The sequence below is a fragment of the Pavona decussata genome, unplaced genomic scaffold (assembly GCF_977016875.1).
Source record: "Pavona decussata unplaced genomic scaffold, jaPavDecu1.1 SCAFFOLD_366, whole genome shotgun sequence".
In the NCBI taxonomy this organism is placed as follows: Eukaryota; Metazoa; Cnidaria; class Anthozoa; order Scleractinia; family Agariciidae; genus Pavona; species Pavona decussata.
In genome coordinates this window covers 3,212,373-3,352,967 of record NW_028145742.1, presented here as the reverse complement: position 1 = coordinate 3,352,967, position 140,595 = coordinate 3,212,373, and the positions used below count along the sequence as shown (strand labels likewise).

Sequence of the window (140,595 nt, the reverse complement as noted above, 5' to 3'; positions counted from 1 at the left end):
ACGGGACGCGAGGACCCATGCGAGGCACCTCCCATGATACAAATAATAATTAAAACACAAACAACCAAAAGACGCTAAAAAACTAGGGATGGCAGGAGCAGGATCGTACAATTGACCAGGTACAGGGATAGAATATGTCAAAGTGATTTTGCAAAAGGGGAAACATGTGCTCAGTAACAAAGTTGCGGAAGGAAGCAGTAGTTGAAAAACTGGTAGGGGGTGAGAGTTTACAGATATAGTTCCAGAGCTTAACAATACGATTAAAGTAAGAGGCCTGAAAAGTGCTAGTTTTACATACAGGAGTTTTAAGGTTATAAGGATTACTTAGTCTGGTTCGGCCGTGAGAAACAGGAGAAACAAAATCATAAACATTAAGATCAGTAAAACCTTTCCGACATTTGTAAAAAAAAGCAAGATCTTTGAGTTCGCGGTCAAACGTCAGAGGAAGAAGTTTCAAAGTTAAAAGTCTGTCTCTGTATGACATCACGCCTACACGTTGTTTGAGGATCCACCTTGTGGCCCTCCTTTGAACCCTTTCAATTTGAGTTTTTAATGCAATCTTGTCCGGGGACCAGACTTTGGTCGCGTAGGATAACTGAGATTTCACGAGTGCAAGATAAAGTGAGCGTCTAGCAGAGACATTGTTTAATAGTGGGCACGTGCGTTTTAAAAGTCCAAGTAATAACTTGTTGGCCTTAGCAGTAATGGAATGGATATGTGTGTTCCAGGTGAGGGAGTTGGTGATGTTAACTCCAACGTCTTTCTCCGTAGACACACGCTCGAGCTCTACATTATCAAGCTTGTAAATGAAGTCTAGCGGGCTCTTTTTTACTTACCCCTTAATTTAAGCCCTAAGGTGATCAGCATTTTTTCCCAAATCATTTGATCTTAAGACACACAAGCTTTGCACAAAAAAGAGATACTTCAACAATGTTCTAAAGTTATCTTCTAGTGTATTAACGCTCGTAAGAGACCAGAAAAAAGTTGCTGAAGTGTTTGTCAGTCATTTTGCAACAATAGCTGATAATATAGGCGGTACTGGTGCCCAGCTGTCATCAACGGACGACTTTGATAACCACCCAAGCATCCAAAGAATTCGACAGGAAAGAAAGGACTTTACTACGATCAGTGACGTAACACCTGTCACGCAAGGTCAAGTCAAAACTGTCCTAGAGTCACTGGACACGAATAAGGCTACCGGCTGCGATGGCATTCCAGCAAAAATTATGAGAATAGGAGCTGAGGAATTATCTCAACCACTTGCTGACCATTTTAACTCATGTATTCGGAATAGAGTATGGCCGAGCGACTGGAAGCGTGGTGTTTGGACTCCTATTTACAAAAAAGAGGATAAGTGTTCTAAAGAAAACTACAGACCCATTACGGTATTACCCTGCGTAGACAAAGTGTTTGAGCAACTTATTGGCATGCAAGTGTCAACTGCCTTTCAAGCTAATATTTATGAACAATCCTCTGCCTATCGAAAAGCACATAGCTGTGAAACGACCTTAATAAACTTGGTAGAAGAATGGAAACGAGCGAGGGACAGTAGACTCGATGTTGCTATCTTATCTACTGATATGTCTAAGGCGTTTGATTCGCTCCATCCACCACTGCTACTCAGCAAGCTCAAAGCATATGGCTTCCAGGAAGGCATGATACAGCTATTGAACAGCTACTTATGCGACCGGAAATATCGAGTCAAAATTGGCAATCACACGAGCTCATCCAGGACGATCAGTCGAGGCTGCCCCCAGGGCTCTGCCCTGGGTCCACTGATGTGGAATATATTTCAAAATGATTTATGCCTTTTCATTAAATCGGGCTTGTCAATGTAAGCAGACGACCATCAGATGTTCCACGTCGGAAACGATCGATCTAATGTTACCTTGGAGCTTAGAGAAACTGCGCGCAATGCTACTAACTGGTACGACTCCAATCTTCTGGCTGGGAATCTTAAAAAGTATCACACTATGAACATTGGTGACAGTTTAGACAAAAACGATGTCACACACACAATTTGTGTGAACAATGAAGTGATAAAAAGAGTAGATAAGCTCGAACTCTTAGGTGTAATCCTTGACTCGAACCTTAACTTCACTGATCATATCAGTTCAATCTGCAAGAAGGCCAGCCAAAGGACAGGAGTGCTTATGCAACTAAGAAATCTAATTCCTACAAGTGCCAAACTATTGCTGTTTAAAACAGCGATTCTACCCTACTTGACATATTGTCAATTAGTTTGGCATTTTTGTAAAGCCAGGGATTCGCGCAAAATAGAAAGACTCCAAGAGAGAGGCTTAAGGGCTGTGTATAAAGACCATCGCGCGACCTACGCAGAATGGTACTCAAGAGGGCCCAGCTGCCAACACTAAAGAACAGACGCCTGCAAGATGTATGCACCCTTGTGTATAAAGTCAAACTCAAAATATGTCCAGCCTATATTAGCAACATTGTTGATACTCATAGCACTTCTTATTCCTTAAGACAAACTGATTTTAGTATTCCCAGATTTAATACAGTAACATATGGTCAACATTCCCTGCGCTACCTTGGACCAAAATTATGGGGAAAACTGCCTGAAAACATTAGATCCGCAAAAACTTTGAACAACTTTTAAAAAGCTATAAGAAAGTTTGACGTCATCTCTCTGTTGGACGACGGATGTATGCGTTGTTCTTGCTGTTCATCTATCTAGTTAATTGTCAAATAAATAATTTTTTAGGTGTTAATTAATGATAATTAATTATTAGGTTTTCTTAACTTTACTTAATCTTAGTTGAATAGATTTTACTTTACATTTTTTGTTAGTCTCCCCAATTAGTAGGGCACTCGTGCTCGGCTATTCAGATTGAGACTTAAATGAAGTTGTTGATTTGATTTGATTGATTGATTGATTGATTGATTGATTGATTGATTGTATTTGGAGGGGTATATATGTTGTAGGTTAAAATGAATCCAGGTTAAAATGATTTCAACCTAGGTTGATTTGTATTTTCCTTTGTTAAGGTTGGGTAATTTACATCTGAAACAAAGGAAAATACAAATCAACCTAGGTTGAAATCATTTTAACCTGAGATTCATTTTAACCTACAACATATACCCCTAAATTGTAGCTTGTTTTATGCCCTGTTTGTATAGATTAATGCACAGACTCCCAAGGGAACCAATAAATAGTTTGAGTTAGTGGGGTTGGTGTTTAATTTCAAGTATCCTTTTGATTAAATTTAAGGAAATATTGTGGTTTTATCATTCTTTCACATTCATGGGTCACTTTGGTGCAATAAGTTTAAGAACATAGGAGAAAACAATAAAGGCTGAGATCTGGTCAATCAGCTGTGTTCTGACATGTTGACTGATGTTTTTAAAATAGAGTTCTTGTTATTGGGTTAAATTTGAGCCAAGGGAAAGTATAATTAGTTCAAGTAAGCAGGGAGTTCAAGTTGACTGAGTTCTAGTTAGCTGACAGCAAATGACCTGAAAATATCTGGGGTCAAATTCAGGGAAATTCAAAATCAGATTTTGCTTGAGTCAGCGAAAGGTTCAATTTTACTAAGTTTGAGTTAACGGTAGGGTTATACTACAACCGGGGCAAAATCATACATTTAGGCACAAAATGATATTGATATTACTTTACTTTTTTGTCCACTTAAACTATCAATGGCTTTGCAAATGTTATTCTGTGATTCTCAGGAGACAACATCTCTAGCTAGCATGTATGATCAGTGTCTCCTCCATTTACGATTTAGGTCAGAAGTAAACAGCATGGATGACTGGACTATAGAGAACACTCCTGCATCTGTGGTGAAAATTGGAGCTGTTAATCTGTCTGCTGCTATAAGTAGTCAAAGGGATGAAAAAGACAAACCAGTGTACTGGGTAGCACCTAAGGCATACCTGGGCAAGAAGGTATGCATCATGTCCAGCAATCCTATTTATTTATCTATATATTTTTTCACTGCCTTTTTGGTTGGGTAGTTGTATTTGACGCACATCACCCCTACCCGTAAGCGATGTGGTTGGGCCTTGGTTTAGATCTGCTGACCCAACAGGAATGGCCGTTGAATCATTGAGGTAGTGCATGGAGAGGAATGGGCCAAAATCCTGCCACGCTGGCCCAGTGCGGGTTGGCAGGGGCTGGTGTGATCTTAGTCTGGGACCTCGGACCCAACCTTTCCAACATTGTTGAACGTACTTGGCATAGCTTGGATCTTCATTAGCCCACGTAAGCTCTGTCACCATGGCAAGGTTCCACACCAAGACGCCATTTAGGGTAGTTGATTATATTGACTCAGAAGGAACAACCTTTATCTTTTTTTAAAAGTTGTTCTCAAACTTATTATAATATGGACATATGAATACGAATTATTCATGAAGAGAAAACAAAGGAAATCACTACCTTGAAGGAAGTGTGGGAACATGGTCTTTTCAATCTCAAAAAAATTGGCAAACTTTTGCTTTTATTTTCTACAAGAATTATTAATGGTTTGAGAAGCTATATCAAATACTTGAAAGAGTGTTTCATCTTATTTCCAAACATCTTGAAGCTGGTTACAAAAATCTGGCTGTTCCCTGTTTTATCAACCCACTTCTCGGTGTTTGACAATTGGATGAAAGGTTCTTCCTCATGTTTGATTACTGGAAATTTATGATGTGATGTCCATCATTTGCAGGTGTCATCTTATGGTGGGAAACTAACATACACAGTGCGATATGAGGTCCCACAAGGAGGCGGCTCTCCCTTGCTTACTATAAAACCTGATGTCATAGTAGAGGTACTGTGACAGTTATAAAAAAAATTAATCTGTCCATGTTGATAGTTGGAGACATAAGCCATATCATCTGCTGGTGGTGGTAACATGGGGCTGTCATGTCTGTGTTAATTCTGAGTTGTAGAAGCAACAATTCTCTCACAAATTTAAGTGCCCATATTTTTTGTTATCATTTGTTTTATACTCATCATCACACATTACGATACACAAAAACAAAGGAAAATAAACACATAAGCACATATACATTAATTTTAATGTAGGTTGAATCCTATTTCAACCTGTGACCAATTTTCTTCACTCCCTTGGGAATGATTTCATCACTTAAGTGTATTTTCACCAAGAATTGTAAAAGACCTCAAACCTTATAAATTATGTGCATTACCTAAAAATCCTTTGAAGTATGTACAAATTGACTTTCTTGGTGTTTTTTTTTAGGGTGGAGATGGTAAAGTTCTTCAGTACAAGAAAAAGATGGAAATATCACCTGGGAAGACCACAGCTGTTGAGGCACTGTTTGTAGAGGTAAGATATTTGTTGCACTGTGACAGCTATGGTAAGTTTTGGCTTCAAGTCAATTAGTGTTTATCAGAATCTCATATCAAGAAGGGCGCTCAATTCTGATTGAAACTGACAGTATATGAACAGCATTGCTGTTTGTTCACAACAGTTCCAAGGATTGTGTCACATGTACAGTGGGGTTTTGTTTTTCAATGCATGTAGCATTCTATGTGCTTGTTGATCTAGATGTTAAACTTCTGCTTTACACATGTCACCCATGAACACAATTTTTTTGCTAGCTGCACAGAATTTCCGTTCCTGTAGTAATTAATTGTTGTTGTTGTTGTTGCTGCAGCACCTGTGGGAAGATGGAAGTGGATCAAATGTCAGCAGACATGATTTCATGTCAGTGCTTTTGAACATAAATTCTTTAAAACTGAGGGCTACCTATAGCACAGAGGTGGCAGAAGCATTTATCAATGATGTTGTCATGAATGTGGCTGTTGATGGACCTGTTGTGGGAGCAGCAAGAGCAAAGAGTGTTGAACTGTGTGAATGTCCAGCAAGGGCCACGGGGGCATCCTGCGAGGTAAGGATAGATTAGTAAAATAAAAACTTAAGCATTATCCTTGAAGGATATTAAAATAGTGTAAAATTTAGGCTTATAGCTGAAGAAAGCAAAGTGGACTAAAAGAAAAAGGAAAAAAATACAAATAAAGTGTTGCAAAAGAGACGTAAAGTCTCTTGATAGCCTGTGTCTTTTAATAATGTGTGAACTTAATTGAGCTGCAAAAACCAACTATGTCGTAAGTACTAGGAAATGTTGTTTTTGAAAACATATCCACTTTCTTTTCACCTCCTGAATAATTACCTGTTTCTTTGCATTTGTTATACCTACATTTTATAGAACAAAGTATGTCCTCATTCCAAGGAAGAATTCAAAGCTGATGACAAATTACTGACCAAAATTTAGGAAAAACATGTTTAATTTAGTAGTATTTGGGAGACCAGTAACTTTGGTTGCCATGCCAGCTCTGAACTTTTGTCTGGCCCAGAAGTGTCAAGTGCTTATTAATATTTTGTTTTATTATTAATGAAAACCATTCTAAGCAAATGTTGTTGTCCATTGATTGTGTCACTTTAAAGCACAATGTAAAAGAATGATTAAAACTCTCAAGCTTACATTGTTACACTGGTTTTCAGTTGTGTGCCAAAGGATTCACCAGAGGTGCAGATAATAGCTCATGTGTTCCTTGCAACTGTTTTGGTCACTCCAACGACTGTCATGATGAAACAGGAGAATGTTTCTCATGCCTACATAACACCACTGGTAATGCCAACCATGTTGTTTCTTTCTCTATTTTTTTCTGCATTAATATAAAGTAGGAACATTAACTAATTTAATAAACAGCCTGCTTGCTTATTCATTTTCTTTGTTTCCAAGGGTCAACAATTATTTAAATTATAGCTTTGTAGTGTTGTATTGTTGTTATTTGAATTATTATATTTTAGTCTCTTAGAAGACCCTCTGCTAGTCACTCCTATGACCTTGATGTTCTAGAAGCAAAATGATTTATGGATATTAAGCTTACATCTACTATTACAATTTCTACAATCATTCCAGGTCGGAACTGTGAAGTGTGTGAACCTGGTTTCTATGGGAATGCCTCAACAGGCTCTGCCGACGACTGCAGTATTTGTGAATGTCCCTTAGGAACCACTTCAAACAGCTTTGCTACTTCATGTGCACTCAATCCCTTCAGTGAACTTCTGTGCAATTGCCAAGAAGGCTATTCTGGACCGACATGTGCAAGTTGTGCTGATGGTTTCTATGGAAACCCATCTCAACCTGGTGACTTCTGTCAGAGATGTTTTTGCAGTGGTAATCTTGATTCCAGCGTCAATGGAAGCTGCGACACGCTTACAGGACATTGCCTCAAATGTACCAATGCTGCAACAGGAGACCAGTGTGAGCACTGCCTGAATGGCTATTACGGGGATGCAGTTGTTGCGAAGAACTGTGCTAGATGTGCTTGTAGTGAATGTGGTACTATCACAGCAGTATGTAATCACACCACTGGGCTCTGCAACTGTAAACCCAATGTTATTGGAGATAGCTGTGACAGCTGCAAGGTAGTCATCACATATTTGTCATAAATTTTTACTTTTATGGCCCCTAATGGTTGCTGTAGGCTAACACAGTTGACCATAGTACAGACATTTAACTATAGAAAGTGAAAATCAGGCATTCAAGACGCATGGGTTCCATAGGATCTAGGTTCACGAATCTTTCATCAGTGCTTTCAAAAGTGGATAGGGCACCTTTTAATAGTATTTTCATACCCCAAACAGTTCAAAGTTAATTCTCTGTGTTTGTATCTGTTTGGTTGGTTTTAACTGTAAATCTCTCCTAACTGACTTTGTCTCCTTTAGTATTTACAGCCTGCTTCTGGTAGCAAATTTTATGACTCATTTAGGCCTCAGTCCTGCTGTTGTAAAATATTTCCATTTGCAAAATAACTGACCATGAAATGAAAACTGTTTGCAGCCAAATACCTGGAACTTTGATAGCTGTCTTGGCTGTGAAGACTGTGACTGTACACCTGTGTCACTGTCGCCATCTTGTGATGTGAAGACTGGTCAGTGTCAGTGCCCAGAGGGTGTAACTGGAAGGACGTGTGATAGGTGTAAAGCGGGTTACTTCAACTACTCTGCTGCTGGATGTCAACGTAAGCAGTTTACCATATTTTTTGTTGTTAGATTATAGCTGGGCTAGCTTCCCTCTGTATCCTATTTTGTTAATACTTTTTGTAACATCTTGCCAGTTTGTAGGGCTTCCTTCCCTCTTTTGTCGCATTGTGGGAGACTTCGATACCTTTCAACCTTGGGAGGTTATACTCTGATTGCAACTTCGTAAAACTGTAATAATGATAATGATAACACCTTTAATAATATCTATTTGTATTGCAAAAGTGAGTCAGCTGACATGGTGAAGTGATGGCTGGTTTAAAAGTCATGCGCAGTAAGTTAAATACCTACCCATCCACTATATTATGGCATAAAAAGAAGAACATCCAATTGGCACATAGAGCAAACATCTTGCCTTTTTGTAGGGTATCTCTCTCCCCTCTGTTTTGTTAAGGACTACTTCAAATACTTCACATCTTGCAAGGCTATATGGTTTCTCTTCTCCTTCAAAGTTGTAGAGCATCTTCCCTCCCTTGTACCTCTATACTAGTATTAAATTATGCAAGGTGTGCCAAGGTCCTCTTGGAGTGATGTTTGTGAATTGCAATGTAAGTCCACAATATTTCTTTGTCAGCTTGCAACTGTGGAAATGGCGAACAGGGAGCAGAAACTCTGTATGGTTTTTGTGACATTAATACAGGGCAGTGTTGTAAGTGGGGAGGAAACTGTACAATCTGTCCTGAAAACTACATCCTGACACCAGAAGGCTGTGAATACTGTGGTGAGTGTGTGGGGCGGCTGTTGACTACAGCAATCAACTTGGATCGTAATGTTACACTGGCTTTAAAATCTGTCCAAGAAGGCACAGCAGGAATTATTGCAGAAGGACGTTTTTCTGATGTAAATGAAACTCTTCAGAGGTACAGTATCTTTTATGGCTTAATTAAAATGGTGCTTGGAAAGCAGATGAGAATGGCACCAAAACCAATTTTTTTTCCTTTTTTCAGGCTGATTCCACCAACAAACAAATACAATGCAACAATGGAGGCAGTATCTCAGCTTGTTGGAATCTCTTCCACAAATGGTAAATTAAAGCCAACTTTATTTTTGTCTAAAATATACATATATATCATTTTTATAACTAATTGTTATTATTAGAAATCAGATGCATTTTTCAACCGATGTGACGTCATCTTATTTTATGGACCTGAAGGGAAGTTATAAATACCCTCTAATTTTGATAGTTATGGCATTAATGGTGTTTGAGTTATGGAGTGGCGTAATCTGTTTCCCCAAAAGCCCTAGCTGAAGCTACTGTAAATAGAGTAATTATAGTTCTCTTATAATCCTTTGTATTTTCCCATTAGACTTGTTGATTTTCAGTAGTTATGGTGGCTGAAGGTTGAATTCTTATAACTCATGCTTAAAGATTGTCATGTTCATACTACGCTGCATTGTGAGGAAGCTTGATTATTATAACAGACAATTTACAAGATAATTTTCTTTTAAAATGTGTAATCTTGATGACCAAAGAGATAGTGTTACAAAGCATAACATCAAGCTAATGGTGAAAAGAGATTGACAGCTTATCTTGTAGAAATTCTGATTTTAATTGTTGTCATTCTTCATCATCCTGGAATCTGAAGATGGAAGTTCTGATAATGTTACCCAAGACAGCAGCCTTATGCAGAGGACAGACAGTTTTGAGAAATTAACAGAGGAAGTAGACAACAAGGCCATGAAAGCAGCTGATGATGCAACAAATGCCCTAAATTCTGCCTCATCCACTGAAGATGATGCTCTTGCATTGGAGCAAGAAATCAGAGATGCCCTGAACAGAACTCAAGGTAAACAAATGTAGCTCTGATACAAGATATTTGTATGTTAGTTGTACAATAGAAGTAACGTTAAAGTAATTAAATATATATATTAAGAAGTTATCTTTTTTCATTCTCTGTACATTTTCGTTCTTGTTTTGGGAGAAATAGAATGCAGCTTGGCCATCATATTGAGAATTTGACAAAAACATAGGCAGGCATGACTGATTTTTGGAACTGTAAGCAACAGGAGCATGCATGTCCTTTTCACATAGGTTAATTTTCACACACAAAATGTAATTTTTGCTATTAATTGTATACGGGAGTACAAAGTATGTTCATAGAAACAGTTGTTTAGTATTTCTGGTAATAGGTTGAACTCTCAAGTAACAGGAATAAGCAACAGTTCAGTTGTGATAGATTACAAAAGACTAGGTCTGAGGGTTCATCTCCACTGCTGTGCTGTTTCCTACAAAAAGAAACTCTACTTCACATTTGTATCCCAGGCCCCAGTTGTTCAAAGACCTGATAACCTTATCCAGCGGATAAGTCGCTCTCCAGCATATAAAATGTATCAATATAATTATTGCAGTACATTTTATTTGGTGGATAGCAATTTATCCACTAAATAGAGTTATTGGCTCCTAACCACCGGGGCCAGCTGTGTAAATGGTTACTGCAATGTACTTTTGGAGTAATGCTACAAAGTACTTACATCCCTTCTAGAGAGGAATAGTTAGAATACTTACACAACTCGTGATTTTGCAACAGAAACTGGGTAGTTCTTGCCCAAGTTGTTCAAAGAGCAGATAACTCTATCCAGTGAATAAATTGCTATCCAGTGGATAAAATGTACTCCAACCAATACATTTTATTCACTGAATAAAGTAATCTGCTCTTTGAACAACCAGGGCTTGGACTTAAGGCAAGCATAAGTGTAGACCTGAGTAGAGTTGATAGCATATTACTCAGTTAACCTTAGGGATTACAACTGTATGCTAACTTGAGACGTACTGAGACAATCAATCAAAAACTTAGTTTACTTCAATTTTAAGACAGCAGGCCTGTTGCTATCCCTAAAGACAAAATAATAAAATAATTTGAAAATAAGCAAAAAATAATTAGGGTTCATATATATTTACAAGAATGCTTATACTTACTTCTCATTTAATTATGGATAAAAATTAACAAACAAAGTGACCCATTGTACCCTTCTTAGGGTAATTATAAACAGGGGGTTGTGTACTTGGTAATTATTGAGATTAGTTAATATATGCCATTTGTTTTGTTTTATTTGATTTTAGACATCGTAGACTTGGCTAAGAAAATAGCGAACACCCTTAAGACGGACAAAGCAAACCAAACACTGTTGTTAGAAAGAGCTGAGGAAATTTTGAAGGAACTCACAAACAGAGACTTCAGCAGTACAAATATGACAATCATTGAAGAGCAGGAGCTAGCCATGGCATCTCTTAGCCAAGCTAAGTCTCTGTTAAATAGCACATTGAGTCTGTGGAATGACCTTAGTAACGTCAACAAAACTCTTGATGAGTTAATGGGTACCTTTGGTATGATTCACGACAAGACCAGTGATATTTTGGAAAATGCCAGTCTTGCCATGGACACAAACAACATAAGCAGGAGTTACGACTCAGAGGTTAGTCTATTAAGAACACCTTACCCACCCTTCCCTCCCCCCATCCAATCATCGAGAATGAAATGCATTCTTTCTACTAGTCCTTACTATGTAAGCTCAACTCAGTTTGAAACGGCTGTTTAATATTTACAAAAGGTTCCATCTTATCATATTAAGTAAGAGTATGGTAAGAAGTCTTTTTGTTTGACTGACGAATAAATTTCTACATTGAGGTACCCTCAGAATTTTTAACACTTCCATTTTCAGAACTGATGCTTATTTTGATAATTATACACTTGCACATGTTGATTCAGTTGCAGGCACTTTAGTTAGCTTGTGGTTAATGAAACATGCAAAATTGAGTAACATTTGCAGTCTGATTGTCCCTTCAGAAGAGTAACCGAGGATTCAATATTCCCTTTCCATTAGATGGACTTCATGCCCTGTTTGTTCAAAGAGCAGATAACTTTATCCAGTAGATAAATCACTTATTTAGCAGCTAAAAATAATGTACTCCAATCAATACATAAAATAATTTTATCCGCTGAATAGTGACTTATCCACAAGATAAAATTATCCGCTCTTTGAACATTTCAGGCCAGTGTGCTGCTTACCTTTTGGTGGACTTGTCGTAATCTTTCATGATCCCCTGGTGGAGAGTTGGGCTGGGTGCTTTCTCCTTCCGGGCTCTTCTATCGTCAACTTTCCAACAACAAACCTTTACTCTGTTGCTTGCTTGACTCACTAACTCCATTATAATAATGTGGTTAGATGGATGGATAGATGTTGTGATTGTGTTGATTATACGAGAATTAAATATTCTTATGTAATATTTCTGTTCAACTTGCATCTTTTTGTTACAGACACCATTAATAGAGGCAACAAAAAAGAAAGAAGAGGTTGACATTGCTTTGATGAGTCTGCAGGATGTGGTTAACTCTGCCAGCGGTGAACTTATGTCTGCAAGCGGTAGTTTCCAGGTATTCATTTCACCTGAACTTCTTTTTTTCTATAACAACCTTGATAGTTTAGCTACTCACTTTTGGGGTGTAACATCAGCAAATTTCTGTGGCTATTTCTGTGAGCTTTCCTGTGTTTTTATTGATCTCCAACAGATCTTTGACATTCCCAAGGGTGAAAAGTCAGTGTAACCCTAAATATTAACAAGTGTTACACCCAAGAAACAGGGTACTCAGGTACATTGTTGATGGGAGATACAAATTAGGTCAAGTTGTCAAATTAAAAGTCCTGTTGGGTTTAATACTAGACTAGAAAAAGTCCAACCACCCAGAATGTAACCCCCAAGAAGTCAGGAGCAAATTATTTCCTACCATCACTAATTTACTTGAGATTCCCTCCCCGTCCCATCCTGTCCCCCCCCCCCCCCCCCCACACACACACACACACACACACACACACACACCTGGGTCTCTACAACAACAAGGTGTCTTCTGTGGCAAAGTTGTTAATTAACACACATAAATTCACATAAATCAACTTAACAGTTTTTTGGAGAAATTTTTGATGGTGAAAGATTGTTTCTCGGTGGTTAAATCAAGAAAGCAAAATTGAGAGGTTTCAGCTAACTTGCATTTTTCGCTGAAGAATGCTTCAGGTTTAAGCAGTGTGCATGTTTTATGGAGGTAAGATTAATTCAGCTTGCTTTGTGTTTGTAGGCCTTTAATGGGAGTTTTCCACGGCTTGATGACCTTATTGATCAAGTTAACAAAAGAGTGGCTAATCTTTCCCAAACTTTGGATGACCTGACTCCATCAGTGGTCATGGCACAAAATCATTCAGAGGAACTGCGTAAACAAGCTGATGAACTGGAGAAGCTCTTAACAGATATAGAGTTTGCCCACAAAGCAGTAAATGCATCTCAAAGATACTCTGATATTGTCAGTGCACTAAATGAGTCATTACTGATTGCCCGTGAAGCTGAAAGAATAGCCATGGATACAAAAGATAAGGTACTTTTTACATAGACAATTAAAGTACAGTCAGCTATTGCAGCACTTATAAACTGCAGTTGTAATAGTGTAGAGCTGGGCTGGGCTTCCCCATCATGTTGGTTGATGCCAATCAGGGTTAAAAGATACGCAATGAGAATTTGTTTATACATCAGTCAATTCTGCAATTGCTGCTCTTCTTGGGCACTTATCAGGCAACTGATTTGTAGTCAACTTGCAGAAACCTACCCACGTGGCCCTCAAAAAATAATGTTTTTCACTCATAAGACAATAATTTTATGCTTCACTTAGCTTATTACCAGACGGATGATGAGGGCACTACAAATAGACCTCTACAAAGTGTTTTCAGACTTGTTGTTGTTGTTTGTGCTTCAGTGATTTTGTAACATTTATCTTAGTTTGTTTTACATCACGGCACGTATTAAATATATAAAAAAAATTAATAAAGTGTTCTCAGCGTGATCCCTAGCCCTCTAGAATGGAGCTGCCAACATGTACAGGAAAAGTTCATTAAAATAAAAATGACAACTCTTCATATCCTGTATGTATAAAATTTGGGCTTTCTTAATTGTTTAATGGGGTGGGGTATTAGAATGCTCCTTATAACAGTGTACTGTATAAATGGTTATTGATAGTACACATTACCTTTTTTCAGTCACTCAATATTAGTGACCAGGCTAAGAACTCTCAGAATAGAAGTTCCGTTCTTAACGAGACAGCATCAATCACAGAGGCTAAAGTTGACGGTGAAGTAAAAAGTCTTCTTGATGATCTCAAAAAAAGGCTGGAACGTATAAGGGATAAAATCAGAAGAGTATCTGGTGACTTGGCAGATGTGGAAAGTAATTTCCCTGGATTTGATGATATAGCAAGTCGTATAGGTAAGTGCTGTCATATTTGCCAGGTATGAACAAGTACAGTTGAGATGAAATCAGCTTTTACAGATATCCTGGTGTTTTATTGTGAATGCTTCCCAGACTGCCTTCTATATAACAAACGATTTGCTGGCAACAAAGAAAAATTAAAGAAACTAGCGACAACAACATTTCAGTTACTAAACTGTACAAGTCTTGACAAACAAATCTTAACAAATGTTTGCAACTGCAGGTAAGGACTTCAGTTGACAACTCAGAGAAAACTTGCCATACAGTTGACAAATTTATGATGCTACACATATAAAATTCAACTTCAACTTCCACTTTGTATAAATTTACATGTACAATTTCTTGGCGCCGCAGGTAGCAAAGCTAATCTAGGCAGGCCAGGATGACAAAAAGAAAGAATGACTTTTACTGCTTTTACTGTCTGAAGTAATAGCCCTTAAGGGATTACCAATAACATACTAGTTAGTGGGTTAACTAATAAATTTCAATCTGTAACACACTCAGCCTCGCTCATCCTCATTATCCTTTGGTGATGAAGAAGGCCACAAGCATCTCCTGCCATCTTTCTCAATCTCTTCTCTGTAAAAGCAAGAACAAATCAGAAGCAATGTATGTTCAGATGTATTCTAATAAAATTTTACATTCCTTAGGTGGGAAAGCTAGTGAGTTTGAGAACAATGCTACTGCATCAGAGAACAGAGCTGCTGATGCACAGAAAAAAGCTGAGGAAATTGAGGTATTTTTGCTTTCCATTGATATTCTTTGCCTTATTGGTGTACAAAGTGCATATCTGAGAAATTTTATTAAATCTCTAATTATAAACAGCATTGCAGGAATACATAGTACTTTCATTTCGTCACCTATTTTCAAAGACTGTGGTGTTTACTCTCTTTGAATTAGCCCTTTTCTTATTTCTTGTCGCACATGTTAAGAATTATAAACAGTGCAAACAGCACGTGCACTCGCTGGGTTATTTTTTGAGTTTCTAAGAATGTTCTTTGGAAGTAATATATATGAAATTCATGTATTTGAACCGTGGATGAAAGAATTATTAAATGAGGAACCCCCGAATTGTCTATGCAACTGTTAAACAGCTGCGAAAAGAAAGCCAAAAAAAAAGATTCAGGCTTCAACTGTGACACCAGTGCAGTGCTCTACTTAACTAAGCTGTCAAGCCAACCTGGAGCTGGCATAATTCATTATATGTGAATTTGTAATATACCCAAAGAAGATATGAAATGTGTGAATTTCATATATTTTACTTCTCTGTCTTCACTTCTACCCATATTACTACACTGTGAGAAATGACCTCCAGTCCAACATGGCAGCCATACAAATCCTTTTCGAAAAATGAAATTAGCATAAAATCTCTCCCTCTGATGATTTTGCTTTGAAATGTGGGATCTACAACTATTTTGATGTGCTCGTTCTGTTTCTTGTATCAGTAGTATTCAAATTCATTATTTTAAGGGGGTACTGGTCATGTTACTTCTTAGTATTAGTGCAAGGGGCAAAATTTTGTCTCCAGTTGATAAGAAATTCTTAAATGGGATAGTGTATTATGCTCCATAGTAGATTTACTCTCAGTACTATACTGTTTCAGGCTCAGCTGACAGGTCTGTCTGGGCTCAACGAGTCAGTCATTGCCACAAACAACAACATCACTGAATTAGAAAATCAAGTGAGAGATGCTATAAATATGTCTAAAAGCATTAAAGATAAAGTTGTCATCCAAGAACGACGACATGAGCAGATTGTTAAAGAGCTAGACACGGAAGTGAAGCGACATTTGGATGATATTGACAAAATGCTTGCCAGGGCAAACACTCTTTTGAGGTACACCTCCCTTATCATGAAATTTGATGGCGAGACAACCAGCAAACCAGTACTCCCTGCTGCTCTACAGAAAGACACCAGATCTTTTGCCACCCTTATGTACATAAAGCCAGCTGAGCCTAATGGATTGGTTATGTTTATGGGTGATGTTGGCAACTCAGGGAATAATCGTCCGAAGCGGCAATCACAACAGGCAGACTTTGCAGCTTTGGAGCTCAAAGCGACCACACCAATTCTAAAGATGTGTACGGAAGGGATTTGTAATACCTTTGAATCCAGCAAAAATATCTCCACTAATGGCAAAGTCTGGTATAAAGTTGACTTTGACGTGTAAGTTTCGTTGTTTTCTAGTAAACGCTCCCTTAATATTCCTAGAAATAATACTTCCTTAGCAGAAAATGTTTCATTCCAGGCCTGTATAGTGTTATAGCTCACCGCTAAATTTTCTGAGTGATTGGTTTAAACTGATCATGTGATGTCCTAGACTGATCACATGATGAGACAGTGTTCATTCTTAGGGAAAGTCTGTAAACACAGTGGCAATTAAGCGACAAGGCCCACAAGGATAGTACTTGTCTGTGAAGAAAACCTTTCGTTGATCCTGATCTTTTGCTGCCATTGGAAGACCTTCAGTCTCCTTTTTCAGCTTCCCTCTCTTTTTTCAGCCATTCCTGAAATTGTCCAAAAAGTAATAAAACCAACAGAAGAACACTAAAATCTTAAACCAGTTAAAAACGTAAAAGTTACTGTACGAAAAACAATGTTTTCTTTTCTTTTTTGAAATGAGAATTTCCATTTTCTGTAAAACCTAGTTGTGAAACAATGATTGCCACAGTAACACCAAATCCAATCAACAGTGACCTGCCAACATCAAATTGTTCCCAGATGAAGTTCTGAAAAAGTTACAACATTTCACGCTGTTTGCTCAAATTTTGTGAAAGTTATTAACGTTGAAAGTCGGTGCGGGCATGGCCCCCATTCTAGATAGGGTTAATGGAGCTTGACGTTATGCACACATGATCAACCTGTTTGTACACCTTTGCTTTACAGGACTGGAAATGAAGTTAGCCTTTCAATGAAGAATTATGTTGCTAACAAAGAAGAGACAGCTGTCAGTATTCAGGAAAATCTTGGAATGGTGAACCCCAAACTGTCCTTTAATGAGAACAGTGAGCTCCTTCTTGGTGGCGCTCCCATGACAGCAAGATTACCACCTGAAGTTTCTACTGTTAATTATACAGGATGTATTGATGGTGTCCAAGTTAATCATCACTTTATTGGAACTTGGAATTCAGAATTAAGCTGGCCTCTCACTGTAAGTAGAGCCCATATACATCAGTCAGTAACCCATTACTGTAATGTGAGAGGACTGCTCGGGAGATAAGTATGACATGGCAACTAGGAATTTGTAGCTAGAAAAATCTTCGCAAATACGATCATAGCTGTGCACTTAAAAACTTCCTGAGAACGATTTAACGAGAATTGATAGTCCGTAGAAAGGCCATATTTTTATTCATTTTTTTTTTCTAAGTTTGTATGTAACCATAGCGTGATTCACCAAGTTGTTCTCGTCTAGGCATAGCTTGGAGTATCTCATCCCACTCAATCAGCCGATTATCAATAGCTACTTCGGTCATTAAAACTATTGATTTCGCACCCTGGTCCTTCATGGGTAGTTTGGGGTCGCACAAGGGTGAATTTAATGTTACCGTATATCTTTAGAGGTGTCTCGCGTCCAAGCGATGTAGCGGGTACGCTTTAAACTGGAGATATCTAAACCCCTCTATCAAACTTTAGCATACCTCAGTGACCGAATATCGCGTAACGCGCAATCTGATTGGCTACACAGATGCCGTCTATCGATCGAAAGACGGCAGTTTGTGAAAGCGCGTGCGATTTAGTATGCATCATTGCACAAATATATCAAAATTTATGAAATAAAAAGATTTTTTTGCTTCATACATCCAACACTGAGGTATGCTAAAACAATTAGACGGCTCGCTCTCGGTTTCTATCGTCTTTGATAGTTGGCTCGGGGCTTCGCCCCTCGCCAACTATCAGCCGATAGAAACCTCGAGCTCGCCGTCTAATTGTTAAATACCAAGAATTTCGAAATAAAATGAATTGTCGAATTTTTAGCGCTGTTTTCTCGAATCAATTTTTTCACTTGAAGGGGACACTTTCAAGAACTGAAACTCAAAGGGAATTTGTTCGCTTGCGCTTCAAATTTGAACAATACCTAGTTCAACATATAAATAACAAAAACGTGTCTGCGAAGTTTTTCTTTCAAAATATTTTTTATCTGAGAACGAGTTTTGTACGATCACTCCACATTTTGTTTAATCCTTTTTCGAAAATGTTCTGTAACTTTTCACTGCGATTGAATATGGCAAACTGCAGACACGTTTTTTTTAGCGCTTTGGGTCCGAAAACTGAGGAGCAAATTAAATCAGCGAAAAGCAAAATTCACGTTGACTTGTAGCTTTCAAAAGGTGATTCGGACGCTCGCATTTAGAGGTCGTGAAAAATTCGACAATTTATTTTATTTCAAAATTGTTGGTACAGTTTAATATCCAGCTCTATAAGCTTTAATTAATTTTGATATAGGGGTTTAGGTATCTACAGTTTAAACCGGACGCACTACATCGCTTGGACTCTAGACACCTCTAAAGGTATACGGTAACTTTAATCTTCACATTTAAGCCAGGACTAATTTACTCATGACCTTATTCTAGCACTATCATGTCCCTCGTCACTAAGCTTAACAAGGCGTGAACTTCTAAACAAACGACAAAATGTCAACAGAACTGTTTGTAATCCAGTAACAACCAACATCATATCTGTGCTCTTTGCATCAACATAGGCTACTTCAGGACCGCAATCAGTGGCTGGAGTTCAGTTGAGAACACGGCCAAAGAGGCGATAAAGTGCTGCCCTATGAGCTAGCCAGCCAGTGCTACAGGGTTGATTTCTCTTGCATGATTATTTTTCTTTCAGCTTGCCAAACCTGTAGACGATAGTTACTGTTTGTCACGAACTGGGGAAGCACAGTTTGCACCACCGCAAGATAAAGAATCAAGAACGTTTTTTGGAACAGGATACCTCAAGTCTGGTCAATATGAAAATGATCCCATGACTGAGATGGATTTTAAATTCAAAACGAGCTCATCAAATGGCATATTGGCCATTGAAATTGATGACGACCATCCTTCTCTGTTTCAAGCCGTGGAACTGTCTGATGGATATCTGAGGTTTTCATACGATATGGGTTGTGGCTTCAAGAGTATTCGCTCTAAAAAGCTCTATGATACAGGTGAAGAAATTTTAGTACAGAAGAGGGCTCCAACCGATTTCAGTTATACATTGACAATCACCGACACTTCTGATCGTTCCGTTGAAGAAATTGCTAAAAACACGATGTACTGTGATGCAGGGAGACCCAAATATCTGACTGCTGAATATGTTTACTGGGGAGGCATCGAAAACAGAAGCAGAATTCCTGAGAATGTGTAAGTAATTTCTATTTGTGATTTTACATTATAAATATGTCGATGAATTGTGTAAAAATAGAAAACTGCCTGATCCTTGAGTGAGGTTTTCACTCCTGAACCTGACATATTATTATGCTAAACCAGAATTAGTGTCAACTGATCAGATTTTAACGTTCAAAGATTCTTTTCTAACATTTATCCCTTTGAGTTCGAATTCTAAATTAATGTGGTACTTGAATTTAGCAGTAAAAAGCTCTCATTAACAAGAGATTGACACAATCGGTTTAAAGTTAACTTGTAGTTTGACCTGTGTTCCTCAGCCACTAAAATGCGTCATTTATAAGTTGTTTTGAATTTGCCATGCACCATGTTTTCAGTGTGTTTTCCATTATTATTAGTAGTGTTTTTCAGTGTTGGTTTTTGGATAAGCCTGGGAGTGAGGCAATAGGCCATTTCCAGGTTACTTTGAGCCTCGTTATGAACGCATGGCTATGTGCGAACTTTCCCATATGAAAATTAGTTTTGTTAGTAAATGAATAAAAGCTATGCGCGATGCCTGGATTTTGTGATGAGGTTCAAAGCAACTCGGAAATGTCTTGTCGCCTTCTTCTTTGGTTACACCACGGGGCATTTGACTGACTTATTTTCCCCGATCCCAGGGAATTTTCCTTTTTTTGTATATGGTAATCCCTAGCGATTGGCTCAAGTGAGAGGCGGGGGGGGGGGGGGGGGAGAAGGGTGGACACCTCTGGACACTAGGCATTCGATTGACGTATTGAACTTCATGTCATAGTGCTTGAAATGCACAGACTATTCCTCACCATCAGTTACTGTGTTAGTGTCTGTGTCCAATCTCTTGTTATTTTCTTTGCCATACAGTGCACAAAAATTTTTTAAAGGATGCTTGTCAGAGATGAAGCTGTATAGCGGCAATATTGTAGTCCAGCCATCACCAGGCTACATTTTTGGATGCCAGCTTAAGGTACCTATAGCTATCAGTGAAGTAGTGTGTGTGTGTGTTGGGAGGGGGGGGGGGGGGGGGAGTTATGAGTAAAGAAACTGTATGGGCAAAGTAAAACAAAACAAACCTGAACAATATATTTTTGTTAGAAATTGTACCTATGTTATATAATTTAGCAATGCAAAACTAAGCGATCCCTAGAATGAAAAAAATTGTACACTATAGACTGCTAAACATGGAATTAACAAGGTTCATCACTTTCAGAATATATTGGTTATTTGCATTGAAATAATTGTGTGGAATTTCATCACATTCTTCTCTTTATTTCTCGTACACACCGTGCTCATTTACAAAACGCTAGCGTTTAACTGGTGATCGGAAACGCCATGAGCACTTTCTTTGTCGTATGACACAGAATTCCATGCTTTAACATCGGAATGTGATGGAAATCTTACTCTGGTCACTAACGAAGCTTTTTCAGTCCAAGTGACATGATAATTGTGAACAAAGAACATAACAGAACATTTGTGGGCCTCACAGTAACCCTGGTCAGTATTTAAAAGGCAGTGTAGATTGGAAGTGCAACAGAAGGGCTAAAATTTCTGTTATGGCCGGGATAAGAACTGAACTCGTTATTTTGTTTTACATTTGCAGCCTGCTTGGAATGTTACATTTCTCAGTGATAGCAGTTATCTTGTCAAGGAGGCTGTCTTCAATAGACGTACCAGAAGACTTGACATCGGTTTGTCTTTCCAAGTGCCCCCTACTACCCGTCATGGACTTTTCTTGCTAGAGTTTCATCAGATGGGGGTATGTCAAAGTGCTTCCAGTATCTGTTTTACAATAACTGTCAAAATTCCGCACGCTGATTGGCTCGTAGCTATTGTCCGTAAGAGTACCGTCAATAAAAATGACGTCAGATGTAACGCACGCGTTTTCTCAATGGCAAATAAAGCTAATTCCGCTCGTTTTTTTTTACATGGTATTGTAAAAAACAAATCCATCCACGGCAGTTTTTTATGGTCTCTACTCTTATAGACAACAAGATGATGCCATAAAATGTTCAAAACTTGGCAGTGAAACCACTCGCCTGCGATTCGTGGTTCCACTTGAGTTTTGAACATTATATGACGTCATTTTATGGCCTATAAGTATAGACCATAGGTATAGTTTCATAAATTGTGCAGCAGTAAGTTTTTTCAACTTTTTTTTCTTGATGTTATCGAAGCTATTAGTTCTTTCATCATCAAAACCTTTCACCCAACAAGACCTTTCCAATGGTATATTTAACAATTATTCCACGAGTGCGCGATGGATATGAGATGATAGATAGCCAACGAGGCGTGTGGCGCGTTGTTGGCTATCTATCATCTCATTTCCAACAAGCGTTGGTGGAGTAATTGTTTTATTTAAAACAATCAAGAAATATTGATAGATCTTGCTGATTTCGCTTGCAAGAACAACCAGAAGACAATTAGCTATTTCTCAGTCATGGTAAGATGGCTCATAGACCATGACCGCTAAGCCAATCAAATCACTGGAATTGCAGTACAGTGATCCAGTTTTTATAGTACGCATTGACACTGAGTCTAGAAAACGGGAGGGATTTTATTGGACCAGGAAGGGGCTAACAACACTCCCTGTAACCATACTACTGAAAAGCAGCTTTATTCAAGTTAGTGATAGTAACCTGTGTTTAATGAATTTCAGAAAGAATTTATTGTTTTGGGCGTGGTTGAAGGCAAGGTGACATTTCAAGTCAATCCTGGAAGTGTGCCACTAACATTACAGACTGACAAGCAATATAATGATGGCAAATGGCATTTCGTTACCGTTCGCAAGGATGGCTTAACGTAAGTGCTATTAAATAGAAGAAATATTTACGCAACTTAAGCAGTTGCGAAAAGAAAGCCTAAAAAAATTCAGGCTTGAACGGGATTCGAACCTATAACCTCTGCGATGCCAGACTGGGTTTTGTTTTGATACTAGCTTTCAGGCTGAAGCGAATTGACTTATGGACGAAGCGAAACGACTTCAGGTAATGCAGCGAATCGACTTCTATTTGCAGCGAAACGACAGGAACCCTTCTTGCTAGTGTCTTGTTCGCTATGAGTTGATAGAGTCCTGGTCTTAATTAATTAATTAGTTTGTCAATGTATTAAGCGCAGAGCACTAACTGGGGACATTTTCCAGATCTAATTGGAATTTGGAAATGTTGGTTTTTGAGGCTAGGGGAAACCCGAGTACCCGGAGAAAAACCTCTCGGAGAAAGAACGAGAACCAACAGCAAATTCAACCCACATATGACACCGAGTCCGGGCATTGAACCCGGGCCGAGTTACTGAGTGGCGAGTGCTCTCACCACTGTGCCCTCCCTGCTCCCCTCATGGGGCCCCTGTTTTAATGGTGCACCTTCGTGTTTTACACTATTGTCCACCATCCTGTGAGATGCACTCGTCTCAGACATTTCCTTGCTTTGCTAGCTGCTTGATGTTCTCTTTTCTCATCACCATGTAATTCTTATGAGAAATCCGTCACTCACTAGCATTTGAACATTGTCTTGAGCCATGTTACCTATTTTTTCCCCTAGATTGATGCTTTATGTGGATGATGAGGAAAAAACTGGCGTCTTCCAAGACAAGTCACAGCAGGTTATCCAAACAACACAGGATATGTATCTTGGAGGAATTCCCAAAGATGTCACATTTATGACAAACGATTTCAACTCCGTTATCCTTAATTCCCTGAAAGGTGGATCTATCAGAGACTTGACTTTCGATGACGTGTATGTATAGTTTTCTTTTTCTCTGGATATTGTCTGTTTAAAACGACCTCAATTGCTTTAAGCCACAGTTTAACTTGCGCACGTTAACAGTGAGTAAAATGGTGAACTTCAGGGCACTTAAAATAACCACAGTGGAGTCAATCCTGTGAGAAATAGTTGAATAGTTCTCATTCATTCACCAGGCTTGAAATTTACCATCACCTTTATTTCATGTACCACACGTTCGACATTCAAATCCTAGCAGTATGCAGGATGTCTGTCCCATGAACCTAGTTTAATGGCCTTAGCTCCCACGAATCTCCTGTAGCTCAGTGGTAGAGCATCCGAACTAGTAATCCGCAGAAGGTCTTAGGTTCGACTCCTGATAGGAGCACTCGGATTTCTTTTTTCTGAGTATGCCTGCGTCACTTTCTAGAATAATACATCATTCTCAATGGTTGAATAGTTTATAACCCAGTTGTTCGTTCTTTTGGAGTTGTTAAAACCGATTTATTCACTTTTAACACTGTTTATGTCTTAGACTGTTCAACTTTATGGAGTACAAGGGTAGAAATGCGGTCATATTTGATGGTGAAGATTACTCGGAGCCTACACCCAAGGATCCTTTTATTGAGATAACTCCAACCCGGCCTCCAATCGGTCAGCTAGGTAAGAAAGCCCAACAGTGATCAGCATCAAATTTCTCCTTGCATTTTCAATGCTTATTCAATCCCTGAGGTCATGAGAATTAAGGATATAATCACCCAAGGTGAATTTTCTTGAGTTTTTAATGACTTTTCTCTAGTACTTCTGTAAGAAAAGTATGGGGACAAAATAGGAGAATTTATTCTTTGATATTAGGAGTTAAAGGGTTAAGATGGATGACGGGGTGGAAAATCAGGATCATCAACACAGATTGGAGAAAATAGAAAACAATTGCAGCAAGAAGTATTAAACACCTTTTGATGAACTATTGCGAGAATATTTGTAACACGACGAGGCCAAGTTTTCTTCATTAAATAGATCACATACTGTGTTCATAGTCTAAATGCAACAAGTGAACTTCCTAGGTTAGGGAAAAGAAACTTTGGAGACGGTTAGATTTCAAATTAGCAGTTTCTAAGGCTGTATATATGAAACAATGACAAGACTCCTAACTAGTAAGATGCTGGCCGACTGAAACAGTTGAGCTGATAAGTCCAGGATTGAACGCGGCTAAGAAAATGTGTGGTCAATCGTAAGTTTATAGTATTTCCGTGAGCGTTGGACATCATCAGTTGACACTGTTGCTTCTCTCCACTTGAGGAATAGGTCAGGAAGTTTGTTGTCAGTTTCCAGGCATGCCTCTGCTGACACCAGGATATCAAACACAATGTGCAGTTTAATAATTGTTGTGCGTATAACATAGGACAGACAGCTGTAGTGAACACAGTGACACTACATTCTCGCTACTTCTAACCTGCTTATTTCAAATGTGTCATTTTTTTAGATTCTACAACAAGCAAAGAATTCTCAAGCACTAGTATTCAAACTACAGCCACCCCCAGCACACCTGAAGAGTCGACTACCCCTATCCCCACAACAACACCAGAACCTGTCCCCACCCCTACCCCCACAACACTAGCTCCAGTGTGTCCAATGCCAGAGACACCAGCCCAGCTATTTGGAGTGATGGGATTCGGTCACGACCTTAACAGCCATGCTGCTTATCAAATTGAAGGACCGCTCCTCAAGTTGATTGGTTCGAAGTAAGTCACGTGACTACATAGCTTATGAACAGGCTCAGAAGTGGAGAATAGGGTGAAAAGAAAAATAAGTGAACGGAGTCTTCGCCCTATACTCCACTTGGGAGCCTGTCCACAGGCATACGCTGCTTATGAAACCTCAAGTGAAGCACAAGTGAAGGGGATGCAACGTAGAACTAGGCTTCGTATTGAAAAATTCTCGAAAACTTAGTTATGATTGGTAATGCAAAAAAATTATTTACTCTTTCAAAAGTATAGTTTGAGATTCTTAAGCACTCAGTAGATTTGCCTTTGTCTGGCCCCCAAAAATCTACTCCTGTAAAAAGACACCAACTTAAAAAATGTTTGTTTAAAATAAAACGCTCTCCGCTAAACGTTTACTACGCTGAACCTACGTGACACCTTCAAGCTGAAGATGAATGAAAAGTCGAAAACGTTAGGTGTGTCCTTTTTAAGAACATTTTTAGTAGCAGTAGCAGTATTCATATTCAATTAGCAGTAGTTTATTGTTGCCTGTTTTCCCAGGACTAAATTGAGCTTTGAATTCCGTGCCTCCAATCCAAATGGCATTATGTTATACACTGCCAATGACAACCAGGCGGACTTTATAGAGTGTCATTTAGAAGATGGTAAAGTGTCGTGTAGCTTCAGTGCTGGTGGTGGTATCTTGAAGCTGTTCTCTGCTCAAGCATCCTACAGCGACGGCAATTGGCACACAGTAAGTTAATAGTAAATAATCAGCCTGGGCTCAATTCATTCAGTACAAACGATATTTTGCCAATGTCGGCCGACAAGTTACAGTGGTGAGACAAAGCTTGGATACACGGGATCAACAATGTGTGAGAGAGGGGCGGGGGTTAGGGGAACAGTAGAGTTACTCTAGCGAATAGAGAAGTCGAGTTACCCCAAGACTTTTATCCGTGATTGTAGTTCAGTGAAGGTAAAATTCTCCACTAGCATTTATAGAGGCGAACACGCGGTCGAGAAAGGCAACGAAGTTATGAATAAACATTTTTAAGCTGCTTTCTCTAAAGTTCTGCCAGAAGTGTAGGAGATACACAGAAGAAGATTCCATAACACAAAACCGCTGCAAAATTAAACCCGTGATTGGTCCATCTTAGAGAAGCAATCGTAAGGCTCCTTTCTCACTCTTGCCGGCTAAGCCATATTGAACATAGCGACTGGTAAACCCAGTACTTCAGTCATAGTGTTGATTGCATTGATCGTGTTCTTAGGTGCGGCTTTCGCGGAAAGGAGTCAATGGCACACTTTATGTGGATGACAAAAAAGTGGACTCTGGCGCAGCTAAAGGCACGCCGTCGTTTGTTAACGCTCTTCAGTCGCTGTATATAGGCGGAGTACCAGAGGGATATAACAACAAAAGAGTTCCGGTGAGTGGAGATTTGATCATGCTTAGTGGGGAAGGCAGAGATTAATCTCTCTTCATTTCAGTTAGAGGTGAAGTTACAAGGGAAAGAGGGAATTCTTTTCTGGGTGAGGTGAAAATTTCGTGAATTGTTTTCTGTTTTCGTAATTACGAAATAGAAATTCTTTATAGACAGCAGTAAATTCCGGTCTTACTCGCAAATGAAAGCAACGGGTTCTTTTTATTGATTTTCCAGGCTGGTTCACGTGTAAGTTTCCCAGGTTGCATCAGGAACGTAACAGTGAATAAAGTGGACATTGGTCCCCCTCCTGCGCCATACAAGTTGCAAGCGTGTTACCAAAATAGCCCCGAGGCTGGAGTCAGCTTTGAAAACGGAGGAGGCTACCTCAAAGTTGGTGAGTTTGCCGGTTAAAAACTATCTACAAGTACTGTGCACACCGGAGTCGTGTATTTTATAACACGTGCTTATCTACAGAAGTCTGTTGATTATCGTCGTAGACGTATCGAAAGGAATCAGACACACGATAACGCAATTGTACTATTATGAGTTCTTTTGAAACTGAACTTTTTTGTTTAGCTCATTCCTGGGAAATTTATCCAATGGACGAGTCTTTTCGCCAGTTTTGAATTCCCTTAAAGGTTTCCAAGCACTGATTGCTTTTGCAGATTTCTTAACATAGTGCGAAATCTAGAACAAGTCACAGGCACACCAGGATTTTCATTTCAGTTGCTTCCATGCATTTCCTTCCTCAGGGGAATCGTATACTGTGGGACAGACAGAGGATATTTTACTGGAAATCAAACCAACTTCACATACTGGACTTCTGTTATCGTCTTCAAATAAAAAGGGAGACTACATTGTGCTAGAAATGATCCGTGGCGATGTGAGTAGCATGACATGATAACCATGAGCCCGTTCCTCGGAGCGTACAGCTCCTATACTAACCGTTTGCTTCGGTGTTTTCACAGATCGGTCTATTTTTAGATACGCATGGGAATACCATTTCCCGCGAAAATTTAAATTCTGGTTCACATCAGAATTATGCAAAGCATGAGATTGGTCAGTAAGACTTCCGTGGGAGACTGGATTTGTGGAAACTTCAATCTAAAAATAAATAAAAACGCGGTTACACGAGTCTATAGGAGTTGTGCTCTCTGGGTAATGGGCTCTTGATGATAACCGATAAAGAGCAAATGTGTTCCAAGATGTTGGGTATATTTGAGCCCTTCCCATTTCGCAACATTGGGGAATTCTTTATACCCAAACTTTTTAAACAGTAACAGAAACCACACATACAAAAATGGTTTTTTTGATCAAAACGAAAGTTAACAAACTCTAACATGGGAAATACTGATATTGGATCCTTGAAGTACCGTTGTCTCGTGTCGTTGTCCCAAGAAGTAGACGCCCTCGGGAATCACTTTTACCCACAAATCTTTGGCTGCTTAGCAAGTATTTCCGTGGGCTTTTGTGTGCTTTTTCGCTGTTTGAACGCGCGCCGGAAATTGGGATGAAAGCGAAAAAACAAAAAAAGAAAAAATGAGGAGGGAAAAGGGGGAGTGAAGAGGAAAAACCCTAACGGAAGCGCTTGATACCCTGGCTAGCACAAATCGTGCATACGCAGCTGTTTCATTTGTACGGATTTTTTGAAGTGAATTCACGACAACCAATAATGCCTCCCCCTACAAACACCCCTCCCCTCCCCCCCCCCCACCTTACATAAGTACCTTTCAGCAGTCCGTCTAAAAATTTTACAATACTCTTGTAATGTTATGTGAAAGGGTCCTGAGACTCTCATGTTTTAACCTGACGCTAATATTCGTGGATGAAAATCGTTATTTGAAAGTTCGTTAACCGTTAACAGTGCGCAAGGCTTCGGCTAAGTTTCGTCCACCATCGTGTTTGTCATTACCAATAGTATTCCAATGTTATTGTTGTAATCCTCTTTGTAGATCATCTTCCGTGCAGAGAATGGCGGTGGTGAGCTTGTAGTAACACATTCTGCCGAGGATCCACTCGAGTTTTGCGATGGAAAGTGGCACAAGATCCAGGCGTGGAAAGAGAACAATATTGTGAGGCTACAAGTTGACGATGGACCCGTGCTTGAGGGAGGTGGGAAAGGTTCCCAGACTAGTGCTGATATCTACAATGATCTGTACGCTGGAGGGCTGCCAGGTACGATGAAATAACTACTCCTCACATTATAACACAATACAATACTTAACTTACGGAGGATTATACAGAGCTCTACATGACAGACAGTTTAAAACTTATTATTACTATACAAAACTTAATGCAGTAATCTTACATTCTTGCAAAGATTATGGAGTTGTTTGGCGCCCGTCCTTGAAAACCCCCATTTTTATGGTATTCTTTGTAAATACAAACGCGGTGTCGGAAATTGTTCATGTTTGCACTTGCATGCCGCACCGGTTGTTCACTCTGAGAAAATTAACAGTTTGGTTGGATGTTGATGTTGCGAGCATTGTCGTTGTATTTCTTACCACAATATTGTTTTGTTTCGCAGCTGGCGTGGAGGGTAAAGGTGTGACGGCCACTAAAGAATACACAGGCTGCATGCGTAACCTGGTGTCGAAAAATCCAGGCGGCAGTGCTCAGGCAGTGTCACTGGTCAATCCGCTCATGATGGCTGGTAATGTGTACTTGGGAGGATGTCCTTACTACACCTCATAGACTACCGCACTGTTACCGAAGAAGTAAAAATGTGACGGATGCTTTTTAGTTATTCTGTAATAAGTTTTTACACATTGTAGTTTTCTACCGCTCTAAAGCTAAGTAAATGAAATGCAGTTTGAACAGGTGTCAAGCTAGTTTGGTCTTGACTGTTTTTGTTGTGTCCAGATTACGTTCATTACGCATGTGATTGCCTCGCGCGCGCTGGAAAGAAAATACTCGCGCGTAACCGCACGCGTGAAGCACCCACAATGAATGGAGGACACCAGCAAGTGCGGATCAACTTGTGCGTACTAAGTGTGATTCACACATTAGACTGCTAATTCCCGCAGTTCCCAACCTCCCTCCCCCTAGGCAAAAGTGGGGCGTTAGTCTGGCGTAACAAGTGCAAATATTTTGCCGTTGTTCTTCGTACCGCCTTATTTTTTCCACTCTGTTAATAGTCGGCTGCCACAAGGAAACCGTACCCCGCAGACTTGCTATACCACCGGAAAGAGATTTTCACTGTTCTTTACTAATGGAAAACGAGGTTTCTTTTGTTTTAATATTTTATTTTTGTAGCATTCTAATATACAATAAATCTTTAGCTTTCTTCACAGAGAAGGGTCACAAAAATAGACCAGTGAGTAAAACACTCTACAAGATTATGTACAAATCCTTTTTCCTTCCCCCCTCCCCTCTGAACAAAATAACTATATCAAAGTCAACTTGCAGTGCTTACATTACAAACATTTCATAACTTAACTGAGAGTGACATCAACAAATAACTCTGAAATAATTAAACGCTGATAAATTTGTGACTAGACGCAACTAACTACATATAGCTCCCTTAACAATTAAAATTAAATAAATGGTTAATAATGCCTACTAGCTGAATTGTTAAATTATTGTTGGTAACCCAGTATTAATAAAATAAAATAAAATAAAGAGAAAAATAAATTGTATCCATGATCAGGAGTTGTCAAAATTTTGCAAACTGACATCAACTTGTATTATTTCATAGAACATAGAAAAATGTTTCCTTATTTACAATTTGATGTTACTACAATAATTCGTTCGCTAATGACAAAACTTTAATTTATCTGAAACTCTTGTTAGTGGAATAGATCTGTTTTGGTGCAAAAATTATATTAAGGCAGCGGTGGCTCAATGAATGTTTGCCAAATGTTATGTTGCAAAGCACCAAATCATTATACACTGTATTAATTCTGTTCACTATTAATTTTTAATAAATAGCTTTAATTCCCTAGAGCTAAAGTTCACCTAGCAATAAAATCAAACTCCTCTAAAAGGTACAACAATTTAAAGCCCATAGCTTTGGCTACCAGACTTTAGACTGCAGGGCTTGTAGAGAACTCTTTGATATTGTTCCATGTGTTTGTGCGTAGCTTTCATAAGGTGACCGCATCAAAGCTGGGTTTGGTATCGGTTTCCTTGCAGGTCTGTGCATTGCTTTAGCTGAAGGAGGCCTTTGAGCTGGAACCTGCAAATAATCATTCTTAAATTTAGAAATGACGGCAACACAACATTTTATCACTGAAAATTGCAAGCATGATATTCACACAACAGTTTAAGTTCTTTTGTCCAGAGGCTATCAGAGTAGATAACTCACCATGCGTGCACTGGTGACTTGAAGAAGTCTGTCTGCGCTGTTACTGCGAGTTATTATTGTGTTCTTGGGCTTCACCTGGGCAGAGATGGGTCTTGTGCGGCCAGCAGCAGGATTTGCTCTAGGTGGTGACATAACCTGTAAAAACAAAACTTTTACATTATTTAAAATTATCACTGTTCAAAGATACAATTGGCTGATTGAACATTAGTACCAATAGTGTCCCAATGATGCTTGCTAGATACTGTCAAATATAGATGGCTTTATCCTTTCAGATTCCCAGTATGAAATCAACAGAGTTTCAGTAAGGTAATTTGGCCACTATAACTCAGAGAATCGACTGCTGACATTTCAACCGTTAGCCCTTTGTCATTCTGTAAACACTATTGATAAAAACAAACATCCATTTCTTCTAATCCCCACTGATGCAGCACCACTGACAGTTTGTTTACAACCTAACCCTCTTGCCTTGAGCTAAAATAGGTATTTTCCAGGTTCAACACCACCCAGAATGGACTCTCTTTGCAATATTCTTTGGCTTCTATTATAATATCACAGCTGAACTCCCACCCAGGCAACCTGCTAGGAGCAGGACTGATAGTCCAAATTATTGAGAATAAGATGAAAGTCACTGACAACTCAGTGTCCATTTACTGAAGAATGGTATTCCTATGACATACACCCACAAAATGCTACTTACGCTGTCATTTTCCAAACTATGTCTTCTGACCATACTTTTTCCAGCAGAAGGTGATCGTTGGTGCTGAATCTTTGTAGTTCTACCAAATGCAACTGTCACACCGTCACTTTTATTCACTGAGGACTTGACTGGTGAGCTATGCACATGCTGGTTGGCCTGTGCATTGATTGGTGATGTGTGTGGGTAGTTCTCAACTTGCTTCAGTGGTTGGTGTTCCTGTTGTCTTGCTTGTTCAACAGCCTGTGCTTGTTTCTGCCTGTGATCCTGAAGGAAAATCTCCCTTCTCTGTCTTCTAATGTTAGTTTTCTTCTGGATGATGCTCTATATACAAAAGAATGCACAATATTAAAAAAACAGTAGGCCATGTTTGCATTATCACAATTTACATAAAATAGTAACTGCAGCATTGAGACTTGAGCAGGAAATGTTTGAAATATTTCAATTTCCATTTTGGCCTGCCCTGTAAGCTGGTTTCTATTCAACCATGACCATGACCTATTCTGGTAAAATTAATGTTTCTTTTCATGATAGAAAGACATTCTGGAGTATGCTTTGAAGAAATAGGTGAGGGAATATACATTGACAAAACTGAATAATTGAACTTAGAACCGTAAAACAAATGGGCTTGTAATGCTGGACTGTAATGTTCATTGCAGAGTGACTCAATGCAGCAAGTCATTGGAAGCCCAAATTTAGCTACTAATGGATGGTACTTGCATCCACTCATTCGAAGTAACTTCATGAATGTGTTGATAGTATAATCTTGTGTCAACTGTACCCACCTCATAAAGTTTTACTCGATACTCTTCTACACTCAACTGAACATCATCATCCAGTGCAGGAATCACATCATAATCCATTGAAGGCTCTTCATCAGGGTTGTGGAACCTTGCTACAAATGGATGACTTAGAGCCTGCTCTGCTGTCAGTCGCTTATCAGGGTTAAACTGAAGTAACTTCTTCAAGAGATCTATGCCGTCCGGTGGCGCATTAGGTATGATCTCTTCAAGGCTTTTCTTGGGTTTTAATGCCATTCTGTCCAGCACTGATGAACTGTACTGTGACTTGATACTGTCTATGTCTAATGATGAGAAAATGAAAAGAAAAGCTTAATGATGCAACTGATCACAATCAAACCATGCCTTTGGCATGAAACTGCCCCTTGAAACTGTAATAAAAATCAGTTAATTAATATTATTAAGATTCCTTAGCTTACCTTGTCTTGATGGAGTGGGAATTATTGTCATAATTCTCTCAATCTGATCTAATGTTGATGTGCCTGGGAAAAGTGGTTTTCCTGCAACACAAAGAAAAATGGTTTTGACTAAGGGATGGACATCTAGGGATGGAGGGGTTGTGATCTTTTCAGGGACAATTAAATTGTAAAATACAACAGTTATCTGACATAATTGTATAACTCATAAAAAAGTTCTGTTTTGAATTATTTATGAAGACACACCATGCTGGTTTGTACTTACCTAAAAGCATTTCTCCTAAAATGCATCCCAGTGACCACATATCAACCCCCTTTGTGTACCTGATAACAAAAAAGGAACAGCATAAAAAAACTAAGTATTTATAATGATCTGCAAGAAGCATCATGAAAATATCTTCATCACGACAGTGCATGACTTTTATTTTTTAATGTTAACGATTAATTAGCTTCACCATTATGAACATACAAAACATTAGAGTACAAGTCACAATGACAAAGATATCCCTTAAAGCATGAGACATTATAATTATAACTGGCCCTACGCATGATTGACAGACTCAGCCTCATGTGGGTTGAGTTTCTTGTTGGTTCTCGTCCTTGCTTTGAGAGGTTTTTCTCCGGGTTAACTCCAGTTTTCCCCTCTCCTCAAAAAACCAAAATTTCCAAATTCCAATTCAAGGATTTGATAATCTGGTCATGGAATAATGCACTATAAAAAGTTATGATTGAAAGTTTAATTTACCTTGGAGATGCTAAGAGAATTTCTGGTGCTCTATACCAGCGAGTGGCGACATAATCAGTTAAACTAGGATCACCAGCCTCTTGCGTAATGCTTGTGACTGAACGGGCAAGCCCAAAGTCACAAATCTGCAAAAATAGACAGCAATATATACTCAGACAAGATGACTAACATTATTACAAATAAATTAAACACCCCCAAACTGAGTTGCAATTTTAAATTGAAGGGGTGTGTGGAATAAGGCCCTAAGTGACTTTTGATGTAAGGTCAAATTCTCCTTTTGTTTCACAAGCGAATACAATGAAATTTGGAAGGAGAATCTAGCTATTTATCAGAAGTCACTACGGGCTTTTTTCCAGGCACCCCTTCAATTTTTGAAGACGAAGAAAAAGAAAATAGTAAATATCAAGCCTTGAGAAGCCAAAAATGAACATTGTATGCTTTTTTTTGTTCTGAACCTCCTTGTTTTGTGACTGATCTTCCTGTGATATTTGTTTACTAATTTCGTCACTGAATTTTCTTTTTTAAAATAATTTAACATGTCAACAGTCATGCGCTTTATATCATAAAACAACAAGGGTTCAGCTGGAAGAGAGGAAACCACTCCCAGGAAGTAGGATGTCCTTGCACATTAACCACAGAACTGATTTCACATGGCAACTGATACAACTTGATTAGAAATGGTTTATAGTCAACCCACTGCTTTAAATCTTAAACCAAACCTTCAAATAGTTTATGGAGATGACTTACCTTTACAAAACACTCTGAATCCAGGAGAACATTGCTTGGCTGTAACCAAATAAAAAAAATAAATTTTAAGAAAAATTTTCAACCACAGAACAATGAAATCTAGAACACTTTATAACTACACCATTTGATTGTATGTGTAGAACGAGCCCCAATTCAAAAGTGCCTCTTGTAATCTACAATCATTCCTATAAAAAAGGTATGGAGAGCACTGATACCGTAAAATTCCAAATATACCCCCTACCACACCCCCAATGTAAGCCCACTAAAGCCCTTGGTGCTGGGGAGGCCCTCCCCTGAGGCTCAAACCATTACTTATCTTTTGACCAAAAATGGTAGCCAATAACAAGGAATACACATCCTGAATTGAACTGGTATAGAATTATAGATATATTTCAATTTACAAAATACCTTCTGATCTCGGTGGATTACATTTCCAGAATGCAGGTACATTGCTGCTTTTAATATCTGCAACAGAAATGATTATATTAAGACATATAACCATGATGATGTGAACCACAAAGTAGCTCTCCAAATTGACATCAGAGGCTTCAAGATATTTAGTCATTCATTAACTGTACTGAAAACACAGACAAATACAATTGGTTCGATTGAGGACTGCAATATCCAACAGACATCTGATAAGATGTTGGCATTTTCTATCAACAAAATGAAAGGTTTCCTTTTTACTGAATTTAAGTTTTTGCCCAACTTAAAAAGATTTTTATGGTTTTAAACGCAATAATTAAGAATTTTGTAACACAGTAATTATAATCAAGGGATAAAATAACTTCTACAAAGGTAGGTTGAAGCTGTCATGAAGCTGAGAATATCAAAATAGCCTTTACCATGGGAATTTTATATTTTATTGCGGCCACACTACACAATACCACGAACTCAAGAACAATATCATACTCAACTACGTAACAAAGACTTAATAATAACATTTTATTCTCTGATAATGAGCTGACAAAAAATATGTATATAAAGACAAGTGATTAAAATAAATGTGGTTTGTGAGGTATCGGAATTTCTCTGGTGGGGGGTGGGGGTGGGGAGGTGCCACTCCCAGCAAAGAGGAGAATAAAAAATGTATGTACATAAAACTAAGAAAATTCTAAGATTTTTTAGTATGTTATTAATTTTAATTGAAAGACTGGATACATGAAACCAATACCTGTTCACCTTCCTTGGTAAGGTGGATGGAAAACAGTCCCTGACAAAATAATTCATGCACACATGCAGCAAAATTGCTCACCTGGTACATAATGTATCTTTTGTGTATATCTTTCAGAATGTTGCCTTTCTTTATCACATTATGCAGATCTGTGTCTGTGAAGAATAGCATTAATCCATTACTGATGTTATAAATCTGCTTATTAGGACGTGACAAACATACAATGCTGAATAGTCCAAAATCCTCAGCACACGAAAATGAGAATAAGTTCTCAGTATTTTTCAATGACACTTGTGGAGTTGTAGGAACAAATCAAAACAGGTTCTGTTCTGTTCACAGGTGTTAAATGCATAATTTTGACCACAAAGCTTTCAAGCAACTTGATAAAACGTTAACATTTAAATCCATGAAAAATAAATAACATCACTTAGAAATACTACTGAAAATCGCTTTTATATGGTATTTACTATAGGTAATAATTTTCAAAAGGATAAAATAAAAAGACTTCAATCAGTCCTCCTACATGTATATAAATTTAGAACTTTGAAATAGTATTATTATTCTCTAAAAGTATTGTTGCTAAATTTCTCAAGATCTAAATTCCATAGGAAGACGTCAATTCTATATTGCTTCTTCGCAAGAACATTCTTAGATCGTAGTCACGACTTTTGGGAAGCCGAAGTAAAGCATTGGTTCAGCCACAAATATTTTAGTCAGATAATTCCACATAAGCTTACTTTCTACAGAAAGTGAAATTTTTAATCTTTTTAAACGGCAAGAGAATTGTATGACATAAAATTCACTAAATATATCTGCCTTGCCATCCAAATATACCTACAGACCATACTTGAAAACTTCAAAATTTAGCTGAGAACTGAGAAAGTACTGTACTCAATATTTATACTTCAACATGCAAATCAGCCCGGCAGTGCAAAAGAAAACAGACGCTATGTCGCACCTCGGGGCAAGCTAAGTCGATTTAAATGCAGTACACTTACAAAGGAATATAATGAAATATATCGAAAGATAGATTGGGAAAAATGGGTTCTGATAGCAAGCTTCTTAAACGGAAATAAATGGCGCAATTTTTTAAGGTGGATATAAGAAAACCTGTCTTGTAGCCAAGAAAAATGCAACGATAATAATCTTAATACTTACCCATATATTCAAAAACCAAGTAGATATCCTTATCGTTGTCTGCCTTAATCACATTCTGAAGTTTTATGATGTTTTCGTGGTCTCCAAATTCCTGGAATCAAACATACGGTTCACCGGTGAGATCGAGAAGCGGAAATCAACCATTTTTCGGCAAAATGACGACAGCGGTACGGACATTTGACAATATAAGACTCTTTCCCTCAAAAATATCTAAACGTCACAAAATTGAATGCGACTACATACCTGAAGAAAACAAATCTCCCGGAACGTTCTCTGAAGACAAAAATAAACGAACAACAGTGTAAATGAGTGGCGATGATTCATTCAAATAAGCCTGATATGGCCTCTTAAAAGCTGAGCTTACATCAAGCTTGCATGTTTTCATGATATACCTGAGCATCCGTTTGATTTCTAAAAGCATCGAAAATCTTTTTTACAGCAACAACTTCTCCCGTGCGTCGATCTATGGCTTTCCAGACGATTCCATAAGCCTATAAACAGTAACAAACTCTTAGTCAAATCGAAGAATCCGCCTTATGCAATGGCGCCAACCGCACGAAACATAACGACACGAACAATGAACATACTCCTTTGCCCAGACGCTTCTTGATTTCATATTTCTTGGTGATGTGAGCATCTATTTCAGCACTCATAATTAAAAAAATTGCGAAAGGCTAGAGACTCCTTCACCATGAATTTCGCTAAACTTACTAAACAATGCGGCGTTTTCACTGTGGTTAAAACAGAGTACAATCGAGTCGGTGTTCTGATTGGCTAACGTAAACCGTTTATAATAAATAGTCGTCATGGCACCGAATGGAGGCCAAAGGCTGGCTCGGCTGAAGGGGCCAAGTTGGCGATGACGTCATGACGCTTTTTATGGGTTCCACTTGGGACCGGTACGACGTATGTAACTCCTTTACATGTAATTTATGTCTTTTCTGACGATGAATAAGTATACAATTGCTTTCGGCTGTCATTCGTACATATCAATTATTTTATAGACCCCGCGCTTCATTTGAGATATTATTCTTTTGACAGATTTCACTGCTGAAGAAAGTTGTAGACGGGGTTGCAGAGCTCCGTCACAGTGTAAAGCTTTACTCCAGAGCCCCACTTCATATATAGGACAATGTAGTGAGTCTTCACCCGAAGGGGCGCCTTTTCCACCCGGCGTAGTATGCGCGAAACGTTAGCGACATTTTTAAAAAGTCTTTGCTTTAACAGCTAAGGTATACTGGGAAAGAGGTACAACTTTTTTGTTTTGTTTTGTTTTATAAACGTAAAAGGGATACCGTTTCATTAAAAGTTGGTATGTCGAAGTGCAAGGGTTTGAATCCCCGGGCGAACTCACTCCGCCCGCATGAAAATAAACTGCATAACCCGCCCCCGGGGCTCCAGCGTCGTGTTGAGCCGTCTGCACGCAAGCACAGTTTGTTTTTCAAGTATCATTATATCATGTTATATTTTAATATCGTTTATTATATTCTCTGTGCGGCGCAGTGCAAGTCTTGTGCAATTATTGGATCCAAACCGAAAAAAGCATAAGAAGAAGAGGAAGAAGAAAAAGAAAAAGAAGAAGAAGAAGAAGAAGAGGAAGAAAAAGACGAGGCATTCACCGATTAAAAAAAAAACACACAATAACACCACTTGGGGTGGCGAATGGGAAAAGCGAGACTTTACGAGACGGCGAGACTAGCGTTTTACCTCGAGAGCCCGAGACATTTTGGCTTTTTAAATTGCGACACCGAGGCTTGAAAGTGTTTTAAATGCAAGGGCGAGACGTTCAGAGTCTTGAAATTGAAATTCGAGTACGACAGAGTATGAGCTTGTAGAGAAGTCTTACAAGCAAGTTTTGTGGAATTCACACAATTTAGGATTGATCTTATTTCTCGGTTTTTCTTTTTTACGGTGGGTCGGCAAGTTGAACTGAACCAAGTTGCAAGTTCGGCAAGTTGCCGCCTCAATTTTGAACACATCTGAGCCCATAAATCAGCGCTCCAACAAACTTAGCCTTCAAAATACGAGTAAGAAAAACGATCGAAAACCTATACGTACGTACATGTGGACCGGGCTAAAATCACTTGAAAATTGATCATATATTGATTCCTTACAACTCGCCAGAAAACAATACTGTTTGAATCGGCTAACCATAGGCGTGCTGGTTATTTGTTACAACGAAATGCTTTGCGGTAAATTTGGCAGGAACTGGGAGACTCTGAGACCGTCCTATTTAGTTCTGGCGAGCCCTAGAAGCCGAGTTTCCAAAACTCGACCTTAATTTGCTACCAGACTCGTTATTTCTTGATAGACGTCCAATCACGTAGAACCAAACATTTTTCAGAACTGTCTTGGGCATGTAGCAGAAGTACCCAACGACCCTTTAAGAGAAAATTAATCGTATGTTGCACTAAACAAGTGCACTAGCTGAGTTTCCCTACGTCAATCTAGCCAGCAAGCAAGTCAGCTTGTAGGTACGCAGCATTTTCCTGAGATTAAATTTGTTTATATATCTTTGTGTCATCGGAAAATATGGCAAGGTGGCTCGTCATGACCGAATCGAGCAAGTAATTTACATAGATCAGTGAGAAATAACGTCGGGCCTAAAATGGAGCCCTGAGGTACTCCGGAGCTGACAGGCAGAGGATCAGAAGTTTCGCCCAGCACTGTTACACGTTGGTAGCGACCTATCAGGTAAGAGTTAAACCACTGCAAGAGGCTGCCTCCAAATCCGAATTCGTGAAACTTTTGCAGCAGGCAGCCGTGGTTCACCTTATCGAAGGCTATATAGATCATTCCACCCGTGTTTTCCGTTGTCTAATAGGGAGCCCACGTGGTCCAAAACTTCCAAAAGGTTGGAGGTGTATCATTTCCCTCTAATGAATCCATGTTGACAATTTCTTACCACCTCGTACAGTTTATCTTTGAAGTGTTAAATACACATCGCTCCAAGATTTTTGATACCAGTGACGAAAAGTAGGGGGGGCTGTAATTCTCAGTGCACTCGGGTGGCTTTCGTGGATTTCGCTAACCCTGAGCGATAATTCCGACATATCAGGAGAAGCTGGTGCATTGGCATCGCTTCCAGATGAAGGAGGGGGGGGGGGGGGGAGGGAGGGGTTGTCATTGGCGAAAACTGATGCGAAGTAGGAGTTAAGCAGATTGGCTATTTCCCGAAGATTTTCGGCTGAAGATCTTAACGGCGTACGATTACTTGGGTCAGTGGATGCACTGGCTGATATTGGCGTCGAGACTCGATTAGGAATTGTAAGCGATTTGGAATTCAGCTTCAATATCGACAAAAAACGATTTGGGTTTGTGTTGAGGTCGGACTCGACGGAACCAAGAAACTTATCACAGCTGTTTCACAGCCTGCGCTTAACTGTTTTGCGCAAGTTTTTTAACTTCTCCCTTAGGTGGCTCGAAGGGGATAGTTTCAGCTTTTGTCTTATAGATTCCTTTTTCATGATCACATTAAGTATGGCACCAGACATCCAAGGTATGGGATTCCGTCCCTCAAGCCTTTTGGTCTGATATGGTCAGAAAAAGCAAGAAACGTGTCTTTCCATTGATGTCAGTCAGTATTTATATCGTCATTGGCTATGATCGAAGAGAGGTTAATTGTTGACAGAGCCGTACGGAGACCCTCAAAGTCGCCTTTTGCATAATCGTAGACAAATCTCAGGGTTTTTGGTGGGGCTTTTATAAAAGCTTTAAACTGGAAAATAATGACGCTGTAATAATGACGTCTGTAAAATCCCCGTACCTTTTGGAGACAATATGTCGGTTACATTGACACGGTTCGGCAAGCTCGTGATTACAAGGTCAAGTATGTTGTTGCGACGAGTGGGTTTTTATTGAGTTGTGCATGTCAAGAGGTGGTCGAGAAGGGTTTCAATAAAGGTTAGTTCGTTAACACCCGATGCGCTGTCAGTGGAGTCCCAGAGGATGTCTGGCAAATTAAAGTCACCCAAAATTACCATATCAGTTGTCGAACTGGTCACAAACCGCTTCATGCAGAAAATTATCGAATACATCAATCCAACTTTGGTCATTGTGGCCCATAGCAAAAACAGAATAAAATTCTTGGACCAGTAAGCGTAGCAATTTCGGCAAAAATGATTTCAAGCTGTTGCAGTTCGACTTCCGATTCAGGCTTAAATTCTTTTACAGCTTTGAAGGAGGCTGTTTTGATTGTGATAAGAACTCCACCACCACCTCGATCAGACCGATCTCTCTTAAATATTGTAAAGCCAGAATGCAATATTCAGAGTTGCTGATTTTTTGGTTCAACCATGTCTCATTGACGCACAGTAACGTCAGAGTTTTCGGTTGTTGTGCTGTCTTTGTGATAACTTTTTAAGCTTCTTGCATTCATTACGAGGTAATTGATCTTACCGGCAGTCGAAGCAGAAACTGGTCCAGGGTTAGGTTTGATGTCATCAGACATCAAGAGGCGAAAGGTAGCATCTGAGTGGTTGTAGCAACAAACGTGGCACATTCTCATTACAAGGAACAGTAATAAGTGTTCACTTTTTAGCCAAAAACAGAAAAATAGCAACGGGTTTCACAGTGCTCTTCGAGTGACGACCTGATTCCATTAACAATGTAAACAATCCACCGAAGGAGCAATCGTTTTCGGGAAAACGGCACCAAAAATTGTAAGAATAAAATAAGGTAAAAGAAGTCCAAGACTAGCGGTACTACAGGTCGTTTGACCACGAGTCATCCTTCCGTCATTATATCGTTTCAGCCCGTGCGCATGCTCAAACTTCAAAACGTACTACATCCGTACCACATGGAAGACAAAATGACTACATTGTCATATATATACATGCCTGAATCTCAGTTTAAGTCAGTAAGGTGGAACTGAGGTGCCCACGAAAGGGATCTGTCTCATATGGTCTAGGGGCCGACTTTTCTCTCCCTCACTGTCTTGTCGGGGACAAGGTATCGGAAAGCATCCCGGAACCATCTCCAGCTGGCATAAGCGAACTGCGGGCCGAAATCTCGTGGTGCATCGTCATGGTACAACGCTCCGGCACAGTGTCCAGAGGTACCGCTGTCGGCTGTGTTTTTTTCTCTTTTTCAGCCATTTTGATATTAACGCTGGCAAGTCGCCCGAAGGCATGGTAGGGAAAGAAGCGTTTCATTCATGTACCTTGTCATATTGTCGACGGGTATTGTGTACTATTCATAGCCTTTAAGCAAATTCTGCACACTTTAATATTTGGTTAATAAAGGCTGGGGCCTAACCGCCCCCACTAGATCTAACCATGCCAGATTGGTTGAGAGTTCCGCAGAGACCTGACGAGGGATAGCCTCTTATTGAGGATTCCGCACGGGACCAATCGACCCACCCTTTAAAACCTAATATACAATGGAAACGGAAACAAAGGCCGCCATATTTCCCCAGCCCTGTGGAGGGAAATAAATCACTTCATTCAAGTGTCAATGTCTTTAGCGCAGAACTCTAATTGGAGACACTTTCCAAATCGAATTGGAATTTAGAAATGTTGGTTTTTGAGGAGAGGGGAAAACCAGAGTACCCGGAGAAAAACCTCTCAGAGCAAAGACGGGAACCAACAACAAACTCAACCCACATATGACGCCTGTCGATCTGTGAAAATACAAACTGAAGTTGACGTAAAATGGTGACAACGCTTATCTCTCATTCAGAGAGTATGTCCAGTCCGTTGGGCTCTGACTCGACTCGGCATCATTAGTGGCAAGGTTTACCGTATTTTTGTACGTGTTAACGTTTCGTTTTCTCCTGTCCAGCTTACGCTAGAACTGGCAAATCCATATAAACTTCAGTGCACTGGGTAATTGTCATGAAATCAGTCCCAACACTACAAAAAGAAGCCCTCATTTTATTGCCCAAAACACACATACAAGCCAATTGGAAAACCTCATACATTATTTAACTGATTTTCATTGCAAAGTCGAATTCTCAGTACCTGAAGTGTTCAATTCGTCAGTGATCTTTATTGACATTCTAATGAAGAGCCCAATAGAAACAGGCAGATGTTTTTTCATCCGGTTTTGAAATTTCATGATAGTATATTTGGCAGTTTTGAAAAATCCAAGGCTGATCAAAGAGCTGAAAAGTTTGCCTAATATTTCGGCTAGTAAAAACTGACTTTTCACGAAGGTTAGTCATGTTGACTGGTCTAACTAAGGCCAAATCATATAAAACACATTTTCAGCTGTTTCATTAACCTTCCACTTTTTAAATTTTTTTTTATAAAGTATACTGCTCATTACGATCCACTTTAAGATCCGGCTGTAAATTGCTGCTATGTTTTTGAAGAGGTCCTTTCATGGTCGGTTTATAGAAAGTATTTGCGCATAGTTGTATCTGAATACGCCGCAGATATTCCTTACGCTCATTCCATGTAGTCTGGGCACTCTTTTGCAAGAACTCGTTTGATGCTATCGAAATGAGCATCGCAGTATATTTGCCTTTGACCTTGGCCGTCAAAGCCCTCATACGTTTGCCTTGCTACTTCGTCAGGTAACTCAAACAATTCTTGTCCTGTTGACATGGCCAGGACCTGTGGAAATGTGAGAAATAACATAGAAGATGAGAGTGATGTATTATTCTAGAAAGTGACACAGGAATGCTCGGAAAAAAGGAATCTGAGTGCTCCTATCAGGAGTCGAACCTAAGACCTTCCGATTACTAGTTCGGATGCTCTACCACTGAGCTACAGGAGACTCGGAAGGTCTTAGGTTCGACTCCTGATAGAAGCACTCGGATTTCTTTTTTCCGAGCATGCCTGTGTCAATTTCTAGAATAATACATCATTCTCATTCATTCCCCAGGCTGGAAATATACCATCACATTTTATATTTCACATAACATAGAAGATATCAAGCTCATAGGTTAGCAGATTAAACACGCATACAAAAAAAGTATTGATTTACTCATCTCTAAACCTTTCTTGGCCGTTTGATATTTTTCGTTGTTACACATAAACAATTCATTTGTTTCAATCAAGCCCATTTCTAGGACAACATTTTTCTACAATGTCAATATTTAAGTTACGACTTGATGATTCTGAGTACTTTAAAAATGGCAAATAAAAGCAAGATTTCCTTACAATAATAAATCGCTGCACTTCAAATTCTCGTGCTTGTAAACTTGGTCGCTTATTAATTGAATGTCCCATCTCTGAAGTAAAATCGAAAAATTGAAAGATGAACCGAAAATGAGGTGCTCATAAACGTGTTTCGAGTGCGAGAACTAACGAGAACATGCGCAATACCAGCCTTTATTTAACGGATATTTAACGTCGTTGTATATTTGTTTTTTTCCCTTTCCTGCTTTTAAATGAATTTTTAATATCACGAAGTCGTTCTGCGGCTTACGTCTGGCGGAAAGACGTCAACTGTACGTTAGAGTGGCTTGCACCAGCTGGCCACTAATGAATGGTGTTCACTTAATAATATCACGAGGGTTTAAGGTACACTTACTGAATAAATTACTTAGTAACTCTACATTGGAATAATTTGAACCTGTTGCACCCGTGTTACAAATTTGTAAAGTAGAAGGAGAGAGGGAGGGGGGGGGGGGGGAGGGAGGACAAAAGAGAGAGACAGGTAGGCGGACCGACCGACAGACAGACAGACAGGCACTAAACGTCAGCTCTCGAATCTCTTGACAGTGACCAAATTACAATATCAACTCACTTGATAAGACCAAAAACAGACAGACAGACCGATAGAATTTCTTCAATTACAAAGACTTTGTTTCCCTGACAACCGTGTATAGTAATATTAGTTACCTGCGTCATACTGGCACGCTCTAAATAGTAGACATCATCAAACGCTCTGGCAGCGGTTTCCGCCACAACCAGTACCCCGTGATTACACATGAACAGTACCGACTTGTCTCCAAGTTGCTTCCCTGTGCGCATGCCCTCTTCATCATCCAAGCTGAGCCCACTGTAGTCTCGATCGTAAGCGATGCGATTATAAAAGTAACATGAATTCTGGTGGCACATTGCAAGTTTGGGATTTTTCAAGGATCCTAATACAGAAAAGCACAATTATAAGATATAGTCTGCTCATTAAAGCCCTATTCCTGTCACCTCCCTCGTATTCGAATTCTCTGTCTACTATAGATTTTTCTTGTCGTAGTGTAGAATCGGTCTGAAAGAAGAGCGACAATTTGCCTAAAAACAGCTATATTCACAACACCTGAAAGGTGCAAAACTTTTCTACCTATGGCTGTGCAATATGGCGGGTGTAGGTGAAACGCACACACTGCGTCTGGCCGCGCCCGATGAACTCCGCGGTGAATAGTTGACGCTGAAATCTCAGCCTCTCCTGTTCCTTCAACTACTTCACCCTTCTCGTTCAGACCCACAAATGACGACGCTTTAACCTGAAAGACAAATGAAACCAGCTAGCAGTTAGGACCCTATTCATTTATGGCCAATTTTTGTTGGGGTGGTTTTCGCACATCCACAACCTAAAAATACTGCCGGCTGCTGGTTAAATCTACATGAGAATTTATAAGCAAACGTAAACGCAAAGCAAGCACTCTAACAACTTTGTAAAGTTGATCTGTATTTCTTTCTCAATTCTCACTCCAGTAAACAGGATAAAGCGATATTCGTGTGCATGAACGTTTTTCATACCTCACTCCAATGCAATCCATATGGGATCAGCATCATGACTTCTCCTTTACCATTTGCCGCCGGAGCCATCATGCTCAGATGATTACATACCCCTTCATGTAAGCCATACCTTTCGAAGCCACGATAACACGCCGCCAAATCAACACGCCGCCGCCAGTTTTCCATCCGAGCCTCCTCTGGGGACAGAACTTTTACAGCCGTACTGCTCAGCCTGCACGCTGAGATACGTCCAATTGATGTACGATTAAAATCTGTTTTGAGCTGATTTAATAAGCGGGAAGGTTTGAAGAGAAGGTGTATCCCTGCTCTCTTCATTTTCTACATTCAACCTAATAGGAAAGATCAAATTAATAGTGTGATTATGGCCCCAATTATTTGAAAGGGCGCGGCATTCATCGAAAAAAGTTTAGCTTATCTGATCTGCGAATACCACTGCGAGCATGCGAGAGTAACACACACAGAAAAAAAAAAGCACTTACATATTGCAAAAATATTCTATTTAGGATTCAAACAAATAAATTATGCGACGACTGATGGCGCTTTTGGTGTAAAATTCCACAATAGGCAAAATTCTTCGCATAAAGCACGTCTTCATGGCATAACATTCCGGTCCTACTGAGTTGTTTTTATCCTTTTTTAGTCGCTCAAGTCGCCATTGTGACCACAAAGAATCCAAAGCGCTGGCGACAAAATAGTAGCCATAGTAGAATACCAGTACCCCTCCAGCACCTCACAGGTTCCACAAGCCACAAAGCAATGTATATATTTAAAATTTATGTATATCAGGAAAAGATTTACTTACAGACCAATCAGTGAATAAATAGTAAAACCCCTTCGCCTAGACGCGATTTAGGATTGACCAATCAAATGTTTTCTTGGCTATCACGTGTATGGGTGAAAATTTGAAACACGCAACCACGCGTTTTGGTGAGGTTGATCTGTCGTAGCAAAAATTTCAGTTAATTTGTACTACATAGTTCTTTAGACTTGTCTTCAGCCGATAGCAGATTGGGTCGACGACTAGTTGTTGTTCTCGAGTCATTGTGTATCAGAGAATCTCACTGTCCGTCCAGTTTTGTTCAACTTGACAAAAATGGCGTCTGTGGTGGAGGCTCGCGGTAAGCTCAAGTTTTATTTTCTTCATAAACAAAAATACTTTAGCCTAACGACACTCCAGTTGATTTGCGTTTGATAGTGCTTTGTAAAAGGTCAAAGCGAAGTTTTCTAGTTGACGTTTTCCTAACTCCGGGAATTTTCTTGTTCATGGTCACAAAGAAACTTCTTCGAGCAACGGCAGCGTGGCGTACGAAGTCATATTCAGCCCCAAGGTGGAAAATGCGAGAAAGCCGCGTCTCACTCCACTAAGAGGAAAAGAAAACAAACAGCAGATAGAAGAAAAGATGAAAGCAGCTGAAAAAAGAAGAAAGGTAGAAATTACTAAGTCTATGTATTAGCATGCGTGTTAATAATTTGATCTTTTACACCCAACGTGGTATAAAACGAATGTTCAATGACGAGCCAAGAGAAGTCTCATAAATGACAGTTGTAACCAAACTTTTTACCCTCTTAAGACCATCCCTCTAAAATATGAACGAAATTTCGTAAAGTTGCTAACCTATACAAGTTCCAGAATTAAAATAAAAAGAGGGGGTCGCCATACTCGTTTTTGAGAACGAAGCAGTTGAAATATGGTAATTTATGTTAGTTCATAAAGGGACTGGGCCCTAATTTACAAATGGTTCAAACTGTGTCATATGAAGAAATGAACCCCATCACCAGAAAGATCACATAAACATTAGTAAGTTTACCAAGTTTGGTTAAGTTTCATTGTGTAGTAACCAGCCTGTAACCAAATTCCAGACAGACAGACACATTTAATTAGTTATAATGCTCAGGGTAGTCGCTATTGCTATCAATAGGAGCACCGGTACATACAAAGGTCATTAATTCTGAGATCGCATTCCCCAAATTCATACAAAGTCTCTAACCCTAACCCAAACCCTAACCCTAACTCCGGAACAGGCAATGAGACATTTACCAGCAACAGAAATTATTTTCTGAACAGAATAGTTAACAGCTCATTTCCTATCATTATTAGTGTGCATGAGGCATGAGTTATTTTCTAATTCAAATTATGTCAAGTCTGTTTCAAAACTATTCCTGATCATCACTGCAAAGAAATTCAACAAAATCTTCTAATTCTTTATCTCTGCTTTTAGGACTAAAAAATGTCCATTGGCATGATTTAGACACAAAAATTGGTCTCTCTAATATGTCAATCAACCCTTTCGGCATTTGGACTTTTGAAAATTATGTAGTTCAAATTCCTGTTTCTTGGGGCCAAAAAGCTGTTCACCCTTAAGTGCTCCAAGACCTCTCCTCGAAGACAAATTTTCAGCTTCATTCGATCACTATTTGCTCTTTGCAAACATTGATATATTAATGATATCTTCAAAAACTATTTTAAAGCTGTTTTGAGCTAGCCATTCAATCACAAAGGCGATAGATATGTTGACTTTGCCATTGTTCAAAGTGGAGCTGTGTATTACATGACAGAGAAATAATCTAATTGGCCTTTAGATTTAGCTGCACACTCAACATGACTATTTTACAACTGAGGGACTTTTTTAAAACAGTGTCAGAGTGTTTAATATTAACTTGAAAAGGGTTCAAATAAATACCAGACCTCAAATAAATGTTACCTTGAATAAATGCTGGAGGTATTAAATTTTATTTTACAACTTGATCTATAAAACCCAGCATTTATTTCAACATAATAGGTCATTAAGCTTTGGAAAGTTTGGTTCTTCAAGGAAAGTAGCATGTCATAAACCTGTTGTGTGTTAGTATCTTCAAACTCTGAGTAGCTGTTCATCTTCACTGTAACTTCATCCAGTAGATAGCAATTTATCCACTGGACAAGCTATCCACTCTTCAGACACCCAGGACCTTACTGCTGCCGCCCTCAACACCCAGTGGACTTGCAAATATATAATAACAATAAAGGGAATCCCCACTGTTCTAACAGATTCATGATAAATTGTTGAAAGTAAAGTCTAAACTCCAATCAATTTTAATTAACAAGCGGAAACAGCAGCTAAATTATCTTGTATGGAACAACTGGGCAACTGTGTTGTATCATACATAAGATACAAACTGGCAGCACAGGGAAAAATACAAGTTTGAGTTACGTGCTAACCATAATTATCTACCCAGTTGCACCCCGGTAAATAACTACCCGCAACAATCCATTACTGCGCACTTACTTTACTATATTTTTCTCTTTTATATTTCAGTTAACCCAGGCAAGAAAACATGTACCTATAACAAACATGTTTTGTTTATCTTTTATTTTCAGAGCATAGAAGGTGAAATGCTAGCAAGGGTTGCAACCAAAAATGAGCGAATCAGTCAAGTCCAGCTAACCAAGCAACAATTAGAGGAAGAGCAAAGCAGAAAAGTGGAAGAAAAGCACAAGCAAAAGATGTATTTGCATATTGAGAATAAAGAAGCCCAGATTAAAGCCCTGATCGATCGGCTACATGCAAAGGACCAGCACATCAAAGAAGTGCAGGCAAAGTTGCAGGAGATAAGTGCACTGCATGCAAAGAAGTTGGAAGAAAAGATTCAACAGAAGGAAGCTCTGACCAAAGAGAAACTGGAGTTACAGCGCAAGGCCCAGATGGAGCGATGGCAAGCTCATGAAAAGCACATACATGAAGTATTGGCTACTTTGCAGGAGAGCATTGAGAAGCAGTCCAAGACCACAGAGGAAAACTTACAGCAGAAGATGGCGACAACAGAAGAAAAACGCCAGGCACAGATCCATGCACTACAGGAGCGACTGCGAATAAAGTCACAGAAGATAGAACAAGCACGACAGTTTGTGGATTTGCTTGTGGAGGAGGCCAAGAAAAGTTGGGAAGAGAAGCTCAAACAGAAGCTGGAGCAATCTGAAGAGAAACGGAAAGCAGAGTTGAGAAAGAAAAAGGAGAGGCTTGCAGCCCATGACAAGCGCGTGGTAGAGGTGTGTCAACATGTGAAGACAATGAGAGCAGAGAAAGCTCAGGGCTGACAAGTAAACATGCAACGTGTAAATCACAATTCAGTCAGATTTAAACTTCTAAATCAAGCTTCTTGTTTCTCACATTAATGCATTATAAGGGTAAATCTAGAAATACCAAATGTTAATGCACTAAAAAGTATCAACTTTGGTACTTGGCTTGACATTCAAAGGTAAAATACAGAATTGTTAATATAAAGTTTTTGCAAAACATGTGTGTTTATCATCTCAGTTGATGAGTTTTCTATTGTCACAGTTAAGCTGTTTGGAATGCCCACTGTTTCAGTATTTATTGATGAAATAAATTGAGTTGATTTGAAATGTAAGTGATTTGCTTTCGTTGTTGAGTTTACCATTACACAAAACCAAACGGTTTACACTTTGTGTAAATTGCAGGTGTTTTGGGGAAATATTAAATGCACCAGGTCTGTACCAACTTTAACTTTCCTCATGGAGTATTCATGTGATTGTTTTCTACGTGCTAGGCCAACATACACCACACTGGTGGCTGAATGTTTGTTTGTTGCATTCAATCTAACTGAAAGTAGGAGTGTATTATTATTAAAATTAATTGTGCAAAATTCTTTTACGTAAGTTTTTCCTTTGAGCATTGTCTTGCAAATGTCATTACAAAAAATTGACAAGTTGTTCCTGACAGTTTTTGTTTTGTAAGACAAAGTATTTTTTTCTGCAGGTGTGATCCTGGCCTTACTTTTAACAAAAGTGTTTTTTTGTTTTCAGATTTACATTGGGGACAAATGTGACTTAACTTTCAAAGTGTTACTAAAAATAGCTGACATGGTTCCTTTAAACATTGAGCCCTGATAATTTCCAAATTTTCCATTTATACATTTTGAACACCAGTAAACTAACTTTAATTTTGGAGAAAGTATTCTCCTTTATACTAAAAATTATATGGATTAAATTCAATGCCCCTTGTTTTTTTCTGGAAATATTCATTGGTTTCTTACCCCATGCACCACCTCTGGGAGGGAGAGCGACAGATCGAGGGTGCTCACTTAATCAACGGACGGTGCCTACTTTTGTTACCACGCGTACGTTCTGCACATCTCGAGATACTTGGGTTTATGAGGTGGTGCCTTCTAAAACAGGGTTATTTTTGCATGGTTTAAAACTATGTAGAGAAAGCAGAACTCTGGTATCTAAAAAGAAAACTAAGGGTAACCATACATTTTTCAGAGATAATAAAGCTTCAATTTGGAATAAAAAATGCCATACATTGCTTTGTATTTTTTTAGAATTATTGTTCCTTATTATCTCTAAAAGAATGTGTGGCTACCCCCTATTTTCTTCTTGGATTTCAAAAGCCCTTGTTAAGATCTGCTCTCCCTGTATACAGTAGTCACAAAGCACACAAAAACACTTCCTTATTAGTAGGCACCGTCCTTGACAGGCAACTGTGGATAAAACAAGCAGTTCTTCGCAAGACTGCAAAACTTGTAGCTAATTTTCAGAACTGTGGGGGATCATGATTTCAAATATCTTGAGAACCAAATTCAAATATCTTTAGCCGGCAGTTAATACCATTCACAGCAATGAGGGGTATTGATTAGCCATAATTATTATGGCTTCGTCTGGCTGACAGGTGAGGTCCCACGGGTCGCAAATGCAGGCCAATGTTTTACTGGTATATAACTAAGAGGGTTAACGTGCCCTAGGCCTGAATTAGCTTTTTAGTATGGGGTTAGGGCTTGGAGACCCTGTTTAGCTTGTTTATATACAATCAGTGACCTGTAAAAGAAACCTGCTGCGCTGTCGTCTGGGAGGAAAGAATAGCCCTAATTAGAATTGCTTTCAACGGTATCCGGTCAACTCGCCTACGTGCAAACTCGCCCACGAACAAACTCGCCTACAACTTGTCAGCGCGCCTACGTAGGCGACTTCTCTTCCTGACATAGGCGAGTTCACTCAAGTAATGTATGCCTTTTAAATAACTTTATGTTCTATCTAACTCGTTCTTTAATCCATAAACCTAAACAAGCGTGCTATGTCCTAAATTCGCCTACGTAGGCGAGTTAACCAGTAGGCGTAGGCGAGTTGGCATAGGCGAGTTTGCACGTAGGCGAGTTGACCGGTATTCCTTTCAACAAGTACAGTGTATTTTAGGATGGTGGTACGAAAGATGCACGCATTTGCGGCAATAATTCGAAACTAAAAGCCAACCTCGTTTCAAATAAAGGAGAGAAGAGGAGAGCTAAAAAAATATAAACAATCACCCGGAGGTTGCTGGGGGAAAAACCTCAGCGTCAGCGCTCCTAAGTTTGTGCGTAGTTTTAACTTATCGTGTATTGATGGATCGGAGAGACAATTACATTAAACTTACGTTGGGGTCGATCGCGTCTTTGGTTAAAAATTGCTGCCCGTCGGCCGTATCCAGGATAAGCCTCACTGGCAAGGGATCAATTTGTAGTTGTGGAGCGAGCGAATAATAATTAAAGCGAGGAGACTGGAGAGAGAAGGCGAGAGCTCTCCCCGGCTAACTCCCCGACCAGGGGGAGGGAGGGGGGGGGGGGGATACTTGACCCGTGTTTGGGTATTATATATGGGTGCCGCTGGGAGTTTGAAACCCTGACACTGCTTAGGACAAAATTAACCTTAAATACCTACCCTGTGTAGGACAACGCCCCCTATTTCAAGACCCTATTTAGGACAAAGGATCTAGGACAACATCTAGTTCTTGCTTTACAAGTGTTTATTGGCAAAAGTAATTCCATTCAAAGGACCACTGTCACTTACCGGACGTGATGTTCCACGTATTGAAACGCGAACAGCAATCACAACAGTAGCCTGCAGTGCAGGCGTTTTTCATGGGCGAGCGCTGAACAATAAATTTAGTTCGCGTATTTGAAGGAGGCTGAGGGGGAGGGGGGGGGCAGTCGTCCTCTCCCTTAGGGTCACTTTTGACTCGCTCCAGCCCTCTCGCGCTTCCTCGCCCAAGATGGCAGCAACGAAGGATTATTCAGCGCTCCCGCTCCAAAAATACGCCTGCATTGCAGGCTATCACAACAGATAAAATAAGAAACTTTTGAATGCAGAGGTCCACACAACGCAGGAATTAAACTTGCTGGTAATTTTGCCGGATCTCTCTTGTGAAAGACCTCGTGTCAGGCGTCACTTGAACGTGAAAATACAAAACTGAATGCAAGGCTGGCACTACGGCAAAGGGCAGATTTATTGGTGGCCAATATTTCGACTAATAGAATTAGTCTTCCTCAGGGCCAGAGCTATACTGAAGGAAAATATAATAACGGCTCCTTAAATTAAAGTTTGAAAAATACATGGAAAAACATGATTGGCTAACACATGATATGATGACAGCGTATTTGTAAATATGAGATAACAAAAATATACTAACGGCTCCTAAAATTAAAATTTGAAAAAATATATGCAAAAAAATGATTGGCTAATACATGACATGAAGACAGCGTTCTTGTAAATATGAGATAACAAAAATATAGAAGTGTATAATCAAGGTTCAGCGTTCGTTTTTCCTGTTAATGCCTTCTGGAGATAACGTTTTCCCTCTATGAATTAGAAAAGCCTCGCGTGCCTTCCGGCGGGAGGCATTGATGGTGGGTTGTAGTTCGAGAGGGATAAGTCGCATGTCCGCAGAAGAGTGACCTGGTAAGTTGAAGTGTGTAGGGACTGCTGCTGTGGAGTTGGCGTGATGTGGGTTGTTTGTCGCTTGTCTGTGTTCTGTGAACCTTTCACGGATCGTGCGTTTGGTTTCCCCTATATACTGTTTTTTACATTTTTTACATTCAATCATATATGTAAGGTTAGTAGAATTACAGGTTATATGTTGTTTTATTTGTCTTGTTTCGCCGGTGTTGCTAAAAGTGTACGAAGTTCTTGCATCGTCAATGTAAGGGCAAGTGAGACATCCATGAGTGGAGTTGCAGCGGAAAGTGCCAGAGGTGAGCTTGGGTGTCGTGTTAGGGTTCTTTAGTTTTGCTCGAACCAAAAGGTCGCGAAGGTTTGGTGAACGACGGTAAGCGATGAATGGTTTATCTTTGAATATTTTTTGAAGGCGATCTGTGGAGTTAAGAATAGGTTGTTTCCTGTGAAGTATTTCTTGGATATTGGGTAGTGCTGGGTTATAAGTGATGGTGAAGGGGACTGGGGTGTTGGATTTATCTTTATCATGATTATGTTCCTGTAATGTCTCACTTCTGGGTATCTGTTTGGCTCTTAAGATTTGTTCTTTCACAAAACGGTCTTTATAGCCTCGTTTTGTTAGGAAGGCACGCGAGGCTTTTCTAATTCATAGAGGGAAAACGTTATCTCCAGAAGGCATTAACAGGAAAAACGAACGCTGAACCTTGATTATACACTTCTATATTTTTGTTATCTCATATTTACAAGAACGCTGTCTTCATGTCATGTATTAGCCAATCATTTTTTTGCATATATTTTTTCAAATTTTAATTTTAGGAGCCGTTAGTATATTTTTGTTATCTCATATTTACAAATACGCTGTCATCATATCATGTGTTAGCCAATCATGTTTTTCCATGTATTTTTCAAACTTTAATTTAAGGAGCCGTTATTATATTTTCCTTCAGTATAGCTCTGGCCCTGAGGAAGACTAATTCTATTAGTCGAAATATTGGCCACCAATAAATCTGCCCTTTGCCGTAGTGCCAGCCTTGCATTCAGTTTTGTATTTTCAGATAAAATAATGTATTACCTAGAAGTGATGGCGAAAAATCCCAAAATTTCAGCGGTGAACCTTAGGTGGAAACAATTGACGTGAAGCATTGTTCACTGAAATAAATACAGATAAACGTCTCTGATTTCGGATTGCCAAATACTCAACGACAGTCTTGCAACCATACCCTGTTTAGGACGGGTCCAGGACAGACTCGCGTACCAGCGGCACGTCCCCGTACAGCCAGAAAGGGGACTAACCCCTCCCCCCCCGGGCCTCCGAGTCTTTCCTTGCTTTTTCCCGCTCGCAAAATACTTCTTTTTTTTTTTTTACAGAAAGATTAGACCAGGGGATTTAGAATCCCCTATTTACGGGCAAACGGTAAATGTGAGATTTGCGTTTAAGTTTGCTTGAAAAACCAAACACTTAGTTCATAAATGGGAATAGCGCAATTCTGACCTTTGATACACTAAACTACTCAATTTAGAGAGACTGAAAACAGCGACTGGTAAATGCAGGGTAAACATGGTCATTTCTGTCGTTTGCTGTATGTGAACGCCTGCAACAGGTCAGTCGTAGGCCCGGGGGGGGGGGGGGGTACTCCCATAATTTTCAGCTGCTGAACAATCTGTAAGGAACCGCACAACGAAAATGCTGCAAGTATACGCAGGATCTGTGAAAGATCTAATCACCGCTCGTTTGCTCCAGTTTTTTTCGCGCTCGGCTATTTCGCGCGACCTCTCAACTATCCAGAGAGGGACTGCTTGCAGTCTATAAGTTTCCAGCTGTCACGGAGGTTGTCACACATTCTTATAACCCGAAACCGAGGCTGAGAGGCCTGGTTGCTGTTGCAAACACTTTCAAGATGGCGGGAATTTTGTTGCTGCCTAGAACTCTGTTTTTCATTTCATTTTATTTTAATCTTTATTTTGCTTGAAAAAATTATGGTTCAGATACAGATTAGAGGTGTGGATGTTGATTTCCCTTTCCCGCCCTATGACTGTCAAGTTTCTTACATGGAAAAAGTGATCCAGTGTTTGCAAGAGGTAAGATATTTAAAACGGGTTAAAAATGTCGAAAACTGTTGTTTCGCACATTCAAGCTTACATTCGTTTAGTCAGTTGACTGTGCGCGCTGTCGATTGAAAAGTTTGATCCTTTGTCTATTCTGTGCCTAAAGGAGAGGTACGATTGTGACGGCATTTTATGTGTAGTTAGTTGAAATGTAAAAAACACTGAACGTTCTTTAATTAAAAAAAGTAAGCTTATATACTTCTCAAAGTTTGAGTGAATTGTTAATTATTAGGTTCTTTTTTTGGGAAACCATCAGTGGAATATCTTGCTTGCAATTTTTTATTCTCTGGAAAAACGTTTCAAGATGATGACATGGCCACGTGAAATTTGTATTAACTAATAAAATTCAGCGAGACAAAAACATCATCCAGGTTTTGCCCAAGAGGTTCAAACAGTGAAGGAAAAGGTATCCATGGTCCAGGGGGGGTACTCGCGTATATTAGTTACGGGGAGGTGCGAATGAGGCCAAATTTTGAAACCCAAAAAAAGTCCCGTCACGCTAAGGAAAACCCCAAAAAAGTCCAAATTTTTTAAGCATCAAAAACAATAAAAGTACAAAACACCAAGAGAATGCAAGATATTTCATGCGTCTGACTTTATTCATTCCTCGTGCATCTGTCACAAAACTTTAGGCAGACTGCCTAAGGGCAAAAAAAGTCCACCAGAAAATTTCAAACCCAAAAAAAGTCCCAAGCCGAAAATTTCAAACCCAGAAAAGGTCTTTGCACGTCCCCATCACTAATATACCCGAGTACCCCCCCTGGGATCCATGGCTTTCACTCCATCCTGAAGTGGGTGGGTGTTGCCTCAAGGGGTATAATATGTAAGACCTGGTTCAGACACGGTACATCACGAGCCAAACAAATTCAATGAATTAGGTTCATGTGAAGTATATGGTGTCCAAATCAATTAAGAATGGCTGATCTTATTGAGATCAGCTCAGCTGTTTTTCCTACCTGGCTCAGCCGGGAAAAACAGCTGTGGACTTGCTTTGATTCAGATGCCATACTTCACATGAACTGAATCAAATGCATTAATTGTTACAAATCCACAATTTTCTTCAGCCATAGTATATATGCTTCAGTGAATTAATTTTGGGCTGAATTAAGTTCGGCGTCTGAATCAATTCAGCCAGGATTAATTAATTAATTAATTTGGGTTGGTCTAAATTTGAATTTGATTAAGCTCATGTGAAGTACGAGTCATAATCCTGAATGAGTTTCCTTCATAACTTTTGTCTGCAGAGGAAAAATGGTATTCTTGAGAGTCCAACTGGTACAGGGAAAACTTTGTGCTTGTTATGTGCAACATTAGCATGGCGAGAAACGTATGTGGCCCAATTACAGCTTAACCAGAGGCTAAGTACTGATCAGAGTGGATCAAATTTTGTGCAAACACTGGGTGAGGAACTACAACAAGCTGCTAAAGGTGACTCCTGGGGTGCGACAGACAGTGACAAAGGTATTCTTTTTAAATTATAAGAAAATAATAAATAACATCCTGGTGATGCATTCTCTAACATAAATGACAAATAAAAATCAGTCTTACTTAACAACAGTATCCATGGAGACAGGCTTTGGCTTGAGATAGGAGCAGGATTATATTCTACACTCAACATGTTAAAGTAGTCTGATATCTCTTGAGTTATTTGTTTGATTTAGTATTATTTGTTGTTATTTTTTAAGTTATTCATTGCAAAAGTTTGCGTGTATCCACTGTCTCTGTTAGAAGACAGTTAAATTATAATAACAATTTGTAGTGTACATATTGCATGTTTAAATGCTCACATGCTCATCGGAGAATAGTCAGTAATAATTATTAATAAAATCAAAATGACATTCTTATTTAATGCATTGTGGCCAAGTGGGTTGGGATGTGGGACTTGATATACGGAGTTCCCTGATTCCAGTTTCTGATACCTGGAGTTATTTCATGGTAGTCCTGAAGTGTCAAAAGTAGAAAAAATGAAATATAATTGATTTTGCATTCTAATTTAACTTAAAGAAGACAGATTGTCTGAGCAGCTGAATGTTGTTTTCTCTTTGAATTACAGCATCATTTTTTGAGGTTCCAAAAATTCTGTATGCTTCAAGAACACACTCACAACTCTCACAAGCTGTGCAAGAACTTAAAAACACCATCTACAGGTATGTTATAGATATAAACACATTAGAAATAAACTAAAACAACAGTTACATGTAATATTCCCTGTGAAGGTATCCTGCCTTTGATAATCTTCTGAGATCGTTGTCAATATCCGGATCCTATCAATAGGATCTGAAATATTATCAATAAGAACACGGGGATAGTAGTTCATCTTACATGTGCATATGTAAGATCCTAAAATTTATATCAAACTGTTTTGTAAGATTTCAAACCATGAAGACATTTAAACCACAATGTATTCAGTGGTATGAAATTACTGATTTTCACTGTTACCTTTATATCAAAGGCCAAAAGTCAGCATCATTGGGTCGCGTGAACAACTTTGTATTAACAGCGAAGTACTCAAACAGGAAACTAATTCTGCAAAGGTGAGAAAAGAGATCCATTGACCATTGAATTAACCCTTAGGCCCCAGTGTGATCAACATACAATTTCTCCTCATAATATCACTACTTGATTAAACATATAAGTCAGGAGAATAAAGAAAATGATCACCAAAGATGAAATGTCTTGATTTTCATACAAAATCTCCCAACTAGTAACAAAAAATATATGGAGGACAGTGAGGAGAATATACATATTAATATTGACAGTGAGGAGAATGTACCTGTTGATATTGGGGCTGAAAGGATTAAGAACAAAATAACTGATTGGGAGAAGCAAAACCAGTTTAGTAAGTTCCCTTTACTGTTCCATCATGAATTTTACTTTTGTCAATTTTTCTTGATTTTTTCTTTCAATACAGCACATTAGCTAAATAAGGAACAATGCCTTCTTCTTCTTCTTCTTTTTTTTTTTTCTTTCGATAATAGGTGCACATGTGCAGAGCTAAAGTCCAGGCAAGAACTTGTCATTTTCACAACAATTTGGAAGGTGTGGTGTAACTGTCAACAGAGTATTATGTTAAAATCTAGGATGTTAGAAAATACCTCTCAGAGCACCAACTTTCAGAACTAACAATGTCCAGACTGAAGTCATCTACCATTTTGAAGAGATTGAATGCTTTTCATTTACCAGAACTGGCTGGCCAGAATGATTAGTGTGTAAATCAAATGTGTCAATTTGATGGGATGGTACTGCAAACCTTGAAACATAATCACTCTGAAACTGATACGCACTATTTTGAAGAAATTGAAGGACAAGCTGAAAACTTATCCTTCAAATTGGAACATTCCGTTTATGAACGGACCAGTCTGACTGGCCAGTTGTGACAAATGGAAAATGTCCACTCTGTTTCAGTTTGTTCTCCAGTGGGAGCTTTGCAAATTTTTAGTACAGAAAAATGTTACTGAAAATTAGTTAAAATTTTTAAAAGTAGTAGAAAAATCAATCGGAATTATAAATGACCATTCCTTATTTATAACATAGCGCGCGCGCATCCTAATCTTATTTCTATTGGCGTCATCATGGTATATTTCTCAACATACGCACGGCAGTGCGTCCATCCGATGACGTGTGCAAGTCAGATGAAGGAAGCATGCGCGCGCTATGTTATAAAAGAACTTTTTACAGAGAGACAACACCATAAAAAATGTATATTTAAAGAGCTTGTCGAAGTGAATGAAACATTAAGATTAAACCAATATGGAAACCACTTTTAACTTTTTTTTTTGATCAGAGTTTTTTGTTATTAATCAGGAACAAAACCTGTTTTCCAGGAATCGTTTACTTTATTTTCACTATGTTATAAAAGAATTGGCTCATGCTTTTAGCTGTGCGTATATTGAGTTATGGATGCACTTGGGAAGTTTGGAGAGCACTCAAGAAGCTAGAGTTTACGCTTCTCTCGTGCTCTCCAAACTTCCCGCGTGCATCCATAACCAATTCTTAAGTGTGATGTTTAGTGAAATCCTGTTTGGATCAATTCTCAATCAAACTGTCTCTAGAATAACTAATTTGTAAGTAGTTCCTGAGGGTTGTTGTTTTAACAGGGATTCAACAGATGTATATTGATAAAGCAACAAATTTATAGTCGTATTCAAATTGACTTGATGCAGATGATATTGATTTGCCAAAGATAAGAAATGTGATGGTTTGGTTAATTTTCAGGCTAAGATGTCAGTATTTTCATGTATTTAATGAACAAGTTTTTCATAGGTGTATTTGTGTTTCATTATTTTTTGCAGCCAACAAGGCCAACAAAGACTTCACTCAAGGTATCCTTGACATTGAAGACTTAGTGGAACGTGGAAACAAGCACAGGTGAAGTTTTGTTCTAGTGACAAAATTTTCTCTTACACTTCAAGAATGGATTTAGGCAAATCAAATTACCTCAAAAGTTTGTACTAGTCTAGTAATTTTCATGATATTTTCATAGTAATAAGTCCAATGGTTAGTCAAACAGCATTCGCTGACAGAGAGATGTTTAATTTTTAACAGAATTAGTTAGCATGATGTTTATGATCTAATTTTTATGCTTTTACAGTTTACTTTTTAACACTATATATATTGTTTAATTAATACCATTTGTAAAGCGCATTTGAAAACTTCAGTTGAATTTGCGCTTAAGAAATGATTATTATTATTATTATGTTAGAGATAGAATTATTTAGTCTTATTCATTAGACTCGTTTTATTCTAAATGTTTTGTTCTGAAATCTTATACAATCATGTAACTTGACAATGAAAAGTGCTTGAGTTTACTTAAAACGGTAAGTAGGGAAATTTTTCTTCAAATACCAAAACATCTGAATGTATGATTGTTGTATAGTATGAGAAAAAGTTTTATTATTCATTGTTCCCCAGGGCATGCCCATACTACATGGCCAGAGAACTCAAGACGAATGCAGATATTATTTTTATGCCCTACAATTATCTCCTTGATGCCAAAGTAGGTTTGAAATTTGTATCTTTTAAAGCCCTTTCAGGCAAACAAATGCAAGTATATGATTGTAGATACGCAAATCAGGAATTTAAATTCATTTGCAATAAATAAAAATGTGATGGCTTATGTTAAATTTTATTAAACTCAAATTCGCGTGCAGGGTGTCTTGTGACCTGTAACCTATGACCTTTGACGTGCAATCTGTCGCCTAGTACCTACGTTTTGTGGCAACTGCACATGGGAGGAGGTTTTGACAGAAATGGCTTGTGTCAGTTGACATTTTAATAGAAGTTACACAACACTCTTTAGTCTTGACATGTTTCAACTGTGTCAACTGTCATTGTCAGAAATTATACAGTACAAAATGTGTAGTTGTAAGCTTTTAAATCTATTTGGTATTAGGGTTTTTTATCACGTAAACTTCCTTTTCACTAAACATTTTTGGACTAAAATATTCGTCAGGCATTTGCTCCTCTTAAAATTCAATTCATAAACTAAGGTATAGTTGTGTATTATTTTCAATGGCTGCTATTAATCTCTGTCTTTTTTTTTTCAGTCCAGAAAGGCAAACAATGTGGATATCTCAGGCAGCATAATACTGTTTGATGAGGCACATAACTTGGTAAGAAAACAAACAAACCTGTCAACTACTCAGGGGACAGCAATAAACTAATCTTAAAACTATGATCAATATATTTAAAATGCTTGTTAATTAACTTTTGAAAATGATTACTTATAAGCTTCTACATTATGTGAAGATATTCTTTAGCCTCAAAATGACATCAAATCTTTGCTCATTAAAAATGACATTTCTAACGTGTTTTCAAGTACATATTGTATGTGGCAAGGTTGCTGTTATAATAATAAATAATAAATATTATTTTGTTATTCCAGGAGAAAACGTGCGAAGATTCTGCTTCGTTTGATTTGACATCTTTTGATGTTGCATCATGTGTAGAGGATGTAGCACAGTGCATTGAGATCATTGAGTGCCGTGAGCATAATGAGTTGAATGTTGATGAAGGAGCAGGTGTGCTACTTTTCTTTAGTGAAAATTTGTTTGACATATGACTTTATGTTTAAAACTTACAGCTTGTTGGAGTCAGTTCTGTATGAAACAAATATGTAAACAAACATGACATAATTATATGGTATTTGGATGGAGGAAGTTTCTAACATGTGACATGATGACAACAAGCTTGACTGTATAATGTATATAATTTTTATAGTATTATTGTAACAACTAAATTGGCCTTTATTAAGAATCCCCAACTGCCTATAGGCTTACCAGTTGGTTGTTTGTATGGTATTAAGGAGATGAATTATTGACCACTGGACACAAGTCTAGCTGGATATAGTTACCATCCAACACCAATGGATGACAGGAATTGTTTAAATAATTAAATGAATAATAAATGAATTGCTTAATACCTGGTCAATAATTCCTAAAATAAGGATTTGAAGAAACATTGGCTTGTGTAGTAATGTTTTTGGATTGCAGAACCATGATAATGTAATGGCTCACAATACTGTGCTGACTGTTTTTTGCCTTTTTTTGCTTTTAAGCTGTTGTGGACATAAGCAAGGAAGACCTTGCCCACCTAAAATGTAAGTACTATGGACAATTACATGTTATGAAATTAACAAAAATTTAGGCTGGTGAGTAAGTTTGTAAGATATCATTCAGAAGTCATTAACTACACATTTTATAAAGGAATTGCCCATGATGATTCAGTTGTTCAATTTTATCGTCGCTACCTGCCAACTTTAGTTAGTAATTACGATGGGTTGCAAAGGAAGAAATATGTTAAAGAAAGCAAAGTTACAAATGTTTCTAGGTATGTCTATATATTCATTTCTGTATGTTCTGTTGTTCAGTACAAAACTGAAGATACGTACATGCAGCATTGTGTGCTGTAACCATTCCCATTTGGAAAACTAGCCAATCAAAACATGTGAACTGTTTGAGGTGAATTTGACAACTTTCATTCTCATGCTCATGACCCTGCAACCCAAAGTCCTTGTTGACCAGTTAAAATTGTAGCCATCAAAAAGTTGTAAAAAATATGTCAAAATGTTGTTACTAACTGATAAAAAAGACGTTCTTGCCACAATGGCACAGCACACAACTGGTGTGATTTTTTCTTGCAGCACTTTTTATGGAACTTGAGAAGTTGATTGATATGCAGGAACTGCCAAAAAATGGAGATGGATTAACAAAGGCTGGAAGGTTTGCTTTAAGTTTTTTCTAAATTTAAGTATTTCAAAAAAATGTTTTAAAGTATTTCTGCAAAAATTGAAGGCTAAATGCAAACATGTTACCTATCTAACATTTTTTATATTTTCTTCTTCCCAGTTTTATGTTTGAACTTCTGTCCAAACTCAATATTAACTTGTCCACCAAAGATCAAGTTCTGGAGGTTTTGGAGAAATGTAATACTTTATTAGTTGGAGGTAAGGCTGCCATATTGATACTTCTTTAATTTCTTGTAGGTTTTTGCCTTATAGCACTCCCTCTGACATAATTACATTTAATTTTAATTTATATTTATGTGTTAAGTTGTTAATTCCTTTTTTTTTTCTTTTTTTCTTTTAAATGCAGATACAAGGAAATTTAAAGGAAAACACTTTGCTTTGCAGAAATTTTCTGATGCTTTGCAGGTAGAGGGTACTTCTTAATATTTCACTAAACCAAAGCTAAGTGCTGGCATTGATCTTGGGCCAGTTGATGAGTGTTCAGTTCTTTGAAGTAGACACACTGGCTTTACCATTATCATGTAACCTCTTGTCTCACTGGTACACTTGCCCTTTCCATACAAATATAAAATAATATTAGCCCTTTTTTCATGACAATATATCTTTTGTTCAGGTTGTTTTCAGTAAAGATACCTCACACCAGCATGGGAATGCAGATTCATCAAAGTTTTTCAAGGTAATTTGTAAAAGTTGCAGCAGAGAACAGAAAACGTCAGTCAAAGTACAAAAGCTTTGCTCTGTCAAACTTTGTTTTTAGTTTTTCTTATAATTCTGTGTCTGTACTTAGTCATGTGCTATGGATAACTGTTCTACTTACAGATATACATGAGGCTTCACTCAAACAGCGAGATGAAGATTTCTTTTCTCTTTTCTATTATTTCAAGTTCTAATCTACTTTCAGCCTATGCATAATACAAGTAATACAAGACAGTGATATACGATGTCATTTTGAAAGATGCTTCAGCTTGTGTCTGTTTGGTTTTAAACACCTGTTACTGTGATCTTTTAATCACATGATTGAGATCACTTCAGCAAATCGATGTAATTTGACGACATATTATTTTGTTGTTATATTAAATGTAAAGTTTATTTGTTGTTTTTTTCTTTGACACAAGGTTCATATTCAGCTTGAGGCAGACACTAATAAGAAAAAGAAGAATCTGGATGTGTGGACTACAGGATCAAACCTTTCCAAACGAGGTTTATAAAAGTTTTTGCATGCCCACATTTAACAAAATAACAAAGTACCAAAGCAACTCTCTGTCTTCATTAGACCTCCTCAGTCACACCATATCATGTACAATGTCTTGACAAGCCATTCAACCTTCCCTGCATGACTTCTCCTCTAATGCAAAGACAAGTAAAATGTAAGGATAAAAACTGACATTTCTGTAGCATCATGGCACCGTAACCTTGACAATGACGTCATGATGACATGGAAATGTCTGTTTTTATTATTAGTTTATACTTGCCTTTTAATTTTATCTTCAGGGTAAAATAATTTAATTATGCTGTCGCTGAAAATTTTAACAATATGATGTTCAATATACTTTTTAGGTCGCACATTAAGCTACTGGTGTTTCAGTCCAGGACATGCTATGAGGGATCTTAATTCGCATGGACTACGCTCAGTTTTGCTGACAAGTGGAACTTTATCACCAATCAGTTCATTCAGAGCTGAAATGCAAATGTAAGATCAGCAAATTAGAGTTTTTTGATATGGGCAGCAAGCACCCACCTTGAGTAAGAGTCCACCCTCATGGGCCCAGAAAATAAAAATAATAAGCACCCAGGGTGGTTAATCAAATAAATACAGTATTTCCCTTTGTTTGTTTGCTTTTTCAGCTTGTTGTTCTTTTGCTCTTTTGCATATCACTAATACGTTTGGAAGATGTCAAACCACAATAGGAACCAACCACAATCATTTCTAATCCAGCACCCTAACTACTTGGCCATTTACAATGTTAAGTTGTCTCTAACAAAGTTGCAGTGCAGCTGGGTTCAAATTTTCTACCTGCTGTAATTTCTTGTGCTTGTTAATGTTGTCTTGCAGTTCATTCCCGATCCAACTTGAAAACCCTCATGTCATTGAACGGCATCAGATGATGGTGGGCGTGGTCACTAAAGCACCTGATGGGGCCACTTTAAATTCCTCTTATGAAACAAGGTATGCATGTGATACAGACACGGACAATTTTATGACATTTAATAAATGAACAAGAACTGTCCTGAGTTGAACACAAGACAAGAAATTCACCATTTTTTTAAATGAAGGGTCAGTGGTACAATTCACACCATAAAGTAGTTTCCACTGTGGACCCATGGCCATTGTGGTTAGTGGGTTGGACTCTAAAGTCACTGGATCGTGGTTTAAGTCCTTCCTAGCAGTCTTGTTGCTCTCCTTGTTCTTTGCTCTAATTTGTTACAAATGTGTAAGCTTTCTCCAGGTTTCAAATGGTTTAGTGCAAATGAGAGATGACACATGATGAAAAAATATTGCAATGTTGGAAAGAAATCCAGGCGCACAATTGTTGTTCCATCTAATATGAATACCTTCTTTAACGAAGGTCATGGGTGCCATCACAATGTTTGTTTTGTTGTCAGGAGTTGTTTTAGGCAACAATCAAGACTATCATTACATTTTGAGTCACATGTTGCCCTGAGCTTCACACCTGTAACAATCTTGCTGCATTCTGGGAATTTGAACCTACAAATATCAACATCACCAGTAACATCAAGGTTCTTTCACAGGGATTCAGCCATAACAGGTGTTACGAGGCTCTGACAACTATATGGAATATACGCTGGAATAAATTTTCCCAAGTTGCTATAACATTCTTACTTTAAGAAAACATATTCTGCAGGTTTACTGTGGAGTACATGACAGGATTGGGAAATGCAATTGGTGAGTAACATGGGATTGAACAGTGTAACATCTACAGATGTGAGGTAGGGCTAATCTGAGACAGACCCACCCGAACACCAAAACCTACTTCTTCAATGTCGAATGCAAACAAATGTGGTTGATATTGAAGAAAAAACATAATACTGTCAACAAACGAACCCACTTTGTTGTTTGAGTTGTTTATTCATAGATTTGAAGTTAGACTTTGTAGAAAGGTTTCCTTGATTCACTGGTCTATAAATTATTATTACGTCAGACACTTTATGTTTGCCCCAGTGTTTTTGCAAGATATTTTCATTTCATATTGAACATGGTTACCCTGTGTTTTCACAGTTAATTTTGCCCGGACTGTTCCAAATGGCTTGCTGGTGTTTTTTCCTTCCTATCCCGTCATGAACAAGTGTCTGGAACATTGGCAGGTAAAACATTTGACATGAAGGCATCCAGCATCTCATCTCGTTTTGGAGTTCTGCTTCGGGAGAAAGTAATATTTTTTTTTTTTTCACAGAACTCTGGAACCTGGTCAAGATTGGAACAACACAAACCTCTTTTTGCTGAACCAAAAGGAAAAGGAGACTTTGTTGAGGTTTTTTGTCATTTAGTCAATATTCCAAGTTAATGATATTTTTCTATGCAGCCGGTCAGTTGTGGATCATTGCAGTAACTGTGAAATAGTTCATACATTTGCAATAGTTTTTTTTTATTCATTTAATTTTTTTGTTTCCTTTTTTTTCCGTTTTCTGTATCAGCCTACATGTAATTTGGACCCCAATTTGTGACCTTTGATCAGTCATGTGCCTGCTTAAGGTCATTTGGCTATTTGATGCCAAAATATTTCACCAGTTTTACAACTTAATAATTTTTCTCTGCGTATCTCTGCCAAAATTTGTGCAAAGTTTAAAACTGGAACGTGCATACAAAAATCTCTTGTGATGAAAGTAATCTTGCGACCTGCGACAACTTTAACATACCTTGATAAATGAAGAGTGACAATATATAAACTGTGCTTGGAAGAAAAGATAAAAACTTACATTACATTTCACGTTTTCTTCCCGCAGACCATGGAGCGGTTCTATGAAAAGATTAACGATCCCAACTACAATGCTGCAACGTTTTTCGCTGTTTGTCGAGGAAAGGTACAGAGTTGACAAATGTAAATTTCGCATTGAGCATTCCTTCATGTTTTTAACGGCCAGGTGAATAAACTGCAACACCCCTGAGGGTCGAGGGCCATACTTAAACCCGACACATTGTTTTTTTCCCATACAGAACGACTTACATAATGATAACAAGGGGTTTGACGTTTCTAATTCAGCATGGGCGCGGTCAATGCAGGGAGGTCAGAAAATGTCTCATTTTTCTCTGCCGCAAGTGACACGCGCTTCTGGTTCGTGCTCATTTAGCACCACTATGCAGAATATCTGCCTATACAGTGCTCTATGCAGTGCTTAATCCAATTTAATTCCAATCACACATGATTTCAGGTCAGCGAGGGACTAGACTTTGCGGATATTAACGGTCGTGCAGTGGTGATTACTGGTCTTCCTTTCCCTCCAAAAATGGATCCCAAGGTAAAGTCCGAAAGGCGTTGTACAACAAAGTTAAAGTTATGAAACATGTGTACTTCTCCGTCATCAACGAAAACATGGCCAATTGTGGTCAGTGTTTTTACCTCTGGGAAAAAAAAAGAATTAGAAACCAGAAACCGCTGTTCTTCCAATCAGCAAACTTTGCTCCCAGATATAAATTCTAAATCAACTGAGAGGAGAGGGCGACTATCGCTCAGAATTTCATCTGTTTTGTTTGTTTTTTTTTCTTTCCGGTGAGTGACCTTTGTTGTGACCGTCAAGTGGATGATTAAGTGATCAAGAGTGATATTCATCATAAAGTGTAATTTTGATTTTGTGCTTAGGTTCGGTTAAAGATGAATTTTTTGGACGAAAACCTTCAGAAAGCGGGAAGCTCGACCAAGGTATATGCTTATTAATCTTTTTTCTTTCTCTTGCAATCTTCAGACCTTTTTCTAGTAAATTTTTCCTAATTCATGCTAGAAGTAGGTAATGTCAGGAACCATAATCAGTTTATGGCTCCTGGTAATGTGTATTTAAATATTGAAGCCACGAAGCCGAGTTGACCCAGAGCGAATTCACAACTTTGACTATAGCCACCCACGCTGTCGCCCTTCTGTGGGTTATACGACTCCCCTAAAAACGACTACGTGAGAGGCTACTTTGACAACCGCTCATCGAAACTATTCCAAGAAGTCGAGTCGGACATGTGCGCATAGCTATCGTTCAGACGAATATTCTTCATGCACGAGCTGAATATGTGAATAGCAAAAACAATATAGGCACCCCTGTATCGCGGGAAATGTTAGTAACTTACGGTTATCAAGAGAAACTTTTCAGTCATTGACGCCTTTTGTACACCATCCATTTCGTACAGCCTCTGTACTCTGAACTTATAGCCTACTAGTAAGAAGCCAATCAGAGCGCGCGCTTGTTCTTATCCAACGGACTGTCATGCGATAACAGCGAATAGTCAACAACGAATGAGCCAATCATATTTGCACATTTGCAATAAACCGTGGTAAATGATGGCTAATTTTTGATATCACACAGGGATTGACCGGTCGGCAGTGGTACCGTCAACAAGCTTCCAGAGCTGTCAATCAAGCTGTAGGGCGTGTGATCCGTCACAAGCAGGATTTTGGCGCCATTTTACTGTGTGACGTTCGTTTCACATACCCGGATGCTCTTCACCAGCTACCCGCCTGGATGAAGTCTTATGTAAAAGTTTATAATGAGTTTGGCTCACTTCAAAGAGACCTGATACATTTCTTTCGTTCAGCTGATAAAATGGTACGTGTTATTTGTCTTTGAAATTTAACAAAATTCAAAGAAGCTTCAGTTCCAGATTTTTTGCTATTCTTGTATGTGTTGTTCCAGTTCATGCTGTTGTTTCAATCAAAATTTTTTTCTCTTTTTTTCTCCTTTGCTTGCCGCTCTTTCTTTAATCAGTTTTTGATGCCGTTTTGGGGAAAAATAATAGGTGTTGCTCTTTGTATTTGTTTCGTCCTCTTATCCATTTTTTTCATATTTAGGTAGACAAGTCCGCGATGAAGTTCAAAGCATTAAAAACTCATTCCAATAAGACGGAATTTACGCCGCCATCCATAGTTTCCACGACCGCTGCCAGTGAAAAATCTGTGGATGCTCTGACAAGAGATCAGAGTTGCCATAAAAGTAGAAAGATAGAAGTCGCAGCAGGAACGACAAACAACCACCCGAGGGAAGGTATGAAATCAGTTGAATACGCAAGTCATGAATGTACTTTCACACATTTTTCTTTTGATCCTAACACTAGACGCAGGTGTATCTGTGCTGTTTTGCCCTCTGTTCTCGCTCAACTTCGGTGTCTTCCATCTTGTATACCGGTTCTTCTCAGTTTTGTATTTGGCTTCAAGAGAAAAAAGTAACGTATTAATGAACAAGAAAACCGTCAATAAATAATTCATCTCAAAATAATTTCTCAGTGAGTGTTGTTGAGTAAAGTGCTCAAATCCTACCTGCCCGGTGTACAGTGTAAAAAAAAATAATTCACCTTCTTTACTTCTAGCAAGGGTATGAAGTTTGGTAATTTAGAGATGCTCTTTCCAACGATACTAATGGGTTTTTTTCGGAGCCAAAACAACAAAATTAAAAAATAAACATTGGTGGTCTACTGTGCGTGCAATAACCTGACTCGCTTAAAACGAATTCTGAACCAATCAGATATAGATCCCAAAATTTCAGTAACATATTTTACTTTTTCGTACCAGTAACATTTACTGCGCTGTTTCCTGACAGTTTCAGCCCCAGTCTCCTCTCTTCGCCTCAAGTATGAATACAAGTCAACCGGAGTAAGAGAAGCAGTGAACAACACAAAGCAAGCCAGCTTGATTGAGTCCTTAATGAATTCAGAGGTAGACTAACTGGCTCAGTTCCTCTGTCAGATTCCAAACTACACTGAGTACTTGTATTGAAAGTTTTGTTGTTTGTGTATTGCAGACTGCTCGTGAAGTTGATGTACACAAAGGAAGTTCTGATCGGAAGGTAAGAGCACCGCCGGACGCACATTCCTTCGTCTGTAATCCGTAACCAGAGCAGAACATGATGTCGAATATAATTCTTGTATTAACTGACGCGCGTGACGGTAATCAGATCGCAGATGAGTGATTTATAACAGATTAGCCTTAAACAGCAGGGACAGTTGTAGCGTAAACTATTTCAAGTTGGAGAGATGACGACTAATTAATAATAAAAATAAAAAAAGACCAGGAAATTTTGTTTCACTCTAGTGTCAAGTCTAATTTTATGAATCTTAAAAAAAAAGAGTATTTTGTGAACTGAATTAGACCATCTGGAAGTGATCCTAATTTGAGTCAGTGAGGTGAAGGGCAGCGTGCCGTAAGTTAGCTGGAATAAACAACAACCGCTTTTTCGACATTAACTAGAATAGTTTTTCGGGGAGCGGCGCTGGATTTTTGGAGGTGGGCAGTAAGTCGGTTCTTTACATAATGATTATGTGGTTGTCTTCATGCAAGACCATTGTTCGGCTTTTCTCTGTAACCTATAAGGGACCCAAACATGGCTTCATGTTGCTAAGCAGCTTGTCTATCGTAAATTGTGCGGGCTCAGTGGACGTTCTTCGCGTTTTGCTGCCTTTGAAAATGACACTTTGTAAGCCATTTTACTGACATTTCAATGTTTCACTGTTCTGTTTGTTATACGTGAAGGGCAAAACACTAAGTGAACCCAACGACATCTGAAACAGGGTGATTTTTAACACATGGAGCCCGCAGAAGCTGTCTGAGTCCCCTGTGATTTTCAGTCTATTTCATAAGACGTGTGGGATTCAATAGTAAAACGTGACATCCAACAACTAACTGTTTACACTTTATAGGCAAGAACGCTATCAGAAGCCATTATGAACAGAAAAGAAACAAAAATTCCATCCAAGCCTAAAAAAGTTTTAAAGGTAACCGAGAACATTCTTTTAAAAGCATTATTTACAGCATTAACACCTTCCTTCCACTCTGACCATCAAATCTGATGAATGGATGATGGACTCACTGGAATTTCACACATGTCCAGTCTACACTTTCCCCAATAGACTCCAATGAATGGCGTGCAAATTAATCGCAAGATGAATTGCATATACTTTCACTGAAAGAAACAACAGCAAAGTTGACCTAAGTTGACAGCAATTCTGTTTCTCCATTTTTACATCTCAGGTAATTTACTTCTCTACTCTTTTTTAGCGACCATCAACAGAGTATTAAATTAAGGCGAACGAAAGGAACGGGAGCTAAATTGGTTAGGGCGAACGTATCACAGCTAGATTCTTTAGCGTCTCGACACCATATTTCTGTTACAGGCTAAAGGAACCATTTCGACGGCCATTGCGACGTATAATGGCGAATCGACTTTTAGTAATGTCCGACTTCAATAGTGTAATGTACCGATTTCATGTTATAGCGAAACGAGTTTCAGTTTATCGTGTCATGTGCGATGAAGTTGCACCCTCTTAATGATTCTTATCCGAGCCGGCTTTTTGGCCTCCCTGCATGGCCATGGTAATTATGTATATCTTGCTCTTTTAGGTTGTGAAAGTTAAAGAGGAGATGCCGAGGCAGGTCGGTGTAATCCTGTGCAATGTTTTACTCATTTTATAATCAAACTGATGTTTAATCACTCCATTGCTACCAAAGATTGTAGGGTTAAAATAATAAAGTTTGATGTCCCGTGTTTACATTAGTCCTACTTGATAAAATTGGTATTATTTCAGAGTGGAGTTCAACAAATGTTTCCGCCCTCCAAGGCACAGAAATTTAGCGATGCCAAGAATTACATAATGAAGGTGAGTAGTCGCAAATTCAGTTGCTGGGTGTACTTTGTAGGTAGAGTAAACTCTGTAATCACTTTGTTTGCTTGGATCGTAAACTAGACTGTACTGACACTAAACTATAAATAAAATCACACTTGTCAAGAAAGCGTATTTCTGATTTTGTTCAATCTTCGTAAACAGACTTTTTAAGTAATTTTTCTGATTATTAACTTCCCTGACGAAAGCCGCGGTCAAGACGCGGGCTTAGATCAATAAAACAAGATTGTCAAACATAAAGAGAAATATTAAAAAGCGCGCATGCGAAAGGGAGTGTGTGCGTGCGAAGTCTTGCATACATCTTACAAGAAACTTAAATACTTGGTTGAGAGGCTGAGGTTTTTAACGCAGGCATTCTAATCACTTACCGTAGTACATACATTAGTAGAACCCTATTTACCATACCTCAACTACAGTGGCGATACCATCGGTTTCCATTTGATGTATTTTCGGCATATTAACCCGAGGGACTGGTATTTTCTTGCAGGTGAAACAATCCCTCAGCGATGAACACTACAGAACATTCTCACAGATTCTTAATGACTACAAACAGGTATAGCCCCACCCCCTCCCCCCAAAATATTTTTACGGCTTTGCAAACGAAGGCTTCTTACTGAATGATGAATGTCACTGTAGACTACTCCCTGCTGAACTGTTAGTCCATGTTTTATTCAAGTGTTTTTCTAATCTATTGTTGCTTACAATGCGCGCTTCACTCAAGTTTTTGTCTTCTAATCAGGTGTTGTTTTCTTGTTGCCCTTTTAGACTCGTAACTTGGACTTGCTTATAGATGGACTTAAACCTCTGTTCACAAGGAACGAGGAACAACATCCGTTATTGCTCGGTAAGCTGGTCTGCGCTTAAAGATTCATGTCTTCCCCTTGTTATTGTTGCATTTCGGTGTGTCCTTGAAAGTAGTCTTACGTTTCTTGCTTTCATCAGGTTTTTCAAGTTATATCCGGGACCCAGCAGACAAAATGCGGTACTTTGAAGCGTACACTGATGTCACGGGCTCAGGTTAGAAAACCTCAACGATGGCTGCCATATAATGTCGGCTGAAAACAATTCTAAACGAGACCACCCAATGGATTTCTGTCAACTTGACAAGAACAGAAGTATATGCCTCTTACTAACCTCGTTTTCTCGGTTCGTACTGTAAGTTACGGATCCTCGTTTTTCCCCGTTGATTGCGCGCCAGAAGATCTCCGAGGTTAGTTGGACGCGCGAGAAAGTTTAGCGGGCCGTACAGTGAAATATGTCCCGCAAAATTGACCAATCACACCGCGCGTACTAACTGAGAGATATAATAAATTTTCTTACTACCCAGATGGTTATTAGATCAAATGAAAAAAGACTTGCTTTATTTTCCTTTATTTTTTTTACTCCAACCACGCTATGTAAAACGTTATTGTTTTTTTTCTCTAGAAGTCCCACCACACTACACAGCTGGCCTTAAAGTTAGAAAGAGAGAAGAGTTCCGACTAGAAAATGGTACGTCAACTTAAAGAGTCTGTCTAAAACCCACAACCCCCCCCCCCCCCCCCCCCATTACATGTACCACCCACAGACTTTTCCTAGAGGCTCGGGAGTTGCTGCCATAGTTCTCTTCAGGAGGCCATGCTGAACTTTTTCACTAAAGACACCTATTCACAATGAAGAAAATAGAGGAACCGAAGGCTTCTTTAGAATAAAGCTCCCACTCCACTATTTTTAGGGCTGAAATAAAATGACTTCCCTTCCGGGGAGGTGTGGGGCAGTAGACTGCACCTTTCAAAAGCACTATTTTCACCGGGCCCTGATAACCTACAACTGCGGGTTTTTTTAGGATTGGGAGCATTGTTCTGTTGTTCGTTCTTTCGTCCCCCCGGCCAACCATGTAAGACGTTGCAAACGGTGCTGGTCGCCCCACCCTCCCCCCCCCCCCCCCTCCAGAAGGGTACGGGAGGAAGGGCTTGTGTTATCTGTTATGGTTTAGAAAGTCTAGAAACTCTATGTTTTGTGGCTGTTTTACTTGAGTGCCATGTTCTACTTTCAGATGAATGTAGGGTTGGCAAGAAACGAAAAACAGACGAAAAGGAGTTGGACGTTAAGATAATGAAAACAGACGGAAAAGAAAAGGTGACGTACTAATAACCTTGTGGAGCTTTAAAAAAAATCTTTCTCCTCGCAAACTCGCTATTCCCCTTCTCCGCACAAATTGTATGCAAAATAATTTCAGTTACTGAGGGGCAGTTCTCGTGAACTGCCTTCACGTTGAGCTCCGGCAGGTTAACTCCCTTGGAGTCTTCAGGGCTAGCTGCAAACAATTCGTCCGGTGATTTACACGGCACTTATGTAAAGAAGGCTCGCATTAAATTAATTAAGTACCATTTCTACATTAGTTTTAGAAGTAGTTATTGTAGTCAGTTTTAATCTCCAGTAATAGTAATTATTCTAGTCATACTTTCTCGTTTTTAAAGTCCTATAAGTTGACCGTGTCGAAATAAAATTATTCGCATCTCCAGTGAATCTCTTTCTTTCGCATGTTCGCCGTTCGTGCACTGCATTTATGTTTTCTGTTAATGAAGGGTTTGTCCACTGAATAACCTGAGCACCTCTTGAATATTCAGGTCAAGTGTTATTTCTGGGATGTGGAATTAAGATAAAATGGTCAATAATGGTCTTTTGGATGTGACACTTTGAAAAGCTGAATGCATTATTCTAAACAATCATTTGTGAAAACACTGCTTTGTATGGTGGTAATTCCCAGGATATTTCCGTGTGTTAGCTTTTAGTGTTACCAGTGAGTAACCTCAACGTGCGCCGCCTAATGGCCGTTAATGTGGTCAGTACATCATAGCGGCTGCGAAAACTTGTTTTTTCGTGAGATTTTGTCGACCAGAAATTCGTTATAAATCCCCTGAAGTGTTTATTAAAGGATGGTGAGAGGGAGATTATTTTAATCGAAGAACCATTAGTAAACAAGTGGGGAGGAAGAAATGATTTCCTGAAGATAACGGGCTTAGTAGAAGAGAGCGCTACTAAGAAGCAGTCTGTGGAAGATTAAAATTTCAATGGGGTGTTTTAGACTTGACATCGCTGGGCGGGGCTTCTGAAGTAGAGAGGGTATTAACATATTAACATTGATTGTATAAACTCTGGCCCTGAAGAAGACTATAGTGGTACAAGTTGAAGTAAATAAATTGCCCTTTGGTTTATTTACACGTTAAGTGACGTCTGGCACGTCCATTTTACTACAAGAGATCCAGCAACGAAACGTATTCAGAACAGTTTATTTCTGCGTCGTGTGGTCACCCGCATTCAAAAAAATTGGTATTAACATAGGATTGCATGTAGCGGGACTGGGTTTGGGGGTAATACAGAGGGACGGGACGGGACAGTGGGGGGACATGATATACAGCATGAAGCGAAGTTGTTGTTTATTTTTTGTCTGAAGGTTGGCAAGCTTGGATACACCACAGCTGGTCTGGTGGATGCTAAATCAGGAGTTTTAAACGTGACGAAACATCTAAACGGCGGAAACTTATAGCGGAACACTTCCCACAAACATGATGTTTGTTTGGCTTACTGGGAAAAAAAGATAGTTAAATTAACTGGAAGTATCATGGAAAAGTTACGGAGCATTGTTAGGGCACAGTGAATTGTTTCCCCCCCCCCCCCTCCTCTCCTTTACCCTCTCCCCCCCCCCCCCCCCCCTTGCCCCCTCTACCAAAACGGGGGGCTGGAGCTAAAATAAAGAAGCAACGCGTAAAAAACTGATGAATGTAAAAAAAAAAAAAAAAGAAACTTTAATATGCACATATGTAATGTATTATTTAACGTCGCTAATAAATGAATTATCAGAATGTCAAAACTTATGATAAAATGTATTAAAAGAGCACACAACACACGTGCGACGCGACCTTTTTAGTTCGTGTTTGAACATTGGTTGAGTAACTTTATAATACCATATCACATTTGGCTACTATATAAGCCCCTGCAGATTTTATGGTTAGCAGATGTTAAGAGTGGGTGGTCTGATTGGAGAAGAGGTTAGGTTTATCGTACAACCAGCCCTCAGTGGAGTTTTATCAGTTCAGTGTTTGTTGGTGGTATTACCAGAGACGCGAAATAATCCCTCTTGCAGATAGTAACTGAAGTGAAGGCGGGACTTACGAGTTTCTACTTGTTGAAGTGGGACTGAATGACTTATAGGCTGCGATTGTTTGAGGGGCAAATGAAGTGGTGAGGAATTTAAGCCATTGGTACTTACAGATTGTGAGATTAGAATAAGGTGGGGCCTCTAAATCACTCTTTACTGTAAGGTGCGTTAATAAACGAGCTTGCTGAGTATGGAATTAAGTTGTTTATTGCGACCCAGCAAGTTAGGTAACCTAAAGTGTACGTTAGCTTGTCTGATAGATGCCATCTCACAAGCTAAACATAGAAGGCAACCTTCACGACGGAAACTTGTAATAGAAAAATACCAACTTCTCTTACATTATAGTTTTTTGATATACTGACGCACGCATTGTTGTTGTGACGAATGATACGAGCCAAAATTGTGGAATTTATTTATTCCCCTAAGCGTCTTTACAAAAGGAGCCGGGACTAGAATTGTTATGTATTATTCAAGCGTGCAAGTCATGAAAGCAAATGGACAGATTATAATATACCTATATGGGGTGAACTGAATATCGAGTATAATGTATTTAGTATTCAGCCGGTACAAAAAGGACGGCTCCTTTCATTATTGTAACACTCTACTAATAATAGAAAGAAACAGGCAAACGGCAAAAGTAAAATTCGTGTTTGTCTTTTCTTGATAAAATGAGAACATAGATAAGAATAGTGCAAAACAATTCTGGCCTTGGATGCTAATGCGAAACTACTCACTGAAACCAGCGAGCGGCATATGAAGGCTATACATGGTCATTTCTCTGTTGATAAACGGTGAGTGCACCCCTCCCCCCCTTCCTATAAGCGCACTCCACCCCTCCCCTCCCCCGTCCCTATCAGCGTACTCCTCCCCTCCCCCTCTTTCCTCCCTATCCTTATACTTTCAGTTCTAGCATGGTCACGTTTCCAATCCAATTTTCTTTCAGTGACACGTTTATCAGCTTATTTCTGGAGTTTCGATGTCGTTAGTACTTGACTGTATTATAGCTATCCTATTATCATATCATATTTAGCTGATTGGATTCCTACCAATGCAATTGTACTGTAAGCCAGGGGCAATCAGTTCCGGCCAACCTTCCTCTGAGTTCCATTCCTGCATCAGCCATATACAGTAGAGTTCTTGCTGTCCATCTAACTAAAATATTGAAGACGTTGACACTCAACTTTTAACATCTAATCCATACATTTCTTCAATTAGTACTAGTAATTACTGGTATTTTAACGATATCTCATTAGCGGTGAATTCCTTTTTTTTTTCTTTTTTTTTTTTTTTGGGGGGGGGGGGGTGTTTGTTTGTTCGTTTGTTTATACCCGGCTGCAGCAGTTGTTACAACTAACGTGTGACCCATTTGGGCATTTTGACGAGTATAGCAGCTCATTAAAACACTTCTAAACTATTGACTGTTGTTTCTGTGGCTTTCACCTCAATCCCAACTGGAATTATAAGTTTCCTCCACTTACAGAACAGTAGCATGTTAAACCCCGAGGTGAAACGTACTTTTTGTGTTTGCGTGAATAATCAACAGGAACTGATTGCAAGTCTTTCGACAGCTAAATCTTTTGTAAGCTGTCTATGTTCTGTCATATACCTTGTAACTGTGGCATAACCAGATTCAAACCACGTTTTCTATAGGGCTCAACGTTTGACTGTTACAAAGTGTGAGTGATACGTTGCTATGGCTGAATTTCTTCTGTCTAAGGGTGATGTATGTGCCAATGGATGTAATAAATGACAGTTTTCACTCACCAATTGCGTGAATAAAAGTGATTAATTATTGGATCAGGAAAAGTAATCTTGCAGCTCACGTCTCAGCTCTAACGGTCGGTCAGAGGTCACACTTGTGGAAAAAACGCAACTTTTAAGTATTTTCAAGTTGAACCCGTACGCACGAAAATGATTAAGAATGATTCTACCTTCAAAAATGCATCGCAAAATAATTCCTTGCAGGCTTCAGTTGCTGCAGACCGATTTCAAAAAACTAAGAATATATTTTAAATTGTTCCCCAGATTAGTTTCCCAGATAAAATCGTGACCTCGTTCCGTGATCTTGAAAGAATTACAAGAATTATTTACGGCACCTTTTTGTAAATGAGGTTTTGCGGTCTGCAAAAGTCGATGTTTTTTCTTTAAGGTCTCTAAGAATAACTATGTGGTATTTTTATCGGCATAAAAGCGATTTAAACGTCTTGCAAAGTAGCATTAGTTGTCTTCACTCCATAATTATTTAGGCCTCATTAAATTATAAACAGATGAAGTTTTATCAGAAAACTTCTGAAGAAGCTGAGTTGTTGACCATAGAGCAGCATTTTATTTATTTATTTATCTATCTATCTATTTGTTTTGCCACATATTTAACAGTGTGCTTAAATCAGTTACATCATCTAGTATCAGGAGATCTCTCCAAGCTCATACACGCTTTTCTAGTCTTTCTAAGGAGATCCCCTTATTATTAACAAAAACTCAACATTTACATTATATATGATGGCCTTGCTATTGCTTGCTTGCTGCAAAAGAGCTATTTCATTTCATTTTAACTCTAGGCTTTTACAACTCCTGTCCTTGTGACATCGGGGTTTTCAATTGAGGTCATAATTTTGTAGGGAACTTTTTTTCTCAACACTGGGAAAAAGAATAAGGTTAATGAAGAATACAGCTCGATTTAAAATCGGAGTTTTTTTAGAAGAATATTTGTGATTCATAATTAACACAAGTTGACTGTTTTTTATATTTTTCTAGTCTTGAGTCAATTACTGTATTATTTTCATAATCGGTTGCAATCTTTCCATGTATGTTTTACTGATAATCCCTCTTTCGATGTTTCCTGATTTTTCTGTTTTGCATTTAATTTTCTGTTGTTTTGATCTCTTATTTCATCTTGTGACGTTTCTAGTAACATGATGTCTCATTCTAGGCAGAATGACCTCATCTTTCAATTGCAATAATATTTCGTGTTGGAATGCTTTACAATGTGGAAAGATTGTTTAGTGCGGGGCGAATGAGTTTGGCAATCCCAATAAAAAGATACGGAAATCCAGTTAAAAGGCTACTCATCTCATCCAATCCACGGGCTGCGACATTCTCTCTATGGAAATGTTTTGCTCGTTACTCATTCACGCATTGCTCTAGCTGCAGATTATAACTGACTTGCTGGCTTCGGTTTAGGAGAAATATGGGCAAATGGATATTACAGGTGCAATTAATTAAAGGAACTTACAATTAACGAAAGTCTAACTGGAAAAAAAAATGAAGGGAATTGATTAAAGTGAAGACTCATGAACAGAAACGGAAGCAATAAGATGAGTGGGGATCAGATTAGTGAACAAAAACGGAAAAAATAAGAGGAGAAAAGATCAAAGTCAGCTACTGAACGTGTTTTGAATACAGAAAGTGATATGTTACTCACTGGTGACCAAGAAAATGAAACAATGTTTATTTCTAATAAGAAATACATCGTAATTAATGATTTTAAGAAAGTAAATTCACTTACTGTAATCCGCATTCTTATGCGTGGGCAAAGGGGTCAACATTAGTTAAACCGATAAGAGAAGATAATTATGTTCGGAAATCACGTTTGCCTATTAAATTATTAAAAGACAACGAGTTTTTCGTCGGCGTTCATTGACTGGTTAATAAATCCCGTTTGTCCTTTTCATAACTGCATCAGTGAAGCTTAGTACAATCGTCTGAAGAGATCTCAGTTGAAATGTTGTTTCCAATTCTTTATCTCGTTAATTAAAAGGTCTTAAACATTGCCGCTCATTTTTGGTGAAAGACTCCTGTTGGCCAAGAACTCAATAAAGGTGATGATGATTGATAAGACTTTCGCCAAAAAAGATAAAAGCGATCAATACTGACCAGGAGTAGATTATTGCTGGTAACGGTGAGAATCTGGGAACCGCTAAGCCTTTTCGATTTACGGCATTACAACAACAGTCTGTCGCTATATCTCGATGAGATTTCTAAGTCATTTACCTTCAACACTTACAGATACTGAAATAAATGACACGAAGTGAAATATGCGCCATTTTGAAGTGGGCCGAAGAGCCTGTACCTATCTACCGGACGACAAGTATGCGCATTGTTGTGCCAAAATAACTGCTGCTTACTCTGATGCACTGATAACTGAACAAGGCATACAGTAGTTTTGTGAGCATAATAACTTACTGGCAGTGCAGTATAAAGAGCATTTTATCACCCCCTCCACGGTTAACTAACTTTTACGTCACAACACTGAAAGTATTTCTACAAAATTGCATTTATTTTCTTAAGCTTAAATAAATACACTTTATCGCACAGTATTTAAAGGCGTTTCTCTCTATCGTAATAGCGTGTCAATATCGTATACTGTGCGTTTTCATTACAAAACGACCAACATTGGTTGAAGAGAAAGATGATTTGTCTGTAGAACGGATAAAACATTAATTACATCTATACGAGTGACCCCGGTGACTGCTTGTGTTAAAGATGGATACTGCGTCAATTATCTGAGAACATTGTCTATAAACATCGATTAAACGCTTTTATGTTATTTAAATTAATCCGCTGGGAATTCCAAGCGCAAAACAATCATCTCCCAAATTGTGGGATTCCATCTCGAATGCGATCAATAGGTGCACCATACTGAATCAATAGCGCAGCTGCCTCAAAGTTCCCCGCCATAACTGCTACCTCAAGCGGTGTGAGTCCATCAGGAGTCTCGCTTGTAAGTTGTAATCCAAGTTCTATGAGACTCTCAGCGCAGTCTATGAGCCCGCGAGCGACTGCCTCGTGTAAGGGAAAGAGTCCAAGCTTAGGCAGAGAGTCTACTGAAAGTTTGCCTTGTTGAATGTCAAAAACAATATCATCCATATCTATGTATATGTCCTCCACTATCATCCCGTATCGCCGGCTTTGTTCGTTTCGACTGTTCAACTTGTATTCTTTGCGTTTCCCCCCTGGCTCGCGAAAAGCGTTTCTTCTCTCCAGTTTTTCCTGTTTCGTAACACTAACAGAATTGTTACAGTTGGCATTGCTGACATCTTTTCGTCTGCTTCTTCTTCTTCTTTTTGTTATTTCTTGGCAGTCTCTCTCCTCATCTTGTTTCATGTTGTTTATATTCTTGTTGTTCCTCTCTCCAACTAATGATGCGTCCGTGATGTTGTCGTTCAACTGATTCATGTCTGGGAATGTTTCCTCTTTTCAATGCTCCGGATCTTGATTGACGCTGATTAATGTAAACAAAGAAGTCTTTTTTTGGAGTTAAGAGGTTTAAGTATCACCTTATTAATAACGTGATCTAATTTGAGCCTTGTTTATGCAGTTCAAAGAAAAACAACTCATCGACCGAAAAATAATTCCCCTGCACGCAATCGTGTTCTCGTGAATAAAAGTTTAAAAGATTTGAGATTCTTAAGTCGAAATAAGTATTGTCTCTAGCGGATGTGGTTCCAACCCACAAAGGGTAGTGTTTTTTTATTCGTCACGAACATTTCTGTGCAGTTCATGTTGCCTCGGCTTTTCGCTTTGCGCCGAGCCTTTTTCAAACTACGCAAGGTATTCAGTCACGGAACAGTCTCACGTAAACAAAAATGCATTTCTTGTTTACGTCAGTTAAACCTCCAAAGTGAAGCTTGCGTTGTGATAATTGAAGAGTTCCTGGAAAGCAGCAAGAGAGACATTTCCTGTCGTTGACCAAAAGAAATAAAATGATAACTGTCTACAGCTTTTTCAATATTTCTCAGTTAAGGTCAAATGTTCTCCATTGTAGTTTCCTTACACTACTTATAGTGCTTATCTACTGATTCAAGTTCTAAGGTTTTAACCAGTGCTGAAAATATGAATCACGTTTCTTCAGCCGCGACACGACCTCCAATTCTGACTAAGCCGAGATTTTCTCATGAAAGATATCAGGAAAACAATATTCTTATCAATACTTTCTCGATTGTATCTTTTTGAAGAGAAGAATGTTTGTAACGCAAATTCTAAAACGTGATGTAATTAACGTCCAAAGTTGAAGAAGGTTTTAATCGGCTTAAATCATGAGCTGCCAGCGAATTCAGGTCTTTACTCCTACCGACCATTTACCAACACTAAAACGTCACAGTGTTGCTTGACGCTGATTGGCTTCTTCCTAGATCCAGGACATTGGCGCCAGGAATGCCATCTGAAAACGAGGCAGCTTTTCATGACAAGCTTCAACCTACCGCCTCTTTCACGGAAGGAATAGCAGGCGGATGACAGTTCCGGGGCTTGTCATTGGGAGCACAAGGCATTTAGGTGTACGTGTATATAAACGTACATATTTGAAGGATTTATACGCCTTCCATATTAAACACCTACGGAAATTTAAAGGAGCGGAACCTCAAAGCTTTCAGCTCAAATTATTATCACGTAGAAGTAAACAAGAAAAAATTCGTTGGGGAATGTTGATCTTATCCGATTCCATCTACACTACGAATAAGTATGTTCTTGCCAAACCACAAATTTTGTAAAGTTCAAGGAGACAGCTGGTTGCAAGCGGATTTACACAATTTTTCGGTTCATTCAATCAACGCAAGCTTTTATTATCTCTCGGCCTTTGAACTCGCAGTGTTTGTGAGGTAGTGTCGTAATTTTCCTAGTCAGTCGTGTCTATCTGGGGTCGACAACTTCTATATACGTCCTGTTGCCAGAACGCACCCTCCCACCATGAGGGGTAAACCATGGGGGGGGGGGGGATGGTTTAAAGCCTGGATTTTCCGCAACCGCAATGAAAACCCACAAATTCCCTAGGAATATCCACTTTGTAATAAAAACTTACCTTGAGGCAGCTTAATGTTTTCTTAAGAGAGATATTTAGTTTGTCGTTTTTCTTTTAGTTTTACGAACGATACAGTACCCTAAAACAATGCCACTTAAATATTTGAACTCGTGTGCCAGATCAACCCACCTACTGCAAGAGTAGATACCATTCGACCGTATTCCAATGTTTACCTTTCTTAATTCGAACAAAGAGAACAACAATTTTTGTTCCATGTGCTATGTACAACTACACAATGAGTAAAAACTCAAGGTTTAGAATGTGTAAAAAAGGAGAAAGCGGAAAATCCATGCCTCGTCAAATCACACTAGAACTTAGCTCCTTATTAAGGGTGGGGTACGATGAATTCTTAACAGGTATTTTGCATTCACTTGTATGTCTTGTATCAGAAGCAAGCTACGTAGACTTTAGCTTGTATTAGCATAGGATGTAATAATTTTAAAATTCATAATTAAGAAGAAAAAAGCTAGCACTTACTTTTCGGGATCAAAGAGAAAACTCGGGAGAAGGGGTTTTGCAAGCTTTCGGGCTCGGGTAAAAACATATAAAAATTCAATAATTAACTTCTGTCAAAAATCTATTTATTGTGACGTCTTTACTACAAATCAGCTATTCAGAAAAGAGCATATGCTGCATCAGCATAATATATCTCTCATAAACGTTACTTCGTTACGCAGAGCCCTGAAACCAAGCATGCGTATATCACCAAGCGTACGTGGTGTATGTTTTCGGTAGACCAATTAAACTTTTTCCATTGAGAGGGAAACGAGGTCACTAAGGATAAAGTTGTCTTACTTTCGCTTTTTCTTCCGCTTTTTCTTGGCTCTCGCCCACTTTCCGGAAATTTGACCATAATTGGGAAGACGCAGAGTTCAGTGCCGACAGAAAGGGCTGATGAGCTGTATGATTTATCCTCTGTCTCTGAAGGAGCAGGGATTTTAAACTGAGGAATCCAAATACGAAAAGAAACACTCAGATTATTTCCCCAACTTTGCAATGGGGGACAAACATCTCTTGAATATCTCATGTGCAGTACAGTAGTTTCCGTGACTCCAATCTCTTGAATTAAATAAAAAAAATAAACAAATACAATGCCAATATTTATTTATTTTACATTATTTTATTCAGACTTTCACTGGCTGCCAGTCAGTCGTAAATGCTGAACCCTTTAAACTAAATTTGCACGCCATGATGCGGAATCACGCTTGGTTGAGAACTGAAGCTCGTCACGACAAGGCATACAGGTTCACGATTTGCTATAAAAGATACAAGATACTCTAAAAACTACCAAAAAAAAGCAAGCACGTACGCTTTTTTATAACATAACTCCATAAAACTCACTCAAACTTGTTGCTTCTCATGCTGCTTTTAATGAAAAAACATAAGTCTGAAAAAGTGCCGGTGATAAACAAATTATTCTTTTGTCAGTACAAGCTCAATTGTTTAAGCTATGATCTGGGATATGTACTTCCTTACTAAAAGCCCACTCAAATTGTATAAACAGGGAAAATAAATGACGAGTATTTAAATAACAGAAAATCTAAACAAAAAGAAGTTTGTAGGCCTCTTAGAATTCCATCCCGTTCTTAATCGACCTGTCAACAGTTTTGATGATTCATCGACCAAAGTCTTCGGTGGTCTAATGTACTGGAACAGTGCACATATAACACTCAACAATATTACAAACGGAAAAGATCATATATTGAGTATAACTAGTGAAATACCTTTCGCGATACACTTCAATATGCTCCTGCTTCGTGCACCTTAACTTTATACATGGTTTGTTGAAATTTATTAGAACTTTCTTCACTTGATTGACAAGTTTATTTTTTGCAATTTTTAGCATTTGTTTGTCTCTTTTGTCATGTAAGGGCACCGCCAAAAATATCTTGACCTTTTTATTTTATTTTCTATCCAATATCATCCAGTATATACACTTACTGATTTCCTTTCCAGTGCAAAAGGAAATGAAGGCTTATAGACGCTTATATCATTGAGTCATCACTGCTAGGGGCCAATAGCCATGAAGGGCCCTATGAACAGTACCTGGAGCTGTTGATGACAAACTCAGCATGTCCGTTCTACAATAAATTAAAGCAAATTAGAGACTGATTTCTGGCGAAAGCGATGGCTAAGCTGCGTGAGAAAATTGTCACATAATACGAACCTTTGATCCCCTCAATATCCAGCTGAGACTTCCGCCCCTGAGTCCCCAGTAATCCGTGAAGTAAGCTTTGGCTTAAGGATTTTTCTTTCCGCTGAATCAAAGATCATCAAAAAAATCACGGACCTGTTGAACTTTTAATATTCATTAAGGCTTAGTTCCACATTCTACCCAGATATATTAACGGCGCACAAAGCTAACTAAAAGGAAAACTTTATAAAAAAAAAAAAAAGACGACGAAACAAAGCCAAATCACGAGATTAGGCTTGGCGGGAAATGGTAATTAGCCCATTGCAGTCAATCCAAGAGTTTTTTTAGGGTTGAACTGGGCTTTGCTCCCTCCTCTTCAAAAGATAACAAACAGATTGAGAATTGCGTTTACGGCAAACAGCGGAAATGATCACGTGACCACGTTGATCCTACATTCAGTTGTATCGTTTTTTGCAATTTCTCAGTAAAATTGAGTTGTTTTGAATTTAAAGCATCAAAGGTCAGAATAATTTTGCTCTATTCTCATCTATGTACTTATTTTTTTTTTGTCAAGAATGCGTAAACCGGGAATCTTACGTCTGCCGTAAACGCGACTCTATAAATCAGTCTCTCTAACCGATAGCGTGACGGTATTTCCTGCCCCTCATAGGAGGGTTTGAAATCCTGTCACCGCCACGTTGATGTATGGTGGAGCTGATTAACTTTTTTCTGTGTCAAGTTTGCCTAGTTCCTGGATGGCTTATATTCAGATGGTTTAGGTATACTGGCAAACAGCATCTTTTGTCGAGAATCGCTCTTTTAAGTTCTTCTCTCTGTGCAGCGACGGTACCATGCCTAACAGTGCAGAATATTTTTGTTTTCGACCAAAGGCAAGATCTCTTTGACATTGTGACCTGAAAATGCGCATGATTTTGCTTTCTCGTCTGAAATTGGGTCGGGTATAAACGAAAAAATACCGCTCGAGAAGTAGCCTAAGTACATTGGCCTAGCTATATTATAGGACATGGTACATATGTTTTATTTCCGTAGAACAGGTAGCGTGGGCCACCGTACCGCATTATAATATCTCTTGGTGTAAAATGCGATTTACAGCGAGCAGTTTCTGAGAAACAAACGTCGGGTCCTTTTTTTTGCTATTTGAAAGCCATTCATGTACACTCTTTTTTTTTTTTTTTTTTCTTCTAATAAGAACCTTTAAGAACGTCGAGGCTGAGATCAGTGGGCTGAGATTAATTTAAGAACATACTAAGAACATTACCCAGGCTGAGAGCCAGTTAAGAACATTTTTATTACAACCAAATATTTTTAAAATGAAAAGTATAAAGACTATAGACACGGATAAAATATATAATACATGAAAAAAATTCAGTCGATATTGTTCAATTAACCCAAATAATAGGTATCTTACGTTTGCATAGATTTATTGGATAACTTAAGAACATCTTAAGAACTTTTCAGACTCAAATTGCCAACAATAATAAGAGCGTTTAGCCTCAGCCTCAAAATTTAAATGTTCTTATAAAAAGAATAGTTAAAACAAAAACAGTGTATACCGGATTTTGAGCGAGTTTTGACTTCCTGGAGAGACCAAAAAAAAAAATCGAAAGATGATTACTAATTGCTAAAATCACCTCTAATTAACAAAAATCCACGCAGACAACAAGTAATACACAGCAGATGAATCCTGTTTTATTTATTTTTGGGCGTTATATATCTGTTTTGCTTCCTTTGTTTGATTTCAGAATAGTGTATTGTTATTATATGGAAAAAGCCACCCTTCAAATCCATCGGAGGTCCGTTAGCTCAGTCGGCAGAGCGCGGTGCTGATACACCCGGACTGATAAGTCCGACAGCTACGCCGAGGTCGAGAGTTCGAGCCTCTCACGGACCATCTGAATTTTTTTTTCCATTTTTCTTTCTCTTCTTCTTCTTCTATTTTTTTTTTTCATTAACTTAGATGGTGAACCGTTGTTAAAGATTCTTAGTAGGTTCAATATTTTTTTGGGGGGAAAACACCGCTAGGTAATTTTTTATATCAGTTTCAGTGTCACAGGCCTACTCGGAAAAAGAAAATCCGAGTTCTCTTACCATTGATTTTTAATATTGTTTTAAGCACCATGGACAGCTAGTTGTATGATGCTAAATATATGCTTTTTTATTTTATTTTTAGTTTATGTACCATATGGTAGTGAGTGTTTTTGATGCTGGTTCATTTACATTTTCAAGTCGATTTTATTCATACCTTTAAAAACACTGCAAAGTTCGTGGAGACCTTCTTTGGTGACCCAATCGCTCACAAACGGGACATTTTTTTCTTTGAACTTATCCATGGATCAGGAATCACTTGTATTTCGCCGGACAAGAAGAAAGGTGTATTAAAACTTGACACTTAGGTTCAAATTCCCCATCCTACACAGGTAGAGTTCAAATACCATTCCCCAGCATAGAAAATGGGGGGGGGGGGGGGGGGAAAGAGGGGGGTTAAATGTTCAAACTAATTGGTGCCAGCAAACTGTTCCAATTTTACGCATGCCCTGCAATGCGGGTTGGCATTGCCAGAGGAGGTTTTGGGTGGGTCTGTGCTGTGTTGACCTCCAAATTGGTTTTGTTATTTTCCCCATATCTTACAGCATTGGTTAATTATCCATCCCAGTCTTTCTTCCAGGGAGCATTCTCAATATTTTTTATTCAATACTGTAAATTTGTCTTGGGTTTCAATTTCAATTTCTAGACAGCCAGCTGTCTAATTTTTGATAGGTGATTTCCAAGTAGTTTGCATGAATTCATAACACCTATTTTGAGGGCCCATTATTTTGGTTTCATACAATTCTTTTTGTCTATTACACTCATCAACTGACCATCAGATCTCTGTACACCCAGGTATATCTGGTATTAAGGATGCTATGAATTGGGGTTAAGGTTACCATATACCTTCAGAGGTGTCTCGCCTCCAAACGGTGTAGTGCGTCTTGATTAAACTGTGGATACCTAAACCCATATATCAAATTAAAGCTTATAGAGCTGGCTATCAAACTATACCAAGAATTTTGAAATAAAATGAAATGTTGAATTTTTCACAACCTCTAAATACAAGCGTCCGAATCACCTTTTGAAAGCTACAAGTCAAAGCGAATTTTGTTTTTCCCTAATTTAATCAGCTCCTCAGTTTTTGGACCCAACGCACCAAAAAAATGTGTCTGCATCTTACCATATTCAATTTCAGTGAAAAGTTACAGCACATTTTTGAAATAGGATTAAAAAAATGTGGAGTGATCGTACAAAAATCGCTCTCAGAGAAAAAATATTTTAAAAGATAAAATTCGCACACACATTTTGTTTTGTATGTTAAACTAGCTACTGTCCAAATTGGAAGGCAAACAAACAAATTCCCTTTGAGTTTTAGCTCTTTAAAGTGTCCCCTTCAAGTGAAATAATTGATTAGAGAAAACAGTGCTAAAGATTCAACAATTCATTTTATTTCAAACTTCTTGGTATAGTTTGATAGTCAGCTCTATAAGCTTTCATTTGTATAAGGTTGCAGGTAGCTAAAGTTTGAACCAGCCGCGCTACATCGCTTGGACACGAGACACCTCTAAAGGTATACGGTAACCTTAAAAAACATAAAATTAAAGACAAAGCACTCTGTACAACTAACACAAGTTTATTTATTATGACTGCATTCTCTTGTTGTAACCTTTGCTTCAAGAATTATAATTCCTGTGAAATGAAATGAAACAAAAACAAAAAAGTCAGTATTAACAATCAAATCGTCAGCCAACTGTGGGCTACAGTGAATGTCTATAATAACTGCTTCATAAGAAAGTAAATCTAAAACAATTTCATAAAAAGGCTAGATGCAATAGCAAAAAATGTTAATGGTGTGAACAACAAAGAATTCCTGCCGAAAAGTGCTGGGGAAATAATTAAAACAAAAAATCCAAATACCACAGCCTCTGCCCCTTCCACTGAGCCTAGAGATACATACTTGTTTACAGTGCCATTCTCGATACACAGCCTTGTCAGGGAATCATCAGCCTCACCCTACAGAAACCAAACAAACAGAAAGCACTCAGACTTTATTTGGAATGGTAGTGCCAAGAACAATTATGCTGTTTATCATCTGGTTTTTACAGTAATCCAACATGTCACATGTGCTATCTGTTTCAAGTTTCTTTATTTCCACATACTAATTTACAACATTAATGCAAGGAACAGGGATTAGAAAAATGTGGAAATTAGTCTGCTTTACAAAAAATGTGAAAAAAAATAATGTTTTGTGGAGTTGACCTTTACACTACAACTAACAGGTCAAAGTTAAATCCAAGTATTTACACTCGATGATTTGCATAGCAAGAGATTATTACAGTTAACATACATTCTGTCTGATATTTCCACACAAAGCAAAGGTCGTGAAATTGCCAGTGAATCGACCAGTTTCATCAATCTGTAAGTAAAAGAGACAATAATTAAGTTTAGGCAGGTTTCAATAAAGACATGGTCCAACCAATTTTCTTTTGGGTAAGTGTGACTGTCCACATTTGTTTCATCACGATTGAATGTGGTCTTTGTAACCAATAAGGTATTGTTTTAAATCCTTAGTATTTCTTTAATTTGGTCTTAAAACAGGTCTAACATTGATCTCAGCCCAGAGTTTAAGGACTTCAGTTTTTCTACAATGTTTCTTTTTCAGTAAGAAACTGTTTGCCCAATGACTTCATGTCAAAATTGGAAATGGTCATGCTTTTGTAGGGGATGCTGCTGACTCAATGCAGATGGCTGCTTGAAAATAGTTTTAAACTGAAAACTGTTTCAAATGGAATTTACAAAGACAGTTGCTGAAGCTGTAGTCCTGTAAAATAGTACTTAGGTATTTTTAAGGTCGCTTTTACCCCGTAGATGCAGATTACAGTGCAACTATTAATACAACCACTCTTGGAACACATGTTAATTGCTTCCCAGGGTAGACTGTGCTGTGTATTTTACCTGTCCGACGTTAATCTGCACTGAAGCATGGTCCTTTGCTGCAATCACTCGGTTAGTGACGGAGCTGTAAGCAGAAACACAAGGAAAGTGTTCAAACTATTAATTATAAGAGCACGTGCATAATGATACCTTAACCAAATTATTCATATCAAAAACTCTGAAGCATAGATCAGCATCTGTAAGGGTTAAAATATTAAAAAGAAACACCTAAAGATCGTATTCCAATGCAACAATAAATACCAAAGACTAATTACGAGAACTCTTAACACAGAGAATGTGTTGTCCACTGACCATTTTCGTGGAGTGTACATATCCACGTATTCTCCTGCTTCGTTCTGCATTGTCTTTAATGATCTAAACAGGTCATACAATCAATGAAGATACTGGTTAACAGATTCGTTTAATTTATTAACGATTCGTGAGTGACAAACACGTTTTTACCTTAGCCAACACAAATTACAGTGTGTTCTAAAACAAAGATGGCGGAAAAGAGAACGAAGCGTGCGCAGTCCCAGCATTCATAGCGCGCTATTTGTTTCCAGTCTTCCAAAAATTCCAATTTCACGCGGACACCTTTCGAGGGCGAAGTCCACCATATCAACTGTTTCAACTGAAATCCAAAAAGCTCTTTTCCTCATACATATATAATCGTGAACATTTATCTGTACCAGCTTCAAGACTCGCGAAAAAGACCCGAATGAACTGGAGCAAAGATGGTTGTAGTCGGGCTTTATTTTCACCTTCTACATGTATTTTGGTTCACAGTGACACGGTGAAATTTATCCATGAAGGAAAATTTGTAGATGTTCCTCAGTTGAAAACTATAGACAGCACGCGCAACAGTATTCCTCAATTGGTTGCATTCATACTGCTCTGTAGAGTGGTGTTATAGGCGAGCCTTTGTTTACACTTTTTGCCTCATTAACATGTGCTTATCACTATCTGATGACGCTAATAAAATAAAAACTCTGAACATTGTAAGGGCATAACAGTTTCAGTTTTCTCTGAAAATTTGAGCCCAATAAATCGAATGGTTTCGGAATAATTCTCTTCTAAAAACTCGAAATTTTACAGAGAATGTATGGCTCATTATAAACTTTTCCGCCACCCAGCAATTTCGCAGTTTTGATGGCTGATATTTCCTTCAATATTGCTTGCAAAGAGCTGAAACTTGCACAAATTGCTCAAATTAATCAGCTCTTTCAACTTTTGCATTTAGTTCATATATACAGCCATGGCTTCTGTGAGTTCAGTCGTATGCTAATGAGGAAAAATGTAAACAATGACGTCAGCAAAAATTCGCCCATAGGGAAGATTACTGAGGGTACCCTCTCTTGGGGTACAGTAATGTCATTACTATTGGTGATGGAATGTAGGAGGTTATATATAGTTATTGCACTTAACTCATAAAACTCTATTCCATGGACACTGGGAATGCTTTGAAATTTTTTAGGCTTTGAACAAACTAATTCAAACAGAATATTGCAAAAGGCTGGTCAAAAAATTTTACGTTTTGCATGATTTTCACTCCGGATGTTAGCCCTGTGAAAAATACTGAGGCATGAAGACCATGAACGGACAGGCATGTTACGCATACATATCTAATAATCCGGCTAGCAGACGAGACGACTATTCTATGGTCATAGCGGAAACAATAACTATATAAAAACAACAGAATCATGAAAAGAAGGCCGGAAGACCACAATATAGTATGATAGGTGGCAAAGCTTCCCAAGGCATCTGATACTGAAGTCTGCAGTAACAAAATAAGGGAGGCTGTTCCATGAATGGATCGCACGAGAAAAGAAGCTTATAAAGACTATAAACATAATAATATGAGCAAAAATGTGTCTGAACTTGAGCGGATGATTTGGTGGACCGAACGTGTGTCCCAGCCGAGTAATTGTTACAAATCTCAAAGCAGCGTTGTAGGGATTCCAAGGATGTTCAGCATGTCGCGGATATTCATGAGTCTTGCTGTGTTACAAATCAGCTCAGTTCACGTTACTGTGGTGAGTCTAATCCGATTTAAAATAATTCAGTCGGATTATATCTTGCTAGAGGCCTTTATAGATTCCGTTCCAAAACAATTCCGTTAAATTTCATTTCAAATAAATTCGATCTTCGTTTTTTTTTTTTTTTTTTAACGTCGTGACGTGCTAATCATCATTGATTATTGTCGACACATACATTGACCTAAAAAAAAGGTAGACACGAACTTTTTAAGTCTTCTATTTCCAATCATATCAGGTCCGGCTAATGTTTTTGGGGGCTATTTGTCTAAGCAACAGGGGGCAAGTTGCTCCTCACCGGCTGAGTAAACAGTAGATTTTATGGTAAAAGCAAACTTGAATGACGGAATTTTAAATAGAAGGAAGACCCTCACAGTTATGACAGAATATTGTTAATTATTGACTGAGCAACAGTGAATTGATAACATTTTTACGAAGAATGCAAAAACCAACGGGCATAGGGTGAAGTCACCAGACCATGCGCTTATTGGTCAATTAGTGATTAAAAACACATTTCTTATCGCTAGGCGCAGGCAGGCCATATTGCACACATTCCTATTTATAGATGCGTTTCACAGCTGACAGGTAGTTATAATTTTCAAACGTTTAAAATATCTTCTTTCATTCTTTCTCGAAGCAAATAGTAGTTTGGTCCTGAGCAATAAGAACTTTAAAAATTCGATCCCTTTGTCGGTTTTGGAGTCTCACAACCACACAGGATCTTCTCGTCAAAACGTAAACTTGATCAATCGCCGTCATGGTGAAGGCAGGAGCGACTGACTTCTTCTACGCTGAATTATTGGGGAAGAAAATGAAGAAAAATACATGGAAGCAATACTGGGTAGTCTTACGTGAAGATAAACTCGTCTTCATCAGTGAAATTGAACAGAAAATCGCAGGAATCGTTAAACTTACGGAGGAAACGACGTGTAAAGTTTTGGGCAGAAAGGTGTCAAAACGGAGCCGGCTGCATCAGCAGTCTAAAGCGAGGGTTGAGAATTTGCGAGATACAGAAGAAGGAACTTACAAATTTAAGCTGTACGGGAAAGGAGGTGTTCATCTTTTGAAAACTGACTGTAAATCGAGTTGTGAAAAATGGATTGAGGCTATCTCGTGCGCCGTCCAAAGTCTATGGGATAATACCACGAATAGCCGTCAGTCAGCGTCGCCTCATAATAATGGAAAGCTTGATTTTAAGTACCGCCTTCAAAGAAACTTCAAAAGTACATGGGCAAGCATATTTGGGTATGCTGTTTTGTCAGAGGAAGAAGAAGAACCCGGAAAACTTGAAAAGCATGCGTGTATTGAAGGAACAACTGTAATCCAGACCGCAAGATTAACAAAGCCCAGAAAGGCTAAATGGATTAATTTCCCTAAACATTTGCCCACGAGAGGCAACGCTATTCACTATGGAATATTAATTGAAGACATAACAGATTAATAAGACGCTGCCGCAAACATTAAATAGGAAATTACAAAGGAAATATCGAGAATACGTTGTTAAAATTAAACATTCTGCGCTCTTGTCGCAGGAATTATTTAATTACATCTTCCGGTGGCTCGTCGGCTTACATGCGTGTTACCTGACATGCGGTCACCAAGAGTTTAACATTTACATGTTTTCTTCGCTTTGTTTTTATCCAATACTTTCCTGTATTTCACGTTCATATTTAATTTGGGTTAAAATATATGGATACCGTCTTATCGACCAAAACCACATTTACGTAATTTAGTCATTGTGTACGTATTGTGAATGGCATGTTAGCGTATACGCGTCAATGTTATTGTTTTCGTGGTGAAAGGCTGACAGTTTTATTGCGACATCCAGACTACATTTGTATTACAGGAATGTATCCAGGCAGCTTATAACAGGTGGGAAGACTAGGATAAGCCAAGAAGGAACATATTAATTTTAACAGACATGAAATATTAAAATTCACTTTGCATGTCAACCATGCGCGAAATTCCAGCGCAATAGATCGTTTTGTTTTTCACAGTTTACTTATGTTTCCCGGGGGACAAGTCATTAACAAAGAGCGGATATCACTAAAACGAGGAATGGGGCATGGGAAAATGGACATGGGAAATTAAAAATTGGAATTGCAAGATGGTGACAGGTGAATGAGATTTACAGAATTTTGAGATTTAATGTCATTTTGTATATTTGATGAGTTGATAAGGCCAACCGAATCTCTCGGTGACCAACTTTATAAATTTTCAGCCCAAGGGATAAGTTTTCACTCCCCCTACCCTCCTACCACCAACACCTGCGACGTAGCACCACGCTTTCTTTAAAAACTATCACCCTTCGTTATCCTTACACACGCAGAATACAGTCAAACCTCTCTGAAAGTAGCAGTACGCAGTCCCCTAAGTCCTGGCAAAATCCCCATAGCTATTTATTAAAAAAAATCGTCTTTAATACGGACAACGGACAGTGAATCTCGACCCAAGACAGCAAACACGATGACACGGCCAGAGCTCCGTTCAAAGTGAAGTCATACAGTGAAGCTTTAACGGAACTTAATCCTGTTTCCTCGCTTTTTACAAAACAGGGTGAATCCAAGCTAACTCGAAAAGTTAAAATGGCTCTGAATCCATTCCTTAGAATTTTTTAAACTTAGAATAAACATTGAGATATGTATAATTTGAAAAGCGGATTCGGAGTTTGATATAAAAAAGAGACATGCGAGTGCTGTCCGTAAGAATATCACAACCTTCTCAGATGAAAAACTTAAATAAAGTCTTATTTTTATAACAATTATTAGAGTTCAACAAATGTGTCTCAATGATGTTTATTATAAAGTAGTAGCTGAGATGCACCTTCAATACGACTTTATACGAGTTAGAGTCAATTTTAATGCTTTCAGCGAAGCCTTTAAAATGACGCTTAGCTTGGTCCTTTCGGTGTCCGTGTTTACAGAGAGATTAAACTGTATATGTTACATGGTGGAAATCATCTCGTCTCTGGTAGCTGACAAATGTACTTCCGACATTAAATCCCAAATACTCAGGCGCAAAGAGTCAGATAGCAGCTACGTCTTCAATGTTTCGTACTGATTTAATACGAGAGATCGTGCACGAGAGAAGTTGAAGCCCGTGTCCTGCAGCGCCTCGTCTTGCAATGCACTAGTTACCATTGGATGGAGGGGAAAAATACGGAGCGCGGGGGATAGCGCGGGGATCTCCATTTCTCGTTCTTCCCGTCCTCCCATACCCCCTCTCATTTTTCCCTTTTCCCTTTTCCCTTTTTCTTTCCGATCTTTTACTTCTGAACGAGGCTCGCATTATTTGTCGGTCCCAGTCCTACTCTTCCCAAACAACAACACTGAAAGCTGCGCCATTTTGAAAGTTGCATCACCAGAGGTTTTATTCCTCATTTTCGCCATCACTCAGATCATTGGAGATCAAAATGGGAAAGAATCGCAAGAAAGGTAAAGGGAATTTAATGTAGCTTTGTTTGTGTTCTTGATTTCACGCATCACTGACAGATACACTCGGTTTTAGTTATCCACGTGGTACATAATTAAGGTTTTATATACATATGTCTTCTTATTTTTACTTTTTTATTTTATTTTTATTCATGTGTTATATAATTAAGCTTAAGCTTATGCCTTTTTTATTTTACTGGTATAACGTATCAGTTTCTGAGCTCATATCCACTGTTAATAGCGCGTTTTATAAAATATCAGAATGTTTAGTTTTTTGTTGTTGTTTATTAGTTCATCCCAGTGCTTCTAGAGCTGAATTAATGATGATGACAGTATCAGAAATAGTGAGTCACTTGATTACAGCACATGAAAAGGGGAATGATGTTAATCTCAACAAGTAAGTAACACTCCAGTATTGGGTTATTCAATGCAGTCAAGTTGAGTCACGGGTATTCAGAATGGCAGAGGAAATCATTGTAATGCATTATAGTAATTTAGATTTATATTGTAATAGTAATAAATTTATAATATTTTTACAATAACTGTCAAAATTCATGCCGTTCTCTATAAGAGCACAGACAATAAAAATGGCATCAGATGTAACGCCTATGCTTACTCAACAGAAATTAAAGTAAAGCCAATTTCACTCATATGTTATAATTTGTGAAAAACAAATTGACAGCAGTTTCTATGGTCTATACTCTTACAGTCCCTAAAATGATGCAGTAAAATGTTCAAAACTTGGAAGTGAAACCACTCGCCTGCAGCTCAGGTTGAGTTTTGAAAATTTTAAAATGTAATTTTATTGTCTATAAGAGTATAGACCGTAGAAAACTGCTGTGAAAAACAGTGCACCATAAGGAAACCAACTGTTAATCTCTGCAATCAAGAAAATAAATAAACATTCTTTCAAAGTGACAAAGGCTAGGTCATTTTTCTTAGTTGCATTCAAGCATGTATACATCAGTAAGTTTCCCTGGCAAAAGATTTTATTCATGGCCCGGTCAAGTCTGGCCATCTCCAGTAAAAAACAATATAACCACTTTGTTACTATGACCTTCCAGCCAGAACAAACACTCACATTCATTTTGTTGTTTGCAACTCCTTGTTAATTTGACCTTCCTGTCAGTTCAATCAAATTTTTATGGCTTGGGGATGGCCCGTTATATGTAGCAGGGTTCCATTGTTCTCTGTTGTAATTAAATAGAGAGAATTTTCCTCAAAATGCTCTCTGAAATTTATAATAAGAACAGTGAGAAATGAAATAAAGTATCAAGATGAAAGATGTTGACAGAGAGTTAAATTGAAGAATGTAAATCTTCGCTTTCATGGTTGAGATGGGTTTTAAAATTGCTCTCATTCCATAAGAATCAAGGGACAAGCTGCCAGAAAGTATGGTCTGTCATCACAGCCAAGACTTGTTGATATCATTGCCGCTGTTCCTCCTGCTTATAAAAAGGTCAGTTCCTGTCATAAAAATTATTGTATCTAGAACATAAATGCTTGATTCTTATTGATTCTGTACATATGGATGTCCCATTGTAGTTGCTGAATAATAGTTATTATTAATTTTGTAATTTGACAATGTTAGAATAAAACATTATTCTAACATTGTCAAATTGGATTCCTGTAATTGGGTGCTTACAATCAGGTGTGCTATAAGGGATTCCTTTTTTTCACTTTTCCTCAACTGTTTTCAGAACTGATGGAATGGTTATATTCCTTACATGAGTAGGATTTTCATTAAACAAATTTTGTTTAAACACAATCAAAATACTTAACATTAGCAAACAAAAAAAAAACATGCTATGTATAATCAGGTTTTCTGTAACATAGGTGACATAACGCAGGTAACGAGGAAACAGAAATGTCTAGAACAGGACCTTTTTGTAAATAGGCAAATAAGTCAAGGTAACATTTTATTTGGGAGTTTCTGTGTCCAGTCCAGGTGACCAAGAGTTCTGATCCAAATAAGGAGACTCCCATGTAATCTGTGAGACATGTGTTATCTAAAGTATTTATATTTTACCTTGTTGCAATTTAACTTTAATCTTAATTTTTTAGGTATTACTCCCAAAACTAAAAGCCAAACCAGTGAGGACAGCCTCTGGAGTGAGTTTCTTGTAATTGTCATTGGATTTTTTCTTAGCAAATACAGCAGTGGAAATTAAAGTTATTTTGTTTCAAGGGGTTTTCTTAAAGAATGAAACAAACCGTTCTCATTTAGTTTAGGTGGAAAGAATGAGTGTAGCTAGAGTGTCATTAAAAATTTGATTGTAGGGTGATGCATTGGTTGTAAGTCATGATTGTATCAGTCTTAATAAAAATTAATGAAGGAGTTGATTAATTAGGTTCCATTCACTTTGCTGAAGCATTGTGCACACAATAGTTTTATGGATATGTCAACAGCAAGATTAATAAAGACAAAGAGAGAGAAAATGCATGTGGTACATGTGTAGCTCTGTGAACATCACTGTATTTGTGGAAGGAAGCTATATACATACACTACAAAGTATTTTGTCTCTTTCCTATATGGAACATTTGAAAATACCAGGATTGTTTTATTTTGTCCATATCAAGTGACTTTTGACTGAACTGACAAGAGTGTTTGATTGTTGTCATTGTTGTTACAGATTGCTGTTGTTGCTGTCATGTGCAAGCCTCATAGATGTCCACATATCAACATGACTGGCAACATTTGTGTGTAAGGTTTTTTCACTTACTTTTAACTCTTTTCCAGTTTAATTGTATCTAAATTATTTAAAGGACAGCTCATGGTCAAGTTTCGGTATTTCGGTATGTCATTGTCTTGCCACACAGAATAAATTACAAATAGAATAGAAAAGATAATAAATAGCTAGTTAATATTAAATTTAAAGTGAACATACAACTTGGAAAGAGTGACTGTGGTGGGGAAATCTCTGAGAAGCAAAGCTTATGAGGAAAAGAGATTTCCCCCCACGGGCAATTTAAATACTACTAGGCGGCATTTAAAAGAAAAGAAAAGACGTATATTTTAAATAATGTAAGTGTGCTTAGATAAGAAGATAGATACAAAGTATTACAGTGTGCATTCCCAGAATGGATTTCCCTTTGAGCTTAAGCACCCCTGAATTCTGGGGATTCACCCAAACAATCCATCGTATTGTTCAAATTAGAAACCCATTGTTGTTTACCAAAACATGAAGTGTAGCGTACTGTTGAATTTATTTTAGGTACTGCCCGGGAGGACCTGACTCAGATTTTGAATATTCCACACAATCCTACACTGGATATGAAGTAAGGCATCTATCAACATCTTTAATCTGCAGATGACAATTTGATAATTACATTATAATTATTTTCATTTAATTAATATATAGGATAAGCGATCTGGCATTACCTATGGTATTTGATTCTTTCTATTTTGTTGTTTCAGCCCACATCAATGAGAGCAATCAGAGCAAGATACAACCCTTATTTACAAACAAGACACAGGATAGACCAGGTGATAAAGAGAATAAAATTATGATTTAATGCTACCAGTATCAGAGTATTTTCTACTATCCCTATATTTGTGATTTCTATGTACACCAAGAGTTAGATGCAGCTTGTGAGCATACTTTTATAAGAATAAGAAATACAATTTATTTAAAACATGGCTTTTGATTTGAGCATTTGATTTTTATTTCAGCTTAAACAGCTTGGTCACAGTGTTGACAAGGTGAGATACACTAAGCATGACATTAGTGCTTGTGTTTTGTAGATGTACAAGTTACAGTTGAATATCTTAAGTGATTGCTTATATAATTGTGTAAAATTTTGTTTTTAATATAGCTTTATTTCAATACTTCACATAACACATAATCTCATAATACACTATCCTTATTACACTTTTTGAAGTACAAAATTAATTGACCCCCCCCCCCCCTGCACTCCTTTCTCAAAATAAATAAATAAAAAAAGAGTTGTTATGAAGATTCAAAAATCGCCCACTTTTCTCTTAAAAAATTCCATATTGTTAATAATTGTGTAAAATGCCCCATTTAGAATTACTAGTAAACAACCATTTTCTGTAAGTGGCCACCTTTTCTGTTCCCTTGGTTGGCTGCGGATGAATGATTGTCTGAACAACTTATTTGAATAAGTGCTGCTTCAGTATCAGGTTTAATCATGTTGCATCCTTTAATATTCTAATGAAGTTCAATTGTTCTATCAATCAAGGTTGAGTTCATTGTGATGGGAGGAACATTTATGTGTCTGGATGAAAACTATAGAGACTTCTTCATCAGAAATCTTCATGACGCACTCTCAGGACACACAAGTAACAACATAGACGAAGCTGTCAAGTATGTTGTCTTTTCTGCAACTTAACTGTTATAAATTTAGTTTTGACAAGACTATCATTGATACTTTCAGGACAGTTTTCCCTTGGCTAGTTGATTAGTTTCCCTTTTAAAATGACCTCTGTCTCAGGTTGTTTGTTCTTATGTTGCAGAGAAATTAGATAGAGTTCCAGGATTAAACAGATCAAATGCTAACCCAGTGGCTAGACTACTGACCTGCTGGAAATGCAGGAAGTAATTTTTGTTGTTTTCATATTTCAGATATTCTGAAAGAAGCAAGACAAAGTGCATTGGAATCACCATAGAAACAAGGCCAGACTACTGCCTGAAAAAACATTTAAGGTGGGAGTATGTTCTGAGGTAACAGGGTGTGACATTTAGGTGCTACTCATTTGTACTCATGGAAAATGTGACAGTTGAGGCACTTCTTATACATGTATGTATTGTGAATGTTAGTTAAAACTCACAAAGTAAAACTGACAACAGTTTCCGAACTGGATAGTAAGCCATCAACATTATATTATTATCCCTGGAGTAAGGCTGAATAAAGAAACCTTACCATGACTAAATCTTGAGAAGCATTAATTTTAATGCAAATTTCAACTGGGAGTTTAAAGTAAAAAAAAACATGTTTGTTTGTTGGCGTTATTTTACAGTTCAATGCTGATGTATGGATGCACTCGTCTGGAGATTGGTGTACAAAGCGTCTATGAGGATGTAGCACGAGACACAAACAGGTGACTTACATGAAGATACATACAAATGATACTTACCAGTCAGGAACCCGTGACTTGTGTGAAGTTTATGATTTTTAAGCTATTACCGCTTGCATAAGTGACTGGTACTTTGCACCTGAAATGTTCAGTGAGTTCTTAGAGATGGCTTTCTTAATTCTCAAACTCATTAATGATTCATGAAGAGAAAACAAAAGGAATCACTACCATGAACGAGATGTGGAAAAGTGATCAAATTATCACAAAATTTGGTGCACTTTTGCTTTGAATTTCTTCAAGAATTATTAATGGTTTGAGAAGCTATGTCAAACAGTGGAAAGAGTGTTTGATCCAATTTCCAAACACTTTGAACTTGGTTTAAAAAACTTGGCTTGACAATTTTCAAACCACTTCCTGGTGTTTGGAAATCGGATGAAACACTCTTCCTCTTGTTTGATATATCACTTCAATTAAACTCATCCTTTGAGGTAATGATCTGTAAGCAAAACATTTTTTTTGTCATGTGAAGTGCTGAAATAGCCTGGAAGGCTGCCAGTGGTGATAGTGATTTATGTAACACAGAAACAAGAAGGGTTGCATTGTATGATGCCATCAGGGGTAGTATATCCCCTCTGACATGAAGATGACAATAACAACAATAATTATTGTATCTAATGCCCCATTCACAGCAAAGCTAAAACACATTTAAAAGCTTTTTAGTTAAACACAGTTTAAAATTGTTTCCTTCATAAAAGCTGCTTTCGGAGTTTTGCCGACTACAGATTTAGCACAAATGAAAGCATAAGTAAAATTTAACTTGAATCCTATATCAAAGCTAATGGTTCAGCTTTTTGTTACCAATTTTCTTTTTGTTAAACCTGGTTTTATTAAACATGTTTTGTTGGTGTGAATGGGGCTCAAGTCTGTTAATCTGTTGTCCATCAGATCCATCCATGTATGCTTGATTCATTGTAGTTTGCATGCGATATGAGCTGATCATAGTGTTAACTGTGTTCAACTTTTTTTCAATCAGAGGCCATACTGTCAGAGCAGTGAGTGAGTCATTCCATTTATCCAAAGATGCAGGTTTTAAGGTGAGTTGTTTTCAGCTGCAGGATTCATTAAGGACGGTGCCTACTAATACCGAAGTATTTTTGTGCGGCTTATGACTATGCGGGAAAAGCAGATCTCAGCAAGGCCTATTGGAATCCAAAAAGAAAATTGGGGGCAACCAGGCATTTTTCAGAGATACTTAAGCAATAATATCTCTAAAAGACGCCAAAATATAAAGCAATGTATGGGATTTTTTCCTAAATTGAAGCTTAATTATCTCTGAAAAATGTCTGGTTACCCCCAATTTTCTTTTGAGATACCAAAAGCATTTGCTAAGTTCTGCTTTTCTCATATAGTTTTGAACCGCGCAAAAATATTCCTGTATTAGAAGGCACCACCCATAGGAAACCCGAGTATCTCGCGATGCGCAGAACATATGCGCAGTAACAATACTAGGCACCGTCCTTAAGTCATTTTACTTGATAAGTAAGTTTTCAAACATAGCTGTGGTAGCACATCCAGTCCGTTATCCTGACTATAAGATCACAAGTTAGAAAAAAAAATTCAACATAAAACTGTCAGACACTGCGAACCCAATTCAGCAAAAGCCAAATATAACTCAGTTATTCTACTTTTTCACAAGGTGCAAGAGCACAAGCACCATATTGCACTACAAGAAGGCTTGTACCTCAGAAAACTTACATTAGCTAATAAACTTCAGTAAGACTTATGTATCCTGCCTTATAGGTTGTGTCCCACATGATGCCTGATCTGCCAAATGTTGGATTGGAGAGAGACATTGAACAGTTTATTGTAAGTGAATTTTCTTTCGAATAGTGAACATAATTCTATCACATTACTGTTTTTTTTTTATTTGTCCCTCCAATTTCTTACTTTTATATTACAGGAATTCTTTGAAAATCCTGCATTCCGTGCAGATGGTTTGAAAATTTACCCAACTTTAGTTATCCGTGGTACAGGTTAGTAGTGATCCCTTGTACATACTCTGCTTGATATACAGTCAAACTCCATTGTCCATCAGAAATCTGATCCTTCCTTCCCCTCCCCACCTCTCATCACCCCACTTAAAAAACAAGCTGTTCACTGGTCAGAAGTAACTTGTTAGTATTTTTAACAACACATCAACAACTTTAATTTAGTTATAACTGAGCTCAGTATTCAAAGGGTTCCATTTGCATGTTGGCATGATGGAAGTCAAACAGGACTGCTACATGTAACTAGCAACTGTCCCCTTACAAATGGGGTTGTTTTTGTTCCTGTACAGGTTTTGGTGTCATTGCAGTTAGTTTATCTAGAACAACTGTTTACTTACAGCAGTATCCATTTGCTCAGTGTCCCATTAAGTTTGTTTTAGTAACGGATCATTATTATGACAATTAAGCAATTTGTGGGGTTTGTTAACTCTGATATACATGTATGTTGTGTTGTAATAGACATATCATACAATTCATACTGTAATGTTGTGTGCAGGTTTATATGAGCTGTGGAAGACTGGACGGTACAAGAGTTACCCTCCTAACACACTGGTGGACTTGATTGCCAGGATACTTGCCCTAGTACCACCGTGGACACGAGTGTACAGAGTTCAAAGGTAGGAGATCATCATACCTGATTTTGCATGGAAACTAAGATGATGATGATGTTTGCCCAATCATCCAGGCTGTCTTGAACTCATGATCGATTTTACATTTCCAAAGGTGCTGCAAATGCTGTGAAACTTAATAAAGCTTGTTAACTGTTATGAATTTCTCCAACAGTCCTTCTGCTCCTTCCCTGCTCTTACACAATGCATGTCATGTGTGTTGCTGTTTTTTTCAGGGACATACCAATGCCCTTGGTGACCTCAGGTGTGGAGCATGGGAACTTGAGGGAACTGGCACTAGCACGGATGAAGGACCTAGGAACACAGGTAAAATTAGAAATTCTCCACACTGATTGCCAGCTATACTGATTTCCCAGCAATATTGTATAGACTCAAGCCTGTTTCATAAGATAATTTGTTAGAAGCTAATGCTCAGAAGGAAGGAGGCCTGGCTGTGAAATGTTAGATATTCCAGGCAGCCCTCAGGTGCTCATGCTGGTAGGTGAAGCTTACCAGCTGTCCAGTTACAGTTGTACAGTTTCTACCTTCAACGGCTGTAATTGGTTACCTTCTTTACTTATCTGCCAATCATGTACACTGAAATGGATTCTGTTAGCATTTTTTCCCAAACCTATTTAAACTGAATATATCACTAGAAAATTGAGCACCCAAAAGTATTGATTATCTTGCTAATTCTGTTGTTAGTGCCGTGATGTGCGCACTCGTGAGGTTGGAATACAGGAGATTCACCATAAAGTGCGTCCTTTTGAAGTAAGTCCAATATTGACTATTTTGTTATCTCACTTAAACTAAATTAATTAAATTAATTATTAGTTAAATTAATGTGCAAAGCAAGGAAGCTAAATAAACCATTAGGTTTTCTTGTTAGCTCCCTGGCTAATTTAGGTTCTAGATAGCAGGCAAAAAAGAAAGAAAGAAAAAAATGAAAAAGCAAAAGGAAGGAAGAACTCACTGCCCCTCCCCTCCCTACCTGTGAATTTATGTTATTAGTATCATCACTTAGTCACATCTTTTGTGTATTTACAGAAAGTTGTGAAATATATATAGTTAAAGGTGCTTGTTTTTTCCTGTAGATTGAACTTATTCGCCGTGATTATGTGGCAAATGGTGGATGGGAGACGTTTCTGTCGTATGAAGATCCAGAGCAAGATATCTTTGCAGTACTACTGTTCGGTGTCTAGTCTAGTGCACTTGGAGATGACTTCCTTGATTTAACTAATCGTAAATCAATCAATCAATCAATCAATCAATCAATCAATCAATCAATCAATCAATCAATCAGTCAATTAATCAATAGTATAGTATAGTAAATCAATCAGGTTTCCTTAATTATGTGCAAATATCCTGGTGGGCTTATTAAGGCTGAGAAAGTGTTCAGAGGAGACATTCAGACCTGAACTGAAGGGAGGTTGTTCAATCGTCAGAGAGCTTCATGTGTATCCTTTGCTATTAAAGTACCCAATGTTTAACTACAAATCGAGGTATGGGGAAGGAGGGAGAGGAGTCGATTTGTTGCCCCAGAATGTGGATTCTTCTTAAAAGTCAACTCCCTTGCATGTCTAGCCTACCTCTCTCCCTGTCGCCACACTGCCATTTTTGTCATTATATTAATTTCCAGGGACGCTTTCAATTTAGCCTCAATTTTCGGTTCAACCGATTGAATTGGAAATGGAACGCGCGGATCAGACGGAAATTTTCTGGAACAAACGGATAACCTTTGGAGATACTCCACTTTTTCGTTGGAACATAATTTACTGTTGCATTTACACGAGATTTCCATTTCTGTTTTGCTGTCCTCTTACGTCATCACGTGCGTTTATGATCTACCAATGAGATAGTAATTTTTGCAACTGCTTGACCAATCAGCATCAAGTTCAAACTGTATCTGGGATTGGAGGAGTCAAATTACTAGCTGCATGCATAAACCAATAAGTTGTTCCCTAGGTTCTTGGCGCTTTGGTTGGTTGAAATGGCCTTTGTGATCCTTGACAGTTTTATCACAGCTATGGAAGTGTGGTCCCAGTCAGTGCACGTGATCCATCCAAATTTCAACATCAAGTAAGTTCCCGTGTGTGAAATAGAGCGGGTTTTAATTAACGCACCCAAACCATTAGAAAAAAGCATACTTTGCATGGTTTCAACTAATCGCATCATGTGTCACACGAATTTCCCGCGCCCAACACTGGTTGAATGTTTTTGCTGTGAGCTCTGATTTGTTCATGGTTTTACACAGCTCTTTAAGCGTGAATGTTTTTTAACAGGACTTTTTCGTTGTTTCTTAGGGTTTTGGAATGCTATTAATGGAGGAAGCAGAGAGAATCGCTCGCGATGAGCATGGATCGGTGAAAATCGCTGTTATTTCAGGTATTATTAACAGATTTGTCTTACAAGTCGATAAGGATTTAGGCTGAAAACAGAACAAACCTGTAGAACAACGTCAAAACATTATTTCTTTTCTTTTTTAATGCAAGCTTTCGCGTAAACAATGACAATTTTGTTTTGTCGTAACGGCTTTCACAAGAGGATGCAATTCCCTTCTTACCCATACAATTCAAGAGTAAAATTCCTTTTGATTTCTCTCAATTGTTTCTCATGTAGGAGTTGGAACAAGAAATTATTATCGTAAAATTGGTTACGAGCTGGAAGGACCATACATGGTGAAGAGTTTGGTTTGACTGATACCAACATGGTGAGATTAAAAATGTCACGCCAGTACCCCGGATTCACAGCGCGTCACGCGCATAAGGAGCCTTGGAGTCAACATTTGTGGCACAATCACAAGAAGTGTGCGCAGCAAGCTATTACCAACTGTTGCTGGTATTTGAGAAGAGTACAGTTATATCTTACATACACAATGATTCGGCTAGTTTCTGGTTCCTGTCAAGTCGTGTAGAAAATTTTCCAGGAGGAAAGGTACTGATGAAAACCGAGAAGTTTGAGGCGAAAAACTGAGAAACATTGCAGTACCCCGTGGAAGGGACTGATTTTTATTTTGTATTATTAATACTGTTTTTAGCAATCAGTAACAGTGCTTCTCAATCCTAAATGTAAGGCAATGAAACCGGCCGAAACCGTTGGCAGTCCAGTGAAATTCCCGTGTGCGCGCTAATCTAGTCGGGCGCAAGACTACCGAGGGGCATGGGGTGAGGTTCCCACTCCCTCGTCCGATATTTATCTGCTCTACTCCCCACCCTGTCAGCAATTTGATGCTCCCTCCGTTTAGCCACTTCAGACAGTTATTCGGAACGCGCCCAACACACGGAAATGTAGGAGACAGTGAACATTCTGGCCACCAGTTACGACCACGTGTTAAGCTTTTGTTTATTCCTTTATCTGCAAATCTCTTTTGTGTAAACAAAGACCACTAAGCTCGTGTTTTCTTGATAAATTTATCGGGTAAAAGCAGTCACTTTAAATTCATCGCGGCTTAAAGGCGCTGTTACACTAGGGAATTTTTTCTTTGTAACCTGTCTCGCAATTTTGTTCCGACACAAGTTGCCTAGTGTAACGCAACGCGACGAAATTGCGAGACAAGTCACAAGAAAAATTGCCTAGTGTAACAGCGCCTTAAGTGAAAAAATCGCGACAAAATAAAACTTGAAACTTTTAAGTAATTGGTCTTCAATTTTTTCCCGTGTTAATTCTACCATCTTCTATTGTTGTATTTTTTTTTTTATCTGAGAGTCTTATTGCTTCCTATAAACACATATAACCACATTATTACAAGTTAACGATGTTTCACTGTTTTGTGTGCAGTATAAAAATAACTGGAATTCGACGGAAAGGTTCCTTGTGCAAATATGAAAGAAAATAACGCAAACAAATTGCAGTAACGGCACAAAATTCTGAATTTTGTTAAATGCAGCAGGGTGCGATGACTCGATTCTCAAGAATTCCGTGTTTGAATATTCAAATGAGAGAATTCCTACAAGACCTCGTGTTGGTTCGAGTTCAAAATATACTGAGCAAAGAAAACTTGATGTTGAGAAGTACTCAAAAAGTCATTTAGCTTACGCTCTGATGACTTTGCAGGACTGAGATGAAGAATTGTCAGACAAAACAGTGAAATGTTTTGCCCGTGATACAGAAGAACAATTTGATATCCTAATTTCAAATGTGGTTTTAACTCGTTCTTTGCGGTGGTTTGGGAGCAGAACCTCTCAGTGTACAGGGGGAGGGGGAAGGGCAGGATTTGTCTTCAGACCCTTGTGGTTAGAATCATGTATAATAGCAAAGGCCGAAGACCCTGAAACTGTAAATAGCTGTGATATTGTTTCTTCAAACAAATGACCTGGTTTCAAAACAACTGAGACCACCCCCAGAAACGGAGCTCTCGCAATCCAAAGAACGCTTGGTTTGGTCAATAAATAAATAAGCTTCACCATGCACTGGTGCTGCTGGTGTCAGGTTGCCTCAGTCTCAGTACCTCATTTGAACATGAAACAGTGAAGAGAGTCTTAAGTGTCAGTCTCCAGACAACACTTAATCAGAACAGGTGTTTAGTTTTGAAGCGTGAGTTTTCACAGCATTGGAACACACAACCACCCGCTTTGTTTGCTCAACGATTAATAATAAAAGCCGAACCGTTTAAGTTAAGCTCTCATTTTTGTCTTAGTTGTTTTGCTTTCGAACTTATAACAGATTAGTCTATGGCGTGTATTTACTTTGTTGGTCTCATGGTGTGGCCATAAACAAACAAGATAACAAGCTAAAGAGGAAACGCGGGTACCTGGGTATACGTGACATCAAATTACCTCAGGGAGGTTCAAAGACATTTGCCCTCTTGTATGCGGTTAAATCCTCGCGAAAGCAAAATTGTGGGGGTTTTTATTTAAAGGTATGGGATTCATAAAGTGGTTGAATTTCATTTTTCTGTACTCGTCAGCGTTGATTGTTATCGCATCGTCGAGGCATGTTCAAGATTTTGAGTCAAAAGCTCAACAGGACTTGTCAAAATCTGGCAAACCGGGCGAATATTTGTGGTACATGACTAGCTCGGAAAATGGGGTTACGAAAAGTTCTATACCAGGAGAATCACACGATTCAGAGCCAAATGAAGCCAGTGGATTCATACCCTCCTTTGAACAGGAGGAAAATCTTAGTGGAAGTGGAGATGAAGAAACTTCAACCGAGGATATGGAAAATGCCGAAATGTCAGGAAGTGGAAGCTACCCAGCGAGTTACATGGTAGACATCAGCGAAAACACGGACGTAGAACCTAAATCCGTGGAACCGGTTCACGAAGCTGTGCGGGATGAAGATAAGCATGAAGAGAGTATTAAGAAAGAAGCGGAACCTACAGGACATGAAGCGAATGAACAAGACAGCAGTGGAAGTGGTGACGTTGAAGAAGGATCGTCAATGAAAGATGACAGCGAGGAAGGTACAGACAGTGATAAGAATGAAGGGAAGATGAACATCGTGACACCTGCTGTCGAGGGAAAAGTAAAGCCAAAGAGAAGAAGCCAAATTTACAAGAAAAACAAGGTGGACAAGTCGAACGATGACAGCGCTTACGACAAACTGTTCAAAGATTTCGGGACCGAAGGAGACTTGGATCCAGGACTCGAGGATGAAGACAATTACTTAGACGACTCCCTGAGCGAAGAGGAAACCAATAAGCTTTTGATGCCAGAAGAAGACGAAGACGATGAAGGAAAGAGTAAGAGTGAGATAAGCCGCCCTGACAAGAACAAGGAAGAACAATCTTCAACATTTCAAGACATATTCGATGATGGAAGTGGAAGCGCAGACCAATCAAGCCACTCTAAATCCCACTCATCTATGAGAAAAGAAATCCTCTCCAAGTTAGACATCGATGTTTTCAGGGGAAACCACAACGAGGAACATGTAAATTATGACATGAAGAAACATCGGCATCAAAAACTCCGTCATCATTTTCATCAACATGACAAAAATGTCAATCAAACAATCAAAGAAGTTGATGCATCCAGAGCGCTGAGTCACCACGCCGACAACGGAATTTTTAATGGCAGTGTCAGCAATGTAACCATGGAAGCAGAAACGGTGAAGAAACATGTGAAGCACCATCACAAACGCCACCGCCATGCGCATCATCGTCGCCATCATGATCATCATCATCATCGTCATCACCATCATCATCATCATCGTCATCAGGCACAGAAGGAAATCATGGCCAGCGATAACCAGATGCACCTTCAACAGCAACCCAACTCTGAAGCTCAATATTCACCACAGCTACAACCACCTTCAGTTTATAACCCATACCCAAACCCTTATCCAATGCAGCAGCCGCAGATGTCCCCCTATCAATCCAATGAGCAGCAATCGACCAGTGAGTATGAGTACCACTCGGTGCAAAACGCTGACCGTCAAGGGGCCGTGTGCCTTGATGGGTCCACCCCTGGATATTATTTAAAAAAAGGCTCTGGCGGAGGAAGCAAGAAGTGGATCATTTACCTTCAAGGTGGAGCATGGTGCGACAGTAAGGAAGCTTGTTTAAGTAGAAGCCAAATGCACTTGGGGTCTTCCCTCTTCTTTAAACCCATTTTAAATCCTGGAGGAATTTTGTCAACCAAGAAAGAAGACAACCCCAAATTCTACAACTGGAATGTTGCTTTTCTTCCCTACTGCGATGGCTCGTCATTTTCAGGGAACAGATCTAATCCAGTGCAAGTTGGAGGTTCCTTGCTGTATTTCCGAGGATTTCGAATTTTGGACTCAACCATATCTGAGTTGCTATCGGTCACGAACCTCAAGCACTCTAAACGTGTGGTGTTTTCTGGTACATCAGCTGGGGGACTTGCGGTCATGTTACATGCAGACTTTGTCCGATCGAAATTACCAAAAAAAGTTCACTTCCGTGCCTTATCTGATTCAGGATTCTTCTTGGATACGCCTTCTCGGAAACACAGAGGACATCCTAAATTCCGGCAGGAGATGCAGAACGTTTTTAAGCTCCATGATTGTACAGATGGTGTTCCACATAAATGCGTCGAGGAAATGCCCGGTAAAGACCTTTGGAAGTGCATCTTTCCACAATACTTCTTGCCTTTTGTTAAGAGCAAGATGTTCATTGTAAACCCGTTGTACGACTCGTGGCAACTACAACACATCTGGGAAATTGATTGCGCCTCAAATCCGTACTCCTGTACAAAGAAAGAAATGAAACAGATCAAAAAGTTCAGAAAAGCTACACTGAAAGCCATGGCTCCAGTCTTTAGGAAATCTAACATAGGACTGTTCGCGGATTCGTGTGTGGATCATGGCCAAGTGGTGTACAATAATCGATGGAACTCCATCACAGTCGGAAAAACTGTGACAATTTCATCATCGTTTATCAAGTGGCTAAAACATCCGACCAAGAGAAAATACTTTATCGATGAAGATGATTATCCAGCAAATCCAAGCTGCGTAACTATTGGAGTGGATAAGCGCTCTGACATCTTAACTGAAGGATTCTAGATGACAACGTTAGTCGAACGCTAATTAAGCGCTAGTTCTTCAGTGAGACCGACGCATGGTAACGAAAATATTTAATTAACAACATAATCAAAGGAAAACAGTTTATTACAAGACAGTTAAAAAATAAGCCTTTTTAAGAGCCAAATGAATTACTATGTCAATGAATTCAAATGTGTCGCAAACAAAACTTTCGGCCAACTATATTCAACTGCCTTGAATTTTTTTGTTTTTGTTTTTGTTTTAACTTTTATTTTAAGAATGCTGTGGATTAATTTTACTGCTTGAGCATACAATTAACTTCACTTTCAACATTTTTTAAGGTATATTGACAAAAATTAATCAAGGTCATGGGGATTAGTCCCAGACCTCCGCACGCCTACGGCCGCCATGGTTTGGATTGGCCAGTGTTTTAGTCTGGGCTTATTTCATGCCAGTGTACTGTATAACAAGCTTATTGTTGCCAGTGCCTGGTATCTTCTAACGTCACTATACGAAATCTCCTGTAATTGTTTTTTGGAAAATTGTAATTTGTTTATGGATGTAAAAATGTGTTTAAGAACTAGAGATTGTTTTTAAACAAAAATATAATTTGAGTGTACAATCTGTTTGCTATCCGCGCTTGTAATAAGCAGCTGATACAACTTAGTGAAAGTAAAAAATCCTTCTGATTTGTTTGATTGAAAATGTTTCTTTCGAGTTCTGTGATTATGCTAAAGACGCCGTGAAGATGAAAGATCGTAGGCTCCAGCGATAGGACCGATGTGTCGGAAGCAACTAACCCACCCCTCCCTCACAGTTGTTTCAAATCAAAATCAAGAAATGGTTAGTGGCTCTCAACTCAAACCATGCACAAGCAGGTGGTAAAAATTTGCTAAAAATTCAAATAGGTTTTAGTATCAGTTTGAAGATCTAGATGTAAAGGTACTGAAAGCATAGAGCCAGAAATAACCCATTTTACAGTTGTGTGCTTAGTTGCCTGGCCTTGGAGTAGAAGCAAGGCTGGAGTTTTGATATGAACCTCAGTGCTTTTGATATGAAAATGCAAAGTGCGCAGTTAGTATAAGAACAAGATTTTCATGTGAAAAGCGCGAGGTTTGTGTCAAAACAAAGGCAACTCAAGCCTTGTTTCCACTCAAAGACCAGGGGCCCGTTAAGTATATTTTGAAATTTTTTTTCGCCGATTACACAGTGATTACAGACATGGTAATTGGCCAATGTTTTCATAGATTTATAAGATTTTAAAATTTAGTATTTAAAGCTAACAAAAATTGACTTCTGCTAAGAAACATTTATCACCAAAGACACTTACCGGGCCCGGTAAGTTATCGGGACTTTCGAGAAACGGGCCCCAGGTCACTAAGCACAACGGTAATATGGGTTAATAAATATGTTAAGGAAGGAAGCCATTGTTGTTCACTTCTATTTCACAATTGAGTTTCGTGTATCATCGTTTAATACTCCATTTAAGATTTTTTTAACAGCAGTTTCTCATACGCGAAAGACTAAGCTTTTGTTTGGTTGTTAAAGAATCTTTTCTTATTTCCCTCTATGTAATCTAGCAAAATTTCACATGCACTGGGGCGAATTTAGGTCGTTGAAAAAGGCATCCAGATTCATAAAGCCAATTTGTTCCAATCTAAATATTAAATAATTTTCTTTTAACATCCAATAGAAAGGTGCCAGATAAATAAACAAGGGTACTTAGTTTATTGAACACCAAAATAAAATAAAAATATTTTGCTGTGAAGGTAGGATGCTGGTTATGTTTTGGTTTACGTACCACTCTAATAACGGCACGCACTTCTTGGAAACTTAAAACACACGTGTCTTAAATTTGAACTTCACTGATTTGAATTCAGTTGCTTTCATTAACAAAGCTTTCGTGCTAATCAATCCACAACTCAAGAGCCTGTCGTAGAGCGCGTGAGTCTTTCTTTAAAATGTTTCGGTGTTGGTGGATATGGCTGTTTCTATTCGCACTGTCAGTCAGTGTAGTTTTATCGCATGACGATCTGCCGCCTGGGCATTCAGAGGATGAACACGACGAAGAACCCGAGGACCACACAGAGGAAGAGGAAGCAGAGAAAGACGACACGGAAGAAGAGGACAAAGAAAGTAGTGATAAAAACGAGGATGAGGAAGATGAAGGCGATGAAGAGGATGGTGAGGACGAAAGTCAAGGAGATGAAGAGGATGAACATGATAACAGCCACATTGAACATGACGCGTTTTTAGGTAAGTCAGGCACAAAAACAACTCAACGATATTCACAAAAATAATCGGGTTCTTTCATTCCAGTCAGCCGGCAAGTTTAGCACTGAAATATTGCGACATTCAGAGTCTAAAATCAGTGCTAGAAGATTAAAAAAACGCCGGTGCAGTGGCGCCAGGGAAAATCATGATCCGACCTTTATAGTATAACCTCAAAACCAACTTGGGTGAAAGCATAACAGTCTCACAACACTTACTTGTCAGGAACTAATGAAGTAAGCTGTTGTACATGACGGTGGGCAGATAACGTTTTCTTTGGGTGTCTTGCATCGGACAAACTGACGATATTAAACAAACCTGAAATATCATGTCTTTTTTTTTTTTTGGTCTAATGCAGTTCAGACAAAGCTTGTGTAAGAAACGATTCTAAAATTTCTTGTCCTTTTTGTGATCGCGATGAAAGTTTTTATGTTAACGTATAATTAACCAAAGTATGAAATTCAGCTTTAACTGTATGAATTGAAGGCTTTTAGAAGTAAGCCTGCATTTAGTTTCTCGACAAACGTGTTAATCAATAGAAGTAAAACTGATTAACAAAATAGTTCAGGTACAGCGTGGTAATTGAGAGACGGACATCTCAGCGAAACAGCTGATTTCTAATCTTCACCTGTGCGCAATTAATAATGAAAAACTTTAAAGTTATAAAAACGTTTCACAAACAAACACGGAGCATAAGTAGTATCCAGCAGGTACCAACACAGAACGTCTTGTGCGCAGGTCATTTACATGTACAAGTATTCCGCGTGTCCCTTGACTTCTTGCCTGAGTTAGGCTCAGTTTTTCATAAAGGAAGCTAATGGCTGTAACGAGAGCGACCACTATAGAGCTCTGCCCCAAGCTCCAAATTTTCTTAATTGTTAACCTTGCACTTCACTAAAACTAAAGAGCTTGTTACTAAGTAACAACTGAATTTAGCTTCACCGCAACAGCATCTTGTCTCACCCAAATTCTCCCCGTTCCTCTGTGACTACAATAGTTCAGACAGGTGATTTGCACTTACATCCCCCACATTTCAGAACAAGAACAAATGAGGCCTGGGTACGAGGTTAATGATCCTAACAAGTCACACAGGCCAGTTATAGAGTGTTCACAGCGGCCATATTGGATAATTAAAACGATAGAATGATTTTCCTTTGACAAATGAATTTTATTTTTATGTAAATAAAATTTATTATTTGGCTCCTCCAGCATGGCCGCCATGCATGAAAACACTCTATACGTTGTTTTATTGTTGTATTTTTTTCTCGCTTCTTCAGGAGATAACTATACGGAATTCAAAGGGCTTGCCCCTGAAGAAGCGAAAACAAAATTGGCGCAGCTGATAAAGGATGAAGTGGATTTGGATAAAGATGGCTTCCTGACGGAAGATGAAATCAGACAGAGGCTCCACGTGACCACAAAAGAGTACAGGAAGAAGGAAGTCATGGAAACCATGAAACAGCATGATGAGGGTGAGCACGTCACTTCCGGTTGATCAGCTAATCAGCAAGAGACTATCTGTCTCTTGCTAATCAGTCAACTATCTTGTTTCCTAGGTTGCCCCCACCCTCCCCTCCCCCCCCAGAGGAAACCAGCTTAAAAAAAGGCTTTTATGATCCAAAAGTCGCTTCAGCATCAATCATGATTGTAAGCTTAATCTAGCGAAGTTTGCCCAGTGTATAAACCGAAATTATTCCTCGAGCAATAATACAAGCAGACATGTTTGTAACGGGGCACTTGCTGTTTTTCTTTATAGACAAAGATGGTAAAATATCTTGGGAGGAATTCAAGAAGGGCCATTTCTCCGATGATGGCAAGGACGATGACAGCAAAGAACAAATGAAAGAAGATGAAGAAAAATTTAAATTTGCTGACGAGGATGGAGATGGCAAATTAGATTTAGAAGAATATATGGCATTCTACCACCCTGGGGTAAGGAACACCTGGTCCGCTATTTGCACATGCGCAAATTGACTACGTCATAATCTAGCGTGCTATCTTGAATCTGTCACTAAAAAGAAATTTCAAGTTTTTCGTCGCAATTAGATCCAAATTTCCCAGGAATTAAAGGCCGAAGAGAACCGTTGAGCATGCTGCTGATGTAACTCATTGTTATGCTTTTTCTGATGACTTTCATGACATAGGAAATGTAGTCCCAGAGTCATTTTGCTACTTCTCCAAAGGTTGGTTAATTTTGTTTCTTGCCCACAGGATAATGCTCGAATGGCGGAGTTTACCATTGAAGACAGTCTTAAAAAACACGATAAGGACAAGGACGGACAGATATCCAAGAAAGAATTTTTAGGTGAGAAAATTGGTCTTAAGTGAAGAAAACAGCGCAGCTACATAAGCCTCGTCCCCAGTCACTCTCGGTGCGTGTTCGAATGTTACGTCATCCGTTGAGCTGATGGGAGACTCGCCCAGGGCGCGGCCGTGGGCGTTCATCTGTAAGATACTCACCAAAAGCGAAATTTACCTGATGAAACGAAAGTCTCTAAATATATGTAGCTACAGCCTAGTTCCTAGGCCTCATAGCGCTTATCAAGGGAGCTGAGCTCTTACTCAGAGGCTTGGGACCGAACTCGATAGCGCGATAGTCCCAGTCGAGCTTTGTTCTTATCTGCACACTTTTTCCCCCAATACCATTACTCCAGTCCCAATTAGTTAACTCACTGGTTAGCAAATTCTTTTGCAGCCACTTTCAGCGACGTTAATGATGATGCTAAAGAAGAAATGGAGAAGGATTTCACCAAAAATTTTGATAAAGATAATAACGGTAAACTGGATAAAGAGGAGATGAAGAGCTGGCTGTTCCCGGATGATGACTTCTCCACTGAAGAACCAAAAACTCTCATCAAAGAAGCAGATGACGACAAAGATGGAAAGCTGTCCATGGATGAGATTATGAAGAACTACAAGGTCTTTATCGAAGATGATCCAGAGGATTCAAACCATGACGAATTGTAAAAACTGACTTAATACAACGATGCATAAGAGTAGGATGGAGAAACATTTAGTTCAAACTTAAATCCCGTTTTGTGAAAAAATAAACCTTCCCTTAACCGCGTGCACACAAGAATCAGTTCTGACTCCTTTATTAATAGTTTTAGCAACTTTAATCCTTTGACCTAATAAGCTCTATTGCTTTCGTTTCTCTTACGCTTTAAATTAACAATAAAATAAAAGAAAATTGTTGGCATTGACAGGAAAATTTCATTTATTTGGCCAGGCTTTTAATTCTAATGGTTTAGCCGATGATGTCGCTGAGAAATAACAAGCCTGCTCTTTGCGTTCAGATATATTACGCGAAGGAGGAATACAAAATGGCGCCGGAACTTTTCGGGGTCCTATGAAATTGTGTTTATTTAAATTCACACATTATCGCATAAAAAATGAATTACAACTGATGTGTTTACAAAAGAAGACGAAAATAAGAAAAGTTTACAGATTGAGAATCAGAGACCGGGTTACAAAGTTTAAGAAGGCAAAGTTTACTTCCGGTTCCTAACCTGTGTCGCCCATTTGCGCTTTTTCTTTTGTATATTATCACGCAATGTTTCAAAATCTTTTCCCATTTTCCGCCTTCCGCCGGTTTTGGAATCATGCTTTCTTCGTTCTCTATTGAGCCCTGTAAAGGCGGGAAGGAAGGGCAACTCCCCATAAATCACAAGCAGAATATTATAAACTGATCATGAAGAGAAAAACGTGTCCTTGCCTAGCGGGCTCTGAAAGGGAGTGAAATAAGGGGAATTGCGAGCGCAGAACGCGAGAGGAGTCAAGGGTAGAAAACTGGTTCGCCGCAGGCTCCCCTTCCTCAGCCCTCGATCAAGCTTCACAATCGCTCTGATCTCCTGCCTCCTTTTGGCGCCTGTTACAAAGGGTTAAATGAAGGAACATACCACCTGCGGATTTCAACCCCCCACCCCCACCCCGGCTACTTCCGTTAGGCTAGAGTAAAACACGCTTTTCTCATGAAACTCAGCTTATGATTTTGGAAATGTCCGACATCCGCTTTTATTCCTTATATAGTCTAGTCAGGTAAGTCACAAAACTTGACACTGTCATACACAGATTACAGTCTAGTTGCAGCTTGCTTGTTGATCCCCACACAGGAAGGAAATCGGACGGATTTTCGCCACCTAAATATTAAACTTCATTTTTCTTTGAAGAAAACCGCAAAGAATATGGAAAAAATTTCCTCTATTAAAAAAAAAACTACATTAAAATGGACTTTAATATACAGCTAGCTGTGGTGCTTTGATTTTAATTCCCGCGACGGAAAAACAATATTCAGTTCAATAGAACCAAGAGAGGATGAAGGTACCTTTATCCTCTCTTGATAGAGCCGAACAGCGTACAACAGCAGTTTACAAGAAAAAAAATTTTCATCCAATATTCGTTCCCAAAACCCATCTAAAAGGTATAAACAGCCCGGTATTAATAATAATTCTTGAATAATACAAGGACCACTAGTGCAAGCAGTAGCAAAGTGAGGCCGGATCTTTGTGCAGATCAGGATCAACAATGTTGAATAAAACGTAAAAACCAATCAGCCTTGCATTTGGTATAAATGAAAATAATAACTGAAGGAAATGAAATCAGAGCTTGCTTTTCAAACGATTTTATTAACGTACTATCAGGAGCATAGATGCAAAGTTGATTTCGACTTCTGCGGGGAACAGTGAAAAATTCGGAAACCTTGCAAGTCAGAGAGGGAAGCTGGGACTCACTGCTGCGGTAATCATTCTAATCCATTAATGGCTCAATGGCTGAAAGCCGTATTGAGAAATAATGAACAATAATAATTTGAAGGAAAATTCTACTACCGATTGGCTGAAAGATATCACGTGACTGATCTCTGTGTTTCAAAGTCGCGCCGAGGAAGCAGAGAATAATCACCGGCATGGCGTACACAACTCCCGGCGGAAAGAAAAGAGTTTGCTACTATTACGATGGTAAACGTTAAAATGGCGTTCAATATTATAACTGCTTGTAGATAAGTTACTTAAGACTAGTTTGGTGAAGTTTGGAAGCTTATTTTGTTGTTCAAGTTCACTAATTTTGTCTCGTGTTCCACACATCTTTTTTCGTGTTCCGAACAAAGGTGACATCGGTAACTACTACTATGGCCAAGGGCATCCGATGAAGCCGCATCGTATTCGAATGACCCACAACTTACTTTTGAACTATGGCCTGTACAGAAAGATGGAGATCTATGTAAGTATATTGCCTTGATTTTCTTTTCGAGAGAAGCGATAGAGACAAGAATGTACATGTCACTTTTTCGTTCGTTTCAATGAAATGAATTTTGTCATTCGTTTATCCTTTTCACGTTTGTTCAATATATATTTAGCGCCCACACAAAGCAAACTTGGATGAGATGACTAAATACCACTCAGATGATTACATCAAATTCCTGAAGACCATAAGACCTGATAATATGTCCGAGTATACAAAGCAAATGCAAAGATGTGAGTAGAAAACAACGCTTAGGTCAGCATGTGTTTTCCCACTTATATTTTCCCAATATCTTTTTGCTGAACGTAAGTGATGTCTTGACGATCGTTTTAGATAGGCACTTTAGATGACTTTTTATATTAGATGACTATGTTAGTTGAAAGAGAAAATTATTGTAGCATTTTTAGATTTTTATAATGAAGGGTTTTGCTTATTTAAATCCCCTTTGACTTACAAGTCGGTAGAATATGATCACCCAGCTGAGTTCAGAGTTGTTTGTGACAATGACTGATGTTTTGACAACAATCCTATTCAGGACTGAACCTAGGCAAGATTGCCATGCATCCCCAACCCACCCGGATGATCATATTTTACTGACTTACGATAAGACACCTGGTTTCAAACCAGTGTCACATGACTTTGACAGAGTAATCACTCATGATTTTTTTCTGATTGGTCTTTTTTATTTAAAAACTGAATATTGCTCATGATCCAACATTACCCAGTGCTTGTTGGCCAAATTACATTAAATTTGAAAGATGTAGTCAAATTCTGATCTGATAACCAGATCAAAACAGCATCATGCACCATGTGTGTTTTAAGTGGTAAAAGCCAACCCTAGCACGTGGCTGGGAAAAGCAGGGGTATACATTTTAACTTTGTTTTTTATTCTGCCATAGACAGGAATATACCTGCTCCTTTTCAGATTTTAAGAGAAATGGTGGGAATTCTTAGCTTACTGATTTTTGAACAGGAAATTATAATAATTTTATTAAGCTGGCTTTTTGTGTTGCCTGTTCCATTTGCTGCTTGCAAAACTCTAACATAGGCTGTATTTATAGTTTACGCGATGTAGTTTTTCTATTGAAAACTGCCCAATGGGTTTCCATTGAGTGTCGCACAACCAAAACCAAAGTAAGATCGGACCAATCACAACAGATGCAAACAGCAAAATGAACCAATCTGAATTTAAAGCAAATATATGTTGCTCTTTCCAAGTGCAGGAAAACATGTGTGAGTAAGTCATGATTGGTTTTGGTTTTGCTTCTGATTGGTTGAGAAAGTGGCATGAATTTTGTCAACTAATCACAGAACATAGTATTAAAAAAAGCAAAACCAAAGCAAACAGGAAATTACATTGGACACTCCATTGAAAACTGCTTTACTGGGCAAAAAAGACTATTCACTGTTTGCCATATTAATCATTGAGAAACTTGTTTTCAACTTGTTTTCCAAGATATGTTGCTTTTTCTCATTATTGTCATTGTGATATTGCCAGTGCAGGACGAGTAATCTGATGTTTATCCTGCTATTTTTTGTTGTTATTAGTCAATGTTGGAGAGGACTGTCCAGTGTTTGATGGCCTGTTTGAGTTTTGCCAGCTGTCCACTGGTGGCTCTATTGGTGAGTGTTTCTGCTAGTGTAACTCATACTTCACCCTGTGCTGTCGCCCGAGTCTTTGTTTATGTTTGTGTTACTAGTGTCTAATTGTTTTGTCTTCTCCGTTTGCAGCTGGGGCAGTTAAACTCAACAAACAACAAACAGATGTTGCAATCAACTGGGCAGGTGGCCTTCATCATGCAAAGAAATCTGAAGCATCAGGATTTTGTTATGTCAATGACATTGTTTTGGCCATTCTAGAATTGCTGAAGTAAGTGCAACATATGGTGACTTATGTGTATGTATTTGTTTTTATGGACTGAGGTTACTTCAAGAAAGAAATATCTTCTTATAAAATATCTTCCCAGTCTCCCAGTAACCTGAGGCTAGAAGCATGGTTACATATAGACTGTCAGGGAGATATTAAGGATATACTCACAGAAGGTGAATTTTCTTGATATTTTAGTAACTTCTCCCCAGTACTTTTATACGAAAGTATATTTGTTCCTTGATATTTGGGATTAAAAGGTTTCATGTAATTATTTAAAACCTCTTTTCCAACCATCTTCACCTTAGCTGTCCTTCATAATAGCAAGTTACAAGTTTAATACTAACAACCATGTAAAAGGAGTTGTGAGAGCACATTGTTTACTATCCTATCTTAATTTTTCAGGTACCATCAACGTGTGTTGTACATTGATATTGACATTCACCATGGCGATGGTGTTGAGGAGGCATTTTACACCACAGACCGTGTCATGACAGTATCATTTCATAAATACGGAGAATATTTCCCTGGTACAGGCGATCTCAGGGTAGGCTTGTCATGCAAATATGCGTGTAAAATTACATGATTAGTAACTTTAAGGACAAGTTACCAGCAAGGGAAAGAAGAAATATGTCAACCACAAAAAAAAACCTGACACCAGTCTGCCAGAAAATTGTGATGTCATTCATAGTTGCCTCAGAGCTTATGTTGTGTTCATGTTGGTTTGACTAACAGTCAAGTCACTCATTGTGGCAAGACTCCCTTGTTTATTGCTTAGCCTAGCCCTGAATACTTTATTTCATTTGAATATTTATCCACAGACTAAAACACTAGTAGCACATTGTCCAACTCATATTTTGACTGCATTATTGAAAGGCTTTATTTACTGACATTTTGCTTCTACTTCTATGTTGACAGGACATTGGAGCTGGAAAAGGAAAGTATTATGCAGTGAATTTTCCTCTCAGAGATGGAATTGATGATGAATCTTATGAGCAAATCTTCAATCCTGTAAGGACAAATTAAAAATTAAACATTTTTTCACTCTTATTTTAAGAAGTTCCTTTGTAAAAAGTAACGTATCTGGTACCAATGTCTATCACACATAATACAATGGGTGACAAATTACTCCTTAATTTTGGCGCAAAATTTCAGCATTAATTTATAATTTCACATGTGAAATTACAAAATTGCTATGGCAATGTTTCCTATAAGACCAAAAACTCACAATAATATTATTGTGAGTGTAATTTGTCATCCATAATATTAAAACAGAATCAAATGGTATGTACTTGTGAAATTAGGAAATAATTTCACTTGCGTTTTGTCAAATAATTTCTTTCTTTTATGTAAACATGTATTTGTTTTTTGTTCTTTACTTTATTTTGTGGTAAAATAAATTAAAATACTCTAAAAAATACTCTGAATTTCCCTTGCCTAAAGGCTCAGGAAATTATTAGTATTTTGACAAAACATAATTTAATAATTATTTCACTCGTCATCATTTGATTACCCATACAAACATGACGATTTTCTTTGTCAGGTTGTTTCCAAGGTAATGGAGGTGTACAAGCCAAATGCTGTTGTGCTACAATGTGGAGCAGACTCTCTTGCAGGCGATAGACTTGGCTGTTTTAATCTGTCTCTTAAAGGTAGTGTTTAATTAGGTACTTTTTTGTAATGTTTTCACCTCTTTTCTATGGTAATTATCTCTTTGGACCCCATTGAGCTGCTAGCTAGTATCCCAAAATGTTCTTGAACGATGGCAAACTAAGTCATAAATCAGAGTATTCATCCTTCTTTTATTTTATTTATTTTTTTAATGGTATCTTTTTTTCGTGAAAAAAAATCGCTTGTACCCCATTCAAATGATTTGGAACTCTTGGTAAAAAAATATTATTTCTTCAAATTTTTTGTCACCATGGTTTGGTTGGTATTATGAATAATTGCATTTAATCTTAATAATTGTGTTGCAGGCCATGCACAGTGTGTTAATTTTGTCAAGAAGTTCAATCTGCCACTCCTTGTTCTCGGAGGCGGTGGGTACACCATCAGGAATGTGGCAAGATGCTGGACATTTGAGACGGCAGTAGCACTGGACTCAGATATTGCAAATGGTATGCCAATATACCAGCTTTAAATAGAAATATATTGTGGGTCAGATAAAAGAAACTGAAAAAGTACAAAATGAATGTTATAACAACATGGTGTTTATAGCTTAATAAACAAGCAGATTAATGAAGCTCTAATTTTGTGACATGCATTTCTAGCAAGTATTAGGGGTTTTAGAGAATCTGTGTTGAATGGTGATGGGGGGGGGTACTGTATTATGTGCTGTTGTGAGGGGTATGTTAAAATCAGAGAGGTTTGGTGTAGAATAGGGTATCATTGAGAAAATTTAGTCTGGAACAGGTCCCCAGGAATAAAAGACTTGAGTCTTTGACAGGGTAGGGATGTCAAGTGTAGAGTAGGGTGGGAAAATGCGGCTAAACATGGTCTGGTATGGTGGAAGGGTTTCAGAGTCTCTGCTACACACTCCCACTCTAAAAAACAATGAGTAACCCTCCCTCCCCCAGGGCCTGTAGATGGCTTATCTATAGTGTTGTGATGAGTAAGTTTGTATTCCGTTATTTGTCCAGAACTTCCCTACAATGACTACTTTGAGTACTTTGGCCCAGACTTCAAACTTCACATCAGTCCCTCAAACATGGCCAACCAAAACACAAATGAATACCTGGAAAAGATCAAGTAAGAAAAGAAGGTTATTTGTTTGCCTTTTACTCATTGCATTTATTTCTTTCCCTGTTTTAAAGTTAACTACTTTAGCCTGCCATTTTCATTTTTGCTAAAGATGTTTCATTTACTTTCATTTGCAGGCAAAGACTGTTTGAGAACCTTCGCATGTTGCCTCATGCACCTGGAGTTCAGATGCACCGTAAGTGAATACAACATACAGCTTTGTATAGACCAGTTTCCAATTGAGTGCTGTACAACCAAAACCAAAGTAATTACTCTGGCCAATCGTAACAGATGTAAACAACACAATGAGCCAATCAGAATTCAAAACAAATACATGTAACTGGCGCCAAGCGCGGGAAAACGCATGCGGCCAAAACATGATTGGTTTTGGTTTTGCTTCTCATTGGTTGAGAAAGTGGCATGAGTTTTGTTAACCAATCACAGAGCGTAGTAATGCAAAACCAAAGCAAATGCGAAATTATTTTTGACACTCAATCGAAAACCGCTCTAAACCTCAATAAGTTACTACTGATACTTTTGGGAGGTGGGTAGAGGCCTTTTGTAGGAGGGAAGTGAGAGCTTTTTTTTTTCAAGGCAGAAAAAGGCAGTGAGTGATTTTTTCCACCATTTAATGGTGTGATTGATTGTTTTTTGGTTTAAAAATGTGATCTTAATTATCATAAAGTTTGGTGAATTTTTGCTTTGAACTTGTCTAAGAATTATTATTAATGGTTTGAGAGGCTATATTTTAACATTCAAAAGAATGTTATATGTGATCTCTAAACACCTTGAAGTTGGTTAAAAATAGTGGTCTGTGCCTCGGTTTTCAATCCATTTCACAGTGTTTGGAAATTGTTATTGTTCAGATTGTTGTTGTTGTTGTTGTTATTACATAAGGCTTTTGTTGCCACAACAGTTTCTGATTCTCTTATGCTTTACTGGTGATTCTCTAACACTAAACATCATACTATTTCCTCAGCAATTCCTGATGATGCCCCTGTACTGGAAGAAAGTGACAATGAAGATGAAGACATGCACATTACATCTGACAAAAGGATCACTAGTAAGGCCTTGAGACTCGCTGAAGATATTTCAGAAACAATGTCCTTACGATAATTATTGATGCATTAAATGAATAAGAAAACAATATAATCAATATTTTATTGGAAGATATTTTTTGATGTACCAGGCACAACATTTTCTGAACTAATGTTATTTCCAACCAGATCATTTAAACACAATGTGGTGGGCTTCAATTCATGGTTATGGTTTGGTCAAATTGTGATCATCTATCCTAACCAGCAAACATGTTTGCAAAATCTTGGTATTGTCACTATAATTTTTAAAAAGAAGAATGAGCATTTTACACAGCTATCTGAAATAGTTAAGTTCTATTTGCTATTTTAAGACTAAAATCATTAATGACTGTGAATAATATTAAGTTTTCCAGCGTACCAGTTAGTTTGTTTTATTGCTATCAACTTTACGTCATGCGATTATCTCGGCGTCATGTGAGTTTAGTTTGAGGAGACCTAATGACATATAAGTGTTTTAGCTTCTTTTAGGTCAATTCACCACTTTTTCTTTATATTTTAGTATACATAATTGAATGTCCCATGTTGTAATTTCTTTTGTGTGGCAAAATAAAAGTTCAAGAAGAGAAATCCCTTTGAATCATCCCTTTCTTTGCCCTCAGTCTACTCCTGCAGTGGTGTGATAAATACTTTTACGTTGCAGTTCGTTCATCAGACAAGCATATTGCAAACCCTGAAGAATACTCAGACTCAGAAGATGAAGGAGACAACAGAAGAGATATTCAACTGGCAAAGGAAGTCAAACGCAAGAGAAGAAAAGGAGCAGGGACTCCTGTTGAAAAGATGGTGACAAATGGCGTTGAAAATTCTGTTAATGAGGACACAAAGTCTTCAAGCTTGTCAAATGACATCTTGTCTTCAAAACCCAGCACGTCCCCTGTGGAGGACAAAGACAAACCAAAGAGCTCAAATAACACTCCTAAGGAGGGGTCCCCACAAACTGTGGCCAGTACCACAGCAGAGATGTCAACAGAACCCACCCCTGAACAGGAAACAAACAGAAAAAGGTAAACTACAGTGCTTTATCAAGTTGGGTAGATCATGACAGTCATTATGTTCACAGCGTGACAATGAACAAAGCAAAGCAGACTAGTGACGCAAGTATATGATGGCTTAACTCAGCAGTCAAACCAAGTGAGTTAATTGGTCTGTCTGCTAGGGCATTTTCAGGATAAATTTACAAAGTACCCAACAAGTCAATAGTTTTATTTCTTTATTTTTGTTCATAGTCCAGAGACAACAGAAAGTTTGCCTTCAGGGGAAACTGATAAAGATGAAGCCATGGAAGTGCAAGAGTCCGAGGCTCCTACAAACACTGAAGGGTATGTATCAGCTGGCAGATTCTCCATACTTCTTAGCACATGTTCCCTTTAGTTTATCATGGGAGAGTTTGACTATGTCTGAATTTAGGCAGCTGGTATCATAAATGCATTGCATGTATAGCCTGTTATAAGATGATCATCAAGCTATTTCCTTTTCCCTTTTCTGGAGCCATTGAAAAGCAAAGTACCCATACTGAACATGTGCTTCTGTTACATAGATTAGTGTCCAATAAAAGTTAGCCTTATTTTTTTTCCATATAAAATTGAAAAATAGACATTGATTGCATGCATTTCTTCTTTTATTTAACATAACTGTCTAGATTCTTATGTTGGATAACGGCTACAGGTTGTTGCACTTTGAAGTATGGCATCTTAACAGACCTTTTATTTTCTCCAAGATCATCGATCTTTTAAGCGAAGTAAGAACTGCAGTAGATTTACACAAATATAGGGGGTAATATTATTGGCTCCACTATATTTACTTACTACTTAGAAAATAACTACAGCTGTGAACAGACAAGCAGTGTGAGTAGTTTTGAAGTGAACTTGTGGCTTAACTGTGTGGGTTTTTTATTATTTAGTGACGCTTCCTCAAACACAGAAAACCCTGCTACTACAAGCTCAGGTTTGTTTGTTTGTTTGTTTGTTTGTTAGTGAATTATGGTCATTTTCAATGTTTCATTTGCACGAGGTGTGGATGGGAAATTACTTAATTTAAAGAGGAAGTCTTTATCTGCCATTGCCTAACTTCAGGCAAATATACCGGTTGTGACGGTGTTCCTAGGAGGAACAGATGTGATGAACAGAGAGCTGCAGTTTATGGAAAAACACTGCTTTTAACTTTACACTCTGAAGACAAGATACAAAGAACCGGAGAGCATGGTGTGAATGATTGGTTACCATGACAATTGTGACCTGCGCATTATGACCGGAAGTAAATAAGAAATTCCTAAATTGCAATGACATCATCACTCTGGTGGCAACTTCTAAAGAGAATTACAATGATCTAGTATTAGTGACTTAGCTGCCAGCAGTTTGATAAGTTATGGCAGATTCCCATTATCACTACATACCCAAACGTAAGGCATACTGTAGGAAATGTACAGAAGCATGTTTTACAATGACCTGTGTTGTTTTCTGCAGCCAAAAGTAATTCACCCAAGCCAGTAGAGGAGGAAAAGAAAGAAAAGTCTCCTCCATTAGAAGAAAGCACCACAGAGGCCGAGAAAGAAAGTGAAACGAAGATGGAGCATTGATCCCTGTGCCTCCCCTCCCATGCGCAAACTTCCACAAGTTCTTTTGTCCTTGTATAGATCTGCCGATTTGTTTTTATGTCAGTTTATCGTGCTAAAGACAATGCTACTTCCTCTGTATATGTAAAGAATTCTTTCGATTTATAAAAGCAATAAAAACTTAAGTTATATACTAACATTTGGAGTACTCATTTTACCCCCTTTTTTTTTTTTTTACATACAGTAACGAACAATGTGCACAGGTGATTTAGACTGTACTGTGTTTATGACATGCGATTCCACTTGTAATTTTACCATGGTTCTGAAGACTGTATGCTATGCATCCTTTCATTCCCGCAGACCCTAGATGTTGCCTTAAACAAGAAGGTTGTGGGGTCGAAATGGGATCCCTCAGTAAGGGAGCTGTCGTGTCGACAACGCATGCGCTGATTCTCTGCCGCGTAACTTCTCATTTTGAAGCTCGCAGTCAAATCACATTGAAAATGGCCGGTTGTTTAGATAAAGTGCCACCAGAAATTACGCAGGTTGTGCCTTTTCGCAGTCCTTGGATTTTTCTTACAGTCATGTCATTGCGGGTCATCTCACCTTAACTATGATTCCACAGGGGAAAGAGAACAGAAATCCCTCGGAAATTGAATGGTATTATTGACAACCTGCGATGAGGACTTGTTTCCATTTTACTGACTAAACATACACGGACGTTATTTAATACATGATAATTAAAATCAGCATTTCTGGAAGGGTAATGTTGCGGCGTGCGTGCTAAATATGCTGTGACAAAAATATAATTTTAATTGAAAGGAAGTTGATAACATTGCACTCAATAAAACGCTATGTGGAAACTCGAGGCTTGGGGTTAAGATAAAATTTACTATTAAAATGTTTTGCTAAAAGAAGTTTACAATTTCTTTTAAAAAGTAAAAATAAGCATTCCTAAGTCTGAAAGCAAAACGAAAAGTAAACGATTGGTGATCAAGTCAAAGTTAGTGCTAGGAAAAAACAGAAGAGCAAGCAGAATTGTGGTCCTTATTCCCCTCGGCAACTTTGCCTCGATCAGTTATGCAGGCTACATATGCGTTTTTAATTTCCATTATTATATAATAAGATTACACAGAATCATTATAACAAATTCCTTGTCCATAAGTCAATTCCAACAATGTGCACACACCCCAGAAATGTTTTTTCTCCTCGCATGTGGTAAATAGGTCATTTCCGAGTTGCTTTAAACCTCATTATGAAAGCGAGACTAAGTACAAAGTTTTTATTATGAAAACTAGTTTACATTCAGATGCAAACAAAACTAATTTTCATATGAAAAACTTTGGACAGCCTCGCTTTCATAATAAGGTACACAGCAACCCGGAATTTCCTGTTTAGTTCATAAGAAGTGGGAACCGGAGTACAGTTCACGTAAAACAAAACAAATCGGAAAGACAGAATACAAAACAAACAACAAACAAGACCTAACCACAATAGGTAACAACAAAAAAACAACAACAACAATACAAATACAATGCTCTCCGGTACCAGTAGAAAGACCCTTCATTTGACATTTTTTTCCTGAAGTATTGTTGTTTTCGCATGCATTTTTTGTCATTAAGTCGCATATTGTTAGTTCGTGTTCCCAAGAGGTTAATTAGGACTACTACATTTTTGCAAGCGTAAAGATTTAGTTGTTAGTTTTTAGTTGTTGCTGTCAGTTCCACTTTCAAGTTCTCAAGGTTTTTTCGCTTGCCCAGTAACAAACATTCGGAAAGGTGTGTTCAGCATGTACTTTTCTCTTTGTTCCCGATTTCATGTTATTTCTAGCGATATATATTTACAAGTTTTTCTGTCATTTTCCACTAGCGAGCCTCTCCTTCGGTTATGACAGTGTAGTGGAAGTGTTCCGAAATAAATTACTGACATTCGCAAGCTTTTGTTGATTTTACTGGATTTGTGCATCCTTCACAGAATCCTTAAAAAAGCTAAGACTACTGCAGAGAGGATGAGGAAAGAGTTAAAGCTTTGTAGCTCCAGCAATGCTCCAGAACAAATAAATCTGGTAGTGATTGTCAGCTTTCTCGAGGTAAGGTTTTTCCTAAAATCTCACAGGGTTGGATTGCCTGAGCATCTTACCATCAGTTGATTTTACTTATGTATCTCTTTTTCGTCTCTTTCTGTACAGAAGCGAATTCTGACATGTGATCAGCGGTCACCACAATAAATTAAGAGATAATAACATCTAAATTAACATCTATTTTTTCCCGTTTAACTTTGAAAGACGAAACGGAATCCGAATCAATAACAATCAGGTGTAGTTTAAACGTAGTGAATTAGAAAGTAATAATGAAGTATTTTTCCCGGCATCCGTCCCTGGGGTTCGAGATTAGTGCGGCAACCCTTGGACAGAGAATTGCGGCTTCGTTTCAGTGGCAAGATCGTACAGGAAAGAGGTGTAGAGGGCAGAACTTACTTCTTCGTACCTTTTTTGCCACTTAAAAAACTTTTGGCAGTATCACGCAGATAAGTTCGTGGGGCATTACTCAGCTCATTTGTCCCTGCCATAGGGCCGCGGATGATATTGGCCAAGAGTTGTTTTTCGATCCCTTGAACCTCATCATGAGAGCGAGGCTTTGTCTTTACACAGAGCCTCGCTTTCATATTGAGATTCAAAGCAACTGTGAAATCAGCCTATTGTGATATGTTATGGAAGAAAGGAACGTTTAGTCTTCTACCTCAGTCTTTTTGATTTTTTTATTTGTTCACGCTGTTTAAGACTTACAGCAACTCTCTAAAACGGTCTTGCCGACGCAGTATTTATAGTGACGGATAGCTGACAGCTTGCTGCTGGCAAACTAACTGACTTCAAACGTAATAAAATCTAACGTAATATGCTGCGCAGAACATTTTGCGCACCTGTATTGCAAATAAGCTTGGCGAAACGAAACACTGGCGAGATTTGTTTCCTCGCAAAATTTCACTAACACTTCCGAAGTGTTTCGTCAAAATAATACAACGAAGGCAATATGAAAATTACAAAGAGCATTTCTATCGATTTATACCCGACATTAAAACAATCAAACGGTTGGAAATCTAAGTTACAAAACCGTTGTGAAAGGTAGAACAAGAAGGAATGGACTCACTAAACCCACGGTTCTTTCCATAAATTATAGTGGAACGTGTTTACAAGATCGAAGCCTTAATTAAAAGTATTGTACGTCCTGGTACAACAGATCTGGTACAATAGGTGTTCCGTTCAACAATCGCCTTTAAATTAAAAGTCTTAACACTAGGTAGTTATCTAAGTAATCAATAGTAAAAATTAACGGGTACAAATTCAGCTGAAACACGGCGGAATTACACCAAAATGTATCAGAAACGAGTAAACAAGTTATTTCCAGGCAATTTCTGGTAAAAGGTACACTTAAGGTTAAAACCTTACGAAATATGCGTTGACCAGACATAAGCAATCCATTGTTATTTCTGAAAACCAATTAGGCCATATTAATCTATTGTATGTTTCCAAGGAAACTATTCAAAATAGTATACTTTTGCTTCACACTGAATTTTAGGTAGTACCTGGAGAAAACAACGTTTGGTCAACCGATAACTGAAATAAAGTTTACGAAAAACTATTACATTGAGAGATGACAACTAACGCAGTTTCGGCTGCAAAACTTGTAAACTGGAGTATATTTAGAAAGATAATGTATACAGTTTCAGGAAGCCCGGCTTACTTCTTAGTGACTTACACTACGCAATTTATCTCAATTCTCTTACGTGTAATCATTAAAATGTAAAGCACAATGAACACACAAATACACCGACTCGTTATTATTTCAACCGCAATATCCTGAAGTAATTAGCAATGCCGGCAACACCTCCGTAAGCCGAATAACACGGTTATTTTAAGGCAATATTTCCATTGTATTTCCCTGCGTGCTGGGTAAGGGATAACACGGGCGACCTTGGGCGGGGGGGGGGGGGGGGGGTATGGAGGGTACGATTAAGAGTAAGAGAGTAAGAAAAAAGTAGGGTCTCTTACATGATCTTGGGGTATTTGTTGCCAAAATTGTTATTTTCTGAAATAAGAAAAAAAGCCGAATAGCACGGTTATCTTTAAGGCAATATTTCCATTGTATTTCCCTGCGTGCTGCCCATATTTTCTACTGGTTTTGCCTGTTTTTGTTTTCTTTGACATTCTCTCTTTACTTGACATGATAATATTCGATACGACCCTCTAAAAATGAACTATTTTGACTCAAACCGGCAAAACACTATTACTTAGTGAAGTCGACATATCACCAAAAACGCGATAGGCCGACTTTGCTCTCTTGGGAATATCAAAGATCTGTCGAAAATCAACGAAACTACACGAAAGCTCACGGAAAGAAGCACGAGAATGTGTTGAGCTTGTGACCGGTTTTCGTTTACCTGTTCTACATCAAAATTATAAATTACTGTGATGAAGGTCTATGGCAGCGTCATGAAACTTCCTTTCGTGTGCCCTGTGATCGAGTTTCAGTACTCATTTCAGCCTAAAGCCGGCACGTGTATGGATTGTTTGGCAGATAAAGAACACGCTCTTTCGTTATGTTGTGATTTGCGCTGTTTTGCCTTGCAAATTGTTAGAATTCCAAATTATTCAAGTTTCCCTGGTACGTACGTTTGTTTCTCATTCTATCATCCAAACATGAAACACTCCTTTTGGGGAAGGGACGGGGGAAGGACGGGTAAGGGATAACACGGGCGACCTTGGGGGCGGGGGGGGGGGGGTATGGAGGGTACGATTAAGAGTAAGAGGGTAAGAAAAAAGTAGGGTCTCTTACATGATCTTGGGGTATTTGTTGCCAAAATTGTTATTTTCTGAAATAAGAAAAAAAGCCGAATAGCACGGTTATCTTAAAGGCAATATTTCCATTGTATTTCCCTGCGTGCTGCCCATATTTTCTAGTGGTTTTCATTGTTTTTGTTTTCTTTGACATTCTCTTTTTACTTGAAATGATAATATTCGATACGACCCTCTAAAAATGAACTATTTTGACTCAAACCCGCAAAACACTATTACTTAGTGAAGTCGACATATCACCAAAAACGCGATAGGCCGACTTTGCTTTCTTGGGAATATCAAAGATCTGTCGAAAATCAACGAAACTACACGAAAGCTCACGGAGAGAAGAACGAGAATGTGTTGAGCTTGTGACCGGTTTTCCTTTACCTGTTCTATATCAAAATTGTAAATTACTGTGATGAAGGTCTATGGCAGCGTCATGAAACTTCCTTTTGTGTGTTCTGTGATCGAGTTTCAGTACTCATTTCAGCCTAAAGCCGGCACGTGTATGGATTGTTTGGCAGATAAAGAACACGCTCTTTCGTTATGTTGTGATTTGCGCTGTTTTGCCTTGCAAATTGTTAGAATTCCAAATTATTCAAGTTTCCCTGGTACGTACGTTTGTTTCTCATTCTATCAGCAAAACATGAAACACTCCTTTTGGGGAAGGGACGGGGGAAGGACGGGTAAGGGATAACACGGGCGACCTTAGGGGGGGGGGGGAGGGGGGAATATGGAGGGTACGATTAAGAGTAAGAGGGTAAGAAAAAAGTAGGGTCTCTTACATGATCTTGGGGTATTTGTTGCCACAATTGTTATTTTCTGAAATAAGAAAAAAAGCCGAATAGCACGGTTATCTTTAAGGCAATATTTCCATTGTATTTCCCTGCGTACTGCTCATATTTTCTAGTAGTTTTTCCTGTTTTTGTTTTCTTTGACATTCTCACTTTACTTGACATGATAATATTCGATACGACCCTCTAAAAATGAACTGTTTTGACTCAAACCCGCAAAACACTATTACTTAGTGAAGTCGACATATCACCAAAAACGCGATAGGCCGACTTTGCTCTCTTGGGAATATCAAAGATCTGTCGAAAATCAACGAAACTACACGAAAGCTCACGGAAAGAAGCACGAGAATGTGTTGAGCTTGTGACCGGTTTTCGTTTACCTGTTCTACATCAAAATTATAAATTACTGTGATGAAGGTCTATGGCAGCGTCATGAAACTTCCTTTCGTGTGCCCTGTGATCGAGTTTCAGTACTCATTTCAGCCTAAAGCCGGCACGTGTATGGATTGTTTGGCAGATAAAGAACACGCTCTTTCGTTATGTTGTGATTTGCGCTGTTTTGCCTTGCAAATTGTTAGAATTCCAAATTATTCAAGTTTCCCTGGTACGTACGTTTGTTTCTCATTCTATCATCCAAACATGAAACACTCCTTTTGGGGAAGGGACGGGGGAAGGACGGGTAAGGGATAACACGGGCGACCTTGGGGGCGGGGGGGGGGGGGGTATGGAGGGTACGATTAAGAGTAAGAGGGTAAGAAAAAAGTAGGGTCTCTTACATGATCTTGGAGCATTTGTTGCCAAAATTGTTATTTTCTGAAATAAGAAAAAAAGCCGAATAGCACGGTTATCTTTAAGGCAATATTTCCATTGTATTTCCCTGCGTGCTGCCCATATTTTCTAGTGGTTTTCATTGTTTTTGTTTTCTTTGACATTCTCTTTTTACTTGAAATGATAATATTCGATACGACCCTCTAAAAATGAACTATTTTGACTCAAACCCGCAAAACACTATTACTTAGTGAAGTCGACATATCACCAAAAACGCGATAGGCCGACTTTGCTCTCTTGGGAATATCAAAGATCTGTCGAAAATCAACGAAACTACACGAAAGCTCACGGAAAGAAGCACGAGAATGTGTTGAGCTTGTGACCGGTTTTCCTTTACCTGTTCTATATCAAAATTGTAAATTACTGTGACGAAGGTCTATGGCAGCGTCATGAAACTTCCTTTCGTGTGCCCTGTGATCGAGTTTCAGTACTCATTTCAGCCTAAGTCACGTGTATGGATCGTTTGGCAGATAAAAAACACGCTCTTTCGTTATCTTGTGTTTTGCGCTGTTTTACCCTGCAAATTGTTAGAATTCCAAATTATTCAAGCTCCCCCGGTTTGTACGTTTGTTTTTCATCCTATCATCCAAACATGAACACTCCTTTTGGGGAAGGGACGGGGGAAGGACTTGTAAGGGGTAACACGGGCGACCTTGGGGGGTGGGGGGGGGATATGGAGGGTACGAATAAGAGTAAGAGGGTAAGAAACAAAATAGGGTCTCTTACATGATCTTGGGGTATTTGTTGCCAAAATTGTTATTTTCTGAAATAAGAAAAAAAGCCGAATAGCACGGTTATCTTTAAGGCAATATTTCCATTGTATTTCCCTGCGTGCTGCTCATATTTTCTAGTGGTTTTGCCTGTTTTTGTTTTCTTTGACATTCTCACTTTACTTGAAATGATAATATTCGATACGACCCTCTAAAAATGAACTGTTTTGACTCAAACCCGCATAACACTATTACTTAGTGAAGTCGACATATCGCCAAAAACGCGATAGGCCGACTTTGCTCTCTTGGGAATATCAAAGATCTGTGGAAAATCAACGAAACTACACGAAAGCTCACGGAAAGAAGCACGAGAATGTGTTGAGCTTGTGACCGGTTTTCCTTTACCTGTCCTATATCAAAATTGTAAATTACTGTGATGAAGGTCTATGGCAGCGTCATGAAACTTCCTTTCGTGTGTTCTGTGATCGAGTTTCAGTACTCATTTCAGCCTAAAGCCGGCACGTGTATGGATTGTTTGGCAGATAAAGAACACGCTCTTTCGTTATGTTGTGATTTGCGCTGTTTTACCTTGCAAATTGTTAGAATTCCAAATTATTCAAGCTCCCTTGGTACGTACGTTTGTTTCTCATTCTATCAGCAAAACATGAAACACTCCTTTTGGGGAAGGGACGGGGGAAGGACGGGTAAGGGATAACACGGGCGACCTTAGGGGGGGGGGGGAGGGGGGAATATGAAGGGTACGATTAAGAGTAAGAGGGTAAGAAAAAAGTAGGGTCTGTTAAATGATCTTGGGGTATTTGTTGCCAAAATTGTTATTTTCTGAAATAAGAAAAAAAAAAAACGTATACTGTTTTCGTTGCAAACATTAGAGATCCTGGTCCAGTTGTTCAAAGTTCGATTATGTATTAAGCTAATCCTGGGTTAACGTGGACTTTGATCCGGGTTTTTTGCTAATCAATGTAGACAGGACAGGAGGACAGGAGCCCATTAAGATGAGCTTCTGATGTAGACTCTTGAAAAAGATTTTGAGTTTCTTGGTTTTTAGACTTTTCTTTAGTACTAGCTTAAGATTATTAAAAGCATTTTTTAATAAGCGTGATGAAAACCTCTGTTAATTTTTATTTCTAACTGGGGACTAGTGCAGTGTTAATCGACTTTGCGCTTTCGAACAACCGGGCCCTGATTAGTTTAATATACACTAAGAACGGTTGCGTGGGAGACTGGGCCCTGAAGTGTAAAAGGAAATAAACAGAAATTATGTTATATAACGGAAAATACAATGTTTGAGTTGCATAACAAAACTAATTATTAAAAGAAGTCAAATGACATGTAAAACATAGACTGGTTCTCCAAAATTTCAGTTAACTTTGAACTTTTCTTTATCTTGGTATGCTTTGGGTAATGCAAGTACAAGTCACGGAAACAACTTTAGCCAGTCGCAAACTTCACGTTTACAGGAAATATCAACTCACGCGCCTTGTTTTGTGACACGTGGGTGATCTCGTGTCGCAGCTGTGACGTAATAAACAACCGGTTGCTTTATAATTTAGGATTCCGGACGAAACTTCATTGTTCATACAACCAACATTTACATTCAACAGAGATGGATAGCAGACGTCTGTAACTGCTAACTGTAGGTAGAGATGCTATCTTTTTTCTCAAACAGGACAAGTAAATTGTGATACTGGAATGGAAGAATTGTTGGAGGACCACCAGAATTTTACCAATCCGAGAACCATACTGGACTCTCTTATAGAACAAGGGAACTGGTTCGCACGGACCGGCCGACTCGATCAGTCATTTAGGGCCTTTTCTAATGCTTTCCGGGTGGGATTAGTTCCCAAAGAACGTATTTCATCGTTGGTTGAAGCATGTTTGGAGTTTCAACGAAGCAAACTTACTAAAGAAAGAAATGAAGATCCATCGAACACTGATGATTCAAGCACAAGCGAAATTTTCAATTGTTTGTTATGTAACTGTGTTTTTATGAAGCCGGTTACCCTGGCTTGTGGACACACTTTTTGTGAAGTTTGTCTTTCGGAAGAGAAGTCTTTAACTGGTTTTCATGAGTGTTGTAAATGCGGCAAAGTTGTGGCTGAGAACACTGTCTATTCTGTGAATGTACTTGTCATGAACGCAATCCAGAAATGGCTTCCGGGTGAACACCAGAAACAAGAAAAGAAACTTCAAGGATATACCTGTCTCATTAGAAATGACATAAAATCAGCAATTGATTGTTTTTCCGGAGTACTGTCTACATCGGCTAACGACTTCCATTGTTTAAGTTGGAGATCCGATGCTTTCCTGCGATTGGGGAAACTTGACTTAGCGCTCCGAGACATCGAACAAGCTTGTAAACTAAGTCCTGGATTAGCGAGAACTTTTTACAGGAAAGCTGCGATACTGGCAAATTTTGCCAAATTAGAAGGTATTCTTTCAACCAAGCACGAAGAGAGTGTTCTAGCTTTGCTACGTTGTTATGCTCTTGCCCCCAAATGCCACCGGTACCGGGAAGAATTTACAGAAAGTTTGCATCAACTGCTGAGTCCCAAATTCACCAATTTGAACAGAACTTTGTCTGTGTTGAAGCAGAATCAAAGCGGAGGAAATGAGCTCACACGTCAACCCAATTTGCACCACTTAGAATCATCAAGCAAACGGACAGACTCCGTTGGTACGGAAGCCAGCGAATTTGCTACTTATTCTAAAGGCCAGATGCTTGCTATGGGAGTCGGAAAGAGACCTGAAACCAAAACATTGACTCTGGCCGCTTTAAACAGCGGTGAAACATCATTTGTGAGTGAGCAAGACAGAGGAAAGAAAAGTGTTGTGAGAAATGGCTCCCCAAAAGCGAAGTCCCACGAAGGCGGTGTAAATAAAGACATCTTGCATTTGAGAGAAGTCGAAGATTTTGAGTGCAAACTTTGCTACAATCTTTTGTTCCAACCCATAACTTCCGTTTGCGGACACACATTTTGCCGAGAATGTTTGGAAAGATGTTTAGATCACCGCGCGGAATGTCCTTGCTGTAGAAGACCACTGGATCAGTATCTTAAAGGAATCCATAAAATGGCGGTCACAGAAGAATTGGAGAAAATTTTAGTCAAGTATTTCCCAGGCGATTACAACGAAAGAATGAAAAAGTTCAACGAAAAGATGAATGCACTTAACAGGTAAGGAGAGTTACATAACCACGTAAAGCGTTAGTTGAAATTTGGAAGATCGGGTAGGAAAGCTTGAGAAATTACTTAGTGCAAGAAATTTTCTTTGGTCACCATGTGGCGGTTTTTTTCTTGGTACAACTTGTAAACTGAAGTAGCACTGCAAAACGGGAAATGGCCGAAAAACAGAATAATTATATAATCGATAAGTGTTATGTAAGCTTAATGACACACGTGAGGTGTACAAATTGGTATAATTTGAATGGTTACTTTCTGTAATGGCCTGGTTCAGACAGCATGCTTCTTATGTGCTATACCAAGTAGTTGTGTGGCATCTATAAAATCATTTTTTCTACGGGATGCCCGCAGAATGGGGTAACACAACGATAAAATATCATGCAGTCTTTCTGAATAAAACTATTCAATTATTTCAATTGCGAAGGGAGGATTATCATAGTTTTAAAATCTGCGAAGCTTGGAATGGAAATAAATGAGGCCACATTAAGCATCCTGCAAAAATGCCACTAGGGCATCTTGTTCTTTATAGATTTCTATTACATACCACAGAATCTTCAGCTACATCAGAACTTGCCTCTTCATACAGGATATAGCTGCAAAAGTGTGTACGGGTGCAGAATTCAGACCTTTAACATCCCCCCCCCCCCCTTACCCTGAGTACCTTGGGTATTTTACCATGTACCATGCCCTCGGAGATTAGAAGGAATTTATTCTTACTTGAGGTTGGACATTTGAACCAGATTTTTCTCTTGGTTGAGCGGAATTCATACATGGTTTTTTCCTGGTTTTGGGGGAGTGTAGGAGTTTTGCAAGAACAGGATTTTGCCTTTGTGAGTGAATGCCTCACTCAAAATGGTTTCGATATAATTTTTGCATGAGCAGTGATTGATTTAAGCTGAAAATTTGTCCTCCAGGGGAGGTCTTGGAGAACTCATGGGCAAGATTACTTGTAGCATGAGACAAATTCAAGCCCGAGTCAAGTTGGTGTCACGAGCCAAGTTTGAGTCAGGATCCAACTGTTATTTTTCAATTTTTCTATGTCTTCTTTCTTGTTATTCTTATTTACATAATAATATGTCCCATCTGGGACTCATTTTTAACGGAGTCTTCGTTTCTCCCTTATACACATTTGATATCTTGTTGTTGTTGTTTGTCCGTTAATATGTCAATAGTAGACAGAAAGATTAACCGTCTGGTTGACAACATTATTCATTATCGTTCACTACAGCCATTACTGCCGTGACTCAATGCCGTTTTAGAAACGTATACAACATCCCCCAGTGCTCGTAAGTTTTCTAAGAAGGTTAAGACCTCTATATGCATACACCTGAAGCAGAGATTCCATTTTATACGATTACATCCCATAATAACGATGCATGTGGATTCAACAGAAAATGGACCTCTTACAGTCCGCAGCCATCTTGACTGGTTGCCCTTTGCGTTAAATAAAAAAATGGTGCGAAAGGCTCATCCATTAGCTTTGGTCATATCCATATACCTAAGTTTCACAAGCCAAGTAAAAAGCTTCAGTCACCAACAACATTGGACAAACCCTTTCAGGACAATCATAGATAGCGAGAATAAACGAGGAATGGGGTTAATTTCATTCAAAACACTGCCACCAACAATGAAATCTCATGATTGCATCATCAGGGGAAATATCTCATTAATGTTTGATGTTTCAAACAGCAGTTGGCAGATCATTATGAAAAGCAAGAATCACGATCAAAGATATAGAGACAAAAATGAAACAAAAGGAAAAAGAAACGGAACCTGACCCAAACTGGATTTGTGGCTCGAACTTGACTCATGTAGTGAGTTTACTCCTTGTGGGCAAGACAGTTAAACAACTTTATGGCCCCGGGAGGCAGGACTTTTAAAAGTTCAAATGCCCACAGGGTTGCCAGGGGGAGTTGAAGTTTCAAATTGATTTGCGTATAAGAGGTACATGTATGAACCAGGCCGCATCGGTTCTTTGATGAAAATTGGTCACCATTTTGAATTGCGACAATGATAGAATTCAAATAAAAGAAAGATCGGCGCAGGTAGTATATCTTTCTTCTATTTGATCTTTCATTCACAGTTCAAAATATATGTTTCATATATTTACATTCAATGATAGAATTACTGTGTTTGTATTGGAATCCAATCACAGTATAATAATTATTTATTTCTAAACTACCCAAACTTGGTCAACTGGCTAAAGGTTTTTGCTGATTGTACCAGTACTTGAGACTTTTAGCCATCTTAAGATGAATGTGTGGACACTTAAAAACACAAATGCCCACTTTCCATCAAACCTTCACTTGTGAAATTTGATTGGCAACTAAGTTCTCTGCATTTGAATATCTCTGGAATCAATGTTTTACAGAAATGATTTGCCGTTAAATTCCCACACAAACACTGTATTTTGTGTTATGTATGGCCAAATTCATAATGGTATCCAGTTTGCCCTGAAGAGATTGTATGACAATGATTTTAATTTGATCCTCACATAAATACCTATTTTATTTAATGAAACTTACACTCTAAAAAAGGTAACACAAATTTATTGAAATTTAAAGTTGCAACAATGAAACATTTTCTCGGATGGGTGCCAATATCTGTATAATGTTGGTGTGATTTGATCAGCTTTGACCTTAAATCGTGATACCCCCTTGCATTCCATAACTTCTTGTATTGCAGCCAAAAAAAAAAAAAAAAAAACCATGATCAATCCAGTGCTGCTCTCAGGTAGATTTTCCTTTACATCACCTCTACCCTGTATTGAGTTCCTTTAATTAATGTGGAGATTTTATCTTTTCTTGTTTTTGTTTTGGATTTTTTGGGAGTTAATCTTTCCTTAAATTGCTTTTAATAGTCAATCACACTGGACTGTACCTGCCCCACACATAGATACAATTTTAGTTCAGAAAATTTTTGCAGTTTTGAAACACAATCTCTCTTGCATTAGTAGCAGGAAAGTTTGGCTCAGTGAAAGAACACAAATATTTGATTAAAAAATTTTCAATTAAATGTTGTGTCCCAGGAGAAGTGACGAACAGCTGTTTGAACAAAGCATAAGTAACGTGTTACCAAAAGATAGAGTGGGTGGAACTAAAAGCTTTTAAGGTCTGTGCCGCCAAGCTATGTGAAAGACTTTCAGGGTTCCCTGCAGAGCTCATCCCCTTGTCTCTTCTCCCAGATGTTTAATTTGTTCCCGTAATGCCAGAGTTTTTGTAGCCAGGTAAAAGATTTTCCGTGACAAGTTCTTCTGCTGCCATTTCCAAATTATTCACAGGTGGCTTTTTTGATCCTGTGTGTGCTATGCTAAGTGTTCCCCTAGATAGTTTCCTTTTTCAGAAGCAGCCAGTGCATGTTCTCCATATTTTGGTATACACACAAAACTTTCCACATAATAACTTGTTCCTTATATTTGTAATGTGTTATTTATTCTGTTTGAGTTCAGTAAGGTAAACAAATTATTTAAATAATACTCTAATCTAAGTATCACTTTAAAAAAAACACCTGCTAGGCTGTAGTGATAAAGAATAGTGTATTCTTGGATTTGTGTTCGTTAAGGCTAATTTACACTCACTGAGTAATTAAGCTGATTTGGCCCAAATCGACATAAAATGAAACAGCAGATGAGAATCGGCCAGATTTACAAAATTCCATAGCAGTGCCACAGACTTTTTGAATCAGGCTGATTTTAATCCTGCACTAGTTAACAGATGGTAACTTGCAAATTGGTGCATGCAATTGAACCTTCCAATAAAATGCAGTTAAATTGGTAATAAGAATAGTAGCAGGCAAAATCCTTTCACTGTGAAAACTCAACACTCAGCTGTAAGGTGCAGGTCGTTACAGCTTTTTGTGTAGATTGCTAAGATGATATGTTTTTTTCTCTTGTTTTAGTGTGAGAGATGATCAGAACCCTCAAGTGCCAATTTTTGTGTGTACCATGGCTTTTCCTAAAGTCCAGTGTCCGCTGCACATATTTGAGCCAAGATATCGGCTGATGTTGCGACGTTGCCTTGAGTCAGGATCAAGGCAATTTGGAATGTGCTTAAATAGTGAGGATCCTGAAAAGAGTTTTGCTGATTATGGTACGATGCTCAATGTGCAAACGGTGAATTTCCTTCCGGATGGACGTTCTGTTGTGCACACAGTTGGTGGGCGACGATTCCACGTCATTTCAAGGAGTATGGTGGATGGTTATCACATGGCAACTGTTGAGTGGGTGCAAGATGAACGTGTTGATGATGAAGAGGAGCTCAAACACCTTATTGAGCTGAACAGGGTTGGATACACAACACTTCAGAGTTGGTTTAGCCACATGAATGCAGCGCAGCGTCAGTGCATCACTAATGCTATTGGGCCTGTTCCAGCCTTTGATGAGAACCTCCATTTGCTCAATGATGGTCCTGATTGGGTGTGGTGGGTTCTAGCAGCTCTGCCATTTCAAGACAACCCCAAGATGATTATTTTAGCCATGACATCAATGAGAGAACGCTTTCAGAGTGTAATCCGTTTCTTACAGTTAATGCTGTCGTGGCAAAACAAATCAGCGGATAAAAATTCTTCATCTTGTTGACAGGAGTTGATTGTTTGGAGTAAGTTAATAATTTATTGATTAATATTTGAAGCTACGATAAGGGTTGATCAAAATTAGAGTCATGGCAGGAACCCAGCCGTTTTTAAATGAAAATTAGGGTTGAAGGGCTAAAGTCATGTACAGCATTTTGAACTCCACTAAAGTTCCAATTCAGGCCCTTGCCTATTTTACTGCTATGGCAGTCCACTC

General features: G+C 38.5%; 13 protein-coding genes and 1 non-coding gene across 17 annotated transcripts in view; 10 read left to right on the top strand and 4 right to left on the bottom strand.

Moving 5' to 3' along the window:
• The window catches only part of LOC146452876 (laminin subunit alpha-like), a 49,687-nt gene extending 20,420 nt beyond the window's left edge, over positions 1-29,267 (top strand). The window contains exons 24-53 of the mRNA XM_085097637.1: positions 3,750-3,909; positions 4,674-4,775; positions 5,208-5,294; positions 5,626-5,859; positions 6,474-6,600; positions 6,895-7,403; positions 7,819-7,999; positions 8,593-8,878; positions 8,966-9,042; positions 9,605-9,805; positions 11,080-11,432; positions 12,275-12,391; positions 13,088-13,381; positions 14,037-14,262; positions 14,916-15,001; positions 15,869-16,431; positions 17,152-17,416; positions 19,099-19,610; positions 20,472-20,574; positions 21,208-21,363; positions 22,264-22,406; positions 23,144-23,338; positions 23,859-23,986; positions 24,807-25,065; positions 25,588-25,780; positions 26,298-26,453; positions 26,685-26,844; positions 27,203-27,333; positions 28,403-28,625; positions 28,978-29,267. Of these exons, the coding sequence (XP_084953763.1) occupies positions 3,750-3,909; positions 4,674-4,775; positions 5,208-5,294; positions 5,626-5,859; positions 6,474-6,600; positions 6,895-7,403; positions 7,819-7,999; positions 8,593-8,878; positions 8,966-9,042; positions 9,605-9,805; positions 11,080-11,432; positions 12,275-12,391; positions 13,088-13,381; positions 14,037-14,262; positions 14,916-15,001; positions 15,869-16,431; positions 17,152-17,416; positions 19,099-19,610; positions 20,472-20,574; positions 21,208-21,363; positions 22,264-22,406; positions 23,144-23,338; positions 23,859-23,986; positions 24,807-25,065; positions 25,588-25,780; positions 26,298-26,453; positions 26,685-26,844; positions 27,203-27,333; positions 28,403-28,625; positions 28,978-29,144 (6,394 nt within the window). The 3' untranslated portion in view covers positions 29,145-29,267. The remainder of the gene's footprint in view (positions 1-3,749; positions 3,910-4,673; positions 4,776-5,207; positions 5,295-5,625; positions 5,860-6,473; positions 6,601-6,894; positions 7,404-7,818; positions 8,000-8,592; positions 8,879-8,965; positions 9,043-9,604; positions 9,806-11,079; positions 11,433-12,274; positions 12,392-13,087; positions 13,382-14,036; positions 14,263-14,915; positions 15,002-15,868; positions 16,432-17,151; positions 17,417-19,098; positions 19,611-20,471; positions 20,575-21,207; positions 21,364-22,263; positions 22,407-23,143; positions 23,339-23,858; positions 23,987-24,806; positions 25,066-25,587; positions 25,781-26,297; positions 26,454-26,684; positions 26,845-27,202; positions 27,334-28,402; positions 28,626-28,977) is intronic.
• A 407-nt stretch (positions 29,268-29,674) lies between these two features.
• Positions 29,675-37,257, bottom strand: LOC146452875 (extracellular signal-regulated kinase 2-like). The gene is made up of 14 exons (XM_085097639.1): positions 37,078-37,257; positions 36,883-36,981; positions 36,734-36,763; positions 36,491-36,581; positions 35,414-35,487; positions 34,567-34,623; positions 34,159-34,197; positions 33,412-33,536; positions 32,932-32,990; positions 32,670-32,750; positions 32,236-32,534; positions 31,454-31,774; positions 30,757-30,891; positions 29,675-30,627 (listed from the first exon to the last, which is right to left on the bottom strand). Exons 1-14 carry the CDS (start codon positions 37,141-37,143, stop codon positions 30,466-30,468), a joined length of 1,638 nt encoding a protein of 545 aa, XP_084953765.1. The 5' UTR covers positions 37,144-37,257; the 3' UTR covers positions 29,675-30,465.
• Positions 37,258-42,316: 5,059 nt separating this feature from the next.
• On the bottom strand, positions 42,317-51,656 carry LOC146452873 (uncharacterized). Of its 2 annotated transcripts, none has more exons than XM_085097634.1 (5): positions 51,546-51,656; positions 45,139-45,467; positions 44,720-44,882; positions 44,281-44,525; positions 42,317-43,047 (listed from the first exon to the last, which is right to left on the bottom strand). In XM_085097634.1, exons 2-5 carry the CDS (start codon positions 45,451-45,453, stop codon positions 42,880-42,882), a joined length of 891 nt encoding a protein of 296 aa, XP_084953760.1. In that variant the 5' UTR covers positions 45,454-45,467; positions 51,546-51,656; the 3' UTR covers positions 42,317-42,879. The 2 variants fall into 2 exon arrangements, with proteins under 2 accessions (XP_084953760.1, XP_084953761.1); XM_085097635.1 differs by lacking the exon at positions 51,546-51,656 and adding an exon at positions 45,941-45,977.
• Positions 46,034-49,527, top strand: LOC146452874 (uncharacterized). 2 transcript variants are annotated; one of them, XM_085097632.1, is made up of 3 exons: positions 46,034-46,256; positions 46,414-46,565; positions 48,497-49,527. In XM_085097632.1, exons 1-3 carry the CDS (start codon positions 46,232-46,234, stop codon positions 49,211-49,213), a joined length of 894 nt encoding a protein of 297 aa, XP_084953758.1. In that variant the 5' UTR covers positions 46,034-46,231; the 3' UTR covers positions 49,214-49,527. The 2 variants fall into 2 exon arrangements, with proteins under 2 accessions (XP_084953758.1, XP_084953759.1); XM_085097633.1 differs by having other exon boundaries at positions 46,056-46,266; positions 46,427-46,565.
• A 3,076-nt stretch (positions 51,657-54,732) lies between the features above and the next one.
• On the top strand, positions 54,733-75,918 carry LOC146452872 (regulator of telomere elongation helicase 1-like). Of its 2 annotated transcripts, none has more exons than XM_085097457.1 (36): positions 54,733-54,919; positions 56,191-56,407; positions 57,000-57,093; positions 57,399-57,480; positions 57,925-57,985; positions 59,239-59,314; positions 59,858-59,942; positions 60,493-60,558; positions 60,831-60,966; positions 61,503-61,544; positions 62,088-62,166; positions 62,293-62,390; positions 62,539-62,597; positions 62,806-62,868; positions 63,308-63,392; positions 63,750-63,882; positions 64,246-64,359; positions 65,057-65,097; positions 65,431-65,516; positions 65,606-65,683; positions 66,156-66,233; positions 66,582-66,668; positions 67,010-67,069; positions 67,719-67,958; positions 68,201-68,393; positions 68,946-69,061; positions 69,147-69,191; positions 70,042-70,116; positions 70,742-70,774; positions 70,927-70,998; positions 71,510-71,575; positions 71,788-71,866; positions 71,965-72,039; positions 72,448-72,513; positions 73,058-73,140; positions 74,459-75,918. In XM_085097457.1, the coding sequence occupies exons 1-36, from the start codon at positions 54,818-54,820 to the stop codon at positions 74,549-74,551; spliced, it is 3,258 nt and encodes a 1,085-aa protein (XP_084953583.1). In that variant the 5' UTR covers positions 54,733-54,817; the 3' UTR covers positions 74,552-75,918. The 2 variants fall into 2 exon arrangements, with proteins under 2 accessions (XP_084953583.1, XP_084953584.1); XM_085097458.1 differs by having other exon boundaries at positions 68,952-69,061; positions 74,459-75,917.
• A 3,500-nt stretch (positions 75,919-79,418) lies between these two features.
• LOC146452871 (uncharacterized) lies at positions 79,419-80,544 on the bottom strand. The gene has a single exon (XM_085097631.1). It carries the CDS (start codon positions 80,336-80,338, stop codon positions 79,748-79,750), a length of 591 nt encoding a protein of 196 aa, XP_084953757.1. The 5' UTR covers positions 80,339-80,544; the 3' UTR covers positions 79,419-79,747.
• A 5,362-nt stretch (positions 80,545-85,906) lies between these two features.
• Trnai-gau (transfer RNA isoleucine (anticodon GAU)) lies at positions 85,907-86,005 on the top strand. The gene is made up of 2 exons: positions 85,907-85,943; positions 85,970-86,005. It is a non-coding gene; the product is annotated as a tRNA-Ile (tRNA).
• Positions 86,006-87,759: 1,754 nt separating this feature from the next.
• On the bottom strand, positions 87,760-89,632 carry LOC146452869 (small ribosomal subunit protein eS21-like). Its single transcript, XM_085097367.1, has 6 exons — positions 89,539-89,632; positions 89,389-89,451; positions 89,098-89,161; positions 88,490-88,558; positions 88,100-88,155; positions 87,760-87,831 (listed from the first exon to the last, which is right to left on the bottom strand). Exons 1-6 carry the CDS (start codon positions 89,613-89,615, stop codon positions 87,816-87,818), a joined length of 345 nt encoding a protein of 114 aa, XP_084953493.1. The 5' UTR covers positions 89,616-89,632; the 3' UTR covers positions 87,760-87,815.
• Positions 89,633-91,866: 2,234 nt separating this feature from the next.
• LOC146452868 (uncharacterized) lies at positions 91,867-92,841 on the top strand. The gene has a single exon (XM_085097278.1). The coding sequence runs from the start codon at positions 91,867-91,869 to the stop codon at positions 92,548-92,550; it is 684 nt and encodes a 227-aa protein (XP_084953404.1). The 3' UTR covers positions 92,551-92,841.
• Positions 92,842-93,003: 162 nt separating this feature from the next.
• LOC146452867 (elongator complex protein 3) lies at positions 93,004-105,277 on the top strand. Its single transcript, XM_085097277.1, has 22 exons — positions 93,004-94,543; positions 94,832-94,937; positions 95,909-95,999; positions 96,605-96,652; positions 97,174-97,244; positions 97,756-97,819; positions 97,959-98,027; positions 98,214-98,243; positions 98,744-98,868; positions 99,127-99,207; positions 99,522-99,602; positions 100,612-100,672; positions 101,379-101,444; positions 101,539-101,611; positions 102,123-102,243; positions 102,471-102,561; positions 102,940-103,005; positions 103,329-103,409; positions 103,600-103,691; positions 104,259-104,313; positions 104,538-104,619; positions 104,854-105,277. The coding sequence occupies exons 1-22, from the start codon at positions 94,522-94,524 to the stop codon at positions 104,928-104,930; spliced, it is 1,653 nt and encodes a 550-aa protein (XP_084953403.1). The 5' UTR covers positions 93,004-94,521; the 3' UTR covers positions 104,931-105,277.
• Positions 105,278-106,072: 795 nt separating this feature from the next.
• Positions 106,073-110,839, top strand: LOC146452866 (uncharacterized). Its single transcript, XM_085097276.1, has one exon. The coding sequence runs from the start codon at positions 107,095-107,097 to the stop codon at positions 109,699-109,701; it is 2,607 nt and encodes an 868-aa protein (XP_084953402.1). The 5' UTR covers positions 106,073-107,094; the 3' UTR covers positions 109,702-110,839.
• A 601-nt stretch (positions 110,840-111,440) lies between these two features.
• LOC146452865 (reticulocalbin-2-like) lies at positions 111,441-115,150 on the top strand. Its single transcript, XM_085097360.1, has 5 exons — positions 111,441-111,936; positions 113,229-113,423; positions 113,708-113,883; positions 114,163-114,256; positions 114,647-115,150. The coding sequence occupies exons 1-5, from the start codon at positions 111,642-111,644 to the stop codon at positions 114,916-114,918; spliced, it is 1,032 nt and encodes a 343-aa protein (XP_084953486.1). The 5' UTR covers positions 111,441-111,641; the 3' UTR covers positions 114,919-115,150.
• Positions 115,151-116,751: 1,601 nt separating this feature from the next.
• On the top strand, positions 116,752-125,640 carry LOC146452864 (histone deacetylase 1-like). The gene is made up of 16 exons (XM_085097368.1): positions 116,752-116,906; positions 117,056-117,168; positions 117,305-117,422; positions 118,738-118,812; positions 118,921-119,059; positions 119,462-119,603; positions 119,975-120,067; positions 120,600-120,708; positions 121,033-121,173; positions 121,696-121,804; positions 121,933-121,991; positions 122,775-122,858; positions 123,533-123,896; positions 124,119-124,211; positions 124,793-124,836; positions 125,355-125,640. Exons 1-16 carry the CDS (start codon positions 116,855-116,857, stop codon positions 125,465-125,467), a joined length of 1,848 nt encoding a protein of 615 aa, XP_084953494.1. The 5' UTR covers positions 116,752-116,854; the 3' UTR covers positions 125,468-125,640.
• An 8,539-nt stretch (positions 125,641-134,179) lies between these two features.
• The window catches only part of LOC146452863 (LON peptidase N-terminal domain and RING finger protein 1-like), a 7,409-nt gene continuing 993 nt past the window's right edge, over positions 134,180-140,595 (top strand). Inside the window, exons 1-2 of the mRNA XM_085097349.1 lie at positions 134,180-135,803; positions 139,707-140,595. The exon at positions 139,707-140,595 is cut by the window's right edge and continues 993 nt beyond it. Coding sequence (XP_084953475.1) covers positions 134,320-135,803; positions 139,707-140,385 — 2,163 coding nt within the window. The 5' untranslated portion in view covers positions 134,180-134,319 and the 3' untranslated portion in view covers positions 140,386-140,595. The remainder of the gene's footprint in view (positions 135,804-139,706) is intronic.

Coding starts and splice junctions, on each gene's coding strand:
- LOC146452875 (XM_085097639.1), bottom strand. CDS start 37,143: ATGAGTGCTGAAATAGATGCTCACATCACCAAGAAATATGAAATCAAG. Junction 36,582..36,733: donor GGGAGATTTGTTTTCTTCAG/GTATGTAGTCGC, acceptor GTTTGATTCCAG/GAATTTGGAGACCACGAAAA. Junction 30,628..30,756: donor AAGTCACCAGTGCACGCATG/GTGAGTTATCTA, acceptor GATTATTTGCAG/GTTCCAGCTCAAAGGCCTCC.
- LOC146452873 (XM_085097634.1), bottom strand. CDS start 45,453: ATGAAGAGAGCAGGGATACACCTTCTCTTCAAACCTTCCCGCTTATTA. Junction 44,883..45,138: donor ATGGATTGCATTGGAGTGAG/GTATGAAAAACG, acceptor TTTGTCTTTCAG/GTTAAAGCGTCGTCATTTGT. Junction 44,526..44,719: donor GCCATATTGCACAGCCATAG/GTAGAAAAGTTT, acceptor TTTCTGTATTAG/GATCCTTGAAAAATCCCAAA.
- LOC146452874 (XM_085097632.1), top strand. CDS start 46,232: ATGGCGTCTGTGGTGGAGGCTCGCG. Junction 46,257..46,413: donor GTCTGTGGTGGAGGCTCGCG/GTAAGCTCAAGT, acceptor ATGGTCACAAAG/AAACTTCTTCGAGCAACGGC. Junction 46,566..48,496: donor CAGCTGAAAAAAGAAGAAAG/GTAGAAATTACT, acceptor TTTTATTTTCAG/AGCATAGAAGGTGAAATGCT.
- LOC146452872 (XM_085097457.1), top strand. CDS start 54,818: ATGGTTCAGATACAGATTAGAGGTGTGGATGTTGATTTCCCTTTCCCG. Junction 66,669..67,009: donor CTCCAAAAATGGATCCCAAG/GTAAAGTCCGAA, acceptor TTTTGTGCTTAG/GTTCGGTTAAAGATGAATTT. Junction 71,867..71,964: donor ACAACATCCGTTATTGCTCG/GTAAGCTGGTCT, acceptor TGCTTTCATCAG/GTTTTTCAAGTTATATCCGG.
- LOC146452871 (XM_085097631.1), bottom strand. CDS start 80,338: ATGAATCAGTTGAACGACAACATCACGGACGCATCATTAGTTGGAGAG.
- LOC146452869 (XM_085097367.1), bottom strand. CDS start 89,615: ATGCTGGGACTGCGCACGCTTCGTTCTCTTTTCCGCCATCTTTGTTTT. Junction 89,452..89,538: donor TGTAATTTGTGTTGGCTAAG/GTAAAAACGTGT, acceptor TGACCTGTTTAG/ATCATTAAAGACAATGCAGA. Junction 88,156..88,489: donor GTGGAAATATCAGACAGAAT/GTATGTTAACTG, acceptor TGGTTTCTGTAG/GGTGAGGCTGATGATTCCCT.
- LOC146452868 (XM_085097278.1), top strand. CDS start 91,867: ATGGTGAAGGCAGGAGCGACTGACTTCTTCTACGCTGAATTATTGGGG.
- LOC146452867 (XM_085097277.1), top strand. CDS start 94,522: ATGGGAAAGAATCGCAAGAAAG. Junction 96,653..97,173: donor CAGTGAGGACAGCCTCTGGA/GTGAGTTTCTTG, acceptor TTGTTGTTACAG/ATTGCTGTTGTTGCTGTCAT. Junction 104,620..104,853: donor GAAAATCGCTGTTATTTCAG/GTATTATTAACA, acceptor TTTCTCATGTAG/GAGTTGGAACAAGAAATTAT.
- LOC146452866 (XM_085097276.1), top strand. CDS start 107,095: ATGGGATTCATAAAGTGGTTGAATTTCATTTTTCTGTACTCGTCAGCG.
- LOC146452865 (XM_085097360.1), top strand. CDS start 111,642: ATGTTTCGGTGTTGGTGGATATGGCTGTTTCTATTCGCACTGTCAGTC. Junction 113,424..113,707: donor CATGAAACAGCATGATGAGG/GTGAGCACGTCA, acceptor TTTTCTTTATAG/ACAAAGATGGTAAAATATCT. Junction 113,884..114,162: donor TGGCATTCTACCACCCTGGG/GTAAGGAACACC, acceptor TCTTGCCCACAG/GATAATGCTCGAATGGCGGA.
- LOC146452864 (XM_085097368.1), top strand. CDS start 116,855: ATGGCGTACACAACTCCCGGCGGAAAGAAAAGAGTTTGCTACTATTAC. Junction 118,813..118,920: donor GTCCACTGGTGGCTCTATTG/GTGAGTGTTTCT, acceptor CTCCGTTTGCAG/CTGGGGCAGTTAAACTCAAC. Junction 120,068..120,599: donor ATGAGCAAATCTTCAATCCT/GTAAGGACAAAT, acceptor TTTCTTTGTCAG/GTTGTTTCCAAGGTAATGGA.